Here is a 144,179-nt window from a genome sequence, read left to right as displayed (position 1 = left end):
ATTTATTTTTCTATGGTCCCCTACAGTGGGAATTGACCCGTATGTGGTCTGGTTCAAGGTGTTTTCTAGTTATTGGGAGTATTCAAGTTTTTATACTTGTTGGTTTTATTCGAATTACCCATGTCCAAGGCTAGGTATAGAACAATGAGCATGGCACACTTACGGGATAGAGAGTTGAGTAAAGGTTTGTATTATTATTCGAGGTTGAGTTGATAAAGGTTATTTTCAGAGTACAATGTGTTATGTAGTTTTGAACTACATTATTTAATTAAGCTAGTAATGTTGATTATCCTAGACTAACTTTGTGAGAATGGAGTCGCGCCCATTCTTGCATCGCGCTAAACTTTTATTTCAAATGGTCATTTGGGACCTGGATTGGACAACCTGGTCTATTGCTTACTCCAAACTAAATTAAATTTATTAAATTGAATATGATGAGTCAAGTGTTTGGAATTGGTTAGTAAGTATGTTGAGTCAATTGAATTGTCTAAGTGTGGAGTCTTGATTAATGAATTCGTGTTGTATGTTTATTTACTTTAATTAATTGAGCATGCTAGGTTTGGTATGTTGTAGCTTGTATGTACTCAGCTTTGCTGATTGCGTGCTTTTGTGTGTGTTTTCTTTTGGTCATGGCCTTCGCCTTTCAATGACCCTGTGATGATCCAATTATTACACTTGTATTATTGGGGAGCAGTATTGCACAGGTTAGCTTGATGATGTGCAGTTCGGGATTTGACAATCGCATTGTCAAGGGATGGTGTGATTGAGTGTATTCGTTCTTTGAAATTATTTATGCTTTGCAATTTCATTTATGTTTTGGATTTTTAATATTGGTTTGGTTTTAAATAAGGGCCTTATATGGTTCCAATTTGTAAGCTTTGACTTATTCGTTTTCTAAATTGTGTTATTTTAAATACTTAAGTTTGATTTTTCCGCTGCGATACTTTGATAAAGCCTTAACGTTTTAACACGTGGCGGTAACATGTCAATGGTTCTCCACTATTTTATTTAAAGTAAGTGGTTTGAAAAAGGGAGAATTATTGGGGTGTTACAGTGCGTATGGCATAAACCCTATCATCAACTGAGGTTCGGTGTTGACGGATCTACCGCCTGTCCGACTCTCATGCAAGGACATAGAATTCCTTGCAGAAGCTTCCTTGAAGCTGTCTGGAAAGCTTGAGGTAGAAGCTGACTCAGACTGTTGTTGTCTCCTCCGATTAATGACATGTCTTGCATCGAAGGTAGACGCCTTTTGGGCCTCCGGCTGGGGTCGCCGGGGCATCAGAATCTTAGACCAGTCAAGTTTTGCGACTGCCTTCTCCTTTGAATGAGGAGTTGGCTGCCTGTCCTTGACCGGCTTCTTCTTCTTCCCATCATTGGGAGTCTTTTTAGCCGGCTGACTCTTGCTAGAGCCTGCCTTGTTTTGGTTGATCATGGCCTTGATTTCACCTTTGAAAGAGGTCATGAATTTCATGAGCTCATCTCGGGTGACTGGGGCTTGACCTTTAGCCTTCTGGGTTTCCCCTTCTGGCCTTCCAAGTGGGCGCCTGCTTGGGTCCACCTGGTCTACATTTCGCTCCAGTTGATCCCTGGAACGAATGGATTTAGAGATGAGGGAGCCATCTTTAGATATGTAGGTCTCCACATCATTGTCTTCTTCTTCTTCCTCCTCCTCAGTGAATACCTCTGGCTGAGGCTGAGGTGGAGGCTGAGGGATTTCAAACCCTTCCGGCTGAATAACCGGTTGCAAGTCGTCTGGGTTACCCGTCTGAGTACCCGGACGTAGAGAGGTAGAATTGAGAATTGGTACAGAACTTTGAACCATCTTGAGGTACTCTCCCCACAGACGGCGCCAAATGTTTTGGGTGTTTTTGTCCCTCGGGAGAGTTACAGCTCGAAAACTGGTCCGGAGCGGCCTGTACCTGCAAGACAAACGGAGACACCTGTTGGTTGGTGCTCCGCCTCCGACGATCAAGTTAGTAACTTGAAAGGAGAGAAAAAGGTGCAGAAATTTAGGTGGGGATCTGCTAGGATTTCTAGCTCAGTTGTCTCTATCAAAGGGACAACTTGTAATAAATGGGAAAACGTGCCCTCCAGAAGAGGGGAATCTCCCTATTTATAGGGTCCTTGGGATTTGTGCCCCTGATTAGGTCACAGAACCCTAATCAGTGATGGGCTGCGCCGCATTGCGGCTTTATCGGGATTTGGGCCTGAAGGCCAACATTTTCCCCCCAAATATCTGGGATGACACGTGTCAAGCAGGGATAGGTCCATTTTGGACCATCCCCGGGCTGACACGTGTCGCCCTCTGATTGGGCCACATGGCGGGGTAAAATTACCCTAAACATGCTGCACAACCACTAGGCGATTTTGTGCCTAGCTTAAGGATCTGGCCATTGGCCTCGTGTCACTATGGACTTTTGATTTTAAATACTAAGTATCAAACTTAGTTTTTTATCTGGCCATTGGCCTCAAGTTATTCACATAGTAAATTTGTTACTAAACTTTACAATACTGGTATGGGTAAACCCAGACGGAAATAAAAAGACAATAAATGAAACAAAAGCATTTCTCATTAACACTTCTTGTTACAAAAAACTTTACAATACTCAGAAGTAGTACTCTTTTAAGTTATCTACATTCCAAGTTATAGGCAGGCGTCTACCGTCTGGGGTTTCCAGGCGGTATATGCCATCCCTAACTTCTTCATAAATCCGGTAGGGGCCTTCCCAATTAGGAGTTAGCTTTCCAAGTTCATTGGCCCTACCGGTTGCCTCCATTTTTCGTAACACAAAATCGTCAACTTTCAAAGGACGTTTGTGTACTCTTTTGTTATAGGCTCTTGTCATTCTCAGACGGTATATCTCATGTCGCAGGGCAGCATTACCCTGCGTTCCGGGAGGGAGTCCAATGCCAGCCGCATGGCCTCCCAATTTGCCTCTTCATCATAGAGCATCACTCTAAGCGTAGGCTCATAGTGTTTAATGGGCAAAACGGCTTCAGCACCGTATACCATGAGAAATGGGGTTTCTCTGGTTGACCTCTTGGCAGTTGTCTGGATGGCCCATAGGACATGAATTAACTCTTCAGCCCATAAACCACCGGCTCTTTCAATTTTCTTTTTGATGCCGTCTGAGATGAGTTTGTTGAATGCCTCAACCTGACCATTTGCTTGAGGACGGCCGACTGAGGCAAATTAACTTGAGATACCTTGATCTCCCAACCAAGTCTTGAGCTGAGGCGTTTCAAACTGAGGGCCGTTGTCAAATACCATAGACATAAGTACCCCAAACCGGGTGATGATGTTCTTCCAGATGAAAGAGATGACATCCTTTATCTTGATATTCATAACTGCCTCCGCCTCCACCCATTTGGTGAAATTGTCCACAGCCACCAAGATATAGCACTTTCCGCCTGGAGCAGGCGTATAAGGACCCAAAATGTCCATGCCCCATTTAGCAAACGGGACTGGGCTGTGGATTGCCGTCAGATCAGTAGCCGGGCGATGTATTAGCTAGCCAAACCTTTGGCATTTATCACATTTCTTCACAAACTCTTTGGCGTCTGCCTCAAGGGTAGGCAAAAAAAAAAAAACGCCTGGCTTTGACGGCTAGGGACTTGCCGCCTATATGGGAGGCGCAGAATTCCGCATGCAGCTCTTCGAGAACTTCTTTCCCCTTTTGTTGGGAATATTTCAAGCATTATGATCCCAAACTTGAACCCCACTGTGATCATACACTAAAGTACGGTGGCGTTCCAAAGGGAAAGAAAAGAGAGCAAAAGAGTCGCCAACAAGTTTTAGGAACTTGTAAACCCAAAAGACAATCCAAAAGGACCATCAACTCCATAAGGTCTTGAACCAAACAGAGTCCGGGGATGAGGGTACGAATCCAATCTACAAAAGAAAAGACCCGCCCTATGAAATAGGCCTCTACTTTGTTCTGCTCGTATTCATGTGCGCTTTTCGAATAACATACAAACATTATATTAAACCTACCCTGTATACCTATGTTGGTTGAATATTAATGCACAAATAAGACTATTATTGGCGATCACTTGAGTTAAAATCACATTAGCCTAAACCAAATTATTAATTATCTTATTGTGCGTGATTTCAAGTACAAATTCCCTTAAACAATCATAAAAGGTGTGACCAAGCAATAACAATAATATATCAAGCAACATAATAATAAACAATAAATAATAATAATCATAATAGCATGATAAGGCATAATAACGCTTGATAATAATAGCAAGATCCTAGGCATGATACTAACAAGATTAATAACCAATCCTAGCATGTCACTAAACATTAAAGATTAAAGCTTTAAACCTAACATGGTACTAACATGACATTAGAAAGAGTAAAGGCACCCTAAACATGATACTAGAAAGCATAAAATAACATCCTAACATGATACTAGGAATCATTAAACAACATCCTAACATGATACTAGGAATATTAAACAATAATAAACATGCTTTCTACATTGTTAATAAAATAGGGAGTAAGCTAATCTACTTACTTTGAAGCCTCGTACCTCTTTCTAATAACAAAATACACAAGTTAGTGTAGGGAATATTTCAAGCATTATGATAACCCCAAACTTGAACCCCACTGTGATCATACACTAAAGTACGGTGGCGTTCCAAAGGGAAATACAAAGAGCAAAAAGAGTCGCCAACAAGTTTTAGGAACTTGTAAACCCAAAAGACAATCCAAAAGGACCATCAACTACTCCATAAGGTCTTGAACCAAACAGGGTCCGGGGATGAGGGTACGAATCCAGTCTACAAAAGAAAGGACCCGCCCTATAAAATAGGCCTCTACTTTGTTCTGCTCGTATTCATGCGCGTTTTTTGAATAACATACAAACATTATATTAAACCTACCCTGTTTATCTATGTTGGTTGAAATTAATGCACAAATAAGACTATTATTGGCGATCACTTGAGTTAAAATCACATTAGCCTAAACCAAATTAATAATTATCTTATTAAGCGTGACTTCAAGTACAAATTCCCTTTAAACATCATAAAAGGTGTGATCAAGCAATAACAATATAAAATATATCAAGCAACATAATAATAAACAATAACAATAATGATGATAATAACATGATAAGGCATAATAAAGCTCGATAATAGCAAGATCCTAGGCATGGTACTAACAAGATTAATAACAAATCTTAGCATGTCACTAAACAATAAAAATCAAAGCTTTAAATCTAACATGGTACTAACATGATATTAGAAAGAGTAAAGGCACCCTAAACATGATACTAGAAAGCAATAAATAATATCCTAATATGATACTAGAAAGCATTAAAAGCATCCTAACATGATACTAGGAATTAAACATTAATAAACATGCTTTCTACATTGAAAGAGAGTAATAAGATTACATACTTTGAAGCCTCGTACCACTTTCTAATAACAAAATACACAAGTTAGTAAATTTCAATGAAAATAATAAGATAAAGAATAATTAAAGAATTAAATTGAAATCAAATTAAATAAAGTTTTGACTAGTTTTGGACCAAACCCTCAGAAATTATCAACCTTGCACGTCTAGGGCGAAGGCAACTTCGAACTTGGCTAAGAGACTCTAAGTCTTGTGAATGCGGAATATTGTTTGTAAAAAGCTAGTTTAGAAAAAGAGGGAGAAAGAAAGCATATATTGCTTAAGAGAGAAAAGAGAGAATTAAGGAAGAAAGTTGATGAAAGATGATTGAGAGAATTGATAGTTGATGAAAGTTGATTGAGAGAATTGATGATTGAAAAAGGGGAGATAAGACCTCTATTTATAAGAAAAAAGAGAAGGTCGAAGAATAAGGAAAGAAATCCGAATTCAAAAAGAAATAAAACTCGTAGACAGCAGTTTTTACGAATTTTGTTTTTATCATATCTTTTGATCCAGAAGTCCAAATAAGTCATAATATGTTGTTGGAAAGCTCTTGAAGTCTACTTTCTAATGCAATTGGAATCAGATTAAAATATTTTGTAGATAAAAAGATATGGTCGAAATAGTGGGACGGTGTCAGTTTTGGATAGAGTTTCGTATATCTTTAATATCTTTTTCGTTATAGCTTGGATTTAATATTATAATATATCATTGGAAAGATAATTTCAAGATCTATCCAACCATATAAAATTTGGATAAAAAATATGAGGCACGAAAATAATATCTGACTATCTTTGAACATGTTTAAATCCGAATAGAATTAGGAAAGTTTTAAAAAAGGAAAGTTTGTATTTAAATCAAATTCTATAATCTTATCTTTTCAAAAAAGGATAATTAAGATATTTTAGAAACTTATAGAAGATTCTAATCAATCCTAATTAGTTTAGGAATAGGATTAAATCTTTGGACCCTCCACATGATCATTGGGTCGTAGGTAAAATCTTGTTTGGGCCCAGTTTAGTATTTTGGCCATAACTTCCTCATTATTCATCGGAATTGGGCTTATAATATATCGTTGGAAAGGCCTTTTAAAGCCCCATCCAACTAAACCATTATTGGACCTTAATCATGGACCAAACTAAATGGATTGGACGTTTTCATAAAATAGAGTTGGTTTTCGAAAACAGAAAGAAGGATTTTAATAAAAACTAACCGCAACACTTGACTTTTCACACTTTCACCTCATTCGATTATGTTTTGACGCAAAAGGTATTCATCACTGGGTTTGGTTTTGGGGAGACACAAATGGGTGTCTACAGAAGCCCCCACTTTGACTGAGTTTGGAGAAACTTATGTTTCGAAAACGAAAGTCAAAGTATCGATAGGGACGGAGAATGATTCAAAACGTTCTGCGATTCCAAATCATTCTTATAACGCCGATACTTGCAAACTAATCATTAGTTGAAACAGATAAAAAAGTTAAGAAACGCGTATCTTGCACCGTCGAGCACACGTCTCTGAACGTAATCATTTTGTTGTTGCATTTGTTGTTTGTGATAACCTCCACAGTGCCTCGTGAACGCCATCATTGAAGATAACCATATGTCGTCGTCTTCAATAGTCTTGGTGACAATCCTCCACAGTATTTCGGAAACATCGTCGAAAATAAATGTATGTCGTCATCTTCTAGGTTGTGGCCGTACATCGCCACGGCAGCGCATCGCCGCTATAGACAATCTCTTCTTTACCTTGAGGGACCGTCGAAGGTTACCTTATTTCGCCATCTCCAAGATTTTTGACAACTCTCCACATCCTAGGGAACGCTGTCTATCATTGCTGCTACATCTCGAGCTTTTCCTTGAATCATGGTGACAACTTTCACAATCTTAGCGAATGTCGTCGAAGACCGCCTCATCACGAACCGCTCTTCTCAAATCTAGGTGACAACCTCCACAATCTTAGCGAATGTTGTCGAAGACCGCCTCATCACGAACCGCTCTTCTCAAATATAGGTGACAACTTCAACAATCTTAGTGAATGTCGTCGAAGATCGCCCATCTCGTGCTATCTTCTCAAATCTTGATGACAACTTCCAAAATCTTAGCGAAGGTCGTCGAAGATCGCCCATCTCGTGCTATCTTCTCAAATCTTGATGACAACTTCCACAATCTTAGCGAAGGTCGTCGAAGATTGCTCATCTCATGCTATCTTCTCAAATCTTGGTGACAACTTCCACAATCTTAGCGGGCGTTGTCGAAGATTGCTCATCTCGTGCTATCTTCTCAAATCTTGGTGACAACTTCCACAATCTTAGCGGGCGTTGTCGAAGATTGCTCATCTCGTGCTATCTTCTCAAATCTTGGTGACAACTTCCACAATCTTAGCGGGCGTTGTCGAAGATTGCTCATCTCGTGCTATCTTCTCAAATCAAGTGATAACCTTCACAATCTTAGTGAAAGCTATCAAAGATTGCTTCATCTTGAATCGTTCTTCTCAATAATAACCTCCCCAATCATAGTGAAAGCTATTGAAGGTCGCTTCATCTCAAACCGTCCTTCTTAAATCCAAGTAATAGACTCTTTTCAATCTTAAAGCCCCCTGTTGAAGGCTCCGTCATCTCGAATCTTCAAATCTTCTTCCATCCTAGGAATCGAAATCGTTGTGAACCGTTATTTTGGTGCTTGCGATGAGCCAATACTTAGGCGCTTTAAGCTAAGTGAGACGATCTTTTGTCAGGTCGATCACTTATTGTGATTGTAATCGAGCCGATTACTAAATCATGTCAAATTGCTTAGAGGGGCTAACTGGCGTACCAAGGAACCCGAAATTTCTGTAAAAGGTCCGCATAATCCAATATGGGGCCACACATTCTGTCGCTGCACCAGCGCAAGCCAAAAGTGCCTGTCGCCGCGATATCGCTCCGAACTTTCAATTTGGTCATTTCCTTACAACCAAATCTGCTCAAATCTTTTGCAAATTAAGGCTTTTCATAATTTTGCTCAAACTTCTCTCATCTTGAAAGAATCTCATACATCTATATTCGCGGTTTTTCGAAAAAATCCGGGAATATTCTTGCTCGCTGGAATGTACCTGCATCTATATTTTAGACTATAGGACTTTGCTCATCTTTTATTATCTTAAGGTTAACTTAAGGATTAGTGTTGCTTGACTCATTGATTTGACATGACTTAACTCAAATCGTTTGACACATGTGTTAGACTCAACTCGATGTGATATGACACGACATGACTCAATGTACATGACTCGTGAATGCAAAAAAGCAAAAAATTTCCGTCATTTTTGTGGAGAGTACCGACTTTCTCCCGAAAAAGAAAGACGCGAAAAAGAATCGAAGTGTTTGATGGTGCATGTTGAATGAGCTTAATCAAGTATATGCATTTGATACTATCCCTCAAGGTATAAGGATTAATTCATCCTAAACTATCTTAGTTGACTCAATTATGAAAGTATTTAGGTAACTTAGGCGCGGAGGCTAAGTACTTCATACTTTGATACAATGATGATTATAAGTGATGAGTGATATGACAAACCATGCTTCAACGTTATGTTAAGATTTCATGACAAAGGGTTCCTAATTGGAAGTCTATTTGGTCATGTATCTGTGATGTGTGTGAAAGTGACACTAAAGTTAAGCTGCAAAGGCTAACGGTATGGAAAAGTATTATTTAATAAGAGTCAAATAATGATGACTCTTAGGCTAGGTAGGCTAATGATGTAAGGATCAAGCCCCCAAGTCTAGCTCTAAGTAAATAGGGATGAGCATTGGAAATCCCTTGACATGATCATGGTGTAAGTGTGTGAATGTGAAAATGAATGCATTTTTATTATGGCCGCACCTCAATGTGAGATTGCCTACGTATCCGTTAGGAATCAGGCCAAACGTAGCTCTAGCAGAACCTCGCACAAGTGTGTGTATACCTCAAAAAGGTCTTTTTTTTAAGGGTTGTAACGTGGTTAGGCTAAAGGTTAGAGAAGAAGGGGATAAAGGCTCAAGACCCTAGATAAGCCCCCAAGGTGTGCAACCTTGCTTTTAATTTGAATCTTCGTATTTTATATTTTTTTTATGCTTGAGTTTTCTCATTTTTGAGCTCTTTTTCTTTTTTTGTTTTTGCTCTTCTTTTTTTTTTGCTTTTGCATTTTTTTCATATTCGCATTTTTTATAAGTGTGGGCAATCTCGATCATGCGGTCTATCACTCACTTGGCATTCATGTTTCTCAGGCACGGTACCGAGCACTCGATAAGAAACGCAATCTGAGACATGTTCTTATCAAAGATATTTTTATATCCAAGACATTGGAACACTTGCCCTTTTGTACACTTTTATTATTTTTATATTTTTTTTTATTTTATTCTATTGAGGTCACTCAAGCTTTCATATTTAGAACTTGCATAAGTTACACACCATCCCATCCCAAGGTTAGTAGATGTGGGTTGAAAAATGAAAGGTCTATCGTTAGACGAGGCTCAAAGTGGTTTATCAAGAAAAGGATTATATATTTAAAGGGTGAGAGATATGACATGGCTACAAGAGGTGCCTCAAATCATTGGTATACCTTGTGCTTAATTCGACCTTGATTTTTTTTTTTTTTTTTTTTTTGACAATGTAATGCAATGATCATATGCAAGGAATGAAATGCTCATTTTATTAAAGGGGAACAAAATAAAAACCTATGTAATAAATCTAAGGTAGACAAAGGGTGCCTATGATAGACTTATTGGGGAAGGGTTTGAAAAAAAAGAAGGAGAAAGCATGAAATCTTGGTGAGAAACTTGCCTTGTATTTTGTCTCATCATCACTTTTTTTTATTATTATTATTGTCAATCACATGACTCAAACTCGATTCAACATGCATAGATGGGAAGAGATCATAAAAGAATGAAGGGAATGAATGTGTGGAGAAAGTATGTGGAGTGTAGGAAGAAGATGTAGATGAAGAAATATGGAAGAATTAGGAATAGAATGGACCCTAACTCAAATGACGGAAAAACGACTCATGCATGAACCTAAGACATGGTCATGGTGACATATACAAAGTGTGTGCTAAGACTAATGAGTGTAGGTGACATGTTAAGACTTGTTTCATGACCATGTGGCTAGACTATGTGGCTAGACTCAAGTAAAGACTAAGTTAAGACTTCACGTATGTGCATTAAACTGGACAGGCTGTGGTATTTTAGTCATAACTTTTAATCTGTGACTCTGATTGGGGCGAAACCAACGCCTAATTAAAGATAAAACTCGGGGCTACAGATCCATAGGTCGTACGACTCGTGGTTCTTCCTAGAACTCCGGCTATGACCAAAACAAGTTGACGCATGTGCAGTATACGGGAATAAAAATCCGGGTTGACTTAAAGGAACTATGACTCGACTTCAGGGAATTTTATTAGTTCAAATTAATTAATTAATTAATTAAACAAAGTCCTTTAGTCATTGGTTAGTTTATTTAGTCTTTAACACAAGTCAAACAAACGGTTAACACATATATAATATATACAAACAAAGGTGCACAAGTAGTTCACATAGTCACAATATGATGAGTTTGCAACCTAACCATGGCTCTAGTTCTCTAAAGTTCAAGGATATGGGTTAAGTCAAAAAGGTCCATGGTTATGAATCCATATGCATTGCACACAAGCCTACCGGGAGGGTTGGAGCGAATGGACAGGATTCCGCGAGTTCGTGATGAAATCGAACTCGACTCCATGGTTTGGTGGATTCACAAACATTACACGTACCCAAATCTGAACTTTGCACATGATAGTGGGATATTTCATTGGGCAGGTGAAGCAGGAACCCCCAGAGGGTTATATCCATATGTAGAACACATATGGGTTCAGAAAAGTGAGAAAAGGACTCAATCAATAAGCAAAATCAAGCCAACAATGCTAGAAATGGTCAAAGCAAGAAGGCAGACCCCTGGCTCGGTATTGGAAGAACTTGGGGCCAGACTACAGGGATTGTCGCCGCAAAAAAGCTCCTGTCGCCAAGCGACAGAAACTTTTTACGGGCGACAAGCCCTGTTTTCTAGACGCTAGTTCCTACATGCCTTGACAAGTTTCTGTGTTCTTCGAATTTTCCAGATTTCGCATCATCTTTTCGATTCTAGTCATGAAAGATATTTCTCAAATTTCCTACGTGTAAAATTCCTATGGATTGACTCATGGGGTGCTCCCATGAGGACCTTTTAATGCATATGACAATAATGTTAATCAAATCACGCACATGAAATACTTAGAATTTTTCGAGTCTCATCCGCTCATTCTAAATAATTGCCAAAATTAAATAAATTTCAGGAATATAAATAGAAATCCTCCCCAGCGGAGTCGCCAAAAACTGTAGGGAATATTTCAAGCATTATGATAACCCCAAACTTGAACCCCACTGTGATCATACACTAAAGTACGGTGGCGTTCCAAAGGGAAAGACAAAGAGCAAAAAGAGTCGCCAACAAGTTTTAGGAACTTGTAAACCCAAAAGACAATCCAAAAGGACCATCAACTACTCCATAAGGTCTTGAACCAAACAGGGTCCGGGGATGAGGGTACGAATCCAGTCTACAAAAGAAAGGACCCGCCCTATAAAATAGGCTTCTACTTTGTTCTGCTCGTATTCATGCGCGTTTTTCGAATAACATACAAACATTATATTAAACCTACCCTGTTTATCTATGTTGGTTGAAATTAATGCACAAATAAGACTATTATTGGCGATCACTTGAGTTAAAATCACATTAGCCTAAACCAAATTAATAATTATCTTATTAAGCGTGACTTCAAGTACAAATTCCCTTTAAACATCATAAAAGGTGTGATCAAGCAATAACAATATAAAATATATCAAGCAACATAATAATAAACAATAACAATAATGATGATAATAACATGATAAGGCATAATAAAGCTCGATAATAGCAAGATCCTAGGCATGGTACTAACAAGATTAATAACAAATCCTAGCATGTCACTAAACAATAAAAATCAAAGCTTTAAACCTAACATGGTACTAACATGATATTAGAAAGAGTAAAGGCACCCTAAACATGATACTAGAAAGCAATAAATAATATCCTAACATGATACTAGAAAGCATTAAAAGCATCCTAACATGATACTAGGAATTAAACATTAATAAACATGCTTTCTACATTGAAAGAGAGTAATAAGATTACATACTTTGAAGCCTCGTACCACTTTCTAATAACAAAATACACAAGTTAGTAAACTTCAATGAAAATAATAAGATAAAGAATAATTAAAGAATTAAATTGAAATCAAATTAATAAAGTTTTGACTAGTTTTGGACCAAACCCTCAGAAATTATCAACCTTGCACGTCTAGGGCGAAGGCAACTTCGAACTTGGCTAAGAGACTCTAAGTCTTGTGAATGCGGAATATTGTTTGTAAAAAGCTAGTTTAGAAAAAGAGGGAGAAAGAAAGCATATATTGCTTAAGAGAGAAAAGAGAGAATTAAGGAAGAAAGTTGATGAAAGATGATTGAGAGAATTGATAGTTGATGAAAGTTGATTGAGAGAATTGATGATTGAAAAAGGGGAGATAAGACCTCTATTTATAAGAAAAAAGAGAAGGTCGAAGAATAAGGAAAGAAATTCGAATTCAAATCGAAATAAAACTCGTAGACAGCAGTTTTTGCGAATTTTGTTTTTATCATATCTTTTGATCCAGAAGTCCAAATAAGTCATATAATATGTAGTTGGAAAGCTCTTGAAGTCTAATTTCTAATGCAATTAGAATTTGATTAAAATCTTTTGTAGATAAATAGATATGGACGAAATAGTAGGACGGTGTCAGTTTTGGATAGAGTTTCGTATATCTTTCATATCTTTTTCGTTATAGCTCGGATTAAATAAAGTTTTGACTAGTTTTGGACCAAACCCTCAGAAATTATCAAACCTTGCACGTCTAGGGCGAAGGCAACTTCGAACTTGGCTAAGAGACTCTAAGTCTTGTGAATGCGGAATATTGTATGTAAAAAGGTTAATTTAGAAATAGGGAGAGAAAGAAAGAAAGAATTAAGCTATATTGCTTAAAGGGAGAATAAAGAGAATTGATAGTAAGAATTGATGAAAGTTGATGAAGCTTGATGTTTGATGAAAGTTGATTGTGAATTGATGAAAGTTGATTGTGAATTGAGAAAGTTGATGATTGAAAAAGGGGAGATATGACCTCTATTTATAAGAAAAAAGAGAAGGTCGAAGAATAAGAAAAGAAATCCGAATTCAAATCGAAATAAAACTCGTAGACAGCAGTTTTTGTGAATTTTGTTTTTATCATATCTTTTGATCCAGAAGTCCAAATAAGTCATATAATATGTAGTTGGAAAGCTCTTGAAGTCTACTTTCCAATGCAATTAGAATTTGATTAAAATCTTTTGTAGATAAAAAGATATGGACGAAATACTAGGACAGTGTTAGTTTTGGATAGAGTTTCGTATATCTTTCATATCTTTTTCGTTATAGCTCGGATTTAATATTATAATATATCATTGGAAAGATAATTTCAAGATCTATCCAACCATATAAAATATGGATAAAAATTATAAGGCACGAAAATAATATCTGACTATCTTTGAACATCTTTAAATCCGAATAGAATTAGGAAAGTTTTAAAAAAGGAAAGTTTATATTCAAATTCAAACTCTATGATCTTATCTTTTCAAAAAAGGATAATTAAGATATTTTAGAAACTTATAGAAGATTCTAATCAATCCTAATTAGTTTAGGAATAGGATTAAACCTTTGGACCCTCCTCATGATCATTGGGTCGTAGGTAAAATCCGGTTTGGGCCCAGTTTAGTATTTTGGCCATAACTTCCTCATTATTCATCGGAATTGGGCTTATAATATATCGTTGGAAAGGTCTTTTCAAACCCATCCAACTACACCATTATTGGACCCTTATAATGGACCAAACTAAACTGGATTGGATGTTTTTATAAAAAAGAGTGAGTTTTCGAAAACAGAAAGAAGGATTTTAATAAAAACTAACCGCAACACTTGACTTTCAACCACTTTCACCTCATTCGATTATGGTTAGACGTGAAAGGCGTTCATCACTGAGTTTGGTTTTGGGGAGACACAAATGGGTGTCTACACCTTTTCTAGGGTAACAAACTTCAACAAGGGCTTGAGAAATCCAGCCTTGAAGAGTTCTCCGTTTCTCAACTCGAAGTTAGCTGCTCTCTTTTTCATGACGGCTGCCTCCCGAGGTGAATCAGGGAGCGTACTGTCTGCAAGATACGCCCGGATGCCATCCATCCAAGTAGAACTACGATCCTGAATTCCAATGGGCTTTTCATAAATACTTCTTTTTTCAAGAACTTCCCAAAAGACTGACCGAGGCGTATCATGGCAGGCGGAGGATGCCAATTTTGACAGTGCATCCGCCAGGTGGTTATCTGACCGGGGCACTTGATTCAATCTGAATTCCTCAAGTATCCCAGCCTCATCTTTGACAGCTTGAAGATATTTGATCATAGCCGGATGAGTTGCTTCATAAGTGCCCTCATACTGGCTAACAACCAACTAAGAATCAGAATGGGCGTCAATCTTTGTTGCCCCTGCCGCCTTACACATGCGGATTCCGGCTAGTAGGGCTTCATACTCTGTCTCGTTATTTGAGGCCTGAAACTTGAACCGTAGTGCATACTCATACTTATCTTCTTCTGGAGATTCACAAACAATGCATGCACCACAGCCATTCTTTGTGGAGCTCCCATCCACATATACCTTCCAAACCTGTTCAATATTATCCGGAAGAACCGGACGAGTCATTTCAACAATGAAGTCGGCAAACGCCTGACCTTTCACTACTTTCCTTGATTTGTAGGAGATTTCAAGACTTTGCATTTCAATAGCCCACTTAAGCATTCTCCCGGATGACTCCAGAGTAGACATTGGCCGCTTGAGGGGCTGGTCGGTGTAGATTACAACCGGATGTGCCAGAAAGTATGGCTTCAGCTTTTTGAAGGCCATATATAAAGAAAGACCAAAATTTTCCACCATGGGGTACTGGAGTTCAGCATTTTTCAACACATGGCTAATGAAATATACCGGGAGCTGAGTATCGTCTCGTTCAGCAAGGAGAACGGCACTGAGGGTGTGGTCTGAGACGGCTAAGTACATGTACAACTTTTCTCTAGGCAAAGGACTGACAAGCCTTGGCAAAGAGTGCAAGTGTTCTTTCAATTTCTGGAAGGCCGCCTCGGCACCATCCCCCCATTCAAATCTAGTCTTCTTCCTGATTGCTTGGAAGAAGTAAAGGCATTTGTCGACTGACCGGCTGAGGAATCTTCCCAAGGCGGCCAGGCAACCAGTGAGTCTTTGTAGTTCCTTAACAGTGCGGGATGACTTCATGTCAATTACCGCCTGTATCTTCTCAGGGTTAGCCTCTATCCCCCTTTGATCAATCAGGAATCCGAGAAACTTCCAGACTCAACACCAAAGACGCATTTCTTGGGATTTAACATAACCTTATGCCGCCTGAGTGTGGTGAAGGTTTCTCAGAGATCAGCAAGGTGATCCGCCTGCTTGGATTTGACTATCATGTCATCAATATATGCCTCTATGTTCCTCCCAATTTGACTAATGAAGACTGTATTAATCATCCGTTGGAACGTAGCCGGCGCATTCTTCAAGCCAAACGGCATCACAATATAACAGAATAGCCCCTGATCAGTGATGAAGGCCGTCTTTTCTTGATCTTTTTTCCACAGGGGTATCTGATGGAAGCCGGAATAGGAATCCATGAAACTCATCAAGGCATGACCGGCTGTTGAATTAACCAAGCTGTCAATTTTTGGAAGTGGATAACTATCCTTTGGGCATGCCTTCTTGAGGTCTGTGTAGTCTACACACATCCGCCAGGTACCATTCGGCTTCTTTACAAGCACAACGTTTGCCACCCAGTCGGGGAAATTATAAGGCTGATGAACCTGGCATCTAGCAGCTTTTTTTACTTCGGCAGCTGCCGCTTGACTTCTTTCCTCACCGTGGTTCCTTTTCTTTTGCCGGATGGGCTTCATTTTTGGATCCACGACAAGTTTGTGGACAGCGAGATCCGGGCTGATGCCTGACATTTCTTCCACTTCAAAGGCAAACACATGCATCTTTGAATTCTTTCAACAAAAGGTGCAAGTCTGCACCTAGAACAGCATTAGCAACCGTCCCAACCTTAACAGTTCGTTTTGGACGGCTGTCGTCCAGAACAAGATCAATACTTTCACCGGCCGGTTGGGGACGGAGCTCCTCTGACCGTTCACCGGTCAGTGATTGCTATTTCTTTTCTTTTCTTTTTTCACCTCCACCAGCTCTGCAACTTTTCTCTTTTTTTCGGCTGCTGGTGGGGGTGAATTGGCAACCTTGACATTGTCAAGGTCTATTGGTTCCTTCCCTTGGCCGTCTGAGGCCACAGTATCTTTGACGGCTGAGAGATAACACTCCCGGGCCGTCTTCTGATCCCCGTTCAGGGAACCAACAAAACCATCATCCTTCTCATACTTGATGAGCATAAGAGACGGGATGATTACCGCCTTGGCTTCGTTGAGGGTTGGCCTCCCAAGGATAATGTTGTAGGCGGTTAACTCTTCAACGACCAAGAATCTGACGACAATATGTCGTCCCTGGCCCTTTTCGCCCAGCCGGATGGGTAAGTCAATTCTTCCGACTGGATAGACCATCCCACCCCCAAAACCAACCAAGGGGTGGGTCACCGGATGCATGCTGCTGGTGTTGTATTTCAGCTTTTGCAAGCACCGAAGGCTGATGATGTCCGACGAGCTGCAGGTGTCAATAAGGATGCGCCCAACTAACTGGTTGGCGACCTTGCATTCAATGACAACCAGGTCGTCATGCGGGCGGCGGACGCTGCCCCTCTCAGTAATGAGGACATCCGGAAAGGTGGAGCTGGCAGACGCCTGCTCATCATCATCCTTATCCATTTTTCGAAGATGGCTTTTGGTGCCCCAGATGGTAGGGCCACCACAAGAGAATCCGCCTGCTATGGTGTAGACCGGATCCCTGTCGGTATCCGAACTACTAGTAGGCTGGGGGTAGTCTTGGAGGACTGACCCTTATTTTTCTTTTTTGCCCCGGCTGGGGACTTAGAAATGTAGGACTTTAGAAGCCCTTTATCAGCCAAACGGTCCAACGTCCGCTGTAGACTGAAGCAATCGTTGGTGTCATGGCCAACTTCCTCATGGAACTGGCAAAATTTATTTTTGTTCCGTGACTGGACGGAACTCTTCATTGGATTCAGCTTCTCAATGGACAGCCGGTCCTTTACCTCCATGAGGATGGAGTTACAGTATTTGTTAAACTCATACCGGGGGACGTATGGTTTAAACTCTTTTTTCTTCTTCTGGGACGGCTGTTCAGAATCACTGACCGCCCAGACTTCTTTTCTTTTCTTGCTCTCTTCTTTTTTCTTTGCCGGCTGAGCAGACCGGCTCTCTTTTTGCTTATCAGACCTTTTGGAGTCCGACTGGCTACCAGGCGTGCAGAGGTCGATTGCTTAAATATAGCTTTGCCTCCCTCAGGGCTGCCTGTAGCGTAAATGCCCCTTTTCTGACAAGGTTGAACTTAAAAGTCGACCCGTCTCTCAGACCCTTAAAGAAGTCTGTAAATGCTACCTCGTCGGACAGCCCTTGGATCTGAATCCTGACCAGGTTGAACCGCCTGACATATGAGCATAGTCCTTCTCTCTCTCCCTACTTAATGGTGCTCAAGTCTAAACTTGTTTTCTTAGCATGGGTGCTCAAGTCTAAACTTGTTTTCTTAGCAGGGATGTTCATTGAGAAGTTGGTGGCAAACAAGAAGGCTAGCTTCTTGAAGCAATCAATAGACCCGGCTGGCAAGTTGCCAAACCATTGTTGGGCAATGCCCTTCAATTTAGCCGAGAAACAGCGACACCAGGTGGCATTATCCCAACCTTGTAAGCACATTAGGTTGGTATATGCCATCAGGTGGTCTTCCGGGTTGGTGGTGCCATCATAAGCACCAACCAACACATTTTTAACCTTGGCTGGCTGGGCCGCCTCGGTTATATTGGCTGCAAAGGTAGACGGCTGCTCGCCTAGCCTCATTAGCCGTAGCTGCCAGTCCAGTGGCTGGACATTGGTGTATTCCGCCTGACCTCCGAATGGGGGTGGCTGCATAAACTGGAGACAATATTGCCCATACTACGTCTGGGGTGCGTATGGCATAGACCCTATCATGAGTTGAGGTTCGGTGTTGACGGATTTACCGCCTGTCCGACTCTCATGCAAGGACATGGAATTCCTTGCAGAAGCTTCTTTGAAGCTGTCTGGAAAGCTTGATGTAGAAGCTGACTCAGACTGTTGTTGTCTCCTTCGATTGATGACATGTCTAGCATCGAAGGCAGACGTGTAACACCCCAATAATTCCCTCTTTAAACCTCTGAGGACCCTGAACAATATTCAAGAGAATTACTGGCGTGCTACTGCCACGTGTTTAAATGTTAAGGCTTTATCAGAAAATAGCAGCGGAAAAACTAAATCAGTTATAAATAAGTTTCAAAACCAACGAATGAAACCAAATTAAGTCATACAACTTGGAACCATTAAGGCCCTTATTCAACACCCAATAAAAGTAGTAAGTGATTAAATTCAGTGTTCAAATAAATTCAAACCCAAAAGAAATAGTGTCGAATAAAATCGAATTAAAATAAATTCAAACTTGCAAAAGAAATAAAATGCAAACAACCAACTCTCTACTCCAGATCCCACAACCCTGATGAATGCTGCATATGTAAGAACCTGTGGTAATTCTGCTCCCAATATTACAAGTGTAAAAATTGGATCGTCACAGGGTCATTGAAAGGCGAAGGCCATGACCAAAGAAAGACACACAAAGCACGCAATCAGCAAAGCTGAGTACATACAAGCTGCAAAATAAATTAAGAAATCCATAACATGCTACTAATAATCAATCATCATGCATCATTAAATTATAGACTCAACACACGACTCAACTATTTATATTACTAAGACTCCATTAATTAATATTAGGTAAATCATTATTTTTATTCATTGGATTACGCAATAGACAAGGTTGTCCAACCCATGCTCATTTGGAACATCAATAAAAGAAAAACCCCATGCCTCCTTTCGGAAACATCAATAAACATCCAACGACCATGGGCGCGACTCCGTGACCGTAGTTAGTATGAGATCTCACCTAACTCCTAGTTTTGAAAAATATTTGAAATAAGAGACTCGTAGATTATACGGCCTTGAGAAAAGTACACGGCTAATACCCCATGTACCCCAACCCTTGATTGTCATTACTCCAGAAGTGCACCAATCCAGAGTTTTATTGCTCATCCATCTTCCACTTTACGTGATTTACAGGTTTAGACTTGGTGATGACTCATAAGCATAACAATTCAATCAATCCAATATCAATTCAATCAAGTAAAACAACTTTTCAATTTCAATTCTTGATTTATTAGTGGCAAGCAACATTTATTATTTATTCCTTTACTACCTCGGTGTATAAACACCTTGAGTGCATAAGGCACTCCAAAACCTCAACCTCGTCTTAGAAGACTTAAATTCTTCCTTTACTCATCCTGCTTGCATAATCATGAATGAGTAATAACTTAATCATTACACCAATCATATACCTTTGCCTCTAAGCGCACCTTGCATAATTAGAGCACAAATAATACTTGCAATATAAAATAGTGCACGTCATACGAAATTCAGAATGTATAACCAAACAATTTAATTCAGTCATCCCTATACATGATACTAAGTTCTCGATCCGTCATCCTTAAACATGTACCTAAAAGAAAGGTTTCGTAACTTGTACGTACCTTGAGCAAACGAATTGGTATGCCACTTTACTAACTAGAAATCACCTTCAATAAACTCCTCTCCTAAGCCAAATAATAACATCTCAATCAATACCCAATCAATCAAATTTACAGCAATACTAACTTACTATAAAACCTTCAAAATCCAAATCAAACAACACTTTAAAACCTTCCCTTTTGTTAAAATTAAAGGCTAATATATAGTTCTTTAAATTTTTCTTCATAAAAACCATAAAATACACTCTTACACATGAAATTACAGCAAGTTCAAAGTCCAATAAAAATCTGAAAATTATATAAAAACCCCTGAAAATCTCCCTTTTAATAGGTAATCACACCCTTTTATTAAAATCACAATTATACTACTTTAAATAAAATTCCAGCATTTTAAACTAATCGAAAACCACTTCAAACACTAGTAGAATAAACTAAATGGGAAGCCCCAAATGGCAAGCGGTTTTTAAAATCCGCTTCCAAAAACCAACCCAAAAAAAAAAACCTTTGATATGAAATGGCAAGCGGTTTTGGGTTGAACCGATTGCCATTAGAACAAATGGCAAGCGGTTACCCAAAACCGCTTGCCATTAGTGCTAATGGCAAGCGGTTTTGGGTAACCGCTTGCCATTTGTTCTAATGGCAATCGGTTCAACCCAAAACCGCTTGCCATTTAAAAAAACAAAAAAAGCGGGATCTTCTAAAAATTAAACCCTTAGTCGAAATTTGGCCCAATCCACATCTCACGCCCCTTATTCTCTCTCCTCTCTCCCCTTCCCCTACATTTCATACGCTCTCTCTCCTCTCATTTCTCAGTTCTGTCTCTCTCCTCCCCTCAGTTCTCTGTCCTCTCTCACCTCCATTCACGCCTCACTTCTCTCTCCTCTTTCCCCTCCATTCTCACGCCCTCTCCTTTCCCCATCTCCTTTCCCCTCCACAACAACGAAGAGCACCACCGAGCAACCCACCGACCACTGAGCATTAATTTTATTTTTTTTTTGTTCTTTCTCACGAAGTTCGGTTTTCATGGTTTTTCATGTCAAATTCGTCCATGAAAACTCTAGATCTAGAGTTTTCATGGTTAATTTTGACCTTTAAAACCAAGATTCAAACTAATTTCGAGTTTATTCCGATGTTTTGGTGGAATTCAAGGTATTTTCCCTTTTTTCATTTATTTTGTTTTTTGAGATTTCTTTTTGAAATTTTATGGTGATGTGTTGGTGTATCGTTTTTTTCAGCCGGATCTGATGCGGGTAGGGGTTTTCGTGGGGGTCGTGGTGGGTGAGGTGGGTTTTTTAGTTGTTAAAGGTGGTTGGTGGTGGTGGTGATACGTGGAAGGGGGCTGAGGGCGTGGTGTGTGGTGCAGGGGGCTGAGGGCGTGGTGTGTGGTGCATGGTGCAGGGGGCTGAGTGTGTGCTGAAGTGGCGTGCTGCAGTGGTGCGTGGCGCGTGGTTTATCATTAATTAATTTATGTATTTTGATGGGAATGTAATTTTTTTTTTTTTTGACATTGAAATCAGGAAATGTAATTTTCAACAAATGATTAATGACAAAAGTTATGTTTATACATATTTAAGTTCTTACGTATCAATTTAATTGATAAAAAACAAATTTTTTTTTTTTAATTATTATAGGTGTAATGGGAAGCGGTTCAGCCATAACCGCTTGCCATTACCTTCAAATGGCAAGCGGTTCTGAACCGCTTGCCATTTAAAAGGCCAATGGCAAGCCCCCCAAAAGCATGCGGTTCAAAACCGCTTGCCATTAGGGGGTTTGAACCGCTTGCCATTTAGTATTTTCTACTAGTGAAAACTTCATCAAAATACATCTTTATACTTAAGTTATCCATAGAAAAATCAAATTATCTCTTACCCTTTAAACTCAAGGATAAAATTTTAAAAAAACTTCGTTAAAAACCAAAAACTGCCTGAAAATCATATTTAGAGGCTGAATTTGGCCACGAGAGGGTGGTGCACACTACCAAAGGTAATGGTTCTTTCTTAAAACGTTGTTTCCACATGGAAAACACTACTTTTTTGTCAAAATCGGATGAGTTTAGAACCTGATCAGGATTAAAACGGGATTTTATTAACGAACGGAAATCTAAAAATTAAAACACGAATCTATGTGTTCAAAATAATCTGGAATTAAGTTAAACTAATCAGTAGTTATAATCACCAAAATTTCAAAACATCATTACTATAAAAGCCCTAAATCAATTGTTCATAAAAACCCTAAAATCATGATTTTCAATAAATTGAAACCCCAGGTTTATAATTCATAAAATATGAAATTTATAACATAAATATAATCTGAATTTATAATCTTTGTACCATTAAAATATAATTTGATACTAAAAATATAATCTTTATACTAAAATCAAAACCCAAAACAATTAAATTAACATTAAGCAAAATAATGAAACAAAGGAGGATGAAAATAAGACTAACCTTTTTGTGTGGGAAATTTTTGGAGATTCATGGGGTATTTATAGGAGAGAATTATTGTAGGGTAAAAAGAAAGATTGGGCCTCATAAAATAATGGGTTGATTAAGTAAACAAATGGGTTAGGCCTGTGTGATTGGACATAAATTGTAGAATAAAGGTGCATAAAATAATTTGTTCAAATAATTTTCGACCAAGATTAATAATTTGAAACTTTTGAAATTAAATTATGAAAAATAACAAATAAATATTATAAATAAAATAAATTTTCATATATAAAATATTTAAAAATACGAGGGATTACAAGACACCTTGTTGACCTCCGGCTGGGGTTGCCGGGGCTGCCTCTGGGGCATCAAAATCTTGGTCCAGTCAAGTTTTGCGGCTGCCTTCTCCTTTGGATGAGGAGTTGGTTGTCTGTCCTTGACTGGCTTCTTCTTTTTCCTATCATTGGGAGTCTTTTTAGCCGGCGAACTCTTGCTAGAGCCAGCCTTGTTGTTGATCATCTCCTTGATTTCACCCTTGAAGGAGTTCATGAATTTCATGAGCTCATTCCGGGTGACTGGAGCTTCTCCTCTAGTCTTCCGGGTTTCCCCGTCTGACCTCCCAGGGGGCCGCCTGCTTGGACCCGCCTGGTCTTGATTTCGCTCCAGTTTATCCCTAGATCGAATGGATTTAGAGATGAGGGAGCCATCATTGTCCTCTTCTTCCTCCTCCTCAGTAAATACCTCTGGCTGAGGTTGAGGCTGAGGTTGAGGAATTTCAAAGCCTTCCGGTTGAATAACCGGTTGTAAGTCTTCCTGGTTACCCGCCTGAGTAACCGGACGCAGAGAAATAGAATTAGAGATTGGTACAGAATCTTGAACCATCTTGAGGTACTCTCCCCACAGACGGCGCCAAATGTTTTGGGTGTTTTTGTCCCTTGGGAGAGTTACAGCTCGAAGAGTGGTCCTGCTAGCTCTGTACCTGCAAAATCAACGAAGACACCGCTTGGGTGTGTAGGGTTCTATAGGTACTACGCAGCGGAAATAACATACATGAATCATATTCAATAAAGTACCTAATCCCAAGAATCGCATGCATAACACACAAGACACATAATCATACCTTTGAAGCGTGAATTCCACGAAGCTATTCGACAGGCAAATCAGGGAGAGAATAGAGCCCCAAGTGTTGCTCCTCTACTTAGTCCACGAGATTCGAACGAGCCGTCCACCAATACTAGATTGGTCGAGTGATTGAGGAAAACCGCGATCACCACCTTTTCGGACAACCGACCACCGCACGAACCACCACCACCACGAGACACCACCGTGCGCCGGGAGGAGGAGAGAGCCGTGAGAGAGGGAGTATGAGAGGGGGGTTGGTTTCGTGTTTGCTAATTAGGGTTTGATCTAAAATGATCAGTCAATTCCTTACCTGCAAACCTAGGCACCTAGTCTATTTATAATCTCATTATAATTAGACTAGGGCACGAAGCCCAATAGCCTCTCAAAGCCCCTACATGGCCGGCCACCTAGAGTGATGAGGCCCATGATGGGCCTCGTCCTCTAATGCTCGATCTAGCCCCTTTGTGTGACCTTATAGGATCCGTCCAATTGGGCTTTGGCCTATTTTACTAGTCCAAAGATCGTAAGTACCTCTAGCTATGGCAAAACGACGACCCAAATGTCCGGACTTAATTATCTCCATAATTTGATCCAATTATATATCTAGTAATTGCACACGACGAAGACATAACTCCTTCAATCTCCCACTTGTCTGAGACAAGGGTGCAATGTTCAAATTCCTTAAGTCAATGTATATGTCGATTTGATAATATGATTGCATCACATGTCGAGATCATATTAATCTACAAATCATTTCTTGAAATCTGAGTTAGAATTACAAAACCAAATGATTACTGAGTAATGCATTTGAACGCGGCCACGTTTTTCCTGAATTCTCCCTCTTCAAGCGGCCATGACACATTTCCTAATTTAATAGGTAGACTCTATCCAATCTTGTGGCAACAAGCCTCCCACTCAACTTCTGAAATGACCGGGAAACATCCTTTATAATCTCCAGTTACGGGTAGACGTTTGAATGTACCACAGTTATAACATCCATTGAATGAAATCAATGTTCCACTCATGTCAAAGGAATCCACTAATATATACGGAAGCTCTATACTTGAACTTCAAAGTAGGTCAATAGTTCAATCATGCATCATTCATGCATATCCAAGTGATTGATCGAGCATCACTATGCCCCTATAGCCCATGAAACCGAGCTATCCAATCAATCTTACATGCTAGTCCATTTATTGAAATCATTTATGTCCACTTTAATGATTTCGAACTAGGAACTTAAATAATATACGGATTTTGTTCACCTGTGGAGTTTCATACACCAGGTCTCTATCTGATAGATAACCTGATGAGCCCATCAATCCATAATTATTTTGGACATTTTATTTAATTTCAAAACCATAATTAAATAAGAGAAATAATAATTTCTATTTTAAACATAATTCTACAAATTGATGTATTTTCTCATGTAATATGTTTCCACAAACATACACAACTTAAAATACATAATTTGCTTCAATCCAAGACTTTAATATGACTTTCATACCTTTGTCTATGGAAGGGGTTTAGTGATTTCTCACTCATAATAAAACTTCGCAGAACGTGACCTTCCGCTGGTCAATGATCTCATAACTGAGGCGATATCTTATATCCATTTGTTTGGATTTGTGATGTGACCCTGGCTCCTTTGTTCTTGGGCAAAGGTGACCCTTTAGTCATATTACATTTCAATCCAAACTTCCTCTAAAACTATCCGACTATAGCTTAATACACATATTCTAACATTGAGCATGCAATAGTGCTCTGCTTTGAACTTTTCAAGCTCACTGTATTTCTCCATACTGACAAAATTGTGCGTCTAGATCAAAATCTAGAGTCATCTTGCCTGTTTGGAGAGAACTTGCATTCGTAAAACTCTTGACAAACTTGTTTACCTTTAACACCATAAACTAGAAAAATTCCTTTAGCGCTTCTCAAGTACTCAAGGATTTGTTCTTGGTAACTTTTCGTATGCTTATTCTGTATTTGCTTGAAACTTGCTACACATGCACAAGTCATATGTAACAACTTGCTTCGTACATTTCATGGCACATGTAATGGTCCCTTTTGCAAAAGCATTGGGTATACTACCTTTACAACTCAACTCAACTAGCTTTTAGGGCACTGAGTTTTACTGAGTGTAAAACCATGAAACATGGGAAGAGATCCTCTCTTAGAATCTTGCATCTTGAACTTGTCAAGAACCTTATCAACATAAGTCTCTTGATTAGGCCCAGTCATCCTTCAAGATTCACTTTGTGGATTTTGATTCCCAATATGTACTCAATTTCTCCTAAGTCTCCCATATAGAAACAATCTTTCTAATCATTGCTTGACTTATTCAAGCATTGATATATCGTTTCATATGAACTGTATGTCAACTACATACTAGACTAAGAAGACCAATTGCTCCCACTAAACTTCTTGTTTCTACAAGATTTCTTTTCATTCTTCCAAGGTAATCAAACTGTTTGATTTCCTAATGAATATTTCAACTCCTTAATGCTTACTTCAATCCATAAATGAATTTCTGAAGTTTGCAAAACTTTCTAGGACTTTCTGGAATTCAAAAACTTAAGTTGTATCATATACATCCCATCCATCAAGAACATTTCATGAAGGTGATTTTGATTTCCATGACTAGAAATAATCCGAATAGGCTTACATGACTAATAGGTTTAACCCTATTTGTAAGACTATCATGGACTAGCACATCTTTACAGACAAAGAGTCCATTCTGGATTTCTTGGCCTTAAGCCATTTCCCGAGTTGGCACTTGTCCAAAGCTTGCTTGTAGGTATGGATTCCAACCATTCCAATAGGAAAATTTTAGAATCCACCTTTTACTAGAATTCCAACAAACTGTTTGTTTCGATCCTAAGTAACCTACGATAGGTGTGAGCGACAATAGAATTATTCTCTTCAACTCATTGAAGCATTTCATTCTAGTAGGACGATAGAAGTCTCGCTAGTTGAATTAGCTTGCTTCGACACATGTTTGTTCAAATTAGCTGATTTCATGCGCATTCGTCTCTGATGTAGTGTTATCTACATCCCTTTGTTGCTCGTCTCGAGATCTAACTTTACTCCCACTTGGCTTTGTAGGAAGACATTTCTTTCTATAAAGACACTATCGCGAGCAACAAACATTTTGTTTTTACGCGATTGTAGGAATAATACCTCTGATTTAGGGTTTATGATGTCATCTTTGTAAACATTTTACATAGATTTCATATTCCCTCAATTCTGTTTAGAAAAGATTATTTTGGAACATTTCCATCCTTTCTATTGCTTTGGTTAAGTTTCTATTTAGTATATTCGCAATAGTTGTTGTTCTAATGCATATCCTCAAAACGATATTTGTAAATCATTAAATCTTGGATCGAACTATGGCAAGCAAAGTTTGATTCCTATTTTATACATACAATTTAATTGTAATGTTCCTGGATTGTGAACTAATTCAACAATTCCTTTAGATGATCATTTGTTTTGAGTTAAACATTTATCACAACAATCATATTGTGGTGCTAAATTGTTTATCTCAAACTTGATTTTACATTTCATTTTTGGAATTTTGAACATTTCAATGATTCCAACTTTTATTTCATTAAGTAATTATCGACATATTTACTTAAATCGTTAATAAGAGCAATGAAATTGTTAAATCCTTTTGCTATATCTTGAACTTATGGTACACACACATCATATGTTTGTGTTCCAAAACGTCATTTTAGATCTTTTACCCTTTCAACTAAAAGGTACCTTGGTCATTATAACTTATCAAGCATGACTTCTAATTCTTAAGTGATTCATAATCATATAAGAGTAAGAGTCCATCCATAACTTTGGATGTGCAAATGGTTTATGTGACCTAACTTTACTTTGTTATAAGTAGTTTGCTTTGAATCATCTAAATTTAATTTTGTGATCTACTTATATCAATGTTATAAATAAAATTAACTCATATCTAGCAAAATGAAAACAATTTATTACCTTGGTCATGGATCAACATTTGTCCAAGCCAAGTAAAACAAATCAGTATTCAAAACAAGAAAACCGAAATATTGTCTCATCAAAAACTGGAAATAGTTCTAAATGTCATGATAAACTAATCAGAAATTAAAACTATGAAGCTATCTCTGGCCACTCAAATACTTCTAGTGCACCTTCAAGCTCCATCTCCATGCTAGCTTCACTTGCTTGCAGTTCCTGTGCAACATCATAATGTTAAGCACTGCAACTTGGTATCACATACCTTAGTGAAGGTTAAAATGTTTATAACATAATACCTGAGGTTGATGCTCCATTCTTCTTCTTGAGGAAATCAAGGTATTTCTGGCAATTTCGTTTCCAATGCCCCTTCTTCTTGCAGTAAAAGCATTCACTCTCACTTGCAACTTTGGGTTTTGGATTCGCCTTAGGCTTTTCAGGAGCCTTGGCAACTTGCTTGCCCTTGCTCTTGGTACTAGCCTTTTGCCCCTTCTTCTTGAACCCCTTTCCCTTTTGGATCATAAGAACTTCCTTCTTAGGTTCCTTAGGGATTTGTTTCTCAGCACTAACCAGCATTGCATGCAATTGACTCATAGTCTTTGCATTTGCAGTCATGTTAAAATTCATGATAAACTGGTTGAAACTTTCTGGAAGTGAATGGAGAATGATGTCTGTTGCCAAATCATCACTAATTGGGTACCCCAGTTTCTCCATACTTTGAATTAGGCCGATCATTTTGAAAACATGATCATGAACTGTGGCACCCTTCTCCATTCTACAATCCATAATCTCACGATGAAGCTCATACCTTTCAACTCTAGCTTGTTTCTTAAACAAAACTTTGAGCTCTTCCATGATTGAATAGGCATCCAGGTCCTCAAAACGCTTTTGAAGACTAGGTTCCATAGTAGCAATCATTAAGCAAGTGATAGGCATAGCTCTATCATGAGCTTCCTTGTGCTTCTTGATATCTGCCGCAGTTGGATTTTCTGGCAGAGGTCCTGGTAATGGGGTATCAATGATATCCTCCTTACCTTCAGATTTCAGAACAAGTCTTAGCATTCTTTCCCAGTTGGAAAAGTTTTCCCCTGTCAACCTATCCTTCTCAAGGAATGGTCGCAAATTGTAAACGCTGTTGTCATTGTTATTACGGCTACTCATCTATGTCAAAATAAGGCAAAGTTTAATAATTATGTTTAATAAATTAAAGTACCATAAAAACATATTCATTTGGTAACTTTAAAACACTTTATTCAATAATTAAATGATCCCAATTGAATTTTAAGTGATTCCAAGATCCTTTATTTGTGCAATAATTAACCAGAGTGATTCCCCGCATCAACCATTACATTTTCAAGGTGAGTAAACTCTTTACTGATTACAACTCTTGTAATTCTTGGTTGAATAATTAACCATCGCATGTTTAATTATTACTCTTAGCTTCAAGGTTCTAAACGATTTAGGTAACCTTGTTGAATATAACCAATTAAAAGTGTAGTTATGCAGTTCTACCCCCACTTCCCCAAGATATATTATGATGCTCTGCTGAGAGCTGACCCATCACAAACGATCAAGGTTTTCGTCGGGTTTTTAATTGGAAAAGCTGCATCAATATTGCTGGGATCTAGATTTATTATGCTGTGATTATATAGTGAACTTTAGCGCATCATCAAACAACATAAATAAACCTAAAACATGCATAATCTACTAATGCAATAAAACATGACATAGTATGGCCCCTTAGTCCTAAGAAAAACTAGAAATGAAAAATGCTCCCACTTGAACCATCATGGATCTTCATCCACCTTGCTCCTTTGGGCCTTCACTTCATGGGCTTCTTTTGGCCTAACACCATTTAAATAACTATTCTATTTACATTAAATAAAAGTTATGAAAATACTCAACGGTACGCAGACCGTATTTAGATTACAAAAATACATCACGATACGCAGATCGTATTTAAGAATCTATGGGCCATACTAGTCTATATATAGCAACATAATATCATATATTAGAAAAGTGCCATATAATAAATCACTCAACATGCTTGTCTAAACTATAACATCTGATGATCATAATAAAGACAATGCATTTCCTAAAATATCTTACATATTTTAATCATAATTAGATAATATCATATATTATTCATGACTGTTTATAAAATATCATATATTTAATTTAGTCATGAGATAGAATCAAATCATATTTTAATCTAGAAAGATAAAATCATATTTAATCTTCCATGATTATCCTAATTTAGGAGATTCTATCCTAATTACTAGCCAATCAAATAATTTTAAAATCAATTACATCCTAATCTAATTATGGGATAATCACATTATTTAAATCAATTATTATCCTTTTGGAATATGCTCAGAATATCCTCATCAATCTTATCCTTAATTAACCACTTTAATTTAGGATAATTATCAAAATAACAAACTAAATATGGATAATATCAAATATAACAACTTTTGAATATTTGATTTTATCCTAAAACAAAATATTTTATCCAAATAAAACCAACTTTATCTTTTAAAATAAAAGATCATATTTTGAAAATATTTTAACTTATCCAAAATGAAACCAATTTTATCCCAAAATAATTCGTAATTATCCTGAAATAAATTTTTAAAACAGAATTTTTTTTTTTTTTTAATTTCCGCAACCACCACAACGCCGGCCACCGTGCGTGGCCAGCCGAGGCTAGCCACGGTGGCTGGCTGCCGTGACAGCAGCCACTGCCGCAAGGGGCAGCAGCGTGGCAGCTGCTACTGCTGGGCTGCAGGCCACCGTGCGTGGCCAGCCGAGTCTAGCCACGGTGGCTGGCTGCTTTGCAGTAGCCACTGCTGCGCAAGGCAGCAGCAGCACCCAGCTGGCGCCGCGGCAGCAGCCGTGCAACGGTTGCACGCTGCTGCCACAGCCACCCTAGACCACCGCCCTCCCTTCCCCTCCCTCTTGGACGCCACCTGGTCGGCAGCCGCCGTGGCTGCGCCACCCAGCCGCGGTTGCCGGCCAAAATAATTTTTTTTTTTTTGTGTTTTAATTTAATTAAAATAACATTTATCCTAATTAAATTAAATTAGTCCATAAGATTAAAATTAAATCATATTCAATTTTAAAATAGGGTTCATCATAAAATTAATCCCAATTTAATTTTAACGTTTAAAATTAAATCTATGATCATACATAAAACATTTTTATGCATGAATCAAACCAATTAAAATTATGAAACATAAAACAAATCGAATAAAACCAAAGTCAAGCACAAAAATCATATTTTAGGGCTTGAAATTTTCGAAATATAGGGTTAGGGTTTTCGAAATTTTCGAAAATATTAGGCATAATTCGGTCCTCTTTATGGCTATTTGAGCATAATTAAATCATATTTAACCGATTCCAAAAGTTTAATCACATTAAATATAATAATTGAACCATAATTAAATTAATTTCTCCCTCTTAATTGATTATAAAATTAACGTGGACATCAAATAATCGTATTATTATGATCTAGCGCGTTAATGCAAGAGGCTAACTGATACCACTGTAGGGTTCTATAGGTACTACGCAGCGGAAATAACATACATGAATCATATTCAATAAAGTACCTAATCCCAAGAATCGCATGCATAACACACAAGACACATAATCATACCTTTGAAGCGTGAATTCCACGAAGCTATTCGACAGGCAAATCAGGGAGAGAATAGAGCCCCAAGTGTTGCTCCTCTACTTAGTCCACGAGATTCGAACGAGCCGTCCACCAATACTAGATTGGTCGAGTGATTGAGGAAAACCGCGATCACCACCTTTTCGGACAACCGACCACCGCACGAACCACCACCACCACGAGACACCACCGTGCGCCGGGAGGAGGAGAGAGCCGTGAGAGAGGGAGTTTGAGAGGGGGGTTGGTTTCGTGTTTGCTAATTAGGGTTTGATCTAAAATGATCAGTCAATTCCTTACCTGCAAACCTAGGCACCTAGTCTATTTATAATCTCATTATAATTAGACTAGGGCACGAAGCCCAATAGCCTCTCAAAGCCCCTACATGGCCGGCCACCTAGAGTGATGAGGCCCATGATGGGCCTCGTCCTCTAATGCTCGATCTAGCCCCTTTGTGTGACCTTATAGGATCCGTCCAATTGGGCTTTGGCCTATTTTACTAGTCCAAAGATCGTAAGTACCTCTAGCTATGGCAAAACGACGACCCAAATGTCCGGACTTAATTATCTCCATAATTTGATCCAATTATATATCTAGTAATTGCACACGACGAAGACATAACTCCTTCAGGGTGGTGCTCCGCCTCCAACGCTCAAGTTAGTAACTTGAAGGAGAGTAAAAAGTGCGGAATTTAAGGTGGGGATCTGCTTGGATTCCAAGCTCAGGAGTTCTCTGATGAGAGAGAAAGTAGGGTGTAATAAATGATTGTGAATACCCCCAAAATAGGGGAATATCTCCCTACTTATAGGGTCATGGGGAAAAGTGCCCTCCTTTAGGTCATCTGACCTAGGGCAGGTGGGCTGCGCCGCAATCAATGCGTTTTGGGGAATTGGGCCTCTGAAGGCCGCAATTCTGGGAACATATCTGGGGAGGCCACGTGTCAGCTGGGGATAGGTCAGAGGTGACCTGCCAGCCTCTGACACGTGGCAGCCCCTCATTGGTCCAAGTGTTTAGGGTGAAAAATCCCCTAAACAATAGTAGTTAAATCATTTTATTTTATTCATTAGATCAAGCAATAGACAAGGTTATCCATCTCATGCTCCATTTAGAACATCAATAAAAGAAAAACCCCATGCCTCCTTTCGAAAACATCAATAAAACATCCAACGACCACGGGCGCGACTCTGTGATCGTAGCTAGTATGAGATCTCATCTAACTCCTAGTTCTGAAAAGTATTTGAAATAATGAGAGACTCGTAGCTCAAACTGCCTCGAGAAAAGTGCACGGCTAATACCCCGTGTACCCCAACCCCTGATTGTTATAACTCCAGATGTGCACCATTCTAGAGTTTTATTGCTCATCCATCTTGCACTTTACGTGATCTACAAGTTTAGACTTGGTGATGACTCATATGCAAACAATACAATCAATCCAATATCAATTCAATCAAGTATAACAAGTTTCCAATTTCAATTCTCGATTTATTAGTGACAAGCAACATTTATTATTTATTCCTTTAACTACCTCGGTGTATAAACACCTTGAGTACATAAGACACCCCAAAACCTTAACCTCGTTTTATAAGACTTGAATTCTTTCTTTACTCATTCTATTTCAATAATCATGAATGAGTAATAAATAAATCATTCCACATATTCACATGCCTTTGCCTCTAAGCGCATATTGCAAAATTAATGCATATATAATACTTGCAAAGCAACACAGTGCACAACATACAGAAATCACAATATATAACCAAACAATTATGCCCAGTTTTCTCTATACATGATACTAGGTTCTCGATACATCCCTAAACATGCTTCTTAAGGCAAGGTTTCGTAACTTTTACATACCTTGAATGACAAATTGGTATGCGACTTTACTAATTAGAAATCACCTTCTATAAAGTCTTCTCCTAAACCAAACAATAAGATTTCAATCAATACCCAAATAAACAAATTTACAGCAATACCAAACTACTTTAAAACTTTCTAAATCATTGAAATAATGCCTTTAAATTATTCCCAATAGTCAAAGTTAATAATTTAATAGTTCAACTATAAGTTTTTGGAATTTAAATAATCTATACTTGTCATATTGCATAAATAGTTGTTTAAAACATGAAGAAATATTCTAAACCTTTATTTTTAGCTTAATAACAATAAAAATCAGATTATATAAAATCTGGAAAATAATTTAAATTGTAAATTTCAAGCTTTTTATGATCTAAATTCATAAGACATTAGTTATAATAGTATATTACACATTGAAACCTTAAAATCCTTCAAATAAACAAGACAAAACTCCAATTTCATAAAATATATAATCTAGAAATAAATTTTAAGTATAAAATTGTGGGTTTTGTCATCATGAAATCATAGTATTGATAATTAACTTGCTTGACACGTTTTCAAGCCCTAAAACATGAAAAATCAACATTAATTAAACCCTAAATTATACATAATATAAAATCTGAAATTTTGTATTATAAATTAAACATGTGTACTTCATAAATTTGCAATCTTTTATAACTCATATACATAATCAAACCATAATAATAACAATTCATGAACAAAATTTCAATAAAGATTAAAACTTTAATTAAATTAACAAAAGAGAGGAAAGGAGAGAACAGAGGGGAAGAAGGCAAACTGGTGGGCTGCGGTGGAGCAGCGGCGCTGGTCTGGTGGAGGCGGCGGTATGGGCTCCGGCAACAGTGGTGTACGACAAGGCAGCAAGAGTTTTTTTTTTTTTTTTTTTTGTTTTTTGTTGTTTTTATTGTTGTTGTTGTTGTTGTGTTGTTGCTGTTGTGAAGTCGTGAATAGCAGAGAAGGAGGAGGAAGGAGGTGAACGAATTTTTTTACGTGAAAGAGAAAGGAGTGTGAGAGAAAGGAGTGTGAGGGTTTTTGGGGTTTATATTTAGACCAAGTCTCCTAATTTTATTAGGAATAGGAATTGTGTGGTTTGGCTTGAATAAAAATTAAGCATTGGGCTACTAAGTTAAAAGGAATTATGATTTAAATTAAAATTTAATACTTTTAGCTTACTAATAATAAAAATCTTATTACTTTTACATCAAAATATTCATACTATAAAATAAAAATAAAAATATTTGTATAAATAATAAATAAATATACTTTAATTATATTGAAAATATGGGGATTACAGCTAGGATTATGTTTCTTGTGTTTGGCTGCTTCAAGGTGTTAGAGAAATTCTTCTATAATTTTCCGTTTGCAAGATTTATAAGGTTCCTCATGGTTGGGTTACACCCACTCACTAGTTAATTGTGCATGCTTGTTAGAGACAATACCTTTGTTGGTCCTTTTTCGGCTATTTCACTAAATGCCACTGAGTACTTAAAAAAATTCACCAAATGCTATCACGGTTTTCAAAATTCACCAAATGCCATCGAGCTTTTAAAAAAATTCACCAAACGCCATTAATGACTAACGGCCGTTAATTCCGTTAGTCATTAAGATTAAATCATGACACGTGTCATGATAAGATTGGTTCATTTTAATTATTTATTTTAATTAAGAAAAATAATATATTTTTTTATTTTAGTGGAAAAATTTGCTCGGGTATAGTTTTGGGGGTCATTTTGACCCTTTATGGGCATAAATTAAGCTTGAAATTGACAAAAAAAAACATAAATGCTCCGTTTTGTGTTTTGAAAAATTTCGATTAGCGTGCCATTATTTTTTAACTATCAAAATAGATCGAGTAAGGTTTTGGGGGTCATTTTGAACCTTTATGGAAACAAATTAAGCTCAGAATTGAAAAAAAAAAAAACGTAAATGCTCCGTTTTACATGTTGAAAAATATTTCAATTAGCGTGTGATTATTTTTTAAGCATGAAAATTGATTTGGGAAGGTTTAGGGGGTCATTTAGTACCTTTATGGAATCAATTTAAGCTCGGAATTGACAAAAAAAAACATATATGCCTTGTTTTGTATGTCGAGATCGTAAATTTTTTTTTTCCGAAAAAATGCAAAACGGGGTATTTATGTTTTTTTTTTTGCCAATTTTGAGTTTAATTTGTATCCATAAAGGGTAAAAATGACCTCAAAACCTTACCCGAACAATATTCGTCATGAAAATCGAAAAAAGTATTATTTTTATTCATTAAAATGAATTATTATTGTGTATTAGTTTTAAAAAGTATTGACATTTGGTGAAATAATTTTCTAAAGTAATGACATTTGGTGAAATAAGAATTGCATTAACGGAAAACTAACGTTCATATGCTATTAGTGGCACGAGGTGTCATTGTATTATTTGTCGGTGACATTTGGTGAATTTTGAAAACCTTGACGACGTTTGGTGAATTTTGTAAACTAGGTTAGGTCCCGTGCCATGCACAATAATTTTCAATAATTATTTTTTAAATTAACAGTTTATTATATATATATATTTTTTTTTTACTTTTATATGTTATGTTCATATCAATTAAATGTTGAAAATCTAAAAAAATGGCAAGAAAAACTACTCTAAGACTAATCAATCAACAATGTGTCCTTCTTAGCTAGTATTATTGAAGTATCCATACAATACTAATTAATTGAAATTCTAATCATAAATTATTCAAGGAAAAAAAAACATCATTTGATGATTTGATATTCACATTTCATTATTCATTCAAGCTTGTAACTTCTATTACATAATTAAAAAAAAAAATCAAGAAAAAATTTATAACCTCATTGTAATAAACGTATATAATACATAATATGTCTTTCCAACAAAAATAGCCCATAACAAATTATGTTAAGAATTTTTTTTTTTTTTTTTTTTTTTTTTTTTTTTTTTTTTTTTTTGCTTAAGTCTATGATTTTCAATGGAAAGATTCATCAATATCTTCTATTATACTTTTAGGAAATCAATACTTTATATATTTAAAAAGATTTGTTTCTTAAATAAAAAAATAAAAAAAAGTTAAAAAAAAATACTAAGGACACACCAGGAGATGACATGTGTCATTGATGGTGTGTATTTTAACTACTTTTAAAATTAACTGTTTATTATATTTTTTTTACTTCTATATGTTATATTCATATCAATTAAATGTTGAAAATCTAAAAAAAATGGCAAGAAAATCTACTCTAAGACTAATCAATCAACAATGTGTCGTTCTTAGCTAGTATTATTGAAGTATCCTTACAGTACTAATTGATTGAAATTCTAATCATAAATTATTCAAGAAAAAAAAACACCATTTGATGATTGATATTCACATTTCATAATTCATTCAAGCTTGTAACTTCTATTATATAATTAAAAAAATAAATCAAGAAAAAAATATATAATCTCATTGTAATACACGTATATAATACATAATATGTCTTTCCAACAAAAATAGCCCATAACAAATTATGTTAAGAATATTATTTTTAATTTTTTTTGATATTAAGTGATTTTTGGTGAAATAGCTGTTTAATTTTTTATGTATTGTTATTTTGTGTGTCAAATCAAGACTCCTCTTAAAAAACTAAAACCAAACCGGTTAGCTACCTCCTCAAAGCGTAGAATCAAGACTCCTCTTTTAAGTACGAACTCTATGCTCACCCCTGCCGCAAAACCGGCATAGATATTATGCCCATCTTCCCTTTCTCGGCGAACTAGTTAGGGCGTCGTCAATTTCAGTTCAAACTCTTCAAATACAATTCTTTTCAATCCCAAAATTTTCCCAATTATTACCAAACAACTATATTCTTGATAAACCCCAAAAATCGTTTTGCAGAAATCAGAAAATTAGTGAAGCTATTGAGAGCTAATCCTTATTCAATTGATCATAGATTTGATAAATTATGTCTCTTCCTTCAATTGAATTTGCGTATTTGACTGGTGATTTTCTTCGTCAATTGAAAGATGGAGACCCTAATTTAAAATTGCCAAATCCCGTTCCCGTTCTTCGCTTCGTTTTCGAGCTCGTTTCGTCTATGGTTTGTTTCTATTCTTTTTCTGTCAATTGAATTGAGTTGAGTTGAGTTGAATTATTTTCTAAGTTTAATTTGTGGGTTTTTGATTTTTCAGGTATATGGTACTTTGCCGTTTCAGAAATGTAAAGCGGCATTGGATGCGGTTGAGTTTTCTGATGTTATTTCAGAGGAAGAACTAGGTTCTTATTTTGCGGATATTGTTACACAAATGGCTCTTGATGTGAGTATTCGATTTCCATTACTCGTATTTTCACGTCGTAAAGTCTATTATAGAATTTATAGATAATGGAAGACTATACTTTAATCAGGAAACATTATATGTATTAGCTCGTATAAACTTTCGATTATGACCTGCTTCTTCCTGTTTATTGTTAAATGCTTTTTTTGGGTTGACAATTAATCTTACTTGGAGCGAGGAGTAAGAAACTGCTTAGAACTGTGACTGCCTGTGCTTATGGCCTATCGGGTTTTAATTTTAAAAGTCTGGATAATTTTACGGACATTTGATTGATGCCATTTTCACATGAAAGTAGTGTGCCACTGCTATGTTATTACCATGTCTATCTCAGTGTACGGATGCAAAAAGGGTAGAGCACGTGTGCATACCCCCCCTCCTACCTATGTGTGATTACATGTACAATATCCATACCCATTGGTATAAACTATAAACCTGTACTCACCTTTGTTCATCATCTAATTGGATATCTAAAACCTTTAAATAGGACTAGGATATCTCATTTACTATTGATCATTTATCAATGTAAAGTATTTCACAAGTATAAATCAAAGAAACCACATTAGATTTGAGTTTTGTGGCTAATAGAGTGATGAGTAATATTAATGTGGTTAACATCATATAGGTTTTAGGTTAGGGCTCATCAGCTGTCAAGAATGTTGACTTCCATATTTAAGCTTGGATTAGTTTATCTAATTTTTGTGCGTACAAGGTTTTGTTGGGTTGGCAAGTGGTTGTGGGCCAAGTGGGCGGGTGAATGAGAGGCGGGTTTTGCTAGATTTGTGGTAGCTGCGATTTCAAATTTACTAACCTAATGACTATCTGTAGTGGGTGTGGTTTTGTATTCATATTCGCCTACAAGGCTACTACCCTTTGAAGTCATAACCAATCCACCTGTGGAATTCCAGAAATTGTATCCACTTGCTGTCCATATCTCCTTTGTTTACCATCTTTTGATTTTTTAGACAGAAGAGGGGGATTGTAAGGTGGTAAGATTCCTTCTATATGATATGGGGTATAAGCTAAGCCTTTTATATTGGATACTCATTGTATGCATTTTATCTCTTAGTTTTACCTGCTTTCATGATTGGTTATTATACATAGAATAGTAAGTATATTTTCATTGGTGAAATTGATAACATTAGTTATATAACTAGGGTCATTACTATATGCTTGAAATTTTACGCTATTAACACACTTCAATGATCATCTTTGATGATTTAGATCTTACGAAAACCCGAAAAACGTAGTCATGTGGGATCTTGTTAGATATGTCTCTATATGAAAACATCATTTTTTTTTACTAATAGATAATTAAAAGTAAGTAATAATGTAAGACATGGATTGACAAACATTTGACTCCAAACATTAAACTAAAAAGAATGGATGAAGTATTAACCTATGTTACTTGGACTCTTCATTTTACCTCAAGTACCCGTGTCGGACCCTCGACCCTCGGACATGATTATCCCAACTTGGGGTAATTTCTCTAACCAATCCTTAACTTAAACTAGTTTATACTTTATAATTCCACATTTTATGTTTTCAACTGTTCTAATTAAAAAACATTTTTTTAACCCCTTTGCGTATATTCTTTCTCAAGTCTCTTTATCAATCCATGTTTCTCTCTCTCTCTGCCTATCCTGTGAGAACCCCAACTATCTCCAATTTCTAACTCAGTTAAACCACCACCTTACTTTCGCTTCCAGCCAATCTCCGCACATCTACCTTCAACCTTGCCTTTGCCTTGCATAGCTTAGACCTTGCAAATCTAACAAAACCAACCACGAATTTAATTTCTTGAAAGTTGAAGAGAGAGAAGGAAGATTAAAAAAGATAGAGAGAGATAAGGAGATTGAAAGAGAGAAAATATGGGGGAAGTTGGAGATGAAGATGAATGCAAATGAAGGATTTTGTTTACTTGAATTGAAGATTAAGTGTAAATGAATTAGATTAGGTTGGTTTGGGTAAATAAAATTAGGTGAGAATTAGTGGTTAAGAAAATCTGATTGTAGTTAGTAAATTGTGTTTTAATTTTTTAAATGAGGGTATTGTGTTCAATTTGACAAGTATTTTTTTTATTTTTTTATTTTCTTATTTTTTTTTTAATAACTAAGGGTTTGTTTGGCATCATTTTTGGTTTTCAGTTTCCTTTTTTTTGAAAACTAAAAACCAAAAACAGGAAACAAGAAAAAGGTGTTTTCACTTTTTTGTTGTCAGTTTTCAAAATTATTATGATTTTAATAAGTCTAAATATTTTTTGATCCATTATGTAACATATGTAATATACTTTGAAAAACAAAAAACCAAAAAACAGAAAACCACAGCAATGCCAAACGGACCCTAAATGAGGAAATAATATTTTTTGTTGCACATAATGTTAAGCGTCCATTTTTTGTAAATGTTGCACATAATGTTTAACGGAGGTAGTAAAATAGATGTAGTAATCAGATTGCATTCTTAAATATCAAATAACCTGGAGTGAATTAGCATGAAAGATGTACCTGTTCTTTAATTTTGAGAAATAGAGTGTTGTCTTAACTAAACTCTGATGGGGATGTTGGAGGAGAATCATAAATTGTGGAGGGGACAGGAGAGGAGGAAGGGGAGGAGAGAAGAATGAGAGGAGGAAATGATGTTGGTTGCCCATCTACAAGGGCAGGTTGGTGGCTTCATGAATCTGGGTAGAGACTCTTCCCATCGTCAAAAAGTTGTGGCAGACTGGCACTAGGAAGGGGCTGAAAGTGGAAGGGACAATTGATAATTGTTTTGGCACCATTGACATGGGAATGTAAGGGTGGGTGACAGTTATGTGGAAGATACAGAATGGAGATAGAAGAAATTTCTAAAACCTATTTCGTCATTTCAAATATTAAAAAAACCCCATTTAGCCGTTTACAACTCACATGAGACCATGTTGGGAAGATGCTCTTATAGTTGGATTGTCCGTATTTGATCGAAAGATGGGATAATCTAATGTGGAATGACTATAATTTGGGGTGATGTTGTCAATTTTCCCACTTTCATATAGCTTCCTATATTCTTTTGATTATGTTACTGCACCATTATGTACCATTGCTCATTGTTTTTCTTATCACTTTGATTTTCTTTCTCTAACTGATATTTACAAATGTAATTGCATGCAGCTTACCATGTCTGGAGAAATTCGTGCTCGCCTAATCAAATTGGTTAGTTGTGCATTTGTTGTTTTTGCTTTTTTAATATTGGGCTAGTGATGATACACTCTTTCTGCTAAGCCTTCTAAACATGTCCATTGAACATCATGCAGTTTGGCATTTGATATAGCTCCTCCTTGTTTAAGCCTTTTATGCTTTCTATGGGGTTACCTAAGCTCATAATGCATCTTGTTAAACTCATTTGTTTGAGTTTTTATTAGAGAAAGAAAAGTTGAAAGAATTTGGAGTTGACTTTTAAGGGACTTGGTTAGTTGTGCCGTAATATACTTTTATTTACCTTTCCCATATACTATACCCTTATACCAAAATTTGTGCACTTGACCATATTTTTATGCTCTTAAATGTCATTACATACTCTCCCTCTACTACCCTTATGGCCTTAATTCCAGTATAAGAAAAAATAGAATTGGGCACTATAATATGGGGCGAGGGAGTAGTTATTTACTTATTTTTTAAACTTGCTGTTGGCTATCTGATGCGTCTGCTTTTGGGTTGTCTATGTGAAGCTTAAGCTAATTGTATTAAGTGTAACCTCATGTACTGTGTAGCTATGCTTATATAAAATATCCCAGTTGGTTGGAGTTTTGTGGATTACATAATCCCTCTGTGTTGTATCACTATGTTCTATTCTTGCATCATTAATTTTGCATTACTACGGGGCTTGTTTGGTAACATTTTCATTTTCCAGCTTTTGGTTTCCTAAAAGTAAAAACCATTTTAGTTGTAATAAAAAATAAAACTAAATTACAGTTATATAAATTAAGATTATTTTAGGCTGCTTTCAAAAATTAAATTACATAAGCTTGTTAAATTACAGATAGAATGTGATTGTCATCATCTGCGCACTTTGTCTTATTCACATGTGTTAAGTTTTCTTCAATTCGATCCTTAAGCAAAAGGATGACTCTGTTCAATCAACGGATCACTAATTCGTTATAGTTGAGAAAGTCTGAGATAGTTTTGAAGCAAAACATCACAGGCAAATTTTTTATGGGGTTTATGTTATTGTAATAGATCATCTTTCTCTTTGTTTTAGTTTTACATTTATAGTCGTCAAGATTAGAATTGCAAGGGGGGAGAGAACATGTACAAAATCGCCCTCACCATAAACACCATTTCTGGCCACTTTTAGCGATAGAGTCATAGAGGAAGGGGTAATGATAGCTGGGGTTAACCAAAAAAGGAGATAATAACCAAACCTAATCAAACCACTTAATATGGTTTTTTGATTTTTGCTTCGGTCACTTCATAATTGCTTGGAATTTGTTGTTTTCAACCATTTTACCGAACATGTTTTGTTTCCAAAATGTTAAAAAAACATGGAAGTCTAAAGTCTAAACACCAAAACATTCCTGAATGCCCTCTAAAATGTTTTGTTAGTTACATGAATATTTATCTAAGTTAATCGTTGGCCTCCTCTATTACACATCTGACTTTGAATGTAATTGTCTGTTTATGCTCTGGCTTAGGCTAGGTGGCTCGTGGAGTGCTCACTAGTTCCAGTGAGGTTTTTTCAGGAGCGGTGTGAGGTTTGTTATTGCATTTCTTGTTTCGATTTTGTTGAAGAATTATTTTTATGCCATAATTTTCAACTGTTATATTGCCTACGCTTCAGGAAGAATTCCTCTGGGAGTGTGAAATGGTCAAGATAAAGGCTCAAGAACTAAAATCTAAAGAGGTTTGCAGTTGGCGTTATTCTTTTACGTTTTGTCATGCCATCTATCTGTGTTCTTGTCATATATTTTTTGTACATACCTTTGTATACATCTGGTTTTTTTTTTATTTTTTTATTTTTTAGTCTGTATGAAAGCAATTCTATTTAGTGTTCTAGCTTATCAGGGTTCATTAGTTTTGATCAGTCCATCTCTCTCTCTTCTTTTAACAATTCTCTTTATTAGACGCAATAAATTTAATTTCCACCCACCTTATTTACTTGCTTCTCACTGGGTAGCTGATTGGATTATTAATTCATTTATATGGGAATTCTAATGTGATTGTTTTCAAAGTTTCTCTTTTTTGACTAAATGACTAAGCTTTTAAATTAGCAACCAGTAAAAGTGCATATACTTCAATTGTTATAAACAAAAGTTCCTATTTGGTGAGAGTGTGAGACAGTTACTGAAAAAACAAAAATTGAAGCCTGGTGTTCTTTTATAATACTCTATATCATTAAGTTTGATTTTGGCAAAATTTATCAACTCTCTCCTTTTTTTTGGTTTGTGATATCTCTTATTGGGATTAAAGGCTTTGTTTTTATTTTTCTTTTTCTCTTTTTTATTTTATTTTATTTTATTTTTTTATTGTATTTTATTTTATTTTACTTTTTTTTTGTCAGCAACATCTCTTATTTAATTGTCGTTTTTGCTGTTTCAGGTTAGAGTAAATACTCGTCTGTTATATCAGCAGACAAAGTTCAACCTCCTTCGAGAAGAGAGTGAGGGCTATGCCAAGCTGGTATGTATCCTGAGAAAAAAAAAACATTAACTGTGATGATTTGGATTATGGGCTTCATTGGTCAGAGTTTCTGATAATAATTAATCCAAGCAATGTACTGTGAATGAGTTTGTTTTTTTTGATTCAATTTACTTTTTTTTATAAAGGTAAAATTCGAATGCTGAAATTAGATTAGTTGTGTCAAATGAAAAAACCACTACTTTGCTCTTTGTTTTATTCATGTCTTCAGACATTTTATTTATTTGTTTATTTTTTTTTTTGAGAGCTCATGTCTTCAGACATTTACATAATCTTCTTGTCACTATTTTACTTGGATTTTTTAATTTTTATTTTTTAAATTAAGGACCCTATTTCTCATTGTTCTTATTGATTGCAATTCTCATTGATTTGGAAGGAAAGAGAAGACGTTGTGAAAGACCTTATACTTGAATGTTTGTTTCATGTGATTTCTTTTTGTGCATTGAAGCAATTATTTTCTGAATGATCTTCCCTGTGTGAGATTGTTTGAATCATCAAAGTTGCTGAGGATTATGTCTTGAGAATGTTGTAATTGCATGACAGTTTGCATGTTCATCATTTGTGTTTCTTACTGCTGCTTATGCTATATGCTGTAGGTAACACTTCTTTGTGAGGGTTCAGGGGATCCTAACTCATCGTCCTCAAAGATCGGCACTATTAAGGTTTAATTTTTTCCCTTTTTGTGATATTGGCTGTGTTATTATATTTCTGCTTGAACTGACCATGTAAATTTTGCAGTCCTTGATTGGTCACTTCGATTTGGATCCAAATCGTGTTTTTGATATAGTAAGTTGGTGCTGATTATCACCTGAAATAGGCCTATGTGCATATGGTTTTCTATGTTTTGCATTTTTTGATTTATTCTATTGTTCATCTTCTTAGGTCATGGAGTGTTTTGAATTACAGCCTGACAATAAGCTTTTCTTGGATCTCATTCCAATTTTCCCTAAGGTGTTTAATAAGTCATTTATATTTTGGTTGGTTAGTGTTGGTTTGCTGTTTATGGTCAAGGCTTACCAATTACCATGTTGCCAACTTTGTGCAGTCACATGCTTCTCAAATTCTAGGTTTCAAATTTCAATATTACCAGCGTATGGAAGTTCAAAATCCTGTGCCTTTTGGACTGTATCGGCTTGCTGCTTTGCTTGTCAAAGAAGACCTTGTTGATCTTGATAGCATGTGAGTATTTGTGTCCTAAGCTGAGTATTCCAATGGTACTAGTATCTTTGCTTGTAGCCTTTTCTTTTTTGTCTCCTGTTTTAAAAGATCACTGTTTTTTTTTGCAACCAATGCCCTTTTGGCCTTTATGCATAATGCGGGTTAAAATAGAAAGGAAAAAGGCATTATTAGTGTAGATGAGGAGAAAATAATTGACTTAAGTGTCTCTTACTTTTATTCAGGAAAAGAGCATATTGTGTAACTTCTTATTTTTTATGTCTGGCTGCAATTGTTGCCCAACTAATTGCATTGTACATGGATTGTTGACTTTATCTTGAAGCAGAGTGAGGACGAAACTTTCCTTGCAAAATTTCTAGTTATACTACCTCGGTTTTGTAGTAATCGCAGCAATTTGACTTTTGCACTATTCATTTACTTTGACTATACTTTGTAATAATAGCTAAATTTAAAGATACAATTAAAGTAATATGATGTAGTTTGCACACATCGGTATACAAACTCTTGTAAACTTTAATAAAGACGAACAAATATAGACTTGGGAGCATGATTGGTGTGGAATTATTTGTAACAATTTTTTAGTGCCTTTTATTGAATTTCAATTTTGCTATTACAATTTTGTCTGTAATGACTCATTTATGTTGGTTTGTGCACATTTAATGATTAACTCTATGTACGGCTGTTTATCGGTCCAAGACTGGACCGGACCGACCCAGATTGGACTGAAGACCGAAAATTAGAATTTTAAGAACCGAAGACCGAACCGATTAAGCTAGGACCGAAAGAATCGGTTCAAAACCCAAACCGGACTGCTTTGGACCGATTTAAGAATTTTTGTAAAAAGAATACTGAATTTTTAATAAAGTTATGGAAAACACGAAAAAAGTAAAGGAAAAACTATATTTTTAACGTCATTTTTTGTATGTATATTACATAAAACTTATAAATTTAAAGTTTTCTAAGCTTATTAAGGATAATTTTAACCATTATTTAAGGTTATACGCATATTTTTAATAAAAAATCGATCCGTTCATGACCGGGTTTTAATAGGGTTTTGGACCGGACCGGACCGAAGACCGGAATTTCAAGACCCGAAGACCAGACCGATTGATTCAGTCCGGGGTGGTCCGGTCCATTTTTTCGGTCCCGATCGATTTATGAACACCCCTAACTCTATGCATCTTACTCTTATGTTCCTCTACTACTTTCAGTAGAGGTTGTCTGTGGTATGTAATTATTTGGATGACAAATTGTAGTCATGTAGTAGTCCTTCTCTATTCTGTTATGAGTCTAGGATTTTAATGTAGGATGGATTTATCTCGTCTCCCTTTCTCTTTTGTCAATAATCACTAAAAAAAGGTATCGTTAGATAGTCAGCATAATCACTTTGATAATTTTTGGTAATTATGTTCTGCTTTTGGTTGTTTTTAGATTTTTTAAATTTTAAGTTCCTTGTCGCTGCTTTGAGGTCTTTCACTCCGGATATATGTATTAATTCAGTTGGATGATGTATAATCAACAATTTAATATTTGCAGATATGCACATTTAATTCCCAAGGATGAGGAAGCATTTGAAACTTTCAATGCCATTACAATGAAGCGCCTTGATGAGGTCAGCATAATCCCTTTTTCATTTTTGTTCTACTCACTTTGCTTTAATTTATTTTTCATACTTCATTTACTATCTCACATCTCTTACCCCACAATAATCACCTTTCCACATTCTCTCTTACTTTATTCGCCTTTTTCGTACCCCCATTCACTATTTACATTCTTTTTCTGTTATTTTATTCTACTTCATCTTACACCCATTCACCTTTTTCAATCATTTTTTAACTTGAACATAAAAGAGTGAAGGAAGTACAAATCTAATAGGGACTTAATAGCCTTTCTATAAACACATAATATGTTTTGTACTATTTACTTTTTGGACAAGCAGGACAAAATCTGTAGGCATTGGTTTAGAGGGAATTTTACCTATGGACAAGTTTTTTTTATCAAACCTTGCCTGAATGATTTGGCTTGAAAGAAATTGTAAGGTATTAGATGCCTTTGTCCGTAATCTTTGAAGCCTCTAGCATTGTGAATTTTACCAAATGTAGAAAGAATGAAAAAAAAGGATTTTGATTTGGAGCTTTTTCCTTCGGTGTGCCTAGGTCTCACCGTGACATATAGCATGAACCTTGGCATACCTGTTACTCTTATCTTACACAATCAGTTAGTTGAAGTTGGTGTAGTCACAATTTAAAATTAAGCAGCTTGTTGCACATATGGTTAGTGAACATCCTTTGTAGTTTGCTGTTAAAAAACTAATTTTGATATGTTAAAGTTTTATCTTAGAAAATGGTAAGATGATAATAAATAGTATGTATTACTACCTCCGTTTTTTTAAGTTGACACATTTTGACTTTAGCACTATTCATGCACTCCTCTTTGATCGTGTTTTGTGTTTCATACATAATGAAAAATAGTCATGTGAGATCTTGTTAGATTCGTCACAATATATAATTGGCAAAATTGGGCTCAACAACACGAACTTTTAACAAGGTGCAAGTAGCAGCATGAACTTTGACTAGTAGCTATAACAACACAAACTTTTTTATTAGGTGTACAAAATATCATAAATGAAGCTTGATACCAAAAATTTTGACGAAGACATGTTATCTAATATTTTATTATTATAAAAAATCTTTTAGTATTGCGTGTCTCAATTTTTTTTATGGGGAAAATATATTAAACGAGGTTTTGGAGGTCAATTTAATCAAATTTGAGATCAACTTTAGCATAAAAAATTACATAAAAATCGATTTGTGTGTTATAAAAATGTCCAGGTCAAAGTATTGGCTCAATTTGGACCTCTAGGACTAAATATGATATCATAATTTGCAAACAGTTAATAGTATATTAATATTCAATAAAGTTTTCGATCCTAGGTTTGTGCACCCAATAAAGAAGTTGGTGCTATTAAAGCTACTAGTCAAAGTTCATGCTACCATATGCACCTTGTTAAAAGTTGGTGTTGTTGAGGCCAATTTTGCCTATATAATTTCAAAATATCAACTTTTCATAATTTTTGCTTATCGGTAATTAGAAATATTAATGGTTGAATTTGTATATTGGCAAATGTGACTAAAGAAACATGTCAACTAAAAAGAAAGAGAGGAAGTATATGTTAAAAGACATTAAATAAATGATCATATAATGATTAACAGGAAACACTTTAGAAGGATTGCTTTTGTGAGCGCTTAAATATTAGTTTGTTCACTTTTAGGCCATGTTTTGTTCACCTTAAAAAAATAATATTTGATAAAAATAATACAGTTTACTGAATATAATTTTAGTTCAGTAAAAATAAGGCCAGTTCAATAAAAGTAATTTTAGTAAGTAAAAATAATTTTTAATCTGTAAAAATCAGTAATTTCAAAGTACAAATATAATAGAGAATAAATTTTATTCAGTTCAATAAAAATAATTTCAGCAAATATAAGGCGAAGAGAACAGGGCATTAATCAACCCAATCCACTATCTTGTTATTTATATTCACCTTCATTTACGCATGGGTGATTTACACTCTTAAAATGGAGATGTTGGTTATGATCTCTACATTGAGTTGTTTTGATTTTTTTCTTTTAGACTTTGCTGCGTTATCTAGGATGCGTTTCATTGTGTTGGCTCATTGTAACAGGCTAACAAGATTGGAAAAATAAATCTAGCTGCAACGGGAAAGGATCTTATGGATGATGAAAAGCAAGGAGATGTGACTGTAGATCTGTATGTCGCTTTAGAAATGGAAAATCAAGCTATCAATGAATCTGTTTCAGAGCTCGAGGACTGCCAAACACTAGGCTTGCTTACTGGTTTCCTTCTTGTGGATGATTGGTATGTGACTTATCATTACCTCCCTAATGGAAAGAGGGAAACATGCTTGTCGTTTCCCTACTAAGACATTTATTTCATCGTTGCTTGCACTTAAGTTTGTTACTAGTTACTAGTTTGCTGTTTGCTTTGTTGCTCTATTGTTATGGTTCAATTTTGATTTTTAGCTTGATGTGGTAGGTATGATTTGTCTTTTTGCTAACCATATGAGCCCCAAACATTGGCTTTTTCGTTTGTAATTATTTTATTCCAGGTTGCTATTAGATCAATTGTCCCCTTAGCAAAAATACACAAATGTCCCATTTAAAAATATGTTAATGAAAATATAAAAAAATTAAATTAATGGTTTGCATAAAAAATAATTATATTTATAAACCATAATTGCCATGTCCCAGTACCCATGGTCAAATATAAGATAGTCCCTGTGCCCTAAGCTTTTCGAATTGCCATGTTAGACACTCGGATCAAAAATCTGAGTCTCCATGGGATAGAAGTTACATATTCCCTATCTTACAGCAAGATCTTTATTTGGGTGAGATTTATTGTTTAATAAAGTATTATTTCTATTGCATTTGGGAGGAGACATTTACTATGCATAATGCATTTCGTTACTGTTCCGGTGTTCCCCTTCTCATGGAGGGTCAAATCAATATGGCTGTCATATTTCTTCTTCTGTTGTAGACTATATCAAGTGAGGAAACTAGTGGCACATTGTATAGGTATTGTAGCATGTGCAAACACACTAAATTTCATGGAGGTATTGTAGCATGTGCAAACACACTAAATTTCATGGAAAAAGGATACAAGGTGGCTTATGTAAAACAATGACATGATATGCTAGGTAATAATTTGGAAAGGGATTTTGTATCTAACTATATAGGTCGGTGGAGGCATGGAGTGACTTTTTCTTTAGGAGTTTGATCTTGATGGATATACTGCGATGATTATACTGTAATTTAAAGTGATGTTCTCTCTTTTGAAAATGTAGTGTTCACTTGGGTATCAGGGATAGGAAGGCTCCTCAAGCTTCTATTATTTACTTATGTTGATAAGCAGTAGTATTAATAAGATCCTGCTGGAAGTGTACATTATACATGGTATTAGATTGCTTGCAAGCCATTATAATATTTATAGAGGAGGGAGGTATACTGATTTTTTTTTTCCTGTCTTCAGATTGTATCCCTACTAGATGATTCCCAAGCATGCTCGGTTTTTTTAATTATTGATAATTGAAATTTAAAAATTTCTAGAAAAATATAACATAATAGTCAATTATAATAATAGTCTTAAGAAAGATGAAATCCTAATAATAAATATAATGAATTTCCTAGGCAAATTATTGTTGCTACAAAAAAAAAAAAAAAAAAAAAAAGAGTAGAGTTTAGGAGGGAAAATACCCTCCAAAAATTACTCTGATTTAGTATAGAGTAATAGATGGTACATCACCTTGTTTTTAAGGAGTTAGTTTAAATCTCTTAGGGTTGATGTTGCGTGTGACATGGATGCAGACTTAGAGGTTCTTAATTACTGAATTATGGAGGATGGCTAAATAGTGCTTAATCGGGTATAAACTTGTCAATCGGGTCAAGTTCAGGTCGGGTCAGGGTATTTCTGGTCGGGTCACTTTGGGTTCAAGTCAAGAAATGCTCTACCCCTAACCCCCAATGTATTTGGGTTTGGGTTAACCCAATGGGTTTAAGAATTGATTTTATTTGATTCATTTTTTGCTTATTATTAGAAATATTTGATTTTTCAAGCTATATTTGCGGTTTATTTTTCAATTTTGTTAATTGAACATTCTCACCATTATCATTTGTATCTATTACATTTCGACTACATAATTTAAACCATCAGATTCGTCATCAAAGGAAGAATCCAACATTAAATATGTGGAGAATAATCTCTTGATATAATTTCTTTATATCACTAATTTATCTCTTCAATCATATATTTGACATTGTTAATATAGGTGTATATAATCTTTTTGATTGTGTAAATAATTTTCTTATACAGTTGGTTATTATCTCTCTTACTTAACTTATAGTATTACGTTATCTTCACTATCTTTGTAGTACATATTATGTAGTGATTATCAATGCAATTTCAACCTTAACATTTAAAATAATGATATAGTGTAAAGGACGTTGGCTATACAAAATTCAAGCTTAACACCATCTGATAGTGGTCAGTGGAGGTTGGTGTGGGCTATGTGGTTGGTGGCATGGCGTGTATTATGCGGATGCAGATTGTGTAGGTCGGTAGGTTAGTGTGACCGTGTGGATGGCGTTTGGTGTTGATCTAAGAGAGAGATTAGAGGGAAATGAATATAGAATGGTAGATGGATGATCAAAATCAATCAAAGAACAAGATATTCATTTTCCAAAAAATGTGTATCTTAAATTTTTCTTTAAAAACCCCACAAAAACGGGTCAGCAGCTCAGGTTGGGTTTGCCCAACAAATTACGGGTTAAATATGTTCAATCAAAGTCAGGTTTTGGGTCGAAAATGTTCAATACCCACCAAAAGCGGGTTGGGTCGAGATGGAAAGATAACTTCATATTTTGGTAGAGCTTGCTTGAGGTTGTTGCATATCTGGTATCAAGAATTAGTCTCAGTGTGTCAAGAATCATCTTCTGAGTGGAACTTCAGTTTTCTTGATTGTATATACATTATGATGTAGCTTGAGGGTTTCATATATATTGTCTTTTTCTTATGTTGGTGATACCCTCTTGGTGTGTTATTATGACATCAATTATTTAGTTAAATTCTATCCTAATAAAATATGAGTATTGAAGCACTTACGGATGATTTTCTGAACGCTTTTTTTTTTAATTTTATTTTTTTTTTATAATTTGTTGCTTGAATAAGCCCATATCAGATAACCCACTTCTGGCTTCCTTAACAGCATCGGTTCCTTTATTATTGTATTACAGGTATCATGCAAATATCTTGTTTGAGCGTCTCTCACCTCTTAATCCAGTGGCATATGCTCAGATTTGTGATGAGCTGTTCAGGTACACAAAGACATGTATCTTGTTTCTGTTTTTTGAGATTGGATACTTTTAATAGTAGTAATTTCATATCCTGTCTCCATCTGCTGTTTCTGGGCTTAAATAACATTGTATGCACTTAGTACTTCAGTAGACATGAGTACATAAAGTCTCTACTGATTGCTGAACATATTGCACACATAGCAAATTTTCCGGCATACCAGTTTTGACATTTGTTGTAAAACCTAACCCCAAAATTAAAAGTTGTACTTCCTCCGTTCTTTATTACTTGACCAGTATTCCTTTTTGGGAAGTTTCTCTTTACTTGACCTGTTTCCTTTTTTTGGCAAATTTAACACTACACTTTTACTTTTTTACCCTCACATTTTAAACACAATTATAAACATATACCCTTTGTTACCTTACCCCATTTTCTCTCACCTCAATCATTCAGCCCCTTAGTTCGATCTTCATAGTTCAACAGTCACCACCATATCCTCCCTCCTTCCTCCAAGTTATCCATGGCAGCCACCTAAATCCACCAGCCTAACAGTATTTTTGAAACACCGCCGCAACATCAATCGTCACCCTCTTTCCTCCAAGATGTCCATGGCAGCCACCCATCTTCACCTTCCTCCAGAAAGATCGTCCGAAGAAGAAGAGGCGCTATGAGCTGGTGTCACTAAACGGCTTGGTAAATGGAAATTGATCCAAAAAGATGTTGAATTCAACTATTTTCTTCATTCTCGCTCCAACGTCGACCTCAAGCTCACCAAATTCAAGGCCATGGTGGTCGAATTTGGCTAGTAATTGTAGATCTGAAACCACCATAGCCAAATTCGACCACCAAGCTCTCAATTTATGAAAAATCTGTGGTCGATTGAATTTGGCCAGCAATTGTTGACGGCATTTTTTGACAAGTAATTTCTGAAAAATTTGGTCGAATTTGGCCAACAATTTTTTACGGAATTAGTCACTGTAGAGGAGTGGTCACCGTAGAGGAGAGACAAAGGGTTAGCCGGGGCTGTTGCGGTAGTGAAGGGGTTGTATTTGAGGTGGAGCTTGTAGTTGTAGTGGTGGTTCTACTGGCTCTAGTGGTGAGGTGGGTGACAGTGATGACGGGAAGGGTAGGAGGGTTTGGTCAGTGGGCAGGGGGTAGTGGGTAAGGGCAATATGGTCTTTTAGCTTTCTTTTCAACTTTTCCTTGATATTTGTGCTAAAATGAAGTAGCTCATGTAATAAAAAATAGAGGAAGTAATTTTTTTTTGAATTCTAATGTGCTAGTCAGTTGAAATTGGGGGTTAGAATCTGTGGCAGATATTTCCGTATTCCTTCTTGGTAGCCCCAATTTGCTGATCCCGTTGTTTTTCTTTTACTTATTTCGATCTCTAGCATGATTTTAAATCTCAAATGTAGTCTTATTCTTTTCCTAGCAGTGTCTATGAAGCATTAAATATTAAGTCATCTCAAAAAGGAAAAAAGGCTTTTTATCTGTAGATTTCAATGATGGTATGGTGCTATTAGTTAAGTTATTGGTTGGCTAGTATTATTAGTAAGTTTAACATAATTATTAAAATAATCATCGTCATTAGCACCACCATTATAATAGTACTCGTATGACGGTGGTAGTTGTGGACTTTGGGTAATAGTAGTAGTAAGTGAGTAGTTCATGTTTCAAGAGTTTTGAAGACATCTTTTATATTTTTGAAAGTAACTTATAAAGGTTAAGTACTCAACCTGCTTAAAGTGCTAATTTTTTTTAGGTCTTAATCTTTTTGTCACTTTTACTGACTTTGTACATTTAATGTATTTTAGGTTGATTGGAAAATCAATTTCCTCAGCATACGAAATTGTCCACAAAATGCATCTTGAGAGCTTCATGAATGGTCCAAGACTGTTGGAGGATGCAGATTCTTCAAAAAGCTCTCTTATTCTGCTACCTAAAGAGCTTTTTGAGATGCTTACCTGTGCTGGACCTTATCTGTATCGTGATACTTTATTGCTGCAAAAGGTGAGTGTTTTGTTCGCTTTTGTTCTTCAAGGTCCTTTTTGTTGTTAAACCTTACTAACAATATGCTGTATATGTGTTCTGTGAAGATCTGTAGAATTTTAAAGAGCTATTACCTATCAGCTCTTCAACTCATTAGCAAGGGGGATGGAACTCCTGGACCTGTTGTTGATGTTAATATTAATCCTCGATTGCATCTAAGAGAAGCAAGGTCAAGAATTGAGGAAGCACTGGGATCTTGTCTGCTTCCTTCGTTGCAGTTGGTACCTGCAAATCCTGCCATTGGCCATGCAATTTGGGAAGTGATGAGTCTTCTTCCTTATGAGGTGTGGATTATATAAGTAGCCTAAGCTGTTTTTGGTTATTTGGCATTCTTTTTGACTTATAATGAATAAGGTTGAATTATGTAGACAAGTGATGCCTTTGTTTTGATTAGGCAAGATATCGTCTCTATGGTGAATGGGAAAAGGATGATGAACGGATACCTATGATTTTGGCAGCAAGACAAACAGCTAAGGTGTGCCCAGTTATGTGTTTGAATATTATCAACCCAAAACAATTATGTATGTCTAATTCAAATTTTGATTTGTATTTCTAGTTGGACACAAGGAGGATCTTGAAACGGCTTGCAAAGGAAAATCTAAAACAGCTTGGTCGTATGGTTGCTAAGCTTGCTCATGCCAATCCCATGACTGTTCTCCGAACAATTGTTCAGCAGGTACCTCATTATCTTTTTCTAGCAGCATATGTACTCATTTAAATTACATACAGTATATTTTTTTAGGGAGAGTTTCACTGATATTGCTCTTGCAGATTGAGGCCTACCGAGATATGATCATGCCAGTTGTGGACGCATTCAAATATTTGACACAGGTGTGGTTGATCAACTAAGGCCATATTTTTTTTTTTATTCTTTCTTTGCACACTCTCCTTAAGGTTGTTATTGTCTTTTTGAGAGCAGAATTTGGAGCTTTGTGCTGTGTGGGTTATGTGGAGGGGTTACTAAACTTTTGATTTTGGATGACCGTATATTCCTAACCGTAAAACCAGTACATAATACTGAAACATGTGGAAGTTAAGATCAATTTAACAAATTAGTTTTAATATTGTGAAATCATACAAATTTTCTTTGTGAGTCCTTTAGCAATAGCTAGACCTGGCAATCTTGACCCGAATGATCCGAAAACATTGACCCAAAAAATTGACCCGAAAATGACCCAAAACCCGAAATTGACCCGACCCATACCCTACCCGAAAATGGAGTTGGCCCGATCCTGAATCGACACCCCGACCTGAAGTGTTTGACCCGAATTGACCCGAGACCCGAAATTGACCCGATAGCCGAAATGTCCCAAACAAAAATTTTGAATTTAAAATATCTTGTACCAAAAATAACTCAAATTGTTCATTTTCAACCGTAGCTAAGCTCATAAACTCAATTGATAGTTTTTATTATAACAATAACAAAATATATACTCCGTATAAAATTATTGATTTGAGCTTTATTCTCTAATGAAACAACCTGAACATGACCTGATCAGATTTTGACTTGACCCAAATATGACCCGAACATACCCGACTTGAAAGTGACCCGACCCGAACTCGACCCGATACCTGACCCAAACTCGACACAAAACCTGAATAAACCCGACCCGACCCACACCCGACCCGAATGTTAGCTGACCCAAAATGACCCGACTTGAAGGTGACCCGACCCAGACTCTACCCGAATGACCCATTTTCCAGGTCTAGCAATAGCACATGGATTACTTAGGTTTGTTAAAATTAGCACTAAAACTAGGTTTGAAGTTTACTAATTTGATTAATCATTCAAAGGTTTGAGTTAGCAATCTCAAAAGTCCAACACGGTTAGTAAAACATGAATACAGAAAATGTTTATAGTTTGGTAGTGAAGGGGCAAAGTAGACAAGCAAGAAGTGGTTCTTTGAAGGGGGAAGTAGTTTAGTTGTGACCTACCCGTGGCCACGACCACGACCTACCTGCGGCCAACATTTGTGTTGATGTAGATGTGGCTTTGGCATGGAGATGAGTTTTCTTATGGATATTTCTTGCTTGTTTGTTATTAAGTTTCCATAGTTTTGTTTATTTAGGACTAAAGTAATTATATTGTATTTAATTGTAATTAATTTAGGAAGATAATCTTTAGTGTCTTAACATCCTTTGAATTCTAGATCTACCTTAGACTTTAGAATGCATAAGACTTGTTGAAGGGTTAGGTCCTTAATGCCCTACAAAAAGGGATCATGGGTCTTTTCTTTTCAATGCAAATCAACAAAGGGAGACTAACAACCCTCGTAGGCTTCTAGATTAGTGGCCGTTGGGTTAGGGGTAATTAGAAGGGGAAAAGGAATGAACAAGGCTAATTCCCTTTATTGTTGTTTGTAATCCAATTTTTAATCATTCCCTTCACCCTCTTCATTCCTTCAAAGTCTTGTACATTGATTCGCCACATCACCCATGTATTTCCATTCCCTTACTTAAACCACCACACATCATCACCACCATTGTTCACCAACACCGCATGTCAACCACCACCGCTCACCAACACTACACGTCCACCACCACCACCCGCTGGCACCAATAATATAAAGATAAGAAGAATTGAAACAAAGAGGCGGTTTAATTTGAAAATAAGTGAATTGATGAGGGCCCTAAGAAATTATGAGTTGTGGTCTAGAATTCATCATTCGAATGAGTCTTGAAATTTCTTGGAGGAACATAAGGTATTATGAAACTAGGGTTTATCCGATTGAAAATGTGTTGTACTTCGATAGATTTTAAAATTGACGTGGGGGTTGATCCTTATACGGATATAGGAAAACTAGTTTAAATGTGCTCGTGAAAATTGTTGCCTTCACGCAGTGTATATCCCTTCTTTCATTTAATTTGTGCAGGGTGTTTCCACTTAGACATGGAGCGGCATTAATTTTTATTTTTATTTTCATTTGTTTTCTTATTTATTTATTTATTTTTTGTCGTTTTAATCTAATATATAAATAAAGTAGGCATTTTCCGGAAGCATTTGAGGTGCCACATAAGCAAAAGTATTATTTGGACCAGTGAAAAATTAAATTTATTTTTTATTATAGAATTAAAATATTCATTCGCCATCTATGCAAATGTAATGAATGAGATTTGAGGATTTTTGAAAACAACAAATAGTAATTTATTGTTTAAATTATTGAAAAACTAAAAATTATCTTTTGATATTAGGATTTAAATTATTAAAAAAACTACTTAAAAATTATCTTTTGATATTAGTGATAGTTTCATAATTTATTTCAATTTAATAAATCCAAGTAATTAATGACTGAGAAAAATTAATCAAATAATTTAAAAACTAAACTACGTTACAGTTATGTAAAGAAAATTAGAATAGTAAAAGTATTGGGTATTTTAGTGAATTGGAGTGACATTTTAGCAATTCTTTGGCATCTTTATTTATTTATTTATTTTTAAATTAATTTAAGTAGGTCTCCCTCTTTTTTTTTTTTTTTTTTTTTTAATGGACTAGTTTTACCCCCCTACCACCCCCCGAGTTTTGGGTGGTTGGGTTGAGTTTGTTGTATTAATTATATGTGGGTTTTGTTGGGGAAATTAAAATAACTAGCTTCTGTTTGTTATTATTTGCAAATTTGGAGGGTTCCACGGACTCCTAGGCAAAATTTGTAAGTGAGTGTTAAATGGAGAGAGAAAGATAGAGATGCATGTGATGAGGGGAGAGAGAGAGAATGACAACTGAAGGTGAAAGAAAACATTTGTTGCAATCTTGCAAATAATTATGACACATCCATTTTTGGCAATTGTTGCAAATAAAATGAAACAGAGGTAGTATATAAAAGAGACAGTGGCTTAATAGTTGATTTAATAGTATTCGTGGGGACCATAAGAGGAGTGATACACTGGAAAAATGTAGAGTTTTGCATTAAAAAAAAGGGCTGCCTCTGGAAAGTATTGCATATTAAAAATACAAGGAGTAAAGTTGAATCATCAGACATTATGCACGGACGAGGGGGAGAGAGTTTTTAGGTGTCTATAATTGAAATCTTGTAGATTGATCTGTACTTGGGTGTCTGTTATGAGAATAATGCTCTTTCCTATTCACTTTATTTTGTGACATCCTTAAATTGATCTACACTCGGCTGTCACTATCTGTAAAACATGGGGATACATTACAATATAGGTTGGGTTAGATATTTGGTTGTCTTCCTATTGAGGTAATAGAATTGTATTTCTATGCATTTACTGCTGCTCTTCTGGTTTTATATCTTTTCAAATTATTTTCTTGCAGTTGGAGTATGATGTCTTGGAATATGTTGTGATAGAGAGACTGGCGCAAAGTGGTCGTGAAAAGCTGAAAGATGATGGGCTTAACTTGTCAGATTGGCTTCAATCTTTGGCTTCATTTTGGGGACATCTGTATGTGTGCTTTTTGCCTTTTCTTTTTCGTGTTTGTGTGTGTGTGTGTGTGTTCTAAAGTTCCACTCGCTTTTGGTTTTGGGTTGAAGTAAATTTGACTCACTTTTTCTTTATTCATTTTTCGTCAAACCCCTTTTACTACCTTATTTCTCTTCTTTGTACTATTTACCCCTTTCTACTCACTGTCACTTATTTTATCCAACTTTTTTTTGTTGCATCCACCTGCTTTTTACTCAATTCTCTTAGTTTTTTTCCTTTTTCTTACACCCATTCACTTTTTAAAAAAATTTCCTAGAAGCAAGAGTCTACATTACGTATTCAAATATTCGTAAATGGAGGGAGTATAATATTGTATATGTGCATATATCTGAAAATTATGATTCTAGGTTTTGTAGTAGTGTTTGATAGAAGTTCTATTCAAATATACTTTTTGCCGGAAATATTCGTATGATTTGTCAATGAAAGCTTGTTAATCCGCTATGAATCATAAGATTGTGTATGTGACTATGACTGACGCAGCTGGAAGTTATTTTGGGTATCTTAGTTTTATTACTGGAAACATGTATCAGCATCCCAAATCTGGTGTAAATTCCCTGGATGATATCCTTTCAATGGTTGCTTCTAGGCATATCTGAAAGGTCACACAGCAATTTTGATAAATAATTTCCTTGCAGAGGGTATCTGGGTGATAATTGGTGGCTTGGCAAGAGAGCTTCCTTATTACTTGTTATGCCTTCTCAAACTTTCCACTAGGTATTATTGGCTTGCTGCTATGTGATTAATGTCTGAGGTGGGGTCAATGGAATTTCTGGGCTTCACTTTTGTAATGGTCTACTTTTAAAATTAAGTCCATGGTATGATCAGGTTTCAAGATGTCAGATCTATTTGAGGAATTGAATTATTGCTATATTGCTGGACTGTATGAGCTGTAGTGTTTCTGCTGAATGAGATTAAATGAATCCCATATGAGAAGGGCTGTTGATCCTCATACAGCTGATGTAGATACTTTGAGATTTGTCACTGCTGAATAAATACTTGATGGAGCTGTTTTTTAGTAAGTGAGTGCAGTTGTGCTGGTAAATTTTATTTGTCAAATTTGGAGTGGACTCAAAATATAAAACCAACATCTGCTCTCCATCATGTTTCTGTGGTTTGTAGTTTTGGCCTCCTTTTTTCCGCCAAAAAATCTCGTGGTTAAGTCCCAAGAGAGAACTTGCTTTTGTTTAAGGGCATTCATTTATAAAAAGTGGCACTCAGACTAGATATGCGGAGAAGTGGTTGGTCTGTTCAGTGTCTACATATGGTGGTAATTTCCGAAAATTATTCTTCATTGCGTTTCTGAAAGTATTAAGGTATCCCAGCTGTAAGTGTGCCAGCCTAGGAATGAAAAGTTTGTTTTGGATTCATTACTTCTTAAGGGTTCAGTAGGCTGGCTTGTGGTGAGTTTATTTCTTCTATTTAAAGGCACCTTATTTGGCTGGTTGGCTTTGTATCTTTTTGGGAAATGGTGTGCTTGTGTTAACTTTCTTCTACAAGTGGGTGGCACTTCACAGGAGGCTTCCATGTATTGGTGTATCAACAAAACTCTCTGACCATATTCGAGTTTCTAGATCACTTGAAGGAAGCTAATAGGAATGAGTCCTGACATTCTTCTTGATCTTGACTTGTGAAATCATGGGGTAGATGATCTGCCTACTTTTACAATAGACATGAAGTCCTTTTGAATCGAAGGAAGGAGTGAAATGGAAATAGTTGAGTAATTAAAGGGCCCTTTAATTTTTCTTTTTACTAGTTCTATATTAAACCTCCGTTACTTGCTGGTTTGATGAGCTGTTTATATAACCCTAAATCTATATGAGTGATAAGAGCCAATGGTTTTAGATGTCAAAGATTTAAGGTCTGTTTCGCTTAGTTGGTCTATTGTTGTATGTCCTGGCTGTGTGGTGTTGCTCTTGTTTGAGAAGATATACAGAGGTGCTATACCAGTTGGTTTTTGTGATTATTACTATTCTTCTTCTGTTCTCCATTACCATGGCATGTGGATTAACTCCATCGAAGTAGGAGCTGAAGTGTGTTTTGAGGAAGCAATTATTATTGAATATTGGAAGGATTGGGATCTTTGGATCTGCCAACTAAACAAAATTTAGATTGTTGAAGTGTGATGATGTATATTGTTCATACAACAGACTGCAAGAGAACAACTGGGGAGGTTAACTATCCGTTCACTATTCTATATTTTGGGGCAAACCCTTTCCACGTTGGAGTCCTTATTTCATTTGGAAATCCTGGTGAAATTTTCTTCACATTGTGTCTTTTTGACATAAATAAATGGATAATATGTGGGGTCTTGTTTGATTTGTCGCTAGTTTTGTACTATCTACTTTTTATAATTCAGAAAAAAGTGTTACTAGAATTATTTTCTACATTGGCAAGTGTAAAAATATAAAGTGTAAAGAACTAATGTAGCTGTGGCAAATAAAAAAAAAAAAAAAAACCTAATGTAGCTGGGGTAATATTTACCATCGAAGTACACCATATGATGTATTGTTTAAATCATGTTCATTTATACTATTTTGGGCTATAATTGGTGAAACCCTTTATTAAATACATTCTCTGTTTCATAAATATTGAAGGTTGTACTTTAGACAATATTCTTCAGTCCTCTTTTAACTAAATATTGGGATTTACATTCAAGGAAAATCATAGTCATGCGAAGTCTTGTCGAATTACTCGCAAGTATCAGTTTTTTATAACTTTTATCATTATGTAATTAAATATTAGAGGTTAGATGTTTTTTGGGAAGCTTGATTTTCCGATGTTGGAATATTATGAGAATGAAAAAAGTATTTCTTTGTCATTGAACAAAACTCTGAATTTTGTAAATGCAGTTTATCATTCAACTGGAAAAATATTTGATTAAATTGTTGACTTACCGAAGTTAAGCTATTACATAACAAAAGACTTCTCCTTATAACAGTATAGCTGGGCTTTTTCTGCATATATATGTTATGTCAGCCTCATCTATCTATTGAGGCTTTTTTGATGCACTCTCTAACAGACTGCTTTGTTTTTATTTTACTTTTACTTCATTAGCACCTACAAAGTTGTAGTTATAGGATCTAATTTTTTTGTTATTACCATGCTTTTTTCTTTTTTCATGCCTAACTTTGTTCCTGATTTGTTGAATGTTACAGATGCAAGAAGTACCCTTCAATGGAGCTGAGAGGTCTGTTTCAATACCTTGTCAATCAATTGAAAAGGGGTAAAGGAATTGAACTACTTCTACTGCAGGTATACTTTATAATGTTTCAAAAAAGTCTGTGGACATGAATAAAATTAAAGAGCCTTTTTTCATGCATCTAGTAATGCTCTTTCTAGGAGTTGATACAACAAATGGCAAATGTTCAATACACGGAAAACATGACTGAGGAGCAGCTGGATTCCATGGCAGGTGGAGAGACTTTGCGATATCTGGCCACTTCTTATGGCATTAGCCGAAACAATAAGGTGATGATTCTAGAGATGGTTTTTCTATTTGAGAGAAAGCAAGTGCAATCTGTTAAAGTATTAGAAAGAGGGTAAGCTGTTTTGGTAGAAGAAAAACTGAACACACGTGAACTTTTAATATACTAAGGCTTTTTAAGAATTCTTGTTTGAAGTAATTAATATTATGTTATTATTATACTTCGTATAAAATTAATAGTTGAACAAAAAAGAAAAGTTGTAAACTTGAAAGGGGGTGCTTTTGTAATTTTTCCCCATGATAATGCATAGAGCTAGTGGTTCAGGAGCCATTATTATGCAAACTATTCAGGCGATTCATTTGCATTCCATATCTGGACTTTAGTTACGGTTTAATATGAGATATGGTTCATTCGAAAGCTGTTTATACAGTGATTGTTTGCTTTATAAGATTGTATAAACCTAAATTTATTATGAATATTGAAGAAAATTTCAATTTCTGGATGTTTTGTAGTCCTACAGTAAATTTGTAATGGATTAACTAATGAATAACTTGCATTTATAAAGGTTGTTCTGTTGTATCTTTGGGTGGGTCTGGTTCTCTTTTTTTTTTTAACTTGTAGCTCTTTGCAAAGCTAATGCCGTCTTGTTAATTTTGACCTGTTGAAGTTACTACATAGTTCACTGATTGGTTCTGACTTTTAACTTTTGTTTTATTGGTTTTTATTCTAGCCAGCTTATTCTTTTGGTTTTTCAAAAAATTTATGCACTGAAAAGAGTTGCCTGTTTACCTGATAGATTGTAATAGGGGGGAAGGGTTTTTGGCCATGTTATTCGTACAAAATTAGAATTGTCAGACATGTATACATCTTCGAGTGTGACACAGGGATTTGTGGTGAAATGTAGAGCTCTGAAGCATGGGTATGACGACTTTATGTCGTTTCCCATATCAGGCACAGGAGGGGGACGGGTACAAGTCGGGTGCACTGTAAATATGTGCCCAAGATGTCTCTTGAACAAGGGGAAGAATTAGATACTGCATGTTGGATAATAGTTGGTCAAGGCTCTAGACTAACTTTTCTAATTCGAATAAATTGTGGTAGGTTGGTTTTGTCTTCCCACCCCAAAGTTTAGTATAAAGGAGTATTCCTTGTAAGTATTATAATAGTGATCATTAAAGAAGTAAAAAAATAAATGTGAGAAACAGATGTGATGGAGATCCCTCTACGGCAGGGGCCTGTATTGAGCCACTAACATTAAACCCAATGCCTGAATTGCTGTCCTGATAATAGGTTAGTTCTTTGCATTTGGTCAGAACTCAATATTTTTAAACCTCTGCAAGTTCAAGTTTTCACCAAAGGGGGCTTTATGTTACAACGTTATTCTATCTTTGAATGTATATTCTTGATTCTAGTGATCAGTCTGTTGAATGATTTTATCAATGATCTTCTCACTTGTCTTGTAAATTTGGTGCTTTCATAGTTTCATCTGATATTATTTGTTAGGAGTCACTGTCTGCTCTGTTGACAGTCTCCCCTTTTATTCCCATTCTGTTTTGTTGTATTGTTATTGCTTGCTTTTGAGCTAACTTGGATGGTTTTTACTTTGTATTTCTCATTCTTTCTGCCACTAATCAATATGGTTATTCTAGCAAAGTGTAATTTTATCCCCTTGGGGACTTATTGGAGATGCTGACGTGTTTTCGTGGTGACAATCACATATCTTGCAGGCACTAGTCAAATCTACAAACCGACTGAGGGATTCCTTGGTTCCAAAGGAAGAACCAAAGCTGGCTATTCCTCTTTTGGTGCTAATTGCACAGCACCGTTCTCTGTAAGCCATCCTTCTCTGCAGTGAAGTATTTTATCTACTTTCCTTTGTTAGGCTGAGTGTTTACTTTTAGTTCCTGGGTTGGTGTTTTCTTTAGCAGCGACACTGTACCAAATGTATCTTTAGTTGGGCACTCATTGGGTTTTGACCTTCTGCTAGTTATTTCTATCTTGTACAAGGTTTACATGTCCTTGCTAAATTGTTATCTTTCTTCTTTATTTATTTATTTATATGTTAAATCTTGTGATGATTGATTTACGTGGGTGTATATGTTTTACTTTTGCAGGGTTGTTACCAATGCAGATGCACCTTATATAAAAATGCTTAGTGAGCAATTTGACAGGTGCCATGGGGTACTCCTTCAGTATGTGGATTTTCTTTGTAATGCTGTCAGTCCAGTAACTGCATATGCACAATTAGTACCTACTCTTGATGATCTGGTTCATCTATACCATCTTGATCCAGAGGTATGTCCACTCTTCAAGATGACGAGGGCAGGGGATTTCAATAATTGCCCAATTATACTGTTTGATATAGTTTTTTATATAATTAATACATTGTGTTACATGTTGTAGGTTATCTTCTTGATATATCGACCAGTTATGAGGCTTTTCAAGTGTAAAAATAGCTCTGTCTCTTGGCCTTTATGTGATCGTGATGTGCCAAGTGATGCTGGCGAACTGGTTTTGGATCTTGGACCTCCACGCAATCCAGTGAGGTATTACTTTCTCATTGCCTGTATCATTTGGTTTCCAGCTGACCAATTGTGGTGTGCATTTTAAATGTGTGATGTCTTTTTTCTCATTGTTGACAATTGTGCCTCTCTCTAGTGGTATGAGGTTCTGATCAACACCTTTGATCCTCACACCAGAATGCCATTCTTTTTTTTTTTTTTTTTTTTTTTTTTTTTTTTCTAATTATTATTTTTATTTATTTGTATGTTTTGTATATTTTGAAATTCCAGTGCATCAATTGATTGTAAATTCTGCAGGTGGTCTTTTCTTCTTGATACAGTTAGAACTATGTTGCCAGCTAAAGCATGGAACAGCCTCTCCCCAGATTTGTATGCAACTTTTTGGGGTCTGACATTGTATGACCTTTATGTTCCTCGGAGTCGTTATGAGTCTGAGATTGCAAAACAGCATGCTTCCTTGAAGGCTCTGGAAGAGCTCTCTGATAATTCAGGCTCTGCAATCGCCAAAAGGAAGAAAGATAAAGAAAGGATTCAAGAGTCATTGGATCGTCTCACAAGTGAGCTCCAAAAACATGAAGAGAATGTTGCTTCTGTGCAAAAGAGGCTTGCAAATGAAAAAGATAACTGGTTGAGTTCTTGTCCTGATACATTGAAGATAAACATGGAGTTTCTACAACGATGTATTTTTCCACGCTGTATTTTCAGCATGTCAGATGCTGTTTATTGTGCAAAGTTTGTCCATACTCTTCACTCCTTGGGCACACCTTTTTTCAACACAGTCAACCATCTTGATGTTTTGATCTGCAAAACTTTACATCCAATGATATGCTGCTGTACTGACTATGAGGCTGGTAGACTTGGCAGATTTTTGTTTGAAACACTAAAAATTGCATACCATTGGAAGGTAGCTGTTTTACTATAATTACATAATTTTGTTGTTTGCTCCCGATTTGGATTTTAATATGTTGGCTGTTTGGTTTCAGAGTGATGAATCAGTCTATGAACGTGAATGTGGGAACATGCCTGGGTTTGCAGTTTATTATAGATACCCCAATAGTCAGCGAGTTACATATGGCCAGTTCATTAAGGTGAATTTCAATCTGGGGCTGTGATAGGTTCTTGTATATTTCAGTATTCTTAGATTTTGGCTTGAGAGAATTTGCTTATGTTGGCGCACATGTGTTCACGAACCAATGCACTGGACACTTGTGTTTTTAGTTGAACTAGTTGGGGATATGTCTTTCTCAACACCCCTCCCTCACCTGCACCTGTTTTTTTTGTGTGAAAGTGTGAGGGTTACATAAGAAAAATAACTAAAACACAGGCTACATGGTGTGACTTATCCTAGATAAAATAGATGTGTATATGATAAAGTCAAACAAAGTAATTTTAATAAGTTCCAAAAAGCTCACAAATGCATATAATATAATTTTAAATAAGGTTAGACGAGTCAATCAAGTATTCAAGTAGAAATAAACACTCCCTTAACAAATGAGTAGTTGTTTAAATAGAGGAGAATAGGGTGGTGGGGGGGGGGGGGGCGGGGGAGAGAGAGAGAGAGAGAGAGAGAGAGAAAGAGATCATGTTGAATATTGTGGTGAGTTTTGAGTTAGTGATCTTTTTTAATAATTTTTTATTTACGGTTTTTTTACCAAACCCTCAAGTTATTATTGTTTTTATACCCCTGGAATTTTAAAATTTTCCATATACGAGATCCCCTGAGTTTTTACAAAAATGCATTAAATAATTGTAACGACTTCGAGTGGAGTTTGTTTGATTATGCCTTGAAACCACCCTAGATCCCTTATCTAACCCTCAAAAATCCTTCCCGCACCCGTTCCTTAATAATATGATTGATTTTGGGGTGGGGGAAGGAGATCTGGGTGGTTTGGTGGTGCGGGAAAGGAGGGAGAGAAGGTGGTTGAGGGGATAAGGGAATACATGTGAGGTGGTTTCGGGGCATAATTTATTCTAATGACGAACAGAGCTGTCTATTAATAGTCATTAAGGGTATATAATGCATTTTTTTGAAAACTTGGGGCTATATGGTGCATTTAAATAAATTCAGAGGTATATGATGAATAAATAAATTCAGTGGTAAATGAAGAAAAAATCGTTTTATTTTTTTCTTTTTTTTTCTTCTAATTTTGGATATTGTGAAGAGTTCTAAATTATAAAGTCTAAAGCATGTAAGAGCTGTAACTATCTTTTTTATTGCTTATTCCATGTATATAAAATAATCAAGCTTCATATTCTAATCCTCACATTTCACCTTTTATTTTGTTTAAGCTATGTTGATCCATAGCATTTTCTTTTATTATGCCATCTTCTATTTGGTGAAATGGTGATTGGCGGTGACTAATGTTTCCATGAAAAGCCACTAACCGTTGTGTATGGTAACTATTTCCTTGCTTCATAATGAGACAGGATACTTATTTGCATTTTCTTAATGTGAAGGTGCATTGGAAATGGAGTCAAAGAATCACCCGACTGTTGATACAGTGCTTGGAATCTGCAGAATATATGGAAATTCGAAATGCACTCATAGTGTTGACAAAAATAACAAGTGTATTTCCTGTTACTAGGAAAAGTGGAATTAACATTGAGAAACGAGTGAGTAACAAGATCTTACACATTTCTAAATTTGTGAAGCTGATGTTTGTACAAAAACTATTTAAAGTGTATTTTTCTTGCCATATCTGTAGGTGGCAAAAATTAAAGGTGAAGAGAGAGAAGATTTGAAGGTTCTAGCCACTGGTGTTGCAGCTGCTTTAGCTGCTAGAAAGGTAAATAAATTGGGCAGTGCAATGGAGTAGCTCATAGTCACTCATTATCTTAAATACTTGTAATTTATACTAAGTACATTCGGTTTCAGCCGTCATGGGTTACTGAAGATGAGTTTGGGATGGGATATCTTGAACTGAAACCTGCACCGTCTGTCGCTCCAAAGTCTTCTACAGGTAATGGTGCTTCTCAAAGTGAACCTACTGGGGGAAGAGTTTCCTCTGAAGCTCAGCCATTGGATTCAGGGAATTCCCTGAAAGATCAAGCATTCCGAGTGAAGATTGCAGATGGAAAGTCAGAAAGACCTGAAAATGTTTCAGGAAATGCTAAGAAAGGTAGTTCAATTGCGAATGGGTCAGATGTGCAGCCAACAGGCGCGCAGGTAGGAGTATCACGATCACTAGATAGTCAAAAGCAGGTAGATGAGCCTTCAAACAAGACTGTGGATGAAAACAATGCAAAAGGAGTGTTAAAGTTATCTACTGGCAGTGAGGTATTGCCTATATCTTGGTATCCATTTAAATTGGAAATGAAGTGTTAACTTGAAGCAGAAACATTTTTAGTGGCTTTCTGTAACCTTAGTTACCTTAATCTTTCAAAAAGTATCTCACTTAAAGCCTGGCATCTTGGTAAAAGAACCCGTTCATATTATTGTCTAGCTTCCTTTTTATGCACTTTCTAATTGGTCTCTTATTCCAGTGCTGAGAAAGCCAAGATTATTACCTCATTTCTATGGTAGCATTCCAATACATTAAGTGTTTATAGAGCCTGCCTTAGTTGAAATCATGGTTTTTAGAATCATGATTTGAAACTTAGAATGTTATGATTCTATGCTCTCAAAATATGCATCAATTGCCTGATCCTCATTCAAGTATTATCGTAGGATTTTAACATTGTAGAATCTTAGGATCCTATGATTTTATTATTCAATTCTACAATAACAACCTGTGATGAAATCACTTCTTCATGTTAATAACTAATTAGTTTTTTTGTATGATTACATGATCTAGAATTAATTGTAACAAATTCAAAGCTACGAAGTACAAGCAAGCCATGTATATTTCTCTATACCTTTAATACCGTAACATAAAGAGTTGATGTTGTCGGTGCTAAAAATATGAAATAAGAAAGATAGAGTGGCTAAGAGAAAGAAAGTTTTTGGGCAAGACCTGCATACTTAATATTCAATGGTATAATGATATTCAGGAAATACTCAATGGTACTCTCAAGTTTTTAATTTTCTCAATGGTAAACACTAAAATATTAAATTAACATTGGTAATCTATAATTGGTAAAATTAATTCATTGGTAACATTAGTTAAGCATTTTAAATAAGTATTAACCTTGGTTAATGTTTTAAAAGGGAGGTAAAAGAGAAATGTCTAAAATACCCTTCTCAAACAAAACCCACCTCCACTTCTTCCCCTTGCCACCTCTCACCTGCCAGCCCAATTCCTCTGCTCCCGGCCGGCGCCGGCCGCACCCACCAAGATCCCCTACCCCGGCGCCAAGTTAAACCCCCTCCCTTGGTCACCGCGACCACTAAACCATCCAATCCCCAACAACCCAGCCAGGCCACCCCCGCTTTCACCGCCCCCCCGTCGTCGGCACGCCCAGATCGTTCCTCCTAGGCTTTGGTGCCGTGCTGAACACCTCTCACCCTTTCGCAACCTTCCACGAGTTGAACTACCTAATTTCTTCCCATAAACCCCTCTCCCTCCGCCACGAAACCCCCTAAAACAATCAACCCACATTCGAAAAACCCTAACCGACCCTCCTCCGCCATTGCTAGGGTTCCGGTTGGGGTTTTTCAAGGGTTAGGATGGTTTTTAAAGGGTTTCGGTTTTCGTGGGGGTAGGGAGGCGGTTGGTGGTTCATGGGCGCCGACGCCGAGGGTTTTGGGCGCGACCGGCATTGGGGGAAAGGGGATTGAGACTGGCGGTTGAGTGGATGTGGTGGTTGGCTGTGGTGGCCCGGTGAAATTGTTGTTGAGGGTTTTCTTTTTTTTAAAAAAAAAAAAATAATAATGTAATTGTTAAAAAATTAAAGGAAAAATCTGATTTTCAAGGATATATTAGTCATTTCCCCTTTAGTTAACTATGGTTAGGATTATAATTTTAGATTAATCTCGTTAATGTCCCCACTGAATTAATAACACAAATTGTTGATTACCAAAGATAATTTGATTTTTTTATGTTTACCATTGAGAAAAATAAAAAGCTTGAGAGTACCATTGAGAATTTCCCATGATATTTTTAACAAATACATATAATCTTATTACGTTCTGTTTTTAAATAGCTTTAGCAATCCAAAGTATAGTCCCGATTCTGACAACTTTGCAAGGCATACAATTAAACTAGATCCAACAAGTTATTATGTTGTGTCCTGAACACTAGCAGTTGTTATGGTGGAAACAAAATTCTCTTGTTGCAGAGCACTCCTTGCGAGTCGTGTGCTGAACTCTAGCAGTTGGTATGTTTGTGTTTCCATCCCTTTGGTAAAAATGCTACTTATAGATTTTAGTTAATCCATAAACTTATTTTTGATTCACTAAACAAATCGCTTCCTTATGGCTGCAAGCCTACAAATTCATTTTTTCTTGAGTTATGGGAAATATCTACCTGTCGCAACTATCATGCTTTGTTTGGGATCATCTGTGTTAGATCATTAATAAGATATCTGTTTAAGAAGTCTTCTAGGATTAACGATACCTTTGGTCAATTAAGGTGTTCAACATTGGATTTTCTTGTCTTCTTTAAGTCTTAGTTCACAAATTCTGCACAGATCCTGATATATCATCTGTCAATCATCAAAAAAGAGAAAAATTAATGTCTGATTTGGATTATATTTGTACAGCAAAAAACTGCTGCTAAACGTACCTCAGCTGGAGCTGGTTCAAAGCAACTTAAGCAAGAGCTTAAAGATGAGGCAAAGTCAGCCAAGGTTGCTAGTAGAACAGGTGGTGCTTCTGCAAGTGATAGAGATCATGGAAGCCATCTTATAGAAGGCAGGCAAACTGGGCAAGCTGCTGTTTTGTCTACATCTGTTATAAATGGTAATTCAGCTCCTTCATCTAAAGGCTTGGCATCTTCCACTAGAGTTGACTTGGAAGCTAGTGAATTGCGGGAAGAAGTTGGATCCACAAAATCCTCTAATTTAAGGGGTTCTTTGAGGGATGATGGCACAGATCAATCTGATTTTCCTCGGCCTTCACATGCCCGTTCAGCTCACTCTCCAAAGCATGATACTGGTGGGAGGGCTGTAGAAAGACAACAAAAAAGAACTAGTCCTGCAGAAGAACCAGATAGGCTACATAAACGGAGGAAAGGTGATTCTGATGTGAGAGATACGGATGTTGATGTTCGATTAACCGATCGGGAGAAAATAGTTGAGCAAAAAGTAGTGGACAAATCCTACTCTTCAGAGTTGGATAAGTCAGGGACTGAGGAATTAGCTTTAGGTTGGGTTGCTGATAAACATGTTGATAGGACAAAGGAGAAAAATAGTGAAAAATATGAGAGGGACTACAGAGATAGATCCGAGCGCAGTGATAAACTCCGGGGTGATGATATTTCTGAAAAGGCGAGAGACAGATCAATGGAACGGTATGGAAGAGAGCGCTCTGTCGACAAAGTACCGGATCGGAGGATTGAAAGGGGTTTTGATGGCCTTAATGATAAAACCAGGGATGAAAGAAGCAAGGATGATAGAGTTAAATTGCGTTACAATGAAGTATCTGGTGAAAAATCTCATAATGATGATCGGTTTCATTGTCAGAATTTGCCACCTCCACCCCCTTTACCACCTCATGTGGTTCCGCAATCTGTAAATGCTAATCGAAGAGATGATGATGCTGATAGAAGATTGCCAACCACTAGGCATGCCCAAAGGCTTTCCCCTAAACATGACGAAAAAGAGCGTAGACGGTCAGAGGAAAGCTTGTTGACTGTGCAAGATGATTCCAGGCGTAGAAGAGAAGACGAATTCAGAGATAGAAAGCGTGAAGAACGGGAAATTTCTTCAATGAAGGTATGTAATGACAATCAATCATTTGTTGTTACTAAAGTCTCAATTGACTAATTTTTGCAATGAGTTTAGCTAATTAATAAAAATGATTACAAAACAGTTAGCAAGGAAAATACTTCTATTATTCCACATTGATCATTTATATTTGTAAATCTCGTTATGTAAATGTTATAAAATGTTGATATTTAGAATGTATAAATTGAGATGAATCTAAAAAGATCCCGCGTGTATAGTTTTCTTTATGTATAAATCACAGTAGACGGTCAAAGAGAGTTCGTGAATAGTGTATAGTCAACATGGAGCAATAATTGTGGAATAGAGGAAGTATCATTAGCTAAACTAGACTCTTGTGGCCTTTCTATTTGTTTAATGTTATGTGTTGCTCTTTAATGTTGCTTTAGTGGGGATGGCTGCTTGCTATCGATGAACTTGAGATGTGTCAAAAACATGCTTAGCACAATTATATGCTTTACTTTATCTGTAATACAGCCATAAAATTTTCTTTTTTTGTTACTTGATCTGTAATACAGCCATAAAATTTGCCGTAAGGCACATGTGTAGTTGCATATATCTTTCATTAATCATTTTTCTTTTATTTATCTATATATATTTTTCTTTTTCTTTTTTTTTTTTTTCTCTTCAATCTTTTGCAGTACTAAGCACTACATTGAGAGGTAGAAGTGACAAAAGGAAAATATGAGTGACAATTAAAAGAAAACTGGGAAAAATCAAGTTAAATGAATTTCAATCATAAAAGATACATATGGTCAACAAACCTTTTTATACTACCATGTCACTGGATTTTTTTACCTTACATACAACAAAGCCTTAGTCCCAAAATGATTTTGGGTCGCTAACAGAATCGTCATAAGAATTGTCATAAAGAACCGTCCAATGCATTATTGACTTATTCAATAAATGAGATTATTTTAATTGACCTATCAATTTTTCCTACGTGTGAAACAACAATCTTTTTGGTGTATTGAATAGCATGTCTTTCGTGTGTATCATTGAGACTGTCATTAAGCAGCCTATCGCATAACAAAATGTGAAGAAATAATTATTGGATACATAATGGGAAATGAGTTGTTCAGGACAATACTTATGTTTCTACTTTTGTAAATTTCAAAAATAGTAATAACAGAATGTTTTTTATCGAATTCATCTCGGCTACATCTGTTAGTTTCACTGTTTAGGGTTTTTGTAGGTGCTATATCTGATTATCTGGTAGGTGGGTGTTTTGACATTGCCACTTGAATGAGCTAGTTTCTACATTACCATGCAAACTTGAATGGCCTAATGACTAAGTTGGGGGGTTTTTGGTATGACGTTTGTTCTTTTTTGTGCAATGTCTGGCAAACTTAATGGATTCACTTAACGTTACTGATTTCTTAAATATTTATTGAAATGGAATTAGCTTATTAGGAAATCATAAAGACCATAAGTCCATAACAATGTTACGCATTGATCAAATGTGGGAACTTAAGAGATGTTAACTATATGTACTGAAAAGGATTTCTGCAATGCTTGCGTTTTGTTTCGTCCTGGTTTTTCATATCTACTGTTTATTGTGTCATATCATATTGGTGATTTGGCTAATGTTGAATGATTAATTGTTTAATTGTCATTCCATAATGGTATTTTTGGCCATTAGCTATTAGACATGAATACTAGGTCGAATTCAGTTTTTGTGGCTTTGTAGAAAGGCATTTGACACATTGAAAAGACAGAAAATGAGTCCCTCTGCTGCTAATTTATCTTTTCAAGGTTATTCTACTATGAAATGACCTATTATCTTCACTGTTGAAGGTAGAGGAGAGAGAAAGGGAGAAGGAGAAAGAAAGAGAGCGGGACAGGGATAGAGCAAACCTTTTGAAAGAGGAAATAGATTCAACTGCAGCCTCAAAAAGACGGAAACTTAAAAGGGAGCATATTCCTGGTGGGGAACCTGGTGAGTACTCCCCTGTTGCTCCACCACCCCCAATTTCCATGGGCATTGCCCAGGCATATGATGCCAGGGAAAGAGGAGATCGAAAAGGTACAATGGTTCAGCGTCCAGCATACTTTGAGGAACCAGGTATGAGGATGCATGTGAAAGAACCACCAAGCAAGATGGTACGACGTGATGTTGACCCGTATCCTTTTTTTGAGTCTTCCGCTTTGATTTACAAATGTTACCAGATTTTTTACGTAATTCTTTGTGCACTCTCATGTTAGTCTTTTTTAATATAATCCCCACTTTATGCTATTTATGCTAGGGCTTTACGTGGTAATTAAGAATGTTAATAAAAGCGAATAGTAAATTGTAAGAGAGAGAGAGAGGGGGGGGGGGGTGGGTGAGAGATTTAAGACATCAAGAGAGAACTAAAGAACTATTTTTGAACTCATTGGAAATTTTAATAGTAGTGTCTTTTTGGAGATTTATTTTAGTAAAGCCTTAAAAAACATTAAGGTGATGAGTATGTTAGGGTCTTAGGGATGGAAGTGTTTTAGCCATTTTACAAATAAATTAATTAAAATGGAAGTGTTTTAGCCAATAAAAGACTTAGTTTATGCTGTTTATGCTGAAGAACTTAGTTTTCTTGCCCTAGTCTCGTTGCAGCTATTATGACTGCAATTATATTATAAATTTACTAGGGAGCCCAATCAGAAGAATGAAGAACTGTAAAAGCTTGCTTGACTGCTGAAGAACTTAGTTTTCTCTTTGAAGGTCTGGGATGCCAGTTCTAAGTCTACTGTGCTCTAGTGTTTGTTCTAATAATCTGTAAAAAATTACTGCGTTTCTATGTATAATTACTGCACTCTTTATTCTCTGACTTATGATTTTAATGAAGCGAGCTGAAACTCGAGTTCTACTCGCTTGAAATTATGAAGGTTTTCTCAAATTTGATAACTCAACTCAGATTCAGCTCAAACTCGACTCTAGGTCAATTAGAAAAAGAATGCTTACATTGTGTTGCTAAAAAATTATAAAAATATTTCATATATGTTAAAAATGCATAATTTTAAAATATTCATGTAAATTTAATAAATATTTAAATTATTTAAAAAATTTATCACATTGATTTTGTTTGCCTTAGTAATAGAAATAAAAGATCAATAAGCAGTGCTAGACGACCAGTCTGAAATAATTGAGGGCAGTGATCATCATGCAGCTTCTTGTTTACACCATAAAATCATGAGGCATTAACCTCACACTGGTATAAACTATAAAATGTAGGTAGTTTACCTATTGCAATTTATTGTAGATTGAGTTAATGATGAAATGTGTAGGTTATTTGAGTATGTCAGAAGTTTTTACTGCTGTGCCATTATGACTATATCACAATGATGCATATATTAGCAAATTATGGACCATATGTGGTAGGTACCAGTGAAAGCATAGTTCTATGTGGTGTGGCTACCATATTCTTCCTCCATTCTATAGATATTGCATTATATTGACTATTTCACTATTCACAGGCTCTTGTTTGCCCATTTGTTGTGATTTATAGTTTTATCGCAAGGAGAATCGTAGTACGAAGTATATTGTTAGATTTGTCTGAATTTATACTTTCAGAATATCAATCTTGTTATATGATTATTGTGAATTAAACTTATTAATCGTCAAAGTTGTGTGTTTGGAAACGTAAAATATAACATGGCGCAATATTGTAGAATGGAGAAAGTAATATTTTGACCATGCTGCTTTTTGAAACAAATACTTTGTATCATTATCTAATAAGAAATGTAACGATAATTGTTTAGATGGTGCTTGTTTTAACTATACTACTACTGCTTTCTATTTTTTTTTTATTGATCTATGTGATTCTTTAGCTGTATACTGTTTTATACCTTAATGAGCATGTGACAGAATGTACGAACGTGATTGGGAGGATGAGAAAAGACTGAGAGCAGAAGCAAAACGCAGACACAGGAAATGATTTCAAGCTATCAGAATGTCTGTTCTCATTGTGTTGCTGACAGAAAGTGTCAGTAATTTCTTGTTTTATCGGATCATCTCCTGCGATGTTGAGAATTAGTCCAGTGTTTGATTCTAGTAAGAATCTGCATCTTCAGTTTGACCCAAATGTAGGGAGATCTCTTATGTGAACATTATTGTAGCTGGATCTTTAAGTTAAGTTGTTTGAGAAATGTCCTGATACTAATTACAATTGTAACATAGCGGGATTTGGAATTTCCCGAATTGAAGTTTATGAATGATCATTGAAATTCAGCTAATGGGGATGAAGCAAAGCTGGATTCTCTTACCATTGCTTGAGAACTGCTGTGCTAGTGCTAGTGCTAGTGCATGTGTTAACCTCAATATTGCACAAGGGAAGAGGACATATTTAGGAGGTATGTACTATTTAAAAAATTATATTCTATTAGATTTTTAGTCAAACATATTACTTGAATAGAAATATGTTTCCTGTTTTGTATATATTTGTATATTCAATAACCGGCAATTTTGATAAATTTTATGGCTAATCTTCTTGCCCTTATATTCAAGTGTTCATGCATTCTGAAATAATAATTAGCTGTTGTGTTATTTCATCATTGTTTCTTTGTTTTTACTTTTTTCTTTTAGGAAATTGTCTAATTACTTGCAACATTACTATATTTGGTAGTGTTAGAATGTTGAAATGCTATTTTTACCCTTTCTTCCCCCATCTCTCCTCAAACCACAACCACACCTACCAAAGCCTTCCCTTTAGCCATAGCCACCAGCCCACGGCTATGGCTAAAGGGATGGCATGGCCCTGCTCCATGTTTCGCTCTCATCTAGAAATGCTCCGTTCGAGTGTAAAAATTGTCATACTACGCCTGGGCCTTCTTGTTTCAAAGTTGCATTTACGGTGTGTTTGGATAAAAGGAAATGGAAGGAAAAGAAGGGGAGAGAAATGGAGAGATGTGATATCTTTCATTTGGATAACAAATGAGGAAGTAAGGGAATTGGAGGGGAGAGAAATGGAGGGATTAAATTGTAGGAAAATGATCCCTCCATCAATGAAGAGATTTGGAAGGAAAACTCACCATTCTTCTCTCCCCTCCTTTTCCCTCCCCTCCTCTTCTCCCCCCTCCCCTTCTTTTCCTTCCTCTAATGTTATCCAAACACACTGTTAGTGTGTTAGACAAAATAGCATGTTAACAACCATTAGCCCAATTCCTGAAAGTTCCTGCCCTCCTTTATTATACTCTCTCCGTTTCTTTTTTTTTATTTGTATCACTTTAGATTGCATAAAGTTTTAGGATAGTAACTAATTTGGGGCTCGGGCGATGCCTTGGGTTATGTTTAAATACAAAATGAAAAAAATTACCTTGAGTATAAATAACATTTTGGAACCAATACATTTAGTTTAAATAATAACATAAAAATGGTAAACTTAGTTGGGGATAGAATAAGAGATGCAGTAGTATTTGTTTTACAATTAAGTAGGGAATTGTATATAATGCTTAAAACTTTTAGAATCCTGGATGAAAAGTTACAATTCATATATGAATGTTAATTAAGTAATAAAGTGACATTAATGAAAAGTTAGGAAGTTCAAGAGATGTGATCAAGTCTAATTCAAAAATTAATTCCTTGTCATGTCATCATCTTTGTGGAGCTATGTCATAAATTTTATGATGACAAAGTATGACACATGTCGTTAACATGTTAGTCCCTTGGATATAAAATATGGATATAATATTGTGAGTGAGTGAAAAATTACTATAGAGAAAGTATGTGAGAGAGGATAGATATTTCTATTATTTTAGTGAGGACAATGGAAGAGAGAGAAATGATAAAATAAATTGAGTGGGGGTATAAATAAGAGAGAAAATGATAAAAAAATAGTGTAAAATTACCATATATAGAAATGATGCATTTTAAAAAAAAACACTCCAAAAAAGAAAGTGATACAAAAAAAAAAAAAAAAAACGGAGAGAGTAATAGTTAACCACAATCTACATGCCCAAAAACTACCCTTTGCATTTTTCATTTATTATTTTATCTTCTATAAGGGACTCAAATTTTGTACTTATATCAGCATAACAAGAAGCATGATGGAGCTGCTAGGCTAGCAGGCTTAAAGGATTATTGAGGATTACCCCCTATGGTGTATTAGCCTATTCGGTTAAATCCCGTATCATGCTTAGAAATTTTAACTATTTATTACTCCCTTTGCTTCAAAATGCTGCATTGTTTTCACTTTTTCCATTATTCACACTCCTCAGTTTAACCATCATTTTTTGCGAATATATATATGAAAGCAAATGTTAGCATTTTAGAGTTTGATGAGTCTATCTTATTGTATATTTTTTCCAAATGTTAACCTCTTATAACTTTAACTGATATATAATTAAAGATTTAAAGATATTTATGGTTAAAATTGTACGTTGACAATCATGTCCCTTCAAAATGTTGTAAATATTATGGATAGATGTACTATGAATCTGATACGAAGTACAGGGTACTATATTATGTAATTAAATAAAGTAATAAAGTCAAAAACTAAAGTGGACAGAATTTGACTAAATTAAAAAGTACAATTGGCATTTCGTGATAGATTTAGAATTGTATCATAATGTCAAAATTGTAAATAAATTATGGCAAAATTGTAATGCATTGTTAGAAAAAATGACATAGTGCTCGGGAAATTCATTAGACGGGACGGGGTTGATACTTGATAGCGACAACAGCTTGGGAACATAGACTTTGTTAATTGTAAAGAATTTTACGAAAAATTATTGTTGAAAAAAACTACTATTTAATTATAAAGCTTAATTGTAAAATAAAATTAAGTTGTTTTTACTTCCTCTTTATATTAAGCAATCCAACTAATTGATAAACCGTCAGTTAATTTCATCATAATATAATGAACATATGTAGATTAAAAAATCCTACCCTCCTCCTCCTAAACTCTAGCCTCCATTGTCAATTTTAAAGGGATTTTCATCGGATTTCGCAGGTGGAAAGCTCCAATCCTAATTTTCTTTTAAGCTTTTTGTTTCTTAAGTAGTTACAATAATGTCTCTCTCGGAAGAAAGGGTTTATCTCCTTTGAAAGACAAGGTCTTTTCGATCTCCTTCAAAAGACAAGGTTCTTCGGAATTCGTCGAAAGATAAGGTTTTATTTGTGTTATATTTGGTCTCCAGTTGTGCGGGACTACAATTGATTATGACTAAGATTCGGGTTACAGAATAAGCACAAAAAAAAAACTTTCTTACAAAATTGCGAATCGACGACTGATCCACTCAAAAACTTGTATGAGACAACTAATCGAGAATGTGTCGATTGTTATATTTATGTATTTGGATTCTTAGCCCTTCCCCGATTAGTTCTTGTTTGATTTTGTTAAATTCATTTTCATTATCGTTATTTGTCAATTGTAGATGCCGTATGACTTTAATTAATGAAATTTAGTGTCCTTTAGGACTTCTTTAAAAAAAAAAATGATAAACCGTTAGAATTTAACCAAGAAATTAAGCAATCCAATTGATAGGTACATCGCCTTAGTATCATGGATGATTGCACAATTTTAGACGACTTTAATAACCAGGTGGAAGATATGAAATGCGAACGTATGAATACCATTGAATTGCACGGTCAAAGAAAGTAAGAACTGCTTCCGAGGAAACTAATCAATAGTTGGCATATGTGGAATGCGAAAGTATGATTTGTTTTGGGGCTGTTTTTGAGCAATTGTCGTTCCTATTTTGTGCACAAGCTTAGTTGAACATACCCCAATCTCAGCCTTATAATTGGCTATCATAAAAATAAGTTGGACAACCGTGATAGAGGCTTCTTCATGAGGAGCCGGATTATCAGGGTCGTCTTTGGAAAGGGGACTATCAACCTGCTTGCGCTCCCTAGTGCCTTGGCATCGAGGACCACGCTCAGCATCGCTACAGATACAAGCGAATTCCCATATATTTCATTCTAATCTGATAAGTACTTTTGTCATGTACATAAATAGTATCAATCATGGTCAGGTCAGTGTTGTATTAACGTCTTGAGCCATTTTCAGTAGTATCTCCGTACAAAAGTTTGGGTCGGAGCCATTTTCAGTAGCGTCTCCCTAACTATGAAATTTTAGGTTGGAGATTCCTTTACCCCTGCACTCCCAAATGACCTAATTACATAGGGCCCCACATTTATTTTCCTATATTTATACTTCTCTTTGTTCTCGTCTTAAAAACAAGTCAATGTAGTTCAAACCATTCGACTCCAACCCTTATTATCAGCGTGGGCCCATCAAAAGGGCCCCTCCTAACTCGTTGCTCAATCTACTCCTTATAGTCAACCATGCAACTATGAGGCTTGGGGGGTGGAGATTCCCAATTTCCCATACCCCCGCACTTTCAAAGGGCCTACTCCGTATCTCACAAATCTAAAATGAATGAACCTGTGAGAAATTCCTGCAAGATTGTGTAATTCTCCTTGAGATGGAGATGATTCATTAACCTCAATATATAGTTGATTACAACCTAAGGTTACAATAATTACACAAAATAATAAAGAGAACCTTTACACATTCTCTATGAAGAGAACCTTTACATATTCTCTAACAATTCCGACCTGATAAAAAAAAATATATTAATCCAAAATAACCAAATCTTACAAAAACCGTCTCAATACATCGTACCCTACTACACAAATCCCCCTCAAAGGCCCTAATCAAATAATATAAACCAAACTCCTCACTCATATATGTGGTGCTCCAATCATGCACATGATAATACTAAAATAAGCAATATAATCCTTGGGATATCATGTGTAACACCATGTGGCCAAATCACTAATAAGTCCAATATCACATCAACCCAATATTTGTAGTTTTGTACATTACCACTTTTGCGCGCTTCCATTAATAGTACTACTCATTTTTATTCCCTTGTTTAATTTTTATGTTTATATATACTTGTATATTACCTTCCAAATGCTAAGTCATTGATTGACTCTGCTTCAATACTGTCTCACAAGCGGCTAAAGAGAGAAATCTCAGTCACGAACTCCGCAATTCGACGACGTTATTCCAAGGTAAAGGTTTAATTGTTCTTTTTCCATCAATGATTGAAAGTTTTTTTTGTTGTTTTTTGTTTTTGTGCAATTGTTTGATTGTTTTATTTGTTTATTTATTTAATTCTATTGATTGTTATTTTAGATCTGTGTTTGGTTTGATTGAATTATTGGTTTTGGTTTTCTACTAGAATTTGGAATTTTGGTGGAATTTTGAAGTGAAATTGAGTTTGATTTAGTGTTTTGGTTTTGAATTTGATTCAATTGTAACGGTCGTTGATTTTGGAGAATCAGATTTTTTTTTTTTTTTTTTTTTTTTTTTTTTTTTTTTTTTGGGATTGAACGTGTTTAAATTTTGTTATGAGTAGTTTATGATTTTTGCTGAATTTTGATTTTTTGGTCGAGTTTGTATGAAGTTGAATTCTATAAGTTGAGGATTTAGGAAAAGGAATTACTAACGGTTAGTATAATCTGATGTTAAATTTTCTGATAAGGGTGTTTTTGTTATAAAGTTGAGGATTTAGGAAAAGGAATTACATGACGAATGTGCAAAAAATGCATCAGTCTCAATCTAGATCTCTGCTAGTGATTACAATAGTATTGAGAAAGAAACAGAAAGGTAAGGGTTGAGAATAAACATGTACGAATCTTGGTGATCAAGATGCAAAATATTTGAATCAGAAATCATTGGAGTTTGCAGCAGCCAACAGAGCTGCTCCAATTCCAGAACCATCCTTTGAGTGTTCAATTACTATTTTCTCTGATAAGGTCGGTCCTAAAAGCTCGGTAACTGCATCCTGAAGATAACTTCTATATTGTGGGTAGTTTTCATACAAGCCTCCATCCATTGCCACAACAGTCCGTTTCCCAAAAATGACACTTTTCATGTCGTCCTCCATTTTCTGGAGAATCCCCACAATTCCTGCACCAGCTAATCGCCCCCCTCTCTTTGCTATTGTGTCACAAACCTCGAGGACTACTTGCCTTGCTCTTACGTTTGATTCAATCTGGTGAATCTCAAAGAAGAAAATTTAGCTATGATAATCTCAAAAAATTGCAGGATACTAGATAATCTTAAGCATATTGATTTTGCTGGACTTACTCCTGCCTCATTGAAGAGAATAGAGCCAATTGCATCCAAGTCGTTTGATGTGTCCTGCTGCATAGCACATATATGCGGGGTTCTGCAAGGGCCAAATTGTAGTGTTTTAAGATGGTGATTAGGCAGTTCTTCATGCCGTCATTCTAGTGCAATCAAGATGAAGTACATATATAGTATTTCAACAAAACATGATTGTGGTACTAGAGAAGGAATCAGAATTTTCTCAAAAGATGAGGCCAAATTTTCTGAATTTTTTTTTTTATTATTTCTGAATTTTGATATTTTGGTATGGTTTTTTATGAGGTTGAATTGAGTAAAAGGAATCAGGAGCTTTTGATATGATTTAATATTAAAATTTTCTGATTAGGGTGTTTTTGTTATAAAGTTGTTTGAATAGGGTGGAATGATGAAGAACTCATTGTCTGATCATTGCTTTAATTACATTGAGAGTGATGAAGAAAATGAAGAAAAAGTATCAAACCTTGATGAAGATGATGGTAGCTATTCAGATTCTTCGTCGCATTCATCCATGGAAATCCGGCAACAAAGCAAACCCAATTCATATACTACTTCTTGGCCTCAGAGTTATAGGTAATCTTTGTGTAAATTTATCATAAATAGTTTAAGTCCCGTGCATTGCACACGATCATTTTCAGACTTAGATACATATTTTGTAAAATTTGAACAATAATTAATACTCAATTTAATAAGATCTAATTTTTGTTTTACAAATTTAACTTGTATGTACTATAGTATTACCTATACTCCATATTAGATGACCTATTGAATGTTTATACTATTCACATAATCTACTTGACTATTTATGGTGATTTATCCTTAAATTAAATAACACTAATACGAGTATGAGATTTATTATATTCATCTCAATCTAAGATACAAAATTTCTTAGCATATTCTAAAGGATTTTTTTTTTAAGGCATAAGAATAATAATTATAATAATAACAATACATAAAAAAGGGTTTTTGGTGGGAACAAACAAAAGATAATGACGTGTGTCATTCCAAGTGTTTGTTTTGGTTTCATTTTATTGATTTATAGACCTTTGGAGACTGAAAGATCAATACTGAAGTCAAAATGGGGAGTAATTGAGATCTACCCTGTTTTGGTTTTACTGTGAGGGCTATGTATATGTTTTTGATTGATTTATCTAATGCGATGCTTATATGTCCTTGTAATTGAATTACAGGCAGTCCATTGATTTGTATAGTAGTGTGCCATCTCCAAATATTGGATTTCTGGGCAATTCTCCTTTGTCAAGGTTTGGTAGTTCATTTCTGTCTTCATCATTAATTCAGAGGCATGGTTCTGACGTAACAAAACCTCTCCTACCAACAACAGCAGATGTCCAACACCACCTTCAAAAGCATAGCTCTCCCTCTCTTCTTCCTCCTGTCCCATCAAGGAAGTCTTCTTCTTTAAAGAATTTAAAGAAGGCAGATTCTGAGTACAAACCGTCTATCATATCGCATGAGTTTCATGCTACTCCTGATAGCACCTTTGGACAAGCTGTAATAAATGGTGAGTACTTCAATTACATTGCCGATTTTTTCTGTTTAATTTTTTTTTTGGGCAATGTATGATAATCTTGTCTCCTTGAATATATTTTCTTGGTCGATTAAAAAACTTTCTGTTTTAATTGCAACTTTGGGATATTCACAATTACCAATGCATATTGTATAACATTAGTTACTCTAATTATACTCTACTAGATTATTAAAAATTAATAAGTTGAAAGTATGAGTCTATATGAAGATGAATCTAACAAGACTCCTCATGACTATGTTTTTTCTAACGTATAAATCACAAATGATGGTCAAAGGTGTTTGTGTGAATAATTTAAATTTTTTAACGTTTTAGGTTAATAAGGAATGGAGGAAGTATATTTCTAAAGTTTTAAAGTTGTAATTTACTCTAAGAGGATTTGTGGTGTGATTTATGTTAGAATTTTGATCCAACTCTTACAATGCTTAGATTATATGATCTAATTATAACTTGTATTTTAGGTATAATCTACATTGGTACCAGTCGTAATGTTGTTGTCGGGTCTGTCAATGTCAATATTATACGAAATCTTTGGTAGGATCTTGATTCTATTCCTTATACTAACAAGTCCTGTTGGGATGCTGTAAAGTTGATTTTGAAATTTATTTAAACACTTATTTCTACAACAAATAGACGTGGTTATCAAAGTTGCAATTCTTCTTTTTATGATCAAGAGATTTGTAAATCCTCGGTTATAAAAGTCTCGCTATCTTCTGCTTACTAACATTGATGAACCTTAATCAAATACTGAAGGCTGCACATCTTATAGTCAACTCTATTCTTCATGATTTTCCTATACTGGTAAGGTGATAAGATCTGAAGAGTAATAGTCTTTTAAGATTTTCACGTACTTTATTGTCACAAACTATATAAAATGTGCGATTCAAATGTTATATATTTGAAATACTATTGAAACTCATTTATTTTGATACTTTAGGATAGTTAATCTAAAAAATCAAGAGACGTAATAATTATTTCTTACAATGTATCGCTGTTGAGGTACATATAGATCCTTCTAACAGTATGTTTATAGAACATGATTATCGTATTGGGTAAAGCTTTATTGGTGGCGACATCAATAAATCTTATTTATCATTAGCTCTGTTGAAGATTTTTAGGCATACACTCAAGCTGCAAACCTGGGATATTAAAGAGCCAGTAGTCTTTTTCTTTCGTGTATTTCAATCTTTTTTCTGTTAAAGTGCTTTATTTGCATTCAGTTGGTTGACAAGTATAGATCTTAGTTATGTTTCCCACTTTGACGATCTAACCTTTAAACTAAATCACCTTTAAAGCATATACTTAAGAAAGTTAATAACTTGTGGGTACAATGATGTTTTACAGGTGTGAATGTTTTATGTGGAGTAGGAATACTTTCTGCTCCTTATGCTGTTAAGCAGGGAGGGTGGCTTAGCCTTTCCATACTACTCGTCTTTGCTATTCTCTCTTTCTACACTGGACTTCTTTTACGTCATTGCTTGGACAGTGCTCCTGGATTGCAGACCTATCCAGACATTGGTCAAGCTGCATTTGGCAGAACAGGAAGAATTGTAATCTCGGTATTAATCTATTTCCAGTCTCTTTCCTTTTTGGACTATTGCTACACAAATGATCCGTGAATATACCAATATGGATGCATGTAGAATTTTCTTAAAGAACATATTTTCTTGTTTATGATGATTAAAATTGCAAAATAGAGCAGTAAAACAGCTAGCTTTGAATTGCAACTAACAACTAGACTTGTTAAGAATAGACCTACGTTGACTAAATTCTTAAAAATATAAAATCTGAAAATAACAAGAATTCAAGAAAGTTTTAAGAGCTCAATGTCATGCAATAACTTCTTTGGTTATTGGCAAAGCAACCCATGTACCATGCACCACTCAACAAAACCTCAATGCTAAGCCCATTGACACTTTCTCCACGCTTGACACTACCATGTACCCCACAATACACAAGCAAGCACACACCTTTGTAATAGCAAATTATTCAATTCATTTCAAAAAAGTATTATGATATTTTCTGACTGTTTTCCTTTCCTTTCTGGCATGCAGATTATATTATACATGGAATTATATGTAAGTACCGCTGTTCAAATTATCCTCCTTAAAATATAAGTTGCACATATGTTTATTCGCTGGCTTTTACTCATATTGTTTTCTGATTGATGTTGCTATCCATCATGGTTAGGTATTCCTAAATTTTCTGTAGTAAAGTATATAATCTATCCTAGTTATGAGTAAGACAACTTTCTTTGAACTTATGAATTGTGTATCTACTTTAAAATCGTACAAAGCAATTAAATGTATGGGTTAACTAAAAAATTAAATTTGATTTTTCTTTGACTTTATAGTATGCTAGTGGATTTAAAATTGTAGAATAATCCTTCTGTACAGATTTAATTGTTCCTCTTTGACTTTCATGTTTGCCAATACTAAATTTTGACCATTTATATTTTAATGTACATATACAAGTAAAAAATTATAAAAAGTTTATAGATTAAAATTATATTTTGAGACAAATTTGATAACATTTGACAAAATAACATTTGTTTTTATATGTTGGTAGAGTTATTATTGTCAAGACTTGTATATGGTCAAAAAGTAGACTTGGAATCATTAATTGTGGGTGGAGTGAGTAAGGGGTTGGGTCTCTTTGTTTGCATGGAGTTCCAATGAGTAAAAGTGGAAGTTTATTTTATATATTTGTGTTTGGTTCTATCCAAGAGATTTGATGCATAATTGTATTTTCTTTATACAGGCATGTTGTGTTGAGTATATAATATTGGAGAGTGATAACTTATCATCTATATTCCCAAATGCACATTTGAATCTGTTTGGTTATGAGCTGGGTTCCCACATCCTATTTGCATTAGCAGCCACTCTTGCTGTGCTTCCTACATGTTGGCTGCGTGATCTTAGCCTTCTGAGCTACATATCAGGTTAGAATGTTATCCATATCATTATTTTTTATAAAATGTTAATACTATTTTTGAAGTCCATGAAGTAAACATGTTATAAACAATATGATTGTGTCTAAGTTATCAATCATTATTAGGCCTATAAATAAACAATAGATTTCTATTGATCATTTGATTAGCCTTGATATGTATAAAGCGACTTTTATGTATCTATGTCAGTCGTGGTAGGGTGTCATGCTGTCTATATACCATGTTTGGTTAAGTTTTGAATTAGTAACTTCCTTAGATTAAAGGATAAAAAGAGAAACAAATCCATTCATAGATGAATTGTATAGCAAAAATTATGTTCACTGTATCAATGATTTACATGCGGTTTACCTTTTTCAATATGTCTAAATTTACTTTCAAATGGGAATGTGTATAATACTTCCTCCGTTAACTATTATTTGCAACATATACTATAAATAGATGCTAATTATTATGTGCAACAAATGTTTTCTTTCCTTTTCAGATAATCATTTTTCTCTATCTCTCTCCTCATCACATGCACCCAACTTTTTCTCTCTCCATTTTACTCTCACAAACAAATTTTGCCTAGGAGTCTGCAAACACCCCCTTTGTTGCAAATAATAGTTAACGGAAGAAGTAAAAGAAATAAAACTTGCATTGGCAGTTTGGAAGCAAGAATCCTATTTGCTATAGGAGCTCTATGGCTCCGTAAGAGTTATGGTTTTATATTAGTCTCATAACATTAAAATATATCTCTTTCATGCAAACTTGATTTCTTAAGTGTATGATGTTTCATCTGTCCTCAAATGATTGTCATGCAGTAAAAAAAAAGTAATAAAAATTAGTAAAGATTAATATCTCCGCTAAAAATCTTGTTCACTTCAACTTAAAAAAAAATATTCACTAAAAATAATTTTAGTTCAATAAAAATAAGTTAATTTCAGTTCAATAAAAATAAGTTCAGTTCAGTAAAAATCAGTAACTTTAAAGAAGAAATACAATAGAGAATCAGTAAAATTAATTTCAATTCAGAAAAATTTAATACAGTTCAGTCTTAATAATTTAAGTTCAGTAAAAATAATTTAAGTTAGCAAAATTAATTTCAGTTCAATAAAAATAATTTAAGTTAGTGAACTGAAGAGGGCCTAACTCTCTTTATATCTCATGTGATGCGGGATTTCCATCAATTCTATCTCCTTCGATTAGATTTCTTCTTACATTTCTACTATCTATCAAAATACTACACTACTCCACTATTACTCTTAATTTGCGCGCCTAGGAGCATTTGTGAACATTTAGGCTTGCATTACTTGAAGTCTACTTTTTATTTCAATATATTGTTGGATGTTTTTTTTATACTTCCTCCGTTCTCTTTTAATTGCAACGTGGAGGGGATGGACGGTTTTTTAGAGAGGAGAGAGATTGAGAGTAATAAGAAGAAAACCCATCTAATGAGGAGAGAGATAGAGATAGAGAACATCTATTCAGAATTTGGAAAATAAGTTCGCCTCAATACCTTCTTAATGATTTTGTGCCCATATTATTTGGTCACAACCCTGCATCTCTTGTCTAAGCATCTAATCATAATTATAATGTGAACGTTTCTTAATAAAATAATGTCTTCTAATGCTGCCATATGTGCTTGTGACATATTTATCTGTTCATTCCAGAAAAATATCACTGTACTTTTTGTCTTGGCTAGAGCCACACTATATATGCCTCTAATATCAAAATGGAAGGCCTTTGCTTGGTTTTTCTTTTTTTAGTCATGTTTTTTTTAGTGAGTTGGTTTATTAATCTTTTAATATTTGTATGGAAACAGGTATCTAGGGATGAAGGAGGACTATGTATACTGGGATGCCTTTATGATGTCCATTAACATATGAAGTTGTCGATGTATTAAGTGTGGATCCATCAAACTTATTCACTGTTTACTATTTCATGGTTTTCAGTTGGCGGAGTCATTGCATCAGTATTGGTAGTCCTATGCTTGTTTTGGGTTGGCTTGGTAGATCAAGTCGGTTTTGTTGGCAAAGGATCACAACTAAATCTATCAACTCTTCCTGTTGCAATTGGTCTTTATGGATATTGCTACTCAGGACATGCTGTTTTTCCTAACATTTATACTTCTATGGCAAATCGAAGCCAATATCCCGCTTTTCTTCTAACCAGGTAACTTTCATTGAATGAGACTTTTGCTTACATTTATGACCTGCTCAATTTATCTTAGCAGATTGATTGGATGAGGACCAGGCAAGCGCTTGTGTAAATTTTTAGATCAATACGAAATTTAGTGGTTTCCTCTGTTTTTTTTTATCTAATTTTAATGCATGATAGCAAACAAGAAATTGCATTTCAGCTTCGCGTAATCCATGAAACACTAGTTAACAGAAATTAGAATCATTAAACATCATCAGTTGCTAGCTGTTACATGATCACAGAAGCTATTATTTTCTTTTACTATATTCATTATGCTTTAGAATGTACAGTTCCCATCTTCTAATCCATTGTCATTGGTTTCTTTACTTGGGGTGATTTTGTACTCATTCAACCTTTTACAACTGTAAGTGTGTGTGTATGTGTGTGTGTGGTTTTTTTTTTTTTTTTTTTTGGGGGTCATATTAGTACTAATAATCAGTATATTTTAAAGTTAGATTTATATATAATAATTGGATTGAAAGTCAAGATATAATGATTAGAGAAGTCACAATTATGTTCTTTCTAGGTATAATATAATTGAATGTATCCTGCTAGAGTTTGGATAGAAAGCTTTGAATATTATCTTAGGATCTTAAACGCACAATATTCTTGATATAGTGTACTCTTTGCATGAATTTTGAAGAATATCCTCCATTCATGGACATTTATGGTTAGTGTTGGTCGAGTCAAGTGCAAATTTAATTTAGGATATTGCAATTAAATGCTTATTTCAGTGTGTTCTTTTAGAAATGTTTTATTTATTTATTTATTTTAATATTTTTTTTAAAATAATTTTATCTGGCAGTGTTCTCACCATTTTGGACTTCATTACCTTAGACTTCATTCCTTTCACTTGAAAAACCTTAATCTGAATTTTTCTAACTTTATCAAAACTTATCCGAACTTATATGGACTTCTTCGAATTTAATTTTAGATTAGGTTTGGGCAACCTTTATTTGAATTTAGTGGATTTTATCCGAAATTATCATAATTTGTTAAAACTTATCCTTTTAACTTTTTATTTTGAGGTGAAAAGAACAAAGTCCTGATGATGCAAGCATGATAAGCTAACTGCTATAAAATTCCTCATCTAACATTTTTTATTGATGGTGACCTTATGCATTGTTTGCAAGATGTAGCTTGTGTGACATCATGACTTAATCTTCTTTGTGATATAATTTCAACTGTCTCTATGAGTTTCAGCATGTAAATGTCTTATTATATTTGTGGTCATGTGAGAATCAATTTCAATTGTTTTGTAGTAGTATATTGTTTGGCCAACATATCTGCATCAAGTGGGGTGCAATGCAGTTTAGTTTAGCTACTGTTGTTTGCTGTAATAGTGGCCACATTGAGCCAAATGATGTTTTATGTCGATTGAATAGGATTAATGTATGTTATACTAACCAAGAGACTTTATGGCTGATGCAGCTTTATGATCACTACTTTAATGTGTGCTGGAGCTGCTGTTGTTGGATACCTGATGTTTGGAGAATCAACAGAGTCACAGTTCACCCTTAACATGCCCTCAAATTTGGTTGCATCTAAGGTGGCCATTTGGACTACGGTATGGGATTTATGCACTCTATCTATATTTCTGTTACTGATGTAGTTCGAAGAGGACTAGAAACACATAATGGAATAATCTAATCATGTGATTCACCAAATTATTATTCTATGCTTAGGTATATAGTAACTAATTACTTTTTTCCGTGATATTTAAGTGAATAATATAGTCACCAAATTATAAGAAATTTTAAAGCAAATAAGATATTTACGTGAATCACTTTTTTCCTAATCTTTTTTGCAAAATAATTTCTGTTTTGTGATACATATGTAATAGTCCTCCATGTGTGCAAATTCTATACTACTCCTGGAGTACCGTGTGCATGGTACTCCAGGTTTAAAAAATTTATGTTATTTAGATATGAACTTCTTATTGAAGCTTTCGCTGTACTCCAGATTTATAAAATTCATGTTATTTTGATGTGAACCTCTATTATATATATATATATATATATATATATATATATGTTATTTTTTAAATAAGTACATGTTAATTTAATAAATTCATTTTTTTTTTATACATGATGTTAAAGTAAATAAGTGAATAACATATTATTTTAGCAAAATAACACAAGGTTTAAAGCAAAATAACATAGGACTTAGGCAAAATAATGAATACTAAATGTCTTGATAATTTGGCCAAAATAGCGGCACATACTTTCAACCTTGAATCTTAGCCTCTTATGCATGTATATAAAGAGTTGCTGACAGCTGATTTGCCTACTAGTATGGGCAGACCATGATGGATCTAGCTATCTTTATTCATTGACACAGTCATTAAGTTGCTGTTAGGCAAAATTCTCTAATTGAATGAACTAGGCGACCAAAAGATTTGAACACCATCAGCCAATTTTGTAAAACATAAAACATCAAATTTCATGCAAGAAAGGAAGAAAATCTTTGAGAGGAATCTCATTTAATATGAAGTCAATCTCTGAACCATATGAACAAAAACAAACAGATACAAGCGGAAGATGCATTTCATAAAGAAACCACAAAGAGATTTGTCTAAAATAGCCATATATGTCTAATATAGCTGTATTTTAAACATGTTTAATCACTTACAACTGTTTCACAGATCTGAGACTAGACTTGTGGAGATGGTGAAAAAGAGGGAGGGGGGTGGGGGGTGCAGAGTCTAAAATTTTGTTTCTCTCACGCCTTCTAAAGGGTCAAACTAAATTATATGCTGTACTGAAAGATCCATCTTAAGTGGCTCGTATTTTTATGGAGAAGGATAGTTGTTTATTAGTAATTGTGCATTGAACAGTCATTCATCTCTGTTTAGAGATGAAGCATTCCATTTTTTGAGTGCTCAGTGGCCAGATGGCATACTTGTATTTTTTTCAACTGATGCTAATAGAAGATACATTGTCAGTCTTGGCTCATTTTTCTTCACTTGTCACGACATCCTGCCCCTCAATCAGTATTGATCCCACCATTGGGGATTTAGCAGAATATTGAGTGTAATTACATACTCTTCTGTCATTTCTTCAGTGTGTTCGAAATTGTTATTATGCTACATTAAAAACTCCATTAAACTTTCCAAATTTTAAAATATTACTCTCTATATTTTTTAAACTGCAATCTATGCAATTAAATCTATGCAATTGATCGTAAGTGATGGAGGAGGAAGATTTTTGTCGATGGCTACATGGAAATATCACTTTTCGTTCATGAAGCCGATCTGACCCCACTTATGGGATTAAGGCTTTGATTAATTGATTGATTGAATCTATGCAATTAAAGTTTGAGTCATTTTATCTGGGAAGAAGTACATCATAGATTAGTATAGTGACATAAATAAGTTTCCTTAATTGTCCAACAGTATTGGTGGATGTAGAAAATGCTTGCATGTCCTTAATAGTTCAACTTTACTTAGATACATATTTCTCTACCTTACTCAATGCTTCAATTTCAGTGCTACAGTTTTATTCGGGGAAGTTTAGTATGATTATCCTTTTTCTATTCACCTATCGATTCTGATGTTCTAATCACCATTTCTTTACATATTTATTTTTATTAATTATTGTGGTTATACTGTAAATTATTCCTCAATGAGAGTATTGACAATGTTTCCTTGTTCTGTTTGCAGGTGGTCAATCCATTTACAAAATATCCTTTGCATTAGATATTTAAAAATTAGTGTACTGTTTTACCCTACGGAAAGAGACATCTTTCATTGTTATTTCCTTAATTATAGCCACATATGCTTTGACCATGTCGCCCGTGGCTATGTGTCTGGAGGAGTTGATACCATCTCGCCACCTAAAATCTCATATATACCCAATTCTTATCAGAACTGCTCTGGTGATATCAACCTTATTGGTTGGTCTCACTATACCATTTTTCGGTAATGTTCTGTCCACTGAAGTTATATAGTTTCTGTATAAGATCATTGTTGCTCTGTTGCCAAAAAAATATCATGAAATAAAATGGAATGTCAGTTATTTATGAATCTTTATCTACTGGTAATTATCTTCCGGGGATAATTTTGCTTCTCTTATACAACAATATCGCAGGTCTTGTAATGGCATTGATTGGATCCTTACTAACAATGCTTGTGGTAAGCCCTTTTACAAATTTTCTTATGTTCTTTTGTGATGCATTATTTCGGTCAATCTTTAGGACTCTTCTAAATGATAACAATAAAAAATCCTTTGTGTCATATGTCATTTTTGACTTCATTTTCTTTGTTCTTTTACCTTGTTCCATATTTGGAGGTCATTTAATGAGAGTTGGACTCTTAGTTGTATGAGAGGGGTAATCTTAGTTGGAGAGGAAATTTTTTTTTGTAAGTGAGAATCAGGGGTATCTTAAGATAGTAACATATATGCTCTATATTAAGGACTACACGGAATAATCACTTTTGGTTCATGTAGCCGACCCCACTTATGGGATAAAGTCTTTGATTGATTGATTAAAGACAAAGGAGAGGAACATAAAATATGCTCACAAACCTAAACAAATGTGAAGAGTGTTGGATTAGTGGATAATGCTGTTTGATGTTCAATAAATAAAAAAAAAAAATGGCTACAATATGCACACTACGAGTTCATACAATTTTTACAACCTATTAATGTCTCACAAGTTTTATTATTTGTGCCCTGTCACTCTTGTATAATTATAATTAACTGTCGGTATGAATATGTCAATTTTTAATGTTACATAATAAAGCATTTAAATCAAACTTATTAGCATCACATGGGCTTGATAACTAGTTTTATAATTATTGATCATAACGCGTATACTGTATTAATTGTCCATGAAAGAAGGAATAGGGGACAATCAAATGGTTAGTACCATGCCATATAGTTAGAAATTTAACACAAAATGCATCAAATGATTAGCAATTGTAGGTTTCATGTTTTGCTCAGATTATTTACTAATAGATATTTTTGGCAGACTCTAATATTGCCTTGCGCATGCTTCCTAAGTATCTTGTGGGAAAAGGTGACATACCTTCAGGTATGTTTAATAATTAGTATTGTTTCCCGTATTTGATGATTAAGTTTCATGATTGTACAAATAACTTGATGTGAAGTTCTGGCTCATGCCCTGCTCAATTTCTATCTTTACTGTCAAGATATTTTTTTTTTTTTTTTTTTTTTTTGGGAAATGGAGCTGACATGTGGTCTGCCTTTCCTGAATAAATTTGAACTCAGAAAAATAATTAATTTCTTCTGTGGGGTGTTTAATAATAATGGTTGTTTACTGACTACCCAAAATCCGTATGTTTAACTTCCCAAATCTTTATGTTAGATTTTCAGACATTGGACTTGTATAATATTTAAAGACAATGAACAAAATAACGTTAACAAACAACAAGCATAAGTACAGCCAGTACAGGCACAATATGGAATGACTTCTAATTGGCTACAAAAAAAAAAAAAAAAAAAAAAAAAAGCCTTACTGTATCAATCCGACCATTAAAATTTTAAGGATCAATCTTGTCCATTTATTTGACTATGGGCTATAGATCAATCACTTCAATTACAAAACTTTTTTGAATCATTGAAACATTGGTTCTGTGGTATGTAACCTACTACAATGAACAACTTTTGCTCAGGTATTTTTAGAATTGTTCTGAAAAGATTTTGAAAAATATAAATGTGTGTGGTACTTCATCCCCTCTCTACATCTATTTGTGTACATTCTTTATGTTCCTCAATTCAACCGTTTTAAATCCATGTAATAATTATAAGCCTGTAGATGTATTAATTTGCTTACGAACTTTCTGAATCATTGGAACTGGGGGTTTTAGGTACATATGTTGTTATTATTCTGATAAAGTTCTTTGTATTGGATATACATCTACGGAGTATTATTCTGCTATAATACCCTTTGAGATTATAGTCAATGTTTGTATGCTCTATTTTATAATAGGTTAGTCCCACTCGGGAACAGTCATCTGACTACCGAAAGAAACCATGCATACCAACATTTAAATTTGGGGCAATTTCCTCAGTCATGTCAAAAAGTTGCACTTGGGTTTTCCATAGCTAAAAAAGCTCTAAAAGGCTGATAGATATCTGGGAACTCTTTCTTGACTTAAAAAGTGTTGTAGTACAATAATTGTTTAATGATTATTACCATCTCTGATTTCCTGAGTATTATGTTTTGGGTTTGAAAACTTCGAGAAATGATTTCAACTGAAATTTACATGTGGATGCTTGCTCACTGTAATGTGTATGTGGCTGTATTTCTGTACTGTGTACTTGTGTGAGAACACGCACTTGCCCGTGTATATATATTCTTTCTAAGCAGCCTGCTATGTTATGTTACTGGAGAAGAGTTATTCAAGAATCAAAATGAAGGAAATACTAACATGAGCAATGCAAAGTTTTGACAATCTATTTAGTCTAGTCTTAGCTCTGGTTATATTCTTAGTATCCCAAATTTGCTTTTTTTTTTCTTTTCCTTCAGTAATCATTTTCCATTTTTCAGGTGTCAGCTTGTGTTGTGATTATTGCTGTTGGCGCGGTGTCATCGGCTTTTGGAACATATTCTGCTCTCTCCAAAATTATTGAGAGCTTGACATGAATTATTCAGATCCTGTATAATTCAATCAATTTTGATTACAAATTGCTAAGCAATTTTGTAACTTATATCTCTTTAATTTAACTATCAAAGATATGAATCTTCCCCGCCTTAAGTTGGTCTCGGGTGAGTTAATTGTTATTACCTATTTGAGGTGCATAGCTATTTAAATGGTAAAAACTTGACTCTGCTATCGCAATGTTCTTGCATATTGTTGCTTTCCCCTTTTTTTTATTGTTAACACATATGAAGTATTAAATATGCAAGTTTGTCTTTTTTACCTTAAATATCTTATAAAAAAAAATAAATTAATTGACATTTATTCTTAATCCTTTTAAATTATCCAATGTATAGTGAACCTTGATGTGTGCTATTTTACACTAACTGCTGAATATTAAATAAATATGATGTTATTCGACGATGTTTGAAAAATAAGAGATATTTGATAGCAAAGTTGTAAATAAATGCACTTTTTTTTTTTTTTATTGTTTATGGGGAAAACTGCTACTTGTAGTGGATATATCCTAAAATCACTACTTGAAGTATTCTGTAGCAGTTTTGCCCATGAACGGTTAAAAAAAAAGTGTTCTTATTTCCAATAGTGCCACTAGATTGACTAAATTTGTTATTTATTAAAATTAACACAATTTAAAACTAATACTCGTGTTAAACAAAAATAAGAAAACTAAGTAAAGTATTAAAAATGATAAGCTAAAGTAAAATAAACATTAAAATAATAGAATATAATAAAATTAAAACTAAATAAAACAAAGATAATAAAAACCATTAAATTCCAAAGTTAGAAAAACTTAAGTATCAAAATCCTAAGTTGAAAAAATTAAAAATACAAATTCTAACAAAACTATATACGTGTAAAAAAAATAAATAAAAAAAAAGCACTTATTTAAATTTTTTTTGTCAAGTCCCTTATTTATTTTTTTTTTGTCAAGTCCAACCACTTACGAAATTCCGACTGTTGACTTAACTTCCCAGCGTTCACTAGCATGTAAGTGATGTAACCCCACTAAACCCCCTTTTCTTTTCTTTTTTTTTTTTTTTTTGGGAAATTCTCTTTGGTAACACTCTAGTTTTTATTTTTCTCAGTGGTAAATTACAAAAAATCTTATTATCTTTGGTAAACTTTAACTAGTATAAATTTTCAATGGTAAACTTAATGAAATTATAAGCTTAACCTTAGTTAACTAAAGACTTAATGACTAATTTACCCCTAATCTCAATTCCAGTTTTTCATCCAAAATCCTTCAACCCAAAAACTAATGCAAGCAACTAGAACCACCGCCTAGACGCCGCCATCGTCCAGAACAACTCCCCTTCAACTAGCCCATTCCACCATTACCCAATCTCAACTATTATCGCACCACCTGAACACAACCACTGTCACCCACCATCTCCAACCGCCACTCAACCTTGCTGCCCAATACACCCCTGCATCACCAATCTCATCCCTCTCCAACCGCTACTCCACGCATCACAACAACACCACCATTCACCAACAACAACCAACTCACCAGACATCCCCTGCTCCACCAATCTACATCATTCACCTTCACCAATTCTACCTTGCCATTTAACCACCAACTGCAGCCCACAACCTACCGCAATTAGTGGCGTTGCTCCGAATTGATCCACATATCAACTGCTCCACAATCGCAAACACTACAACAACGGCAACAATTGGCTGTAGCCTAGCAAAAATCACAGCCGCACTCGCCACCATTCGCCACCAACATAACTCAAGGCAGCACCAATCGAAATTCGCAACTATCCTACTTCAATTAAGATAGTGACTCGTCAATTTCAGCATATAAAGCCCCAATTCAGTTGATTATCAACCTAATGTTCCCAAATTTAATTGCAAGGTTTGATTTTCTGATTAATTTGTAGGAGGATTCTCTAATAAGTTAGCCTAATTTCAACTCTAAATGCAACAATCATAGCCACAACAAGAAGATCAGTGGGGTTGGCTAAACAAATTGATTTTTGCAATTTGAAGATCAATTACAAAATTTTGCAAAAATCGATTATTGTTAGTAGAGCTTGTTTGTCAGATGGTGAAATGTAAGGATGAAGAAAGAGAGGAGGATGAAGATGATGATGGTAGGTTAGATTTAAGTGGGGGCATGATGTGTGTCATAAATGGCATACATTTGACGAGCATTTAGGTCCTTTCTATTCTCTTTTCATAGCTTTCATGCTTAATAAGTGCTTAGTTTTATGCTTTGTTGCTTAGTTTTACCTTTCTTCTCTTATTTTGTAGCTTTTGTGCATTTCGTTGGTTGTCTAGCCTTTTCTTCTTTATTTGCTCTATTTTCGTGGTTATGGACGAGGTTTGGGTCTTGATTTTGGTGATCCACTATGGTAGAAGAAGCTTTTGGATCAAGTTCATGGAATTTGGGAAGCTCAAGATGCAAAGAAGTGGAAGTTCCAAGTCTTGGCTCTTCTCTTGTGCTCCCTTCAAAGGAAGTGTGTGCCCTCAATATTGAGCCTTAGCTACTGCTACTCCTAGTGCCCATCACCATCATAAATCATGTGTGCACCCCTTGAGCTTGAAGAGTTGAAGATTCGAAGAAACCCAGTTGAGTGCGGCCGCACGCGCAGAAGGTGCGGGCGCACACGAAGGATGTGCGGCCGCACACGAAGGATGTGCGGCCGCACACCATGGTGGTGCGGCCGCACATCATGGTGGTGCAGGCACACATCCTCTGTTGTGCAGCCGCACCGACGTGGGTCTTTTCCGATCGGATTTCGACGATTTTCTCTCTTTTCTTATACCTATTTGAACCCAATTTTTGTAAGAAGTTTCATAATAGAATTAGATCATATTCTTAGCTTAGTTGAGAGCTTCTCTCTCTAGATTTTAGGGGTTAGTTTTAGGAGTAGATTTTAGAGAGAGAAAGTGAAGAATTTCAATGGTGATTGAGAGATTGAAGATCCAATGGTGACAATTGTATTGGAGATCTACTCTATTATCAATGAGCATTTCTAAACTCTATCTCATTTATTGTTTTGTTTAGTATTCATGTTTAGATTGTTTGATTTTGATTAGATTTTGATGATTTGATGATTGATGCTAGATTAGAGTAATTGTTGATTCTTTTATTGTTGATTGTTGATTTCTTTAGTTGTTGATTGAATTGATAATGTTGCTAGAGTAGTTGTTTGGTTAGGGATTTGGTGAAGCTTATATTATGTAATGGATTGATGTAGATTGAGGATTTTGATGGAGTTGATGATGTGATTAAATTGGTTAATTGATTATGTGCATGTGTGTGTTTGATTTAGGCTTGATCACCCTAGTTATTCACACTAGATTGCATTGTAAGTTCACATTGATACGGACCATTGATTTGTGGCTTGCATTTACACGATTGAGGTGTCTTGTGATGTTTCCTAGCTAGAGTTTATTGTAGTTGACGCTAGTTAGACCTCTAGGAGAATAGCTTGATATGCTCTTTTGGTTGCATAATTAATCTTCCCTCACATTGCTTGACTTAGTCAACTTCCTAAACCAATTTGCTTTGTTCATTGCTAATATAAGTGAATCCTAATCCCTAGCATTTTATTTGTTTAATTTCTTTGTCTTAGTAGTTGTTAGTGTCCTCTTTTACCCTTTGTCTTCGACCTAACTTAGGCACATAATTGAAAGCACTTAGACATTACCGTTCCTTTGGGTTCGACCCTTGACTTACCTCTATACTTGTATTTAGGTTTGTTGAGTGTTTATAAATTTTGTTTGGCTTAGGAGGATTAGTTCAACGACCTAATTTTCCCACGTCAGGGCATTTTAGGTATTTAAGTGTTTTAAGTAAGGATATTTTAGGAATTTTATTATTTTTATTTTAAAATAACCTTAACCATAGTTAATAATTAACTAAATTATTTTATTAAGTTTTAAACTAATTAAAGTTACCAACGATAATAAGTTTTTTGGCAATTTACCACTGAGAAAAATAAAATCTATAGTGTTACCAAAGAGAATTTCCCCTTTTTTTTTTCTCCTTTTTTCCCCTTTTCCTTCCATTCTTTCCCCTCTTTCGTACTTGTCTGCTTCAATTCCACAACACTCTGCCTTCTCCTTTCTACAATTTACCATTGAAACTTCAGCTAAATCGCATCAACCGAACATGAAAAACACAATTCAGGTAAGTATTTATACGAAATTTCTAAGTTTGTAAAGTATAAACAATTAATTTAAGGCTTTCGAAAATTAGGGCTTGTATTACCAATTGAATTGTGGCTGTCGAAAATTAGGGGATTTGTTTTGCGATTTGTGCTTTGCGAATTGTTTTATAACAATTTGTGTTGTGCGATTTGTTTGTACAGAGCAAAAGTATAGTGATAATTTAGTAAAAATCGCAACCTAAACCCAGTGAAAGTTGATGAGCAGTAAATTAAAGAACTTACCTTTACTGGAGTAATTTAACAAACAAATCGATGGTAAGCAATCAATTACCTCCTACCATGGTTGACAAGTAGAGGACTAGAGGAGTACGAAGAGGGAAAAGTTTGGAGGGAAAGGAAAAAATAAAGTGAGGTTAAGTGGGGTCACGTGAGTTGCACATGCTAGTCATGGCCGGAAACTTAAGTCAACAGTCGGAATCCGGGAGAGTGGTGGGACTTAACAAATTTTTTTTTAACATAGGTGTGCTTTGACAAAAAAAAAAAAGAAAAAAAAAATTATAAGATGATTTTTAACAAAATATGTATTTATAAGATGGTTTTCAACAAATTTTCCTTTTTTTTTCCCCTTTTTTAAACTTTCTTTTTCAGTTATATATGATTTTAAAGCCTTGCTTTATTTCTCTTTCAATTAATTTTTTCATTTTCTATGTACTAACATTTTTTTTCCTCATTCCTTTGATTTTATCATCGTCATTAATCTATGTTTTTTCTTATTTCGGTTCTTTTGGTCATTGAAGTTGAGTTTGGGTTAAAGGAGACAAATATAAATTGATTTCAAAGGAGAAAAAATATGGTAAAGAATGAAGTTTAAACCACCATTAATAAAGCTTGCTTCTGATTTTAATGAGAAGTGTATAATATTTTAATAATTTTGTAAATAGTATACCCGTATAATTTTATAATTGGAACATTTAATATTTCAAAAGTGAACATAATTTTTTAATAGTTGTAAATGAACATACAAATATTTATAATTAAATATTTAATTACGGAGCATTATTATAGATGAAAAATGTATAAAATTTATAATTTTGTACTTGTTATTGAAAAAATTTGAAGGTAACCTAGTGATAGAGGTTTATATACAAAAATATTAATTGAAGCTATAACTACCATATACAAATTTGAAAGTTTTAAAATTCAAATTGGGAAGAGTAAGAGCCGAAAAGATGAATCATTTTTTATGAAAGGATTTGCTTGTTGTTTGGAATTCGACTGTTTTTTCAGTTATTGTTCATATTTAATTTCAATTTAACTATTCAATTGATTTCCAGTTATGTGTATCATATATTAACAATTATAGTTGTTATTATTGATTGTTTATGATTTTCGTATTTTTTATTATTATAATTATTATGCTCCGTTTTGTAATAGTAAATGATCATTTATCTTTTATATGTGTTTCTGTGCTACATGTTTATTTTTGTTGTATTCGAATATATATGTTGTACATTTGCATTTTAATGAGTAACATTGTTTTGTAGTTATGCATATACATTTTTATTAATGAATATATTTTATTATTTGTAATTTTTGTTGTGTTAGAATTATGTTCACTTATAATCATTTATATATAGTTGTGTTTTTAATATGTTTTTGTTGATAAAATGTATTTTTGTAATTGAACATTTTTGTTACTGTTTTTGTTTATTTATAACATCGCTCATTTGTATTTTTTGCAGTGGAAAAAAAGAATGATATTGCTTTTGAAGAATAAAGTCGGTTCTGAGTTAGCGGAAAAATAGTTTAAATTTGAAGCAAAAGATTATGAAATGTATAATTAATATGTATTTAGAAAAGAATTTGGAATTATAGTTGGGAAGAGTAAGAGGCAAATATATTATTCAATACACATGAAAAGATTTGTTTGTTATGATGAGCGTTATAAAGATAGTTCATTATTGCTTGAACAATAATTTTTTTTAGGAACCATTAGTCCTTAAACGTACATATGTATTACTATTAATGAATAAATATTTATCTTTATTAAAAATGAATATGTATCAAAATAAAAATGGACAAACCATATTTTATTAATGAACAATATGTCACATGTAAAAAGTATTTAAAGATCATGAGAGCTTATTTTCGATTTCTTTTTAAATTAGCTAAAGATTTAAAATAGACAATTATTTCAAAATGGCAATGCTCAATCACAAATTTGAATTTTTTTGAACATTTAGCTTTTTATTAATTAACAAATTGCATTTTTGGTATGACCGTTCGTTGTATATATAATAGGCACTAGCTAGATCAGCAGACATTTGTTTTTGAAGGATTCGGCTATAGTATGTAGTTCTCAAGGAAAAAGAAAAAGGATTGTATCCTTCTAAATAAAATCAAAGCGAATTTGTATATCATCATGAATTGTAATATTGAAAATCAAAATATACAATATAACTCCACACATACAATATCAAACATGATAAGCTTCTTGATACAAATTCGAAAAATTCAATTAAACTCATCCATGTTAATGGTTCATGTTACATTGCTTGGAGACTCCATGCATTCTTGAGTTCTCTCTCTATGTCGTCTTCAATTCTTTTCCTACTATTGTGTAGTCTAACTAACAAGTTGATGTTGATTCTTCTCGTTGTTACGGCAAGTGTTGAAAGAGTGTTTTCCGCAATGACTTATGTCAAGAGTAAGTTGCGAAATAGCATGGGTGATCAACTTATGAATAATTGTTTGATAACTTTTATTAAGAAGAAAGTGTTCCTACAAGTCACCGATGAAGATATCATTAATCGCTTTCAACAAATGAAGACTCGAAGAATGCAATTGTAACTTTTATTTAAAGTTTATGTAATTTTTTTCATTTTTTTTTTTTGAATTGTATGACTTTGTTTGGATTTTTTAATGTTGTAAAACTTTTACTATTAAATTATCTATCCGTTCAAGTAATTTTTTTTCAACATTTTTGGAGTTAAGTATAAAATTAGGCACTATCTTTTTCCATCTTTCACCTTTTGGGTATTCTATGTTTTTTTTTTCACCTTTTAGGTACTCAAAGGCATTTTCTGGCATAAAGGTAACCAAAGGTAAGTTAAAAACTTAGTACCTTGGATAACATGTGGGACCCTCTTAAAAAAGACCCTGGGAAACGAAAATACTGAGTCCCCTCATTATGACGTCTGCTGGTGATTTGATTGTAGCGCATAGGATTGTCACACGTGTTTCTTGTGGAGTAGGTTCTTATTCTACACGCTACTTAATTGTGTGGCTGGAAATTAAACGCAACGTTTGGAATATCTAGGAGGTTTATTTATTCTCATTGAAGCGTCATTTTCTCATTTATTCCTCTATTCATCTTCTCAAATTCTCTCTACTTCCTTGAATATTCTTCTGATTTGGGGGCTTCCATAAGTGGATATTTTGCACTCCATTGTTGAAGATTAGTGAGGTATGCATCCTTAACTTGTAGTGTTGTGTTTTTTTCGAAATAATTTAATTTTTCGAATGGGTATATTTGGGTTTTAGGGTTTCGATTTTTTTTTTCAATTGTGTTCTTCAATTATGCGACTATGTGTTGAAACTAGATGCTTGGTGTGTTAGAAAACGGTTTATGTGTTTGATGAATGTTTGATTTAGGGCGCGGTAGTTCATCAGATTTGTTGTGGTTAGGGTATTGTAGAAAACAGAGTGTTAGTGTAAAAATTTGTTGTGTTTGGTGATTGTAGGAGTAAAATAATGGATGGACTTGAGGATGATCACCCTTTGCTACACCTCGATGTCCTTCGTTTTCATCAATCTCCTAAAAGGATTCTTGCTTGTTCTTGATATTCTTCTAGCCACCCTCCTATTACATCTGCAAAAATTATTTACTGTAGCCATTTTTTCCCTTGCAGGGCTTGGATATGGAAGAATCACTGAGGTTTCTGTGAATTTTTTTATGTTAAAGCTATGAAGTTAATGTGAATCTTTTTTATTTAACATTTTGATTGCAACGGCTAGTTTTTTGGATTTAATTATGTACTCTGTATTTACAAGGAAATATTGAAGGACCTATCTATTTTGGTTGTCCTGCATGTAATAAATAAGGGACTGTGTTTTTTGGATAGAAAATTCAATGAAGGGATTGTGCTTTTTCTGCATTTATCTAGCTAAGGGACTGTGTTTTTTTCCGGTGGGTTTACGTTGGGTTAAGTCACCGGTTTCCTAACTTGAGTACCTAAAAGGTGAAAAAAAAACATAGAGTACCCAATGTAACACCCTAGAAATTCTTTTCCTTTAAAAATACCTATTTTACTTTTTAAAATACGATTTTGGAACATCTAAGACAATAGCGCCACTGTGAGAATGACTATGACAATAATCAAAGACACACAGCGGAAGACTTAAATCAAAATGTACCATTAAAAAAACAAGTCAACTAAAAAGTCAACCAAACGAAAGTAAAGTTAAAACCAAAGTCAAACGAAGTCAAATAAAATCAACCTACAACTTGGAACCATTAAAGGCCCTTATTAAAAACCAAACCAAATCCAAATCATTGTGTTAGTCCACATATAAATAATACCATAAATAATCAAAGCATGAAAACACATCATAAACTAATAGAAACTAGCATGATTCGCTCTTCACTCATGCCCCGTCATGAATATGCTTCAATGCCTGAAAAACTTATCTCTACTTGTTTCCACTACTCTCCATTAAAAATGAGTCATCATAGGGCCAAGGTAAAGACAAGGCCTATAAACATACAAACACACACAATTAGCAAAGCTGAGTACATAAGCATAATTAACACACTAACATGCTTTCACCTATCAACACACACTTACCTCAATGCACCTGTTTACAAGCACACAACATACAACAAAATTTCTCAACTAGACCACTAAATAATTTATTTAGCGTTGATTACGCATCGAACGGGTTTCCAACTCTACCTCCCCCAAATAATTGAGGTTACTGACACGGGAGCTAACCGTGCCAGCATCAAAACCACACATTGGTGGCGGAATTCCTGCACATAATAATAAATAAAAGGAATGTACAACGTCCTGTACGTACTCAAGTAGAAGTTATGGTTAAATATAAAACCCAATAACTCCCCCCCATATGTTCATACTCAAGGCATATACGTTTTAAGAGTTTTGGTGCGTAATCTCTTTTACTTTATGTTATTTACAAATTATTAAACTTGGTGATGACTCTCAAAACATAATAATTTAATCAACAATAATTATTCAATCAATCAAACGTACCAATTTAATTCTTGAATAATTAGTACCACATACTATTTAATGTTGAACCTTTTTTTTTTAAATCTACCTCAGTGTCAAAGACACATTAAACGCATAAAGGGCCACAAATCTTGTCTCTCGGTGTTAAAAACACCTTAAGTGCACTAAGGCACCATCATACAATTTATTCCTCGTGTATATAGACACTTATATATCTCTTTCCTCATTCTTAAGCATCAATAAAAATTATATAAACCATAAATAAATTCCTAATAAATATTCCAAACCATATTAAACATATAGTTTAATTAAGCATGCATTCCAACATGCCATAAATAAAAGTATGGTTCACACACAACATGTTAAACAATAATTTTTCAACCATCAATCCATCACAAATAGATCATGCTTTCCAATTTAATCACCAATATCAATAATCCACAATTTCCAATCAAAATCTTAGCATGATACTACTTGGGATTAATTTAAAGTTGGCCTAGCATGATACTACGTCACCAAAATATGTTAAGTACGCGTACGTACCTCAATTAAGTCCTTAAAGTAGCCGATTACACTACAACAATTCCCGAATCAAGTCTCCTACATAAAGGGACAATGATACTATATTACTTCCCCTTGTATACACAACTTCCAACAACTTAAATTCACCTTGGACTACTTAAAATAATCTGAAAATTATAGTAAAACTCTTAATTAAACTCCTCTTTAATGGGTAATTAAACCCTTTTCACAAAACCATCAAGAGTAGTACTTTAGGCAAAATTCCAGCATTGAAACTTAATCATAAACCCATTAAAACTTCATCAAAACTCCATAAAGATACAATCTTTAAGCTTTATTAACACTTCCAATCAATGGGTGTATAAAACCCGCAAATTAATTGTAAGTTAGAACCCTAAAAATCAACACTTTAATAATAAAAACCCTAATATTTTATAAAATCTGAAATTAAAACACTTCATATTCTAAATTTTACAATCTTTAATTATCAAAACATAATTATAAAACATACTAATCATGTTTAGACAATTAAAATCAATACCCAATATATATAATGCATAAATTAATTTAAAACAAGAATTTAGAACAAGGAGGAGAGAGAGAGAGAACCCACGACCAAGGTGGCTGGCGGGCTGTGGCTGGGCGGCCGGAGGTGACGTGGCAAGTGGTTGCAGCAAGGGTGGCATGAAGTTGGGTGGCCTAGACTTGTGTGAGGTGGGAAATTGGTTTTCCCAAGTTTCCTCACGTAGCAAGAGCAAAAGAAGTAATAAGGAAAAGAAAAATAAGGTAAAGGAAAAAGAAAGAAAAAGAAGAAAAGAAAAGGAAAATATAATAAGGAAAAAGAAAAAAGAAAGACAAATTCTCTTTGGTAGACCTCTAATAATTAAAATTCTCAGTGGTAAAATGCATAAAAAGTTATTATCCTTGGTGAACTATGTTTTAAAAAGTTTAATCAATGGTAACCTTAAGCAATGTAATTAGGCATTTTAAGCGTAACTATGGTTAACTAATGATGTAATGACTAATTTGACCCTAATTGCAGACCTGATTTTCCCTCCAAATCGATTTCCCCCTTTCTTATGAACCCTAATTTCATGATTTCCCCAAATTCTCTCTGTAGAGGCAATGAAGAACAGTCGTTCATCTTCTTCGGTGAAGCCAATCACCATGGATGATAGGATTTCTTGGGTTAAGCATCTGGGCTGCGAGTGTGTTCCCCCCCAAGTGGCTGCGGTGAAGATTTCGAAAACCACGAAGAACCTTAGAAGACTATTTTTCATGTATAGAGGATGTGATTATTTTGCGTGGTTGAAGGAGGAGGATATAATAAGGGTTGGTGATGAATTGGAAGTTGAACAAGGTGGTATTGCTGAACAAGGCTGGATGATTTGGTGAATTTCATCAAACTAATTGTGAGGATGGCTTTGATAATGTATTTTATTATGTTATTTGTTGTTTCTAAGTGATGAATTAGGTGTAGTAGTATAAATAAGAATGTTAATGTTGGAGGTTATGTATTAGGTATGGAACTGATGTACTTTGGTTTGCTTAATGAATGATGAATGAATAAAATTGGTACTTTTGTCAATTTTTGTAACCAATTTTTGTATATCATAATAATGCTGATATGTCATTGATTTGCCTATTCTGATCCCCATTTTGTTGTTCACTATCCCCCTCACTTGTACTTGTGCTAATCACAATCCTTTTTCTCTTAGCAGTTGTTCTAGGCACTCTCTTTTGAAAAAAAGGCAAACACTCTTGATGAATTTTATGATTGATTCTCACCTGAGTTATCCCTAGGTCCAAACTGACCAATGTTTTGCAAAGGAGGTATCATAGACTGTGTTGATGGTTGGGCTTAGGTATTTTGTGTGATAATATCATGAGGCACTTGGTATTGATTTTCATTTGGTTCATCAGTTTGGTCATTTTCATGAGGTTGAATTTCTTGCTCAGTTGGCCATGGTGTAGGGGAAATGTTGAACCAATTCTCCAAGAAATTCCCTATACCCCTCCCTCTGTCAGAAGATCTACCTCTCCCTCTCCTTCTCCCTCTACTCCTACCTCTGCCTCTCCCTCTCTCAGATTATCTCCCTCTATCATTCCCACTCCCCCTCCCTCTACCCTTAGGTATAGGGTTTGCTTCCAATTCAGTTTCTAACTCAGCCCATGTTTGATCTGGATCATAATTTAAAATCACAGGTCCACTCACAGGTTCACTCACCTTCTTTGATTGTCCTAGAGCCTTCACATGTCTATCAAAGTCAGCCTTGCTTACTACTATAGCTTCCACATTCTCAGGTTGCTTATTCTTCCTAGGTGTGAGTTTTTTGGTACTTCTATTTGATGGTTCAGCTACTACTTTAGCTACTGGATCAACTACTGGGTTAGCTTCAGGTTTAGAATTGGATTAGCTACAGGTTCAGTTACTTTTTGCTTTCCACTCATTAATGCTCTTGCAGCTGCAACAACTTTACTGTCTTCAGCACCACACCAACCCATATGTATATCTCACTTTTTTCAGGAAAATTCCTAAACATCTTCATCAAATCAGCATCACTTAGAAGAGGTACATGCTTCATTTTATACATATACTGAAAGGTGGGGTGTTATGGTGTTGCAATATTTTTCTCCTTAGCAATTTCCCAATACTCTACAATGAGGTCTATCAAATTAACCTTATCAACATCATCAACCACAACAGACACATCAATACCAAAATACTGAAATTGTAGCACAATTTTATCAACCATTCTGCATCAATCAAACCAAACAACATCCAAAAAACCAATTGTATAAGAATCTGCCCTAAATTACATACCAATCCAACAATAAACAACATATTACCACATAATCAAAGCCCTAAACAAATAAAAAAGTGAACTTTAACAATTAACATAATCAAGCAAACAAATTAAACCAATACCATCAACCACATTTCATATCCAACCCCATTAACCAAAAAAATAGAGCATACATAAACCTTATATGCAAAAAAAACACATACCTTGCTTCAATTAAGGGCAAATGGTGGGATTTTCTCAAAAATTTCAAAATTTGATGCAGATCGTCTTGCACAAAACCCAATTCCACTCCACACAATTCACGAACAAAACCCCTCAAACCGTCTTTAATTTTCCGTCAAAATATGTTTAATCACCACTACCAACTGTAGGAGTTTATAGGTACTACGCAGCGGAAATAACATGAATCATATTCATACAGTACCTAATCCAAGGATCTAATGCATAACACATAAAGCACAAATAATCGTACCTTTGAAGCGTGATTCCACGTGCGATCGAGCAAGAACAAAGGGAGATAAAGAACCCCAAGCGTGATTCCTCTACTTGGTCCACGGGCACAGATTAAGACCTCCACTAATGCTAGTTAGTCGTGACTGAACGCTTCAATCAGCCTTCAACGGAGAAGAGAGACATACTAACCAAGAACCACCACGATAACCACCACACGCGCCACCAAGGGGTGGTCGGCCGTACGGACGTGAGGGGAGGATGAGGGCCGTGAGTTGGAGAGAGGATTAGGGTTTTGGGATTGGTTGCATTGATGTCAAAATTCACAGTGTGTGAATTATGACTGGTTCATGCAAGCCCTAGGCATGGATCTTATTTATAGATCTCATCTCTAAATAAGAGCCCATGTCAAAAGCCCAAAACCTAATTCCAATCTAACTATGCTAGCCCAATCCAATTCATGATTAGTTAATTGCTCATGAGGCCCATTAATGGGCCTCTTACTTGCTTAACCCAATACCCTTGTGTGTGACCAATATAGGATCCATTCTAAAGGGCTTTGGACCATTTGACTAGCCCAAAGATCATCTCTCATAGTCTAGCAATAGAGGATGACGCCCCAATAGAATGAACTTATTATCTCCATAATAGTGATCCTTGATATACCTAGTAATTGCACTTATCGAAGACATAATTCCTTCAATCTCCCACTTGTCTGAGACAAGTGCGCAATATTCAAATTCCTTAAGTCATTTTGTGTCGATTTGATAATATGATTGCATCTTATGTAGTCAATATTAATCTACAAATCATTTCTTGAAATCTGAGTTAGAATTACAAAACAAATGGTTATTATGTAACACATTTGAGCATGGCCATGCATTTTCTGAATTCTCCCTCTTCAAGAGGCCAAAACATGACACATTCCTAATTTAATAGGTAGACTCTATCCAATCTTGTGGCAACCAAAGCTCCCACTCAATTCATGAAGTGACCGGGAAACATCCTTTATAATCCCCATTTACGGCAAGACGTTTGAATGTACCACAGTCAAAACAGTCATTGAATAGAATCAGTGTTCCACTCATGTCAAAGGAATCCACTAATATATCCGGAAGTTCTATACTTGAACTTCAAAGTAGGTCTATAGTTCGATCCTGCATCATTCATGCATATCCATGTGATTGACCGAGCCTTATCACTATGCTCCTATAGCCCATGAAACCGAGCTATCCAATCAATCTTACATGCTAGTCCATTCATTGAAATCATTTATGTCCACTTTAATGATTTCGAACTAGGAACTTAAATAATATGTGGATTTTGTTCACCTGTGGGGTTTCATACACCAGGTCTCTATCTGATAGATAACCTGATGAGCCCATCAATCCATAATTATTTTGGACATTTTATTTAATCTTGAAACCACGATCAAATAAGATTGAAACTTTGTTTCAATTGATAAACATAGTTCTGCAAGCTAATGTATTTACTTTTGTAATATACTTTCTCAAAACATACACAACTAAAATTACATAACTTGCTTCAATCCAAGAACCTTAGCATGACTTTCATACCTTGGTCATGGAAGGGGTTTTATAAGTAGAGTTCATGAGACATTCTCATAAACATGAACTTTGCAATTTCTAAATCTTATAATCATTTTCATCTCCATACACTAATAATTTTCCTTCGCCCTTTCGCAAGGAACTTTGGAATTTCTAATTTGTATTCCAACATCACATTGGATTTCGATTGAAATCTATCTTCACTTGTTCTTTAAAACACGTGAATCAAATAGACGAGTATAGTCCATGGCATGCATGATGCATCCTTTGCAAATTGCATAAGTATCATCACTCAAAATCTAAATTTCATCAACCTTTCTCAAGGTATTGAATCGTTAATCAACGTGCCATGTCACATGGGATTGAAACTCTTTTCAATATAATGTTGAACCTTATAAGAATCTTATCAATATAAGCTTCTTAACCAAAACTCAAACATCCTTCGAGACCTATGTATATAGATCTTGAATCCCAAATGTACTCATCTTCTTCTTCAAGATTTTCATATAAAATGCATTAGCCATTACTTGATCCTTCAATAATTGCATTATGTACTAGACCAAGAAGACTTCATAGCTCCCACTAAACATCTTGTATATACAAGACCTTTTCTTCATTTTACGAGAACATCAAACGATTTGATTAACTCACAAAATTAAGAACATTAACTCCCTGATGCTAACTTCAATCCATTATTGATCTTATATGCATCCCTAGGATTATTGGATCTCCAAACTTTTGATTGTATCATATACAAATCTTAATTCATGAACAATTTCGAGAAAGTGTTTTGAAATCCATCTACCAAATCTTATAAGGTAGAAATCACTAAATATCTTTAATAGATCTTTGCAACATGACTAATGTAAAGGTTTCATCGTAGTCATAGTCATACTATGAATTAGTTGAATCCTTCAACAAGTCTTTGCTTTAGTTAGAAAACATTTTCTTTCTTGTCTGCTTTGCTTATATTGGGTTTCACCCAATTTAGGCAAATTATTCAAGTGTCATACACTTGCTTACAGACTTAGAATCTATTTTAGATTTCATGGTTTTAAACCACTTGGAGTCATAACTTGTCAAATCATCTTTATTACTTGCATAATCATGATGTTCCAAAATAAATATTTTAGAACTCTTAGTCATTATGAAATCATATTTCTTTGGCTAAGTTTTACATATGCTAGTCATCATTGTGGGTTTGATGCAACAATTGAAACTCATACAACAACTTTGTTTAGTTTTCAATGAGAAACGACAATAGAGGATGTGCACTTGGAATGTACTACCTTCGACACATGGTTATTAATCCCATTACACATAATGAGACCACGCGTTGTCATTTGTAACATGAGGTGAATCATGCTCATATTGTTGCTTTTATTCGATAACTTCTCGAATTTCTTCAAGATTTTCGAAGTCACTTTTCTTGAACTCTTTCAAGACTCTCGAACTTTTCAAGATTCTTATACTCCCACTTGCCTTTTAGGGAGGCATATTTAGCATAGGGTGAACCAACCATGGTTTTGAACCATGTTTGTTTGTTGCTTTTCTCGAACTCTTTCGAGATTTACACTACTCCCACTTGACCTTTTGGAACAATTTCCATAAGGGCACCTACTTGAGCAACAAACATTTTGTGCTAAGTATGGTTTGTGTAGTAGTACCCTGTGCTCTATATAGGAATCGAACGTGCATCAAATGGTTTAATACATGTTTTATTCCTTGCTTTGTAGAAAGACTTAATAAGAACTTTTCTTATCCATATCACATATGAAGCCTTTGCTACATTTGATTTGACCTATGTAATTTTTTTGTTTAGTTTTGTAGCTTATCTTAAAAGTATATCCCTTGAACAATGGTTGGAAGATAGGTAATTTACATCCATTATCAAAATATATCTCATATAGATTGATAGCTCCCTTCATAAACACTTCACAAGGTTTTCTTTCGGAGTTTGTTGTAAAACGATTTCATAACTCTTGGATGTTTATCAATGTGTTGGCTTAAATTCTCATTATTATGATCATATCGCAATATTTCGAATATGTTGCCAATTACATGTCTTGACTTAAATTTTCACAATTACAATCATATTGTAGTGTAATCATTATCTTGTCAAGTTGATACTGAACTTCATACTGAACATTTTGAACATTTCAAAATTTTCGCCCTTATGTTTCAACTAAGCACAAGTAGTGATCATATCACAAATGAAGTTTCATTGTCGTCTCTAACCTTGGAACCTTTGGTTTTCTTACATCGATATGTATTCGACCTTGAGTTCTCATCATCATTTCTCTAAATGGTGACTTAGTCAAAATTTCAAATTAGAATGATAATTACATGTATCAATAGATTCATAATCTAATGATATTGAAAGTCCATCCCTTTGGATCTTTCGCATGCAATTTTCATTTTCATTTGAATTAATTGACATATTAGAGACAATTTATATATATAGAAATTGTTTAATTATTTCTATCATATAGAATTTTAAACCTATTTAGCAATTCAAAACACATTATGACTCAAAGAAGCATAGAATAACATTTATTCCACGTTTTGAATCTTCGATGTTTAGTCATTACTAATCATTGAATGGTGTTTTGATAATGGCAAGAATGAATAACATTTATTTAATTCTAGCCAATTATTAGTGGTGAAATACTAGTTTCTACTTGTAAAGTTGCAACTTTTGCTTCCAGACTTGTAGATTCTACTTGTGAAGTTGCAACATTTGCTTCTAAACTTGTAGATTTATTTCTCCTTTAGCAATAACTTCTTCCTTTAGTTCAATCACATTGTGCAATGAATGATCTAAACAAGACATCATATGTCCAAGAAGTAGCAATATGCTAAATCAATTTCTATGATATAATTCTTAAATTGGAACATTTCCATTCTTTACCTTCCAACTATATGAGGTAGTATCTAATCAATTGGAATAGATCCATTTAATTAGAAACATTTGTTGTTCATAACAATTTTAAGCATGTAAGTAGTTCTAGGTTTGAGAAGTAGCAACTTGTTTGCATTTCTTGGCCTAAAACATCTTAATGCAATCCTCATATATTCCTAAACCTTTCCATTTGAGCCACTTAGAATATTTCTCTTAGGTTCAAAATGATACTTTGCTCAACTATTTTAAGCACTTTTCATGATTTTGCTAAGTCTATTCTATCATTATTTATATTTGAGTTTAATCAAGCATTAAACTCTATATAAAATAGATGAAGAATACTATCATTTGATCAACTTTTGATCATAGAGATTTCCAATCACTTTCTTATATTCAATCATATTGAAGATAAGAGATTTTATTGGACTTGTACACTTGTCTTTTGAGGGATTGTACCTCTCATCTCATTATGTCCCTTGAAACATTTTTCAAAATGAAGATGTGTTGGTATTTTACTCAAACATTTTGAATAAAACCAACCTTAGACATGTGACATGAATTTCTAAAACTTGCCTTTTAGAACAATCTTAGCAAAATTGGAATATAGGTTTATGGATTATCTTTTAAACTCTTTTGAGAACGTTTCTCAACTTTGTTTTCAATCGAGGAGATTATATATAATAATAAAATTAGAACGACATGTTACTAATAAGTAAACGCAAAATTCAATTATGTTTATAAAATTTAAAGTACCATAAGCGAATTAAATTGGTAACTTTAAAGCATTTCATTCAATTTTAAATTGATCCCTATTGAATTAAATGATTCCAAGATCCTTTATTCGTGCAATAATTAACCGGACTTTGGCCCTGCCATCAACCATTACATTTTCAAGGTGAGTAAACTCTTTACTGATTACAACTCTTGTAATTCTTGGTTGAATAATTAACCATCACATGTTTAATTATTACCCTTAGCTTCAAGGTTCTAAACTTTATCTTTAGGTAACCTTGTTGAGTATAACCAATTAAAAGTGTAGAATTTGTCCTACCCCCACTTCCCCAATGAAAAATATGATGCCCAGCTTTGGCATGACCCATCATAAATGTCAAAGGTTTTCGTCGGGTTTTTAATTGGAAAAGCTGCCTCAATATTACTGGGACCTAGATTTATTATGTTGTGATTAAATAGTGAACTCTAGCGCATCATCACAAAACATCAATAAAATCTAACATGCATAAAATACTGAATGCATAAATAAGACATAGCATGGCCCCTAATCCTAAGAAAACTAATAAAGTAAATGCTCCCACTTGAATCATCATGGATCGCATCCATCTTGCTCCTTTGGGCCTTCACTTCATGGGCTTCTTGGATTAACTGCAACCTGTAATTTTATTCTATTCTATCTACTACTTAAATAAAATAAATTACAAAAATACTCAACGGTACGCAGACCGTATTTAGATTACAAAATACATCACGATGCGCAGATCGTATTTTAGAATCTATGGGCCATACTAGTCTATATATAGCAATAAACAATATCATATATTATAAAGTGCCATATAATAAATCACTCATCATGCTTTCTTAAACTACAACATCGAATGTTCACAATTAAGGAAACATGGCTATAAATATCTCATATTTTTAATTAATTACTGTAATTAGATAATATCATATATTAATCATAACCAATTATAAAATATCATATATTTTAATTTAGGTATGAGATAGAATCAAATCTTATTTGAAATTATGGAATATAAATCATATTTATTTTCCATGATTATCCTAAATAATTTAGGAATTCTATCCTAATTACTTGCCAATCACAATATTTTAAATCAATTATATCCAAAAATAATTATGGGATAATCACATTATTTAAATCAATTATTATCCTTTTGGAATATGCTCAGAATATCCTAATCATTCTTATCCATAATTAACCACTTTAATTTAGGATAATTACCAATTTAACAACTTAAATATGGATAATATCAAATATAACAACTATTGAATATTTGATTTTATCCTAAAATAAAAGATTTTATCCAAATAAAAACAATTTTATCTTTTAAAATAAAAGATCATATTTTCAAAATATTTTAACTTATCCAAAATAAAACCGATTTTATCTCAAAATAATTCGTAATTATCCTGAAATAATTTTTCAAAAACTGAATTTTTTTTTTTTTTTTTAAAATGCGCCAGCCACCGTGGTGTGGCCAGCCGAAGCTAGCCACGGTGGCCGTACACCGTGAGGTGTACGCTGCTATAGGCAGTGACGCACAGCAGCAGCAGTGCCGCGCAACTGTTGCACGGTGCTGCTGTTGCTGCACCTTTCTGATCCACCTGCTGCCCCTCCTCGCCCCTCCCTCCGGACCACCTGCAGCGGCAGCCGCCGTGGCTGCGCCACCCAGCCGCGGTTGCCGCTGCTAAAACCCCTTTTTTTTTTTTTTTTTTTTTTTTTATTGAGTTCAATTTTAATCAACAACTTTTGTTAAATAAAATTCATGTGGTCCATGATAAATTAAAACATAACTTTTATGCTAATTTATCCAATTAAAATTAAATTCACAATCTAATTTTAAAACTAGGGTTTTTCATGAATTTTAATCCCCAATTCAATTTAACTCTTAAATTGAATAATTTGATCATGAAAAATTCATAATTTATCATGAAATCAAATAGATTAAAAAACATGAAGCATGAGACTATCAAAATTATTCAAAACCAAAACACAAAATCAAAATTTTAGGGTTTAGGGTTTCGAAATTTTTGAATCTAGGATTAGGGTTTTCGAATAAATTCGAATAAACTAGAGCAAAAATCGGATCTCTTCATGGCTATTATGAGCATGATTAAATCGCATTTAATCGATTCCAAAAGTTTAATCACATTAAATATAATAATCGAACCATAATTAATTATTCTCCCTCCTAATTGAATTAAAATTGTGGATTATCAAAGAATTATTGGCAATATGCGTAAATGCAATAGGCTAACTGATACCACTGTAGGAGTTTATAGGTACTACGCAGCGGAAATAACATGAATCATATTCATACAGTACCTAATCCAAGGATCTAATGCATAACACATAAAGCACAAATAATCGTACCTTTGAAGCGTGATTCCACGTGCGATCGAGCAAGAACAAAGGGAGATAAAGAACCCCAAGCGTGATTCCTCTACTTGGTCCACGGGCACAGATTAAGACCTCCACTAATGCTAGTTAGTCGTGACTGAACGCTTCAATCAGCCTTCAACGGAGAAGAGAGACATACTAACCAAGAACCACCACGATAACCACCACACGCGCCACCAAGGGGTGGTCGGCCGTACGGACGTGAGGGGAGGATGAGGGCCGTGAGTTGGAGAGAGGATTAGGGTTTTGGGATTGGTTGCATTGATGTCAAAATTCACAGTGTGTGAATTATGACTGGTTCATGCAAGCCCTAGGCATGGATCTTATTTATAGATCTCATCTCTAAATAAGAGCCCATGTCAAAAGCCCAAAACCTAATTCCAATCTAACTATGCTAGCCCAATCCAATTCATGATTAGTTAATTGCTCATGAGGCCCATTAATGGGCCTCTTACTTGCTTAACCCAATACCCTTGTGTGTGACCAATATAGGATCCATTCTAAAGGGCTTTGGACCATTTGACTAGCCCAAAGATCATCTCTCATAGTCTAGCAATAGAGGATGACGCCCCAATAGAATGAACTTATTATCTCCATAATAGTGATCCTTGATATACCTAGTAATTGCACTTATCGAAGACATAATTCCTTCACCCAACTACAAATACAAACCCAGAACAATTGTTTTAAAAATCCCTAAACATTTAAAGGAAAAAATTCTGATTGAACCTTCAAGAGAAATGGCGCACCTCATCAATGTCGAATGTAGAGTGATGAAGAAGGCTGAAGGTATAAAGTCAAGGAAGGAAATGATTTGACATTTGTGGTTGGGGGTAATTAAATGGGGGTATTTTAGGCATCACAACTTTTATTTTAATTAGAATGATTAACCATGGTTAACCATACCATTGTCTAATTACCTTGCTTAAGGTTACCATTGATTAAACTTTTTAAAACATATTTCACCAAGGATAATAACTTTTTTTGCATTTTACCACTGAGAAATTTAATTATTAGAGGTCTACCAAAGAGAATTTCCCAAAAAGAAAATATTACTTACTTTCATAAAATATGATTACGAGCCTCTTTATCTAGGAAAATTGTGGAGTTTTGAGAGATATTTATAGAGTACAGAGTAGGGTTTATGTTTGGGCTCAATAAAATAAATGGGCTTGAATTATAATGCATTTGACACTCAAGGGTTCAAATGAAGGGTTGGGCTTAATTAAATGAAATCACTTATTCCAATAAGAGTATGTAGAAATAGTTTACATACGATATTTTAAACAAGGCCGAATAATTAATAGACGTTTGATAGGCTTAAGTCGTAATTACCTAATCAAAAATAATTTCTAAGTCCTCTAACTAAAGTAGATAGGAAAGTAGGGTCGAATCCACAAAGAAACAGGTCCTTCTACTCCTAATTAATTATTATAATCTAAATTATTAAGTAACCAAAATAGTGTAATCGAAGGGAAACTAAACTATGAAGAGTAAAAGTAGGGAGAATCAATAATAACGAAGCCTACGGTCACAGACTCACAGGTTCACCAATAATTAATATCCAGGATAAAAACATAACAACCAATAATTAACATTGCACGTATAACACGATTAACAGGCTCTCGCAATTTATTAATCAACATAGATTTAATAGGCTCTCGCAATTTACTAGATCTAAGTTCTTATTGAAAATAGCCTTTAACATCAAACTAACATATGCTCGATTCATCATTTCAATGTTGCTATACTTTTACAATCAAATCACATCTGCTCAATTCATAATCCAATTGCAAAGAATTAAAATAATTCAATAAGAAATTATCATGCAATATCAATAATCAATAATAAAAAATTATCCCTTCATATTAATTGTGGATCCCCATAAACCCTACAATTAAACTACTCACACATAATTAAGTCTAAACTAAACAAAGCAATCAAAGAAATCATGATGGAATAAAGAAATAAAATTACTGAAATTAATAAAGGAGAAATCGTTACCAAAATTACGGAAAATAATGAGTTGAGTCAAGAACAAGAGTAAGTTGTAGAGAGAAATCTAGAGAGAGAAAATAAACTAAATAGAGGGAGAAAATCTGAGAAGAGAGATAATAGAGAGTAAAAGAGAGTACTAAATGTAATACCCCGTATTTTTATGTATTTTTATAAAGTATTTAAGTATTAATAAAATGTATTGTTAAGGGCTCAAGTATTTTGATTAAATATTTTGAAGGGTTAAAATATTTTAAATAAGGTTTATAAAAGTAAATTATATTTTGGGCTAAACGATTATTAATAATATGAGCTCATTTAATTAATCGTATGTATACTCTTCCTACATACCCTTGTTAGATCTACCAATTTCATTTTACTAAGCCCAATTACTTATTTGAACCCTTGTGGGTCAAACGCTTTATAATTTAAGTCCATTACATTTATTAACCCAAACCTACCCTATACTCTCTACTCTATATATATCCCTCAAGACCCCAAAAATTTTCCACACAAGGAGCCAAAAATCAGTTTTGCCATGTAAGTATTATTTTCTTTATTTTTCCTTTCTTTTTTTTCTTCTTTCTTTTCTTTTTCCTTATTCCTCCTTTTCTTTGTTTTTCTTTCCTACGTGAACATGAGTTCACGCACTCATGGTCGCGAGATCGCCGGGCCACATCACCGACGCTGCTGTCACGTCATTCGGCCCCACCCTCCTGCCATGTCACCGCCGTCCAGCCGCCGCCCAGCCGGCCGGCCACCACCCACGGTGGTCTTCTTCTCCTCCCTCTTCTCTCTTTCTTTATTTTGTTTTAATTATTATCCCTATACTTTATATATTTTAGGTATTGATTTTAATTGTCTAAACATTATTAGTATACTTTATAATTATGTTTTGATGATTAAAGATTATAAATTTTAGAGTATAAAGTGTTTTAATTTCAGATTTTATAAAGTATTAAAAGCTAGGGTTTTATTATTAAAGACTTGATTTTTAGGGCTTTTTATGAAAAATTGATTTAGGGCTTTTATAGTAATGATGTTTTGGAATTTCGGTGATTATAACTACTAATTAGTTTAACTTAATTCCAGATTATTTTGAACACATTAATTCGTGTTTTAATTTATAGATTCCCGTTCGTTATTATTAATCCCGTTTTAATCCCGATCAGGTTCTAAACTCATCCGATTTTGACAAAAAAGTAGTGTTTTCCATGTGAAAACAACGTTTTAAGAAAGACTCACTACCTTTGGTAGTGAGCGAGCACCACCCTCTCGTGGCCAAATTCAGCCTCTAAGTATGATTTTCGTGCAGTTTTTGATTTTTAACGAAGTTTTTTTTAAAATTTTATCCTTGAGTTTAAAGGGTAAGAGATAATTTAATTTTTCTATGGATAATTTAAGTATGAAAATATATTTTGATGAAGTTTTAAAGGGGTTTTTGATTAGTTTAAAATGCTGGAATTTTATTTAAAGTAGTATAATTGTGATTTTAATAAAAGGGTGTGATAACCTATTAAAAAGGAGTTTAATTAGGGGTTTTAAAATAATTTTCAGATTATTCTAAATAGTTTAAAGTGAGTTTAAGTTGCTGGAAATTGTGTATACAAGAGTAATTAATTTAGTATTATTGTCCCTTATTGTAGGAGACTTGATTCGGGAATTGTTGTAGTATTTTCGGCCACTTTATGGGCTTAATTGAGGTACGTTCGCGTACTTAGCATATTTTGATGATGTAGAATCATGCTAGGCTTAATTTCAATCAATTACAAGTAGTATCATGCTAAGGTTCATGTATTGAATTGTGAATTATTGGTATTGGTGATTGAATTGTGAAACATGAATTATTTGTGATGATCGATCTATGGATTGGAAAATTATATTTTGGCATGATTATATGGACTACATATTTATTTATGGCATGATAGAGAGCATGTTTAATCAAACTAATTGTTTAATTATGTTTGGACTATTGAAAAGGAATTTTATTATGGTTCATATAATTTTTATTGATGCTTTAAGCATGAGGAAGGAGCTATATAAGTGTCTATGTACACAAGGAATAAATTGTATGTTGGTGCCTTTGTGCACTTAAGGTGTTTTTAACACCGAGGGATAGGATTGTTGGCGCTTTATGCGTTTAAGGTGTCCTTGACACTGAGGTAGAATTAAAAAGGGTTCAACATTAAATATTATGTGGTCACTAAATATTCAAGAATTAAATTGGTATGTTTGAGTGATTGAATTATTATTGATGATTGAATTGTTATGCTTTGAGAGTCATCACCAAGTCCAATAACATGTAAATAACGTAAAGTGAAAGAGATTACGTACCAAAACTCTTGGAATGTATATACCTTGAGTATGAACATATGGGGGGAGTTATGTGACTTTATATTTGATCATAACTTCTAATGGAGTACAGGACGCTGTACATTCCTTTTATTATTATTTTTATTATGCGCTGGAATTCCGCCACCAATGGATGTGGCATAGGTGATGCTGGCACGGTTAGCTCCCGTGTCAGTGGGCCTCAATTTATTGAGGTAGGTTTGGTTTAGTTGGAAACCCGTTCGATGCGTAATCAACGCTAAATAAATTATTTAGTGTCCAGTTAAAGAGTCTGGTTGTTTGTTGTGTGTGCTTGTAAACAGGTGCAATGAGGTAAGTATGTGTGATGCTAGGAGTTGCATGATAGTGTGTTTAAATACGCTTATGTACTCAGCTTTGCTGATTGTGTGTGTTGTTTGTGTCTGGCTATGTCTTTATCTTGGCCCTACGATGATCCATTTTAATGGAGAGTAGTAGGGGCAAGTAGAGATACTCTTTTCAGGTATTGAGGCATGTTCATGATGGGGCATGAGTGAAGAGAGAACTATGCTAGTGTTCACTAGGATGTGAAATGTTTATGTTTTGGATATTTTTGTTTTATTGTTTGTTGGACTAACATTATTATTTGATTGATCGGTTTTGAATAAGGGCCTTAATGGTTCCAAGTTGTAGTGGTTTTTATTTAACTTGGTTTTGTTGATTTTCAACTTTACTTTTGTTTAGTTCGGTTTTTAAATTGTGTTATTTCTTAGTTTTGACTTTCAAGTCTTCCGTTATGTGTCTTTGATAATTGCCTTAGCCGTTTTCACGGTGGCGGTAATGTCTTAGATATTCCTAAATCGTATTTTTAAAAGAGTAAAGTGTGTATTTAAAGGAAAGGAATTTCTAGGGTGTTACACTAAACTTGCTTAACAAAAACGTATTTATATTATGCAAGAAATCCTAAACAAAAACAAACTAATCGACGCTTAAAACTCCATCAGGGACACGCGCTTGGTCGGGCGCCACACTGGCCGGTCGGGGGCGCCTTTTTCTTCGTAAAGAGCATCTCTCGCGCCCGGCCGGGCGCGCGTTCGGGCGGAACCCCTATGCACCGGGCAAGGCCACTTAGCTACTTATTGGACTTCGATTGGGCTCTGATTCTCCGGCCTAATCCAGATTTCCTCTTGGGGTCTTGAATCCTAGGTCCAATTGCCCCGGTATCACATACGCCGAGCCCTTAATCACCGGTTTGATGACTCCAACCGGCCTTGGGCTATGAAAGATGGTCGTACTCTTCCAATGCTCGTAGTTGCTCCATAAAATCCCGGGAAAATGCTCCAAAAGTGCAATTCCCTATAAAACTCAACCCAAACTACGAAAACACTAGAAAACACCAATTAGTAATAAAAGCGGCTCGAAAGAGCCAAAAACACTACCAATTATGACCAAGAGACGGGGATAAAATACTATATAAAATAGACGCATCAACGTTTGACCCAAACTATATTTCACAAACAAATAAATAATTTATAAAATAAATTAAAAATACGGGGTATTACACCCAAAAGGTGAAAAATGAAAATAGATAGTACCTACTTTTGTACTTAACTCACATTTTTGTAAAATCATGTGTTGTCCATTTGTCCCCCCATTTCCTGGCTCCGCCACTGCTTCACTCACCACTTAATTCTCATCTCCTTCTATCTCCCTTCTTACCCGAAAAAACCAAGCAAAATCACCATTAATTCGGCCACCATATTCCAAAATAACCAATAAGATCAATCTATAGTCACCAAAGAAGACATGAGGATGATATGGGTGTACTTTATGTACATTGTGGGGTTAGTGGTCCTCCTAACGGTCGTATTAATTTACCTACTAATTAAAAATTGAAGCCCCAAATTATTTCGGTGGAGCAGGGCAAAAAATGCATGTGGTGTCAACCGTACTTCGATGTTTTTGTAATTTAGTAGCTTTTTTTTTTTACAAGGAAAGATAAATTTTATTAATAAGAAGCCATACGACATCTACATTCGATATGAGAACATAAATCAATAAGATCTAAAATACGGAAACAAGATTGACATCCAATACAACTAAATGAAAGCATACTCGAGCGCAACTCATAGAGGATGGAATCAAAGATGAAAATCCTCGTTAACATCGATGTCTGAGCATCTTTACGGGCGGAGATCATCACAACATGTGCTATAGCTGTCTTGAACGGAGATATTGTACCATAAATTATACCTTCTTGAACCACCATCATCTTCCATACTACTTTAACCCTACAAAAAGAAACAGCACCACAAAACTGCCATAAAGACTGAACACAACAAACCCTCAGAAGAGGACTCATTACCCCAAAAAGAGGACAAATAACTCTTATAATGAGAGACTCAATTATTGACCAACATATTACTAAAAAACTGCATAAATAAAAAACTAACAAGGAGATTTGGAGCTTACCATGGAAATTTTCATCCATGGCAGCCCCCAAATTTTTGGTTTTTTTGGGGGTAGGCGGCTAGGGTTAGGAGAGAGAAAAGAGGTTTTTAGTCAAAAGTTATTTTTGCTTCCATAGCAAGCTACGTATAACTTTAATTTAGTAGCTTAAAAAAAATTGTAACATGCATCTCGGAAATTATGAATAAAAAATATTATTATTACTCGTGTTTTTCGTTTTTAATAGCTTACATATTTTCATTAAGTTTATAAAAACATTTTAATATTTACTTGTGTTATTACCACATAAGTAAAAAAAAACACGATAGCAAAATAATAATAATTGCTGAAATAATAATAATAATAATAATAATAATAATAATAATAATAATAATAATAATTATTATTATTATTATTATTTTAATAATAATAATTATTTTAAAATTTATTATTATTATTATTATTTTAATAATAATAATTATTTTAATAGTAGTAGTAATAATAATAATAATAAAATGAATAAATAAATAAATAAATAATCACAATAGTAGGAACAAAATTTGGTGTCTACAACGTTAATGTACTTAGAGGCCGTAAAAAACATCCATGGAAATTTTTCCCACAATTTGGGTCTTGCTTTGCAACATGAATTACAGATTGAATGTTGTGGTGACACTTCACAACCGAATTTGCTGGTGAATTCGAAGAAGAATACCTAGTCCCGTCATAATTTGACTTTCTCATAGGAGATTAACAAAAAATTTAGACAAGAGTATATTTAAGAGAAGAAAGGGTAACGCACTTATGGTGGAATGTTCTTCGTAACCCCCATTTATATAAAACCCCCATTTATATAAAACCCACAAACTGTGCAATGGTAAAGAGGGTCCATTTTGAGAAGATCATAGAAAAGGTGAAAGTATTCCCAAATTTTTGAAAGGTGGGACTATTTGTAGAAAACTTGCAAAAAGTGGGATTACTTTTAGGTTTTTTTTAGGAAATTTTGCAAAAAACCACCTTTTAAATCTCATTTTTTGCAAATAACCACCTTATAAAAAATATGTTGCAAAAAACCACCACTTTTCAAAAAAATGTTGCAAGTTAACACCTATTGCCGGAAACTGACTATTTGACCCTTGCTCCGGCGTGGACCCAGTCACGTGCCAAGCACGTGACATGTAATTAATCCCTAATCCTCCCTTTTTCTTTTTTTCCCCTTTCTCTTTCGATTCCCCTCTTTCTCCTCCCCTGATCCTCTTTCTTTCTCCTCTCTATTTTTCTTTCTTCCTTGCTTCTTGTTCCTCTTCTCCATTGTTCATCATTGTTGCCGCGTCTTCACAAATCAACTGCAAAGGTTTTTTTTCTTCCCTTCTTCTCTTTCTCTGTGTTCTTTATTCCTCTATGGTGATTGAATTCGAATTGGTTTTGCGAATTCCAGAAATTAGGGTTTGCTAATTTCCTTCTAAATTTGGTACTTCTAGGTCTAATGTCTCAATCTCCACTAAACAAAAAGTGTGTGTGGCGTCCCAATTGCTAGATTGAAGTCTGGGACTTATGAGAACCCTCCACGAAGGTTTGAGGCCCTGCGAATTTTGCAACTCAGACACAAATCCAAAGGGGTTGGTTTGGGTGAATAAGATTAGTGTTGTATAATCAAGATCAAAGCAAAAATTGATGTTATATTAAGTGTGTATTATATGATTTTGTAATACCCCAAATTTTAGAGTATTAATTTTGGAGTATTTTTTTTTAGTCAACAATTTCTTTTCAAAAATAAACTTTTAAACTAATTATTATTCTTTTCAAATTGTATGATTATTATTTTTATTTTCATTTTCGGATTTTTTATTTAAAAAAAAAAAAAAAACACTGATTTATGATCCTTACGGAAACCAATTTTTGAAATTTGATCAAATAATTAAGATTGAAGCTTATCTTTAGGAATTTGCAACAAACTCAATCTAAATTGAGTCTTATCTTATGAATATTCTAGAGAAGTTCAACCTAAGCTTTTAATATATATATATATATATATATATATATATATACCCCAAAATCCTAAATCTAATACCACACTCAGCTCTTTCAATTTACCCAGTTGTCATTCCTGATCAATCTCTCGTCTGTAAGCGATGGTTCCCTAATTGATACTCTAACACTAAGCCTTTTTCATGATTTCAAGGCTTACCCACTCAATTTTTTTTATAAACTTTAAATTTCTGTAATTAACGAACTAAGACTTCATCAAAGAGAAGAGTGATTTTCTTTCTGCCAAAAATAGACACCATTGAAGTAGACACCATTGATTATTTTTTTTAGAGAGTTTGGAGTTGGTACATGCGTAGGATTTGCAGAGTAGGAGGAAGATGTAATAGTGGACCACTACTACTTATAATTCTTTACCTCTAATTTTCTCACCTAACATACACTTATAAGAATTTGCCTATTTTTTTCACTCGTACTAATACTAACTTCGTATTAGATTATTAACTATACGAGTCAAACTAATTTAGTTCTATCACCTATTTATTTGTAGACGGAGGCTACTAGGTGAACGTTTCGGAGGTTAATTACCTTGAGATTTTACGCACGATCAAGGTAATTTTCAATGTCCATCATCTTTAGAAACCCGTTAGGAAATTGTTTTGAAATATTATGTGTCAAATACGTGCTTATGTAATTATATGTGATGAGTGTGCTATCGTATGATAATATGGAATCATATATATTATATATGAGTTTTTCTATTTTGTGAACTAGTATATGTAATTTCAAAAAAAAAAATGATTATTTGTTATCGTATGAGTTATTTTAAATAAATATAATCTTGGGAATTAGATGATTGATTATATATAATTGATGGTCTCTAAGGCCTATTGAGAATCGAGTTATAATTAGTATGTCATGTGGAATGACTATGTTCTAATACTATTGGAATCGAAATATTGTTACTTGGTATTAAATTGATGTGTGCAATGCTTGTGTGCAATGTGATTGGACAATGTAGCCTAATAAAATGTACAGTACTTAAGAAGGGAAATGAAACCCGAAAGGGTGAAGAACAGGTTGCCCACTAGTGGTTATGGTTGCTACTAGTTGGTTTAAATTATTGTATATTACTGTTAGTCTTCCTCCTAATCACTGGGTATTAGTGAGGGGTGTGCACACTAGGGACATTCTGTTTCATTTTATGGCCAATTGGGGTTACGCGTGACCCTCTGTAAAGTAGGTGGTGACAGGGACTAGTCCCGGCTTACTGGCGTTTTCTTTCCCTTTCTTAAATATAAAAAAAATAGTATGTTATGTGACTATTTGAACTTGGTTGAGTATTAAAATATTTATGAGACTATATTATGTATAAAATGTTTTGAACTAAAATTATTAATTTTACGGGATGGAGTTGATTACTCAATTTATCTGATTTTTGGGAGTTTTCTCTCTTTTCTTGTTTCTGATTTATTTTACAGGTTGGTAATAGGGTACTCGGTTACGTGTGAGGAGACGTTAGAATAATCACGTAGCTAAGACAACTTAGTTTATTTCCGAATTTAATTAATTTTCTCAATTATTGGTTTCAAATTAATTGCATTTTGATGTAATGACTATTTTATTTCGCTACTACTTAGACCACTTAGTTTATTTAAATATTATTTCATTTTACTTTGCATTTATTTTCTACGGAAAATAAGTGTAGCAGTAACACTCCTAGGGTTCGATGGTTCGGTTTGAAAGTTAAAGGTTACTCTTATTGTTTTTAAAAAGACTCGAATTTTGGGGGTGTTACAAATTGGTATCAGAGCCAGGTTTTTCAAAATTTAGGGACTAAAATGAATTAAATTAAAGACTTAGGTTTAAAATTTGTATATAAGTTTAAAATTGATTTAAGCTTAGGAAAGTCGTGAGTGTGGGAATCACGATAAGGGATTTGTGTGTTTTATAGTACATTTATTTAATACTTATTATGTGGTTATTTACTTTCTTTTATTAGATGGTACGAGCACTTAAAACTGCAAGAAAGTCGAGTGCTAGGAAGAGTACACATTTATTACCTGATTCTCCTTACGGGATTCGTATGAATTATAACGAAAACATTCGACACTATGTGCACCGCTTAAATCTCTGCATTGAACACTTCCATTACAATGTACTTGGTGGCCAATCTGATTACATTACTCCGGAAAGACGATCTCAAATTCTTATACACACGTTAGTTGGGAGGGGACCCTATGCCCAACTTACAAAGAAGTATGTTGACTTATATATTAATGGTAAACCGAGTGATAAGTATTATTATGATGGAAGATGGATCCCTACTGTGGACTACCTTGAAAAGGCAATGATGGAAGCCAAGCGAGACTTTGACTATAACCTGGATGATGATGAGGAGAATGAACCCCAGGAAAGTGAAGCTCGTGAGAGTCAAGGGGAAAATAATAATTGAATTTTTTTTAAGCTGCGTTTAGTCTATTTGATTAAAATTTTTATATTAATTTTGCAAATAAAAGCTAGTTTCTTATGACTAGAAACTATAGTTTTGGTTTATTTGTAACTAGTAGTCTATTGAGCTATTTAGTACTAGTATTTCAAAGACAATTTTCATTCCCTTCTGGTTTTTCAATAAAATAATATTGATTAACATATTTATACCTTGCTATTTTATGATTATTAATAAAGAAAATCAATTCATTTTTTTTCTATTGTATTTATATAGAACAAAGCTCTTATTTTCTTATGCCTACTTTAGCCAAGGCTAGTAATGACTTGGTCAGGTGATAGTGAAATCACAAAGCAATGCGCAAAGTTATAGTCTAATGCTAAGTTGATGCATTATTTGGTTTGGATGCTTGGACGACTCTATTCTTGTCTATATGTGCTGATGTGTGACATGAAAGAATGTGGTTGTTAATTTAATTGCAATTCACACGATCTAATAAGTCGTGTTAAAATGTGTGTGGTGGTAACACCAGTGTTGAAATTGTGCAGATTGTGTATGCAAAATTACAACGTTTACACTAGGTCTCGTTGGAGAAGAATCGCACAAATGGTTGAGACTCCTGAACAACTTGCTGCAAGGTTGAGAGCTCTTGAACAAATGAACCAGAATCTTGGAATGTTGTTGCAAAACCAGCTGAATAACAACAACAACAATGATAACGACCCTCAAGCTACCATGGCTAAGAAACTTGCTGCACTTAAACCTCCACTATTCATGGGGAAGGAAGATCCCATGTTAGTTGAGAACTGGGTACGCGACTTTGACAAGATTTTTACTGCTGCTGGTACCCCTGATGCTCAGAAGGTGGACCAAGCCACTTTCTATCTACGTGAGGCTGCGGATATATGGTGGGAAAATGAAGGAGCCACTATAAGAGCTCAACAGAACTTTAACTGGGAGGCTTTTAAGAAAGCAATCAGGGATCGTTTCTTTCCTGAGCATATCAAGAGGCAGAAATACAGTGAGTTTAGTAGGTTTAACCAAACAGCTGGTATGAGTGTGCAGGAGTATGCTGAGAAATTTAATGAGTATGCTAGGTTTTGTCCCAATGTAGTGCCTGATGAGAGATCCAAAGCTCAGAAGTTTGAAGATGGATTGACTTTTAGGATTCAAAAGAAGGTGATTGGGGCTGGTACTACTGCTACCTATAAGGAGGCCTATGATAGAGCTTGTAATATCGAAAGGATTTTGAAACGTGAGCAGGAGGTTAAGGATAGGCATAAGAGGAAAGGGAATGGTGAGAGCTCATCGAACCATCAAGGTTATGACAAGAGACCACGCCTCGGGGGTAATAGCAATGGGAATGGTGGAAATGGTCAGCAGGGAGGTCGTAACAACAATGATCGAAGCAACAACCACCGGGGCTAGGGACAACAGAATCAGCAAGGATCTCGCAATCGACCATGCCGTAAATGTGACAAGAGCCATCCAGGACGCAACTGCAATGGAGATTTGCTTACTTGCTTTGAATGTGGGGAGGTTGGTCACAAGAAATTTGAGTGCCCAAAGAAGAAGAATGGCAATAATCAGGCTCGGAATGGGCAAGGTAACAACAATGGCAATAATGGAGGTGGTTATGGGAGGAACTCAAACTATAACAACCGCTTCAACAACAACAATTCTCAGGGACAAAATGGCAATGCTTAAGGAGGGAATGGCCAAAACAACAACAATGGCGGAGAAAACAAACACAATGGCAATGGTAGGATCAGTAATGGAAGAATCTATGTCATGAACCAGAGTGAAATTGACTCTAATGCCAACGTTGTGACGGGTACTTTTCTCGTGAACTCAAAACCTGCTTACTTACTTTTTGATTCTGGGGCATCTCATTCTTTTGTAGCCACTTCTTTTGTGAATAAACATGCTTTAAAACCTTCATCTTTGTGTCAAACCAATATAACAATTCCTTCAGGGGAGGTAGTTCCTTGTAGATCCATATACCAAGACATTCCAGTTAACATTGCAGGAACGGAGTTGCTTGCTAACCTTATTCAGTTTGACTTAACTGACTTTGATGTGATATTGGGGATCGATTGGCTTAGCAAGTATAAGGCTAGAATTGAGTGTCATACCCAAAAGGTGTCTCTTAGGGGGCCAAAGGGGAATAGAATCTCTTACCAGGGAGTTGTGTCAAAACCAGGGATTAGTATTGTGTCAGCCATGACTTTTCATTCTTATATCCGAAAGGGCTACCCTATTTATTTATGCCATGTGCAAGATGTGAGTGTAGAAGAGACGTCCATAGATCACATTCCAGTGGTGAGAGAATTCCAGGATGTGTTTCCAGATGAAATCCCAGGGATGCCACCAATTAGGGAGATGGATTTCAAAATAGACTTAGTGCCTGCAACTGGAGCTATCTCTAAGGCACCATATAGAATGGCACCAGCAGAGATGAAAGAGTTGAAGGTACAGTTGGAGGAGTTGCTGGAAAAGGGTTATATAAGGCCAAGTGTGTCACCTTGGGGAGCACCGGTTTTATTTGTGAGGAAGAAGGACGGATCCTTAAGGTTGTGTATTGACTACCGAGAGTTGAATAATGTCACTATAAAGAACAAATATCCATTGCCTAGGATTGAGGACTTGTTTGATCAGCTTAAAGGTGCTGGGATCTTTTCAAAGATTGACTTGAGGACAGGATACCATCAGTTAAGGATTGCTGAGGAAGATATACCAAAGACAGCGTTTCGCACGAGATACGGCCATTATGAGTTCACTGTTATGCCTTTAGGACTCACTAATGCGCCAGCAGCTTTTATGGATCTCATGAATAGAACTTTTCAGCCATATTTGGATAAATTTGTGGTGGTGTTCATAGATGATATTTTGGTGTACTCAAGGGATAGAGAAGAGCACGAAGAACATCTAAGAAAAGTGTTAGAGATTCTTAGAGAAAAGAAGTTGTATGCCAAATTTTCAAAATGTGAATTTTGGCTAGAGAAGGTAGCATTTCTAGGCCATGTGATCTCAAAGGAAGGAGTTGCGGTGGACCCATCTAAGATTCAGGCAGTTTCTGATTGGCCGAGACCCAAAAGTGTAACTGAAATGAGAAGCTTCTTAGGGCTTGCTGGATACTATAGAAGATTTGTGCAAGACTTTTCGAGGATAGCTCAACCCTTAACAAATTTGATGAAGAAAACTACTAAGTTTCAATGGGATGAGAGGTGTGAGCAATGTTTTCAAGAATTGAAGCGAAGACTCACCTCAGCACCAGTCTTAACCTTACCATCAGGGACTGAGGGGTTTGAAATCTACAGTGACGCATCTAAGAATGGTTTTGGGTGTGTACTTATGCAAAATGGGAAGGTTGTAGCTTATGCATCGAGGCAGCTCAAGCAACATGAACAGAATTACCCTACTCATGATTTGGAGCTAGGAGCCGTAGTGTTTTCTCTCAAGATTTGGAGACACTATTTGTATGGTGTGAGATGTAAGGTGTATACGGACCACAAGAGTCTTAAATACATATTCACACAGACTCATTTGAACATGAGGCAAAGGAGGTGGCTTGAGGTGCTAACCGACTACAACCCAGACATTCTATATCACGAAGGAAAGGCGAATAAGGTAGCTGATGCTTTGAGTAGGAAGACAAGTCATACAGTGAACTTGATGATTTTAGCCAAGGAACTTTGTGAAGAATTTAGGAAGTTGAACTTGGAGGTTGTAGAGTATGGTCAGGTAAACGCTCAGTTGAATGCAATGTCAGTCAAAACCTACCATATATGATGAGATTCGTGAGAAGCAAATGTTAGATGAGTGGTTGACCAAGGTGAGAAAGATGAAAGAAGAAGGAGCGACAACTGAATTTGATGTGGATGATAATGGAACAGTGAAATACAAAGGGAGATGGTGTATTCCTAAAAATGAAGATCTAAAAAGGAAGATTTTAGAAGAATCTCACAACACCCCGTACTCTGTACACCCAGGAGGAGATAAGCTCTATAAGGATCTTAAGCAACATTTCTGGTGGCCGAACATGAAGCGTGAAGTAGCCGAGTTTGTGGCAAAGTGCCTTACATGTCAGAAAGTGAAGATACAACATATGAGACCTGGAGGGAAGCTGCAATCGTTAGATGTGCCAGGATGGAAGTGGGAGTCTATCTCTATGGATTTTGTGATGGGATTACCGCTTAAAAGGGTAGCGAAGAATGCTATTTGGGTCATAGTTGATCGTCTAACGAAAATAGCAAGATTCATAGCAATAAAGGACACTTGGAATGTGACTCAGTTGGCAGATGCCTATGTGAAGGAAATTGTGAGGCTACATGGAGTTTCTAAAGATATTATTTCAGACAGAGATCCAAGATTTTTATCAAAATTCTGGGAGATGTTTTAGCAAGAATTTGGTACTATCCTGAAGTTTAGCACAGCGTTTCACCCTGCTACTGATGGACAGACAGAAAGAACAATCCAAACCTTGGAGGACATGTTGAGAGCTTGTGTGATGGACTTTGGTGGATCGTGGGACGAAAGATTACATATGATCGAATTTTCATACAATAATAGCCATCATGCGAGTATAGGAATGGCACCTTATGAAGCGTTGTATGGGAGAAAATGTAGGAGTCCCTTGTGTTGGAACGATATCAGTGAGTCTTTGACTTTGGGGCCAGAAATGATTGAAGAAACAACGAAGCAAGTTAGGCTTATCCAGGCGAACATGAAGGCAGCTCAGGATCGACAAAAGTCATATGCAGACCAGAATAGGAGAATAGTGGAATTTGAAGTCGAGGAAAAGACTTTACTTAAGGTTTCACCTACCAAGGGAGTCATGAGGTTTGGTAGAAAAGGGAAGTTGAGTCCTAGATACATTGGCCCGTATGAAGTATTGAAGAGAGTTGGAGAGATAGCATATCAACTAGCCTTACCCATGGAGTTAGCCAATGTTCATAATGTTTTTCATGTTTCCCAACTCCGAAAGTATGTTCATGACCCTACCCATGTTATACAGCCCGAGACTATTGAGCTAGATGAGACCTTAACTTTCAAAGAACGCCCTGTGAAAATTCTCGACACTAAAACGAGAAGTACTCGAAATAAGGCGGTAAAGTTAGTTAAAGTGTTATGGTCTAATCAGAATTCTGAAGAAGCGACTTGGGAAGCTGAACATGAAATGAAAAAGCGCTACCCAGAACTTTTTGAGCAGGTACGCTAAGTTTCGAGGTCGAAACTCTTAAAGGGGGGTAGAATGCAATACTAACTTATCTTCTATCGTTGCGTGACCCTTATTTTGAGAGCTAACTTTAAAGTTCGAGGACGAACTTTCGTTTTAAGGGGGAGTAGATGTAATACCCCAAATTTTAGAGTATTAATTTTGGAGTATTTTTTTTTAGTCAACAATTTCTTTTCAAAAATAAACTTTTAAACTAATTATTATTCTTTTCAAATTGTATGATTATTATTTTTATTTTCATTTTCGGATTTTTTATTTAAAAAAAAAAAAACACTGATTTATGATCCTTACGGAAACCAATTTTTGAAATTTGATCAAATAATTAAGATTGAAGCTTATCTTTAGGAATTTGCAACAAACTCAATCTAAATTGAGTCTTATCTTATGAATATTCTAGAGAAGTTCAACCTAAGCTTTTAATATATATATATATATATATATATATATATATATATATATATATATATATATATATATATATATATATATATATATATATATATATATATATATATATATATACCCCAAAATCCTAAATCTAATACCACACTCAGCTCTTTCAATTTACCCAGTTGTCATTCCTGATCAATCTCTCGTCGGTAAGCGATGGTTCCCTAATTGATACTCTAACACTAAGCCTTTTTCATGATTTCAAGTCTTACCCACTCAATTTTTTTTGTAAAATTTAATTTCTGTAATTAACGAACTAAGACTTCATCAAAGAGAAGAGTGATTTTCTTTCTGCCAAAAATAGACACCATTGAAGTAGACACCATTGATTATTTTTTTTAGAGAGTTTGGAGTTGGTACATGCGTAGGATTTGCAGAGTAGGAGGAAGATGTAATAGTGGACCACTACTACTTATAATTCTTTACCTCTAATTTTCTCACCTAACATACACTTATAAGAATTTGCCTATTTTTTTCACTCGTACTAATACTAACTTCGTATTAGATTATTAACTATACGAGTCAAACTAATTTAGTTCTATCACCTATTTATTTGTAGACGGAGGCTACTAGGTGAACGTTTCGGAGGTTAATTACCTTGAGATTTTACGCACGATCAAGGTAATTTTCAATGTCCATCATCTTTAGAAACCCGTTAGGAAATTGTTTTGAAATATTATGTGTCAAATACGTGCTTATGTAATTATATGTGATGAGTGTGCTATCGTATGATAATATGGAATCATATATATTACATATGAGTTTTTCTATTTTGTGAACTAGTATATGTAATTTCAAAAAAAAATATGATTATTTGTTATCGTATGAGTTATTTTAAATAAATATAATCTTGGGAATTAGATGATTGATTATATATAATTGATGGTCTCTAAGGCCTATTGAGAATTGAGTTATAATTAGTATGTCATGTGGAATGACTATGTTCTAATACTATTGGAATCGAAATATTGTTACTTGAATTGGGATTAAATTGATGTGTGCAATGCTTGTGTGCAATGTGATTGGACAATGTAACCTAATAAAATGTACAGTACTTAAGAAGGGAAATGAAACCCGAAAGGGTGAAGAACAGGTTGCCCACTAGTGGTTATGGTTGCTACTAGTTGGTTTAAATTATTGTATATTACTGTTAGTCTTCCTCCTAATCACTGGGTATTAGTGAGGGGTGTGCACACTAGGGACATTCTGTTTCATTTTATGGCCAATTAGGGTTACGCGTGACCCTCTGTAAAGTAGGTGGTGACAGGGACTAGTCCCGGCTTACTGGCGTTCTCTTTCCCTTTCTTAAATAAAAAAAAAATAGTATGTTATGTGACTATTTGAACTTGGTTGAGTATTAAAATATTTATGAGACTATATTATGTATAAAATGTTTTGAACTAAAATTATTAATTTTACGGGATGGAGTTGGAATTACTCAGTTTATCTGATTTTTGGGAGTTTTCTCTCTTTTCTTGTTTCTGATTTATTTTGCAGGTTGGTAATAGGGTACTCGGTTACGTGTGAGGAGACGTTAGAATAATCACGTAGCTAAGACAACTTAGTTTATTTCCGAATTTAATTAATTTTCTCAATTATTGGTTTCAAATTATTTGCATTTTGATGTAATGACTATTTTATTTCGCTACTACTTAGACCACTTAGTTTATTTAAATATTATTTCATTTTGCTTTGCATTTATTTTCTACGGAAAATAAGTGTAGCAGTAACACTCTCAGGGTTCGATGGTTCGGTTTGAAAGTTAAAGGTTACTCTTATTGTTTTTAAAAAGACTCGAATTTTGGGGGTGTTACAGATTTTCTAGGCATTTGGTTAAATTATGATGTAATGAAATTGATTTACTACATGTGGGTTACTGCATTTTGCCACAAATTCAATTGGGGTTTTATTTTCATGATTGTAGCTTTTATAGAGTTTAAACTTTTTGATCTTAATTAATGGAGATGAGTGAAAATAGACGATGAAAAATCAAATTTTTATTACGAGATTACCCAATTAAGCAGCAACTATTTCAACCATGTACAACCATTGTTGAGTAGAAGTGTAATACACGAATATTTTATGATTTAATATATTATATTTTATAAAAAAATAGTTATTTTTATTTATTATATAACTTTCCTAATCTTATATTTTTATTTTAGAGTTTGAATAGGTTTAACACCTATTTTAATTTTTATAGGATTCTTATTTAATCTATATTAACTAATTTAAACCCTAAATATGTTGGGTGAAACTCGCAGCTTTTATTAGACTCTCCTGACTTTCTTTTCTTTTTCTTTGTTCCTTTATTTTCATTCCTACGTATCATTCCTCACCATCTAATGCAATTCACTTGCTAGCCTTTATGCAGGTATCAATCTTCTCATCATATGATTTGTATTAATTATTTTATCATCATCAGCAATGTTCGTCAATGCGTGGCCCTCGAATTTCTGGAGTAGTAGTTTCTTTATGGTTATTAGTTGCGTCTCATTGTTTTAGTCTTTGTCGGAAAGGTAATCACACGAACCTTATATATATTGGAGTTGTTTGTATTATATTTCGTATAGTTATGTGTTAATTGTATGAATTATTATTGGTACTCTTTGTATATATGATTAATTATTATGATATTGTATGATCTTGTTTGATTTGATTTGAATATCATATTATTTTCGTTGTATATAATTAATTGTACAATTATTTTTAGGGTTTTTCATGTTGTTTCTATAGGGAGTATTGTTTTGAGGTTTAGGGTTATTAATGCAGAGTATTATTTTTGGGTTGAGATTTGATTATTTTGGGTGCTAGTATTATTGCCCTAAGAGTTGAGATATTATGAATCGAATTGTCATGTAATTTAGGAACTCGTGCCATTATTGAGATACTATTTATCATCAAGTTTATGATTATTTGATCGATGTATGAGATCAAAAAGGTTGAGATTATTATTTTGTTCTTGGTTTGAGGCTCAGCGTTATAGACCTAGTCCTTGGTATGTTTGGTAATGAGATAATGATCATGAGTTAAGAATGAGGTACAATCTTTATTATTTATTTTTCTATGGTCCCCTACAGTGGGAATTGGCCCGTATGTGGTCTGGTTCAAGGTGTTTTCTGGTTATTGAGAGTATTCAAGTTTTTATACTTGTTGGTTTGTTATTTGAATTACCCATGTCCAAGGCTAGGTATAGAACATCGAGCATGGCACACTTATTGGGTATGATCAGTTAATTGAGTAAAAGGTTCGTACTTCTATTCGAGGTTGAGTTGATAAAGGTTATTTTTTTTAGAGTACAATGTGTAATGTAGTTTTAAACTACATTATTTAATTGAGCTTGTGTTGTCAATCATTCTATTATACTACATATTCTGATATGTGATGATTACTCAGCTTTTTGCTGACGTGTGTGTTGTTGTGCTACTTGTGTTTGCGGCCATGTCTTTTTCTTATGGTGGCACTGCGACGATCTATTTTGGAATTTGTCCTTAATGGTGAGCAGACAAGATTGTTTTAGCAGGTTGATCAAGTGATCGTAGCTTAAGGAGCTCAAGTGATCGATTAGTATGCTATAATGAGTTTATAAAGTTGTATAAATAGCTCACCTAGTTTATTGGGTTGTAATTATTGGGATTTTGTAAGCCTTAACACTTGACAAGTTGTCAAGTGTGGCGGTAATACCTCTGATTTAGGTGTATGCTTCCGCAATTTTATTTAAAGGTTGTTTATTTTTCCTTTATTTATTGTTTATTATTAGCTAGTAAATCGGGGGTGTTACAAGAAGTTAGGAAGAAAGAGAAAGAAAGAGGAGCAGGGGAAGAGCGAAAGAGAAAGGAAAGAGAAAAAGGGGGGAATTAGGGATTAATTAATGACACGTGCGTGGCACGTGACCGGGTCAATGCCGGAACAGCTGGTCAAATAGTCACTTTTCGGCATTAGGTGTGAAGTTGCAACATTTTTATAGAAAATGAGGTTTATTGCAACATTTTTTTTAAAAGGTGGTTAATTGCAAAAAACAAGATTAAAAAGGTGGTTTTATGAAAAATTTCCTTTTTTTTTAAAATAAACTTTTACCCCCTAAAAAACCACGAAATTGTTTTTTTACAAGTTCGATCTGAAACTTTTATTTTACCTCTAAACAAAATTGAAATTTTTTTTTTTTTACCACCTGTCGTTAAAAAAAACCAATAAACCTTAAATTCTTTGATTTTCGTGCCAAAAACATGCTCTATGGTCCAATTTGTGGTCAAAATTGATAAAAAGAAACTTATCGTAAATGACGCATTTTTCCTACTAAAAAATACCTCTATATGCGTGAAACATACCAGACGAGGCATTTCTGATAATTTATAGTAAATTGTGACTTCAAATTGGATTCATAGGGCCTAAATGTCCCCTAAACCTATAAAGAATATATTTTACGCACAAAAATCGTTTTTTTAAAAAAAAAAATCGTTAGATTTAACACTTTTTAACGGTAAGTGGTAAATAACAATGTTTAGAATTTTTTGTGGTAAAATAATAGTTTTAGAAGTTTTGGTGGTAATAAAAAACAATTTCATGCTTTTTTTTTGAGATAAAAGTCAAAAATCTGAATTTTTTTTGATAAAATTTCTCTATAATTTAAATTCATCTTAATTACTAATCATATCAAACAATTAATTACACTTAAAGAGATATAATTTTTATCTTTTTTGTTTTTTTTGTTTAATACACACGTGTCAGCACATGATTTGTCAAAAAATATAAATACAAGTAAAAGTTTTAAATAAAAAAAACTAGATGAAGCCCGTGCGATGCACGGTTTGTTTGATTTTTTCTTAATATTTTTTTATGAGCTAATATTTGTTATATATTTAGATAAAATTCCTAATACTAAAAGATAAAATTTAATATTTAATTAATTTAAACTTAAAAATCTCATTCGCCACTTTTGCTTACGTGGCATTTGAATTATTTAATTCTAAAATAAATTAATAATCTCTTATTTAATTGGCTACTCCTAAGATTTATAATCCTACATGGCACGCTGAGAAAATTAGATCCTACGTGGCTCTCTAAAAACTCGGGAAAAAACTCCCCTTTATATATATATATATATATTAGACTAGAGAAAAAAAAATTAAAATGCCCATCCACACCACCATTCCCCCAACCGCCAACCACACTCTCCAGCAGCCTCACCCTCCCCAATCCCTCCACCGGTACCACTCCAGCACACCCCCACCACAGAAATCCCTTGCCAGCAACCCTCCCTTGCTTCACCAGTGGCATCCCATTTCCTCCCCACCCCAACTTCTACCCCCCAAGTAAACCCTAAATACTTCTACCCCATCCCCTCAAAAACCCAACTGCCCCCCCCCCCCCCACACCCATGAAACCCTAGCAGCTAGGGGTTTTTTAGGGTGGTGGGAAGGGCAAATTGGGGTTTCGAATGTGGGAGAGAGGCTTTCTATGGGCATTGTGGGGAGTGGGGAGTGGGGGTGGGGGGAGTTTCGAGGATTGTGCTTCCAAGTGAAAGGGAGAGACGACGACAGTGGCGAGGGCTAGGCGCCACGAAGGGTGGTATCAAAGGGGTTGCCGGAGTGTGGAAGGGGGTGGGGTTACCGTTGGGTCGTGGGTAGGGGTGTAAATAAAGCGAGCCGATCAATTATCAGCTCGTGTTCGAGCTCGGTTTAATCTCGTTCATGTACGTTTATTTAATAAATGAGCCGAGCTTGAACAAATTTTTAAACTCGTTTAATAAATGAGCTTGAATATGAACATAGAATTTCTCATTCAGATAAGTTCATGAACAACTCGTTTATTAATGTTCATGAACTACTCATTTATTTATTTTTGAAAATTATTAATTTATTCACAATTGTTAATTTAATAATTAAGTCTATATGAAGATTCAATTTTTATGCTAATTATGAGATTTTGAAATATCAAAAGTACAAAGCTCATTTATTGGAGAAGCTCGTTTTATTATTAAGCTCGTTGATGAACATACAGTGTACTAAATGAGATGAGCTTGAACATAAATTTGAGCTAGCTATTAAGCTTGTGATCATATGCAAACTTGCCTAAGTAAAATCAACTTGAACACGAACAAGGTAGTACTCGGCTCGGCTCATTTACACCCCTAGTCGTGGGTTGGTTGGTATCTAGATTTTTTTATATTTAAATTTGACCAATCACGTGGTAACACGTGTCCATTAACATGTTATAACATATGGGGTGACCAATTGGGACCAATAAAAGTAAATACCCTATAAAGTTCGAATTATTAAATAATAATCTAAACTTGGGATTTTTAAAAGCAAATAGCTCAAAGTTGTGATTATTAAAACCAAAATTTCCTTTTAAATGGTAAGATTTTCAAAACTTTGTTCATTTCATGTAGTGTTTGATTGTCAAAAAAAAAAATAAAGTAGTGTTTCAATCAAATTGCTAAAAGCTACTACCCAATAAGAAAAGATATTATACCCAAGATAGAATTGAATTCTATAGCCCATGAAACATTTTTTTTAGTTCATGAGAACCCAAAATTAAGAAAAAAAAAAAAAAAAAGCCCCAAGAACTTCCTAATCTTCTAGTCAGAAGAAGAAAATCTCCAATCATCACGTTCAAACCTAAAATCATGTACTGGAGAAGAATGAAAGATTTAACACCCTAATCCTCAATAATAATCACGTTTAAACCTATATGGCTATAACTACTCTTTGTACATCTTGCTATTAGCCAACTTGACATCATCCTTCACTAAACAGACTAGCTTTCATCAAATGCATAAAATATGCATCATGAAGCAGGTGTTACATGATGCCCAAATTTCCGCCTGTGGCGACTAAAGTCGGACACAAACCTAAAAGTAAGGCCACACCCTTCAATCTTGCACTGATATGGACGTTCACCAGTGTGTAATCTCATGTGTTCAGTCCTAGCCCATGCCCATTTGAAAGTCATAGTGCAGCCTGTCCATGAGCACTTTAAAGGCCTCTCATCGTCGTGAACTTTTTGATGAAGAACCACAGATTTATGGGATCTGAACTTCTTCCCGCATCCTCTTTGATGGCATTTATTGTTCTTGTGTGATGAAAGATCAACCTTCGTCCAAAATGTCATTCGACAACCTTCACGACTACATCTGTAAGAAGTTTTATCATCTAGCGCTTGATTGCAGGAAGCTCTGCCTGAAGATTTCTTAAGTTTCTTAGTCGGGGGCTTTTCTTCCTTTAGTTCAGCAACATTGCTATCAGGTGTATGAACTAAATCATTTCGATTCTTCCTTGGTCTTAAACCTTCACATGGACTTTTTATAAAGTTTTTATGGGCTTCAGTTTGCAGCTCTACTTTTCTTCTTCTTTTACTTCCATCCCTAGAAGTCAATCTTGCAGTAGCCAATTTAATTTCCTGTTTTTCCTGTACGCTCAACAATGAAGAAGCACAACCACCAGTTTGAGAACTACCAGCGAGGTTATCTTTAGGTAAGATATGCATATCTACCTCCACAGTAGTAGTATCATGTTTGCAAGGCTCACTCTCACCCGCATTATTCGCTGCATTAGCATAAACCTCAAGCTTATTGCGGGAGTTGTCTGGGACTGAATTTACAGTAATCTGATAATTCTGATCATCATTCAGCTCTTCAGGTATGCACAACATTGCATGACCACTTGCTTTAGTCATGCAGACATGTTCACCTCCTATTTTCTTTCTAGCACTGCTAGATATCCCTGCAGAACCAATTAAACTAGAACAATTCTCAGCATCCAAGTGCTCAATAACATTATCAGTCTCCCCAGAAATTCTGAGCACATTGGATTCACTTGATGCAGATGTTAAAGCTTCATTAATTAAAGGATCCCTATTCAGAGCAGGGGCCTCAACTTCCTCACATACTTCAAATCGTTTCTCCAAACTCTTGAAACAGGAAGTCCTTGGAATGTCCTCATTGAGATCATTAACCTTTTCAGCATCAGTCACTCCAGTTGGGCATGCCAAGCTACACCCAGAAGCATGTTTTGCTCCAGTAAAAGTTCTTGATGTATTCCTATACTTCCTCCTAGAGTATTGGAGAAGTATCTTTCCTTTACTTTCCATAGAACTGGTAACATGAATAATCTCATCCTTCTTTTCGGAATTGCCATTGCAATTTGTTGCAAGAGTTCTGCAGTTTGACTTCCGTTTTGTCCGAGATTTTCTAGAACACCATTTGATATATGAAATTCTTGAATCAGGAGCCATAATGGAAAGTAAATAGTCAATATTCAGCGCATGCTCTATCTTCTTTGGGAGACCATCTTTTCTGGTCTTGACACTAAACCTTAGATTGATTCCAAGTTTTGATGTCCAGTCTTGGAAATCATTACGCTTCTCATCAATTGCAATATCAATTAGATTCAGTTCTTCCTGAGAAACAGAATCAAATCGAACCTCTTTATAATTAAATGAGGTTCTGAGTTCTTCAGCAACAGCTGCAGCATTTGCCTTATACTTTTGATAGTCTGCAGTACAAAGACAATAAAAGATCAGGAGGTATAAGTCAAAAGCAAGGAAGTCATTGCAAATTTGCAACTATGCAAGTCTGAAGCTTTGAATATGCCAGACAATCTGTTAAATAAATAATTCTCTAGAAATATGACACAAATTTTAGATTCAAAAATACAAAATGTTCCCATGTTCATTGATCACCATAGCAAGAAACAAGATGAAAGTGCGAACATCACTAACACAATTCCTACTTATTTGGCAAAATGCTAGTGAGCTACTTTAACATCACTTGAAATGATCTTGAGAGGTCCTTATGTACAGATCTAAACCCCTACCAAGACTAGTGAGACTGAAAAAAACAAGCATGTGAAAACTCCACAATTTGCTCACTATGTTCAGATGAAAGGTTTAGAGCAATATTATGCACCAGTGATGATACAGAAACACAAAAGAATGGCTTACCAGAGTGGCAGATTACAAGCATCTTTGCTCCACCTTTGGGTCTTAAAAGCTCTTCAATTTTTACAGCATGCTCCAAGCAGAAAATCCGCGGTCTCAAAAACCCAGAAGTATCCCATTTCTCATCATCATTCGTCTCTGTACCAAATAAAGAATCATTAAAACTAGCTTTAGACCAGTGTGGTACACGATAAAAATATGTAGATAAACATACTTATGAGACATCATTTCTTATATTCCAAACATCCTTACTTCTGCATATCATATATCATAATTCGATCTAATTTTAAAGTATATTTCAAACTCTTTCCAATAGTAAGAATAATAGAAGATTTTGAATTATTATAAAAAATGTAAACTTAGCTTACAAATTATAAAGGTCTTATTATCAATTATTGATAAGTTTCCTAAACTCTTTCCCATGGTATGAATATTAAAAGATTTTGAATTATTCAAATCAAGATACTTTTTTTTCATTTTTATTTTTTTATTTTTATTTTTAAGGAAAAAATGAAGGTAAGACTAACAAATTATTATAGTCCTATTTACAGATATTTAAAATTTTCCTAAACACTATTGATCTATTATTGTCAAATGATCCCTGATGTTCAATTGTTCATTTTATTTCCTAAAATCAATTGACCCTTCCAGAAAGATTTGTATGCTTTACACCTTTATTTCTCCAAGTTCTTCACATTTTTTTGCTTTATCAAATTTTGGCAAACCTCATTTACTACCTATTTCATTCACCCCACAACCTTAATTTTCCCACCTTTTCCATACAAAATGACTTTTTTGGTACACTCTTTCCAGAACTTTATACAACTTTTTTCTTATACCCACTCCAACATCAACAGTCTCTCTAATTGCCTTAACTTGTATAATAAATTGTGTGCAAACAGAAATCTTAATAAAATTTTGGAAACATTTTTTTTTCCAATATCTTACAGTAAAAAAATTTATTATTTGTACTCTATATATCTATATCTTTACTCTATAATGACATGGCAATTCCATGCGGCCCTACCAAAGATACCAAATAAATAATGCCTAATAAAAAAAAAAGGAAGAAACTTAAAGGCAATCAGCTGACTAGCTCACCATTATGCAACTAACAGTTCATACAAATTTTTAAAAGAAATTTGGTTTTTCATTTTTTATATTTTAGCAAAAACATATCATAATGACTGCCAATAAAACTGAATTTCTGAAATGAATCACACGGATTCTATTGGACTATCAATCAAGTACGCATACATAAAGAAAGAGGTCATCCAGTGAAGTAGAGGTAATTCCTCACCATTATTGCAAACAAGTGAATAAAAGCAGTAAAGAGAAAAAAGCAATTCAACCCAATCATGCCATAACTAATTGAGATTATGATGACATACCTGGAGAAAAGATCTTAGTGCTGCATTGAATGTGACGCGAATCTGGTTGTCTTGAAATATCAACCACCCCCGATACATTCATCTTCACTGCAGATAAATTTTCCATTGATGCCTTCTTTGATGGTTGAACCACTGACATAATTGGATATCCAAGAATTCCACAAGCAACACACACCAAGGTTCCAGAGTCAACTTGAAAGTCACACAAAATATCGTTACTATCCAGACATAAGGCATTAGGAGTTTTTCTATGTGAGGTTAGCTGGAGATTATCCTCATTCACACCCTTGTATGGCAGGATAGACATACCAACACCTTTTATGGGGGCAGCATCCACAATAGTTCCAGCTTGAGAGTATCGGGCAAATGATGGAAGTGAATCAGGGTGCCATAACACAGCACGAAATGCAGATTCTTTTCCTAGTAGAGTATTTAATAGATGATTTTCCTTGAGAACATCTTCAATAAAAGCTTTTTTAACCATCAGCTCTCTATCTTCCTTCAAACGATTTCTCAAACGAGAGCTCCGTGCACCAGGAAGCAGAGTTCTTGGGACCCTGCTAGATTTCAAGTATAATAAACAAACATAAGACAAGCATGAAACCATTCAGCCTCAAAATAGAGACACACACACACCATCATCATCATCATTCGACATATATATATATACCAAGAATAGGTTCGTATGTGAGAACACCATACCTGTCAATTCCCAGCCCGACTCGATAAACCGACTTGACACAAATCTGAACACGAGTTACACAGAGAGAACCCAAACCTGACCCAAGTAACCCGAATTGACCCGATTTGATCCATGTATCATATTTTGTAATGAGCCAAACGACTCTACCCAAATGACCCGAAAACTTACCCGGACCCAACCCGTTGACCCAAATTAACAGCCCTTGCTCTACTTATATAAGAAAATCTAAACCATTAGATTAATTTACATCTAAAGGTTGAGATTCACTTGTCATTAAAGCATAATGGTAATTAATCAAATATTTCCTACATACTAAATCAGATCACATTTTCATCCCTAATTTTCTATCTCCAAATTCCCCCAATTTCTATCTCTTGAAATTCCTCAAAAATTTCTTCAAATTTCATCAATAATTTTCAAACTTATCCTAAGTTTACCTATTCATAATATGCTGTAAAATGGCTGCAGACATACTAATTTCTCCGAATTTTTGAATTGTAAAAAGAAAAACCCTAGATTTCGTGAATTGTCACATGAAAAATTAGCAGCGAAATTTCAACATATATCGTGAAAGAAAAAGGTAAGTATAGATTTGTGATTTTGAGCTTTTATCATGTGAATTTCGAGTATTAACTGTTATATATTCGTTGTTTCAATTCCGGTGCAGAAAGAATTGTCGAAGTCATCAGAAATTCATAATTACACATTGATTTTTTTCAATTGCTCATCCTACTCATCTACAAGCAACAAGGTAATTACAAACTTATTAGAATTTCCTAATTTCAAGTAATTTGCGAATTTTGAGGTTCAAATTAATATTAGTCCACTAAATATTATGATGGTCCAAATTTTTAATGAAATTATCTTTATAATGTAAAAGTTAATGCCAAACTTATATATATATATATATATATATATATATATATATATATATATATATATATATATAATGAGAAGGATGATTGTGCATATTATTTCTACTAAATGTGCAAATTTGATTTATAACTTACACTTTTTTACGAAAATTTATGCTCATTACGCACAAAAAAAATATGCACATTGAATTTCAGTCAAATTTTTTGCACATATATGATTTAAGATTGGAATATTTAACAAGAATAATTCAACCTTTGCTGTGTTCTCTCAAAATAATCCAACCTTTTGATAACCCTGAATATTCCTAAGTTTACTACCCATTTTCTCCTAACAACCCTAGCAGGTCTCCCCACCTATTATAACCCGTTACCATCCACGTGTCACATCCTAATTGGTCATATTATTATTTATTTAATCTTTAATTCTAATAATAACTATAAAAAAATTCCTTTCTTCTCCTCCCTCATGCTCATCCTACTCCCATCTCTCTTCTCCCCTTTCATGGCCACCATTAACCCCATCCACCACCACACTCCAGCCACCCAACATCAATCGCGCAGCAGCCCGGCCTTCTATTGCAACCAGCAA

The 144,179-nt window shown here is 34.7% G+C and overlaps 4 protein-coding genes across 4 annotated transcripts in view; 2 read left to right on the top strand and 2 right to left on the bottom strand.

Moving 5' to 3' along the window:
- The first annotated feature begins 37,061 nt into the window (after positions 1–37,061).
- On the top strand, positions 37,062–74,867 carry LOC145602014 (THO complex subunit 2-like). Its single transcript, XM_081658123.1, has 32 exons — positions 37,062–37,430; positions 37,522–37,647; positions 40,809–40,850; positions 42,329–42,388; positions 42,475–42,537; positions 43,233–43,313; positions 43,928–43,993; positions 44,070–44,117; positions 44,214–44,282; positions 44,377–44,510; positions 46,044–46,119; positions 48,193–48,386; positions 51,317–51,397; positions 53,189–53,384; positions 53,471–53,707; positions 53,818–53,898; positions 53,980–54,099; positions 54,195–54,254; positions 57,694–57,821; positions 61,016–61,112; positions 61,200–61,328; positions 63,013–63,116; positions 63,400–63,580; positions 63,689–63,831; positions 64,105–64,711; positions 64,791–64,895; positions 66,265–66,420; positions 66,513–66,593; positions 66,683–67,084; positions 69,448–70,620; positions 72,427–72,752; positions 74,471–74,867. The coding sequence occupies exons 1-32, from the start codon at positions 37,296–37,298 to the stop codon at positions 74,538–74,540; spliced, it is 5,571 nt and encodes a 1,856-aa protein (XP_081514249.1). The 5' UTR covers positions 37,062–37,295; the 3' UTR covers positions 74,541–74,867.
- Positions 74,868–79,473: 4,606 nt separating this feature from the next.
- On the top strand, positions 79,474–94,244 carry LOC145601304 (amino acid transporter AVT1C-like). The gene is made up of 13 exons (XM_081657303.1): positions 79,474–79,624; positions 81,091–81,296; positions 81,914–82,245; positions 83,614–83,828; positions 84,324–84,347; positions 85,030–85,210; positions 87,151–87,370; positions 88,829–88,964; positions 91,059–91,082; positions 91,175–91,316; positions 91,486–91,529; positions 92,369–92,431; positions 93,911–94,244. Exons 2-13 carry the CDS (start codon positions 81,109–81,111, stop codon positions 94,004–94,006), a joined length of 1,665 nt encoding a protein of 554 aa, XP_081513429.1. The 5' UTR covers positions 79,474–79,624; positions 81,091–81,108; the 3' UTR covers positions 94,007–94,244.
- LOC145600533 (hexokinase-2, chloroplastic-like) lies at positions 80,281–80,768 on the bottom strand. Its single transcript, XM_081656417.1, has 2 exons — positions 80,706–80,768; positions 80,281–80,610 (listed from the first exon to the last, which is right to left on the bottom strand). The coding sequence occupies exons 1-2, from the start codon at positions 80,766–80,768 to the stop codon at positions 80,281–80,283; spliced, it is 393 nt and encodes a 130-aa protein (XP_081512543.1).
- Positions 94,245–138,090: 43,846 nt separating the features above from the next.
- The window catches only part of LOC145601252 (lysine-specific demethylase ELF6-like), a 14,422-nt gene continuing 8,333 nt past the window's right edge, over positions 138,091–144,179 (bottom strand). Inside the window, exons 5-7 of the mRNA XM_081657226.1 lie at positions 142,013–142,569; positions 140,625–140,759; positions 138,091–140,176 (exon numbers count right to left, since the gene is read on the bottom strand). Of these exons, the coding sequence (XP_081513352.1) occupies positions 138,471–140,176; positions 140,625–140,759; positions 142,013–142,569 (2,398 nt within the window). The 3' untranslated portion in view covers positions 138,091–138,470. The remainder of the gene's footprint in view (positions 140,177–140,624; positions 140,760–142,012; positions 142,570–144,179) is intronic.

Source organism: Chenopodium album, chromosome 21 (genome assembly GCF_948465745.1).
Source record: "Chenopodium album chromosome 21, dcCheAlbu1.1, whole genome shotgun sequence".
Lineage (NCBI taxonomy): Eukaryota > Viridiplantae > Streptophyta > Magnoliopsida > Caryophyllales > Amaranthaceae > Chenopodium > Chenopodium album.
This window is presented reverse-complemented; position numbering and strand designations above follow the sequence as displayed.

What these genes read in the sequence shown, in the direction of transcription:
- LOC145602014 (XM_081658123.1), top strand. Translation starts at nt 37,296, where the DNA reads ATGTCTCTTCCTTCAATTGAATTTGCGTATTTGACTGGTGATTTTCTT. An exon ending in GCATTAGCCGAAACAATAAG is followed by an intron (nt 61,329 to 63,012) that starts GTGATGATTCTA and finishes CATATCTTGCAG; the next exon opens with GCACTAGTCAAATCTACAAA. An exon ending in ATTGCACAGCACCGTTCTCT is followed by an intron (nt 63,117 to 63,399) that starts GTAAGCCATCCT and finishes TTACTTTTGCAG; the next exon opens with GGTTGTTACCAATGCAGATG.
- LOC145600533 (XM_081656417.1), bottom strand. Translation starts at nt 80,768, where the DNA reads ATGCAGCAGGACACATCAAACGACTTGGATGCAATTGGCTCTATTCTC. An exon ending in TTCTCTTCAATGAGGCAGGA is followed by an intron (nt 80,611 to 80,705) that starts GTAAGTCCAGCA and finishes GAGATTCACCAG; the next exon opens with ATTGAATCAAACGTAAGAGC.
- LOC145601304 (XM_081657303.1), top strand. Translation starts at nt 81,109, where the DNA reads ATGATGAAGAACTCATTGTCTGATCATTGCTTTAATTACATTGAGAGT. An exon ending in CAGGAAGAATTGTAATCTCG is followed by an intron (nt 83,829 to 84,323) that starts GTATTAATCTAT and finishes TCTGGCATGCAG; the next exon opens with ATTATATTATACATGGAATT. An exon ending in AGGTGGCCATTTGGACTACG is followed by an intron (nt 88,965 to 91,058) that starts GTATGGGATTTA and finishes TTCTGTTTGCAG; the next exon opens with GTGGTCAATCCATTTACAAA.